The 140,639-nt window shown below is 52.0% G+C and overlaps 3 protein-coding genes and 2 non-coding genes across 11 annotated transcripts; 3 read left to right on the forward strand and 2 right to left on the reverse strand.

Annotated features, from left to right (window-relative positions):
- Positions 1 to 1,799: 1,799 nt before the first annotated feature.
- LRSAM1 (leucine rich repeat and sterile alpha motif containing 1) lies at positions 1,800 to 61,209 on the reverse strand. Of its 6 annotated transcripts, none has more exons than XM_077835599.1 (25): positions 60,947 to 61,209; positions 53,872 to 54,065; positions 51,150 to 51,206; positions 49,565 to 49,609; positions 45,531 to 45,608; positions 43,158 to 43,226; positions 28,627 to 28,711; positions 25,419 to 25,540; positions 24,917 to 25,007; positions 23,272 to 23,402; positions 20,949 to 20,978; positions 19,470 to 19,592; positions 18,818 to 18,957; positions 17,243 to 17,287; positions 14,558 to 14,628; positions 13,159 to 13,258; positions 12,078 to 12,165; positions 11,478 to 11,552; positions 9,674 to 9,754; positions 6,296 to 6,391; positions 5,506 to 5,604; positions 4,377 to 4,508; positions 3,771 to 3,852; positions 3,291 to 3,427; positions 1,800 to 2,399 (listed from the first exon to the last, which is right to left on the reverse strand). In XM_077835599.1, the coding sequence occupies exons 2-25, from the start codon at positions 53,941 to 53,943 to the stop codon at positions 2,274 to 2,276; spliced, it is 2,175 nt and encodes a 724-aa protein (XP_077691725.1). In that variant the 5' UTR covers positions 53,944 to 54,065; positions 60,947 to 61,209; the 3' UTR covers positions 1,800 to 2,273. The 6 variants fall into 6 exon arrangements, with proteins under 6 accessions (XP_077691725.1, XP_077691727.1, XP_077691728.1 ...); XM_077835601.1 differs by lacking the exon at positions 60,947 to 61,209 and adding an exon at positions 60,497 to 60,940; XM_077835602.1 differs by lacking the exon at positions 60,947 to 61,209 and having other exon boundaries at positions 45,531 to 45,610; positions 49,566 to 49,609; positions 53,872 to 54,061.
- Positions 61,210 to 61,424: 215 nt separating this feature from the next.
- On the forward strand, positions 61,425 to 66,393 carry RPL12 (ribosomal protein L12). 2 transcript variants are annotated; one of them, XM_077835929.1, is made up of 7 exons: positions 61,425 to 61,583; positions 61,849 to 61,922; positions 62,929 to 63,027; positions 63,990 to 64,071; positions 64,880 to 64,966; positions 66,094 to 66,206; positions 66,299 to 66,393. In XM_077835929.1, the coding sequence occupies exons 1-7, from the start codon at positions 61,547 to 61,549 to the stop codon at positions 66,302 to 66,304; spliced, it is 498 nt and encodes a 165-aa protein (XP_077692055.1). In that variant the 5' UTR covers positions 61,425 to 61,546; the 3' UTR covers positions 66,305 to 66,393. The 2 variants fall into 2 exon arrangements, with proteins under 2 accessions (XP_077692055.1, XP_077692056.1); XM_077835930.1 differs by lacking the exon at positions 66,094 to 66,206.
- Positions 63,625 to 63,754, forward strand: LOC144276309 (small nucleolar RNA SNORA65). Its single transcript, XR_013348215.1, has one exon. It is a non-coding gene; the product is annotated as a small nucleolar RNA SNORA65 (small nucleolar RNA).
- LOC144276308 (small nucleolar RNA SNORA65) lies at positions 64,624 to 64,751 on the forward strand. Its single transcript, XR_013348214.1, has one exon. It is a non-coding gene; the product is annotated as a small nucleolar RNA SNORA65 (small nucleolar RNA).
- Positions 66,394 to 67,444: 1,051 nt separating the features above from the next.
- On the reverse strand, positions 67,445 to 74,929 carry STPG3 (sperm-tail PG-rich repeat containing 3). Its single transcript, XM_077836221.1, has 6 exons — positions 74,814 to 74,929; positions 73,868 to 73,932; positions 71,875 to 72,018; positions 71,453 to 71,541; positions 70,587 to 70,704; positions 67,445 to 67,578 (listed from the first exon to the last, which is right to left on the reverse strand). The coding sequence occupies exons 1-6, from the start codon at positions 74,927 to 74,929 to the stop codon at positions 67,445 to 67,447; spliced, it is 666 nt and encodes a 221-aa protein (XP_077692347.1).
- Between the last annotated feature and the right edge of the window lie 65,710 nt (positions 74,930 to 140,639).

Consider the following 140,639-nt stretch of genomic DNA (forward strand, 5'->3'; position numbering starts at 1 on the left):
TTACCTGAGAAGTGGCTGAATGGTTTTTGCTGAAGCTTCCCAAAACCATTCAGCTTGAGGCAGACACTGGGCCTAGGAAATATTAGCCCAAATGCATAATGTTTGGCAAAGGTATAAGCACTGAAAACAGGGTCTTGTAAAGAGACGCGTCAGGCCACCTTAACGATAGGGGACACTGGCACCTTTGTACAGCATTGAAGGGAGGGGTCATGTGGAAGAGCATGGGTATTGACTGACTCCAGAGTAACTCTGCTTTGTTTGAAAGTAAAGAAGTCTCTTTGGTAGCCCCAGCCCCTAGGATCCACGTGACCACTGTGCACAGAGAGCACGTGGCTCCCCCAAGGCACGTCTTGCAGACTTAGGCCCATAAGCCTTCCCATTTTGCCATCACCAGTCATGGGGCTGGGGACAGAGAAGCAGCAAGTGGGTCCCACGTTCTGGAGCCTTCCTTCCAGAGCTCAGCCGCTGAGGAGATCAGGGAGGGAACTGTCTAGGGCTGCTCTGGAGAGCCAGGCCTGGCATCAGCAGGTCTAGCTCCACCTGCCCTGAGTCCTACAGCCTCCTATTCCAGTCCTACGCCGTGGCCTTCCCCCCCCCAAGCTCTGCCCACCACTGGTCTCTGGAGGGAGGTGAGCCAACACCACCGGCTCTGAGGAGCTGGGCCTCGCTGATGCAGACAGATGAGGATAGCCAGTGAGATCCCAGAAGTCCCATTGCCACTGGCGACCCAGGGCAGGCTTTGAACCTCGGCCCCTGGAGGTAAAAGGCCAGTGCACAACACTGAGTCACCCTTCAACTGCCCTCTCACTTCTCGAGAGAAACGTGAGTAAATAGCCACCAGCACAAACTAGCTGCACTCGGGGGACAAGACAGGCTGGTTAAGCTTGTAGGTCAAGGTCTAGAGAGTGGGGACTTACTGAAACAGTTACTTATTAATTAAAATGGAGAAGCAATTAACCAAATGCCCTGCGCCCAATGCAAAGCAGCCAACAGCTACATGAAGAACATCACTCTCCCCCCGCCCCCCCCGCATGGCTAGCTCCAGCCCGTAGCTTTGGCAAGAGTGCCTTGCTCTCCTGGGCCGCTGGCTTGGGGCAGCAGTAGTGCCCTGAGGAAATCAGAGCCTTAGCTCAAGAGACGCACAGCTATTGTCAGCCAAGACCCCGCAGGGCTGGACAAATGGCCCCAGCAGACCGCCTGTGAGCCCCATCCTGCAGGGTCAGCTGCGAGTTCTCCAGCCACATCACTGATGGATACCACTTGGTTTGTCCCTCCCCAAACCCAGTGACAGGAGTGGGCCTTCCCGGACCACACGTGACTTGCGCTATCAGCCTGCAGTCCAAGATGCCAAGACTGGAGCAGCCACTGACATCCAGAACCAGCCCCCTCTATGTCTAGCTAGCAGATCCAACCTGACAAAGAGCTCCTTGCCAGCAGACCCATGGGCCCTCCCCCTGCAATGGGAGCTGGGTTAAAGAGTGTGTGTGTGTGTCGGGGGGGAGTAATCATTGTTCTCCCAGCATGGTCAGCTGCTAAGGGTCAGATCTCTCTGGTGCATGGTGCAGGCCGGTAAGGGCTTGGAGCAGTCTGGGTGTGAGGGCCTGGCAGGGTTCCCAGAGAATCACACGCTTGCTGCCAAATGCTTGTCCTTTCCCAGCAACAGCACCCCATGGAGTAGCTCTGGTCTCCCAGGTGCCCAGGTCCATGCTGAAAGGGAGCTACTCAGAGCACAAAAGGAAGCTACTGACTGAGCCAGTCTCCTCTGGCTCAGAGGAAACAGTGTAGTGAGATCACGTTGATGAAGGCAAATAAATATATTAGACAGGCGGGGGATTGGGCCCCCCAGGCGACTTGGGAGCACACAGACAGAGAGGGCCATGCAAAGGCAAGGGAGGCAGAAATCCACCGACACTCAGGGGGACTTGAGACAACCCATGAGTCCCTCAGCAGAGTCTGCTTCCATCTGCATAGCACAGGGGGCGATTGCAGGGGTTACTGGGGGGGGAAGAGGGGTGTTGCTAGACATGCCTACAGGATCGTACGAGAACATTCAACCCCAGAGTTACCCCCCAGGACATGAGGGGACTGCACATTCCAGTCCCCCCCAAAGCAGCCTCCCAGGCTCTGAGCCAGTGCAAAGTGTACACATCACAGTGGGAGGGGCGGCTGATACACTGTGGCATGGGGATGAGCAGATTTGACACCGACCCAGACCTCTGAGGAGCCTTGGGCAGTGAGCCTGCAGCCCCAAGCGCTCAGCAGCTGCTCCCGGGCTAGCTGCTGCGGAAGATGCGGATGCGCTGCACGATGTCTGTGCGGCAGAGGGGGCAGGTGCGCAGGGCCTCGCAGCACGTCCGGCAGCAGCACACGTGGCCACAGTTCAGGAAGATCATCTGGGCCTGCAGGAAGGAGGCAGAGCAGAGATGGGGTTATACTGCTCCCGCCCAGTCCACCGCACAGCAGAAAGACTGGCACACACAGTCACCTGCTAGGCCTCGCAGCACCCTCCAGGTAGAAGAGCAGTATCATTCCCCTTTTACAGAGGGGAAACTGAGGCACAGAGCGGGGCTGTGAATTGCCCAAGCTCACCCATTGAGTCCGTGGCAGAGCTGGGACTAGAATCCAGGTGTCCTGATCTTTGGTCCCTTCCTCTAAGCACTGCACGTTCCTATTGAAGTAGATCCAGTGTCGGGCCCAGCTTTCACTCTCCTATGTTCCTGAATACACTGAGCAAAGCAGGGCTTCCAAAGCAGAGAGCTCAGGCATCGCCACTCTGGAGAGCTGGGGTTGGACAGAGCCAGTCTGCGGGGATCAGAGCTGTTGGCAACCCCTGCCTGACCCTGAATCTTGCTCTGCCCCATTTTCAGGGATAAACCCAGGTGAAAACTCAAATCTCTCCCCCACCCACCAGGCGACTGATCCTACTCCCCGTCTCCTGCTTGTGAGCACCGCTTGGATGGAAGCCAAGGCGAGCAGGGCCAGCATCTCCACTCACTGCTCTTCTCGGCCTTCTGCTTGGCAGCCCAGGGCTGTGCTCACAGACGTGATGAGGACACACTGGGCTCCTGGCAAGTGCCGAGGATCAGAAGTAGCTCCCTACAGCAGCCAGCTGTTGAGGCGGGAGGTGGGTGTCGTGTCAGACTCCATAAAGGGAGAGATGAGAGGGCCCTGCCCCGGGCTAGGAGGCTGATCCCAGCCAGTAGGTCAGTCTCTGGGAGCTCCCTGCTGTACACTGCTGCCCAGCTGTGGCATTCCAGTCAACAGTCCCTTCCCCAGCTCCAGGATCTCACCTCCTGCTCCATGCAGACCACGCACTCAGACTTCCTCTCGTCCAGCTCCAGCTGGGGCGCAGAAGGGAGGATTTCTTCAGGGGGGGTGCTCGGCTCTGGGGCTGCAGGGCCCTTGGTCTCAGTGCTCGTCAGCAGCTCTGCAGTCAGCAGGAGAAAGCATGAGTGTCAGCACTAGCCTCCTCTTAACACCAGCCCCCACGCCAAGCAGCACAGCACAGAGCCCTGCCATCTGACCGGTGGGAGGTTGCAGCACTCCCTTCTCTAAACAACCCGCTCTGCAGCTCCTCCCTGGCCTGCCTCTTCTCTGGCTCCCACTCAGCCCTGCACATCTCCCCCTCCCCTCTTGGGCTGTCCAGTGCCTGCACAGAGCTGCAGACCTTCAGCCCAGAGGGCTAGGAGGCTGCTCTGGGCTGAAGGGGACCAGGACTCTTATAGAACACCGACATCCAGCAATGAGGCAAAGGAATAAGTTGGTGGTACCTGGGATTGTTTTAGCCACAGCCAGGATCTCCTGGGCTCGCCTGAGGATCGCACGCTGCAGGCCAGTTTCTGTTATTCCAATCTGCAGCACAAGGAGAAGCCAGTTAGCTCTGAGAGGCCAGGGCTGAGAACAGGATACAAGGCCTGGGCAAAGCTCATTGGCTTCATGCCGCAATGTCTTGGGAAGCAGGTGATGCCATCCTGTGTCTCCACTAGGCCCTGGAGCCAGAACCAAAGCATTTCTTGGCATGGGACAGCAAAAGGCCTGGAGAGCACTCAGGAGAGGATGAAGGTACCAAGCCAGCTGTACAGATTCCTTCCCAGGAGACGTTGCAGGGAGTGGCTTCTGAGCAGCAGCAGCCATTTGGTAAGGCTCCCTGTGTCAGGGAACAGGCTCTTTAAAAGCACCCAACTGGATCTGGCTCATGGGGCTGCATGAGGCACTCCATCCAGTCCCCTGTCCCCACTCCCCCGCCCCCACAGCACTACACACAAAGCCCAACAGGGCTTCCCCAGGCTGCTCAGACCCAGGGCCATGGCAGGATCAGCTCCTGGAGTGCAGGGCAGAGGCAGGGAGTGGCATTGCAGGGGCATTTGCCATCGTACCTTTGCCAGGTCGCTGAGGGTCATGGTGCTGAGCATTTCCAGTGACAGCCGATGATGGGCAAAGATTGGTACGTACTGTTCAGCTGACAGCTCAATTAGCAGGTTTATCAGCTGCCTCTCCAAGCCCTCCTCCTGCAAAAGACAAGGCAAGTCCCAGCCATCCCCCAGCCAGGAAGTGTGCAGGGTTCAGCCCTGGGTCAGGATCAGACCCCGTTCCAAAGCCATGTCAGAGGAACAGGCACTGCTCCCAAACCGGCTCTCTAGGCTGAACCCCTGCTCTAGGCAGTAGCTGGTTAGAAGCCTTCCTCACAGGTATGGCTGCTTCCCAAGAGATGCTGCATCCCTGGAAGCACCCAATGCATCTGAGCAGCGTTTGCACCTTTCTAGTTTACCTGCCACAACCCAAATGTTCCATTTCTGGAAGAATAAAACCAAGGGTTTGACAGTTCCCATTCTGGCAGGTACCTGCCCTCCCAAAGTTCTTTACAAACACCAGCCGATATGCAAGCCAACAGGGATCATTCAGCTATTGCTGAAATCAGCCACCTCTGCACCACTCCAGCAGTTACGTAACAGTGCATGACACAGGGCAAAAGTTATGGGCAGGAAGTGAAAAGACTCCCGCATTCAACTGAAATTGCAGGGGGATTTGGGGAAGCTGAATGCAGCTGCCTGAGTTGGAGTTTGGCTAAGACCAAAAGTCCTATTCTTAAAATGGCTATCAGTGTAATCATCACCAGGAGCTAAAAATTCAGGGTGAGGCCCATACCTCTGGCAGCCCAGCACCCTCCAATGCCATGCTGAGCTACTGGCTCACTGCAGGCTCAAAGGGAAGAGCATCTCCTCCTGACAGCTGCACTGGGATTTCTGTGGAGATGCTGAGCAGCCATAACCCTGCGCAGGGCAGGGAGGTCTAGCAATGCACCGCACAAGGGGATCAGAGGGGAGCAGATCTGGCAGCGTTTCAGCCTCTGTGGTGACATTGCTAATGGAACTGCTCTCCAGCCCTAGCTCCAGCTGAGCACATGGGCAGGGCAATGGAAAGTGCTCGTTACCGGCTTAGATTTGGGGCAGCGCCTAGTACCATGGCCCCAGCACTACTGCAATCCCACCAATACCCCCCAGTGACCTGGAGTTTCAGTGAGAGAGGTTTCTGGTTCAGCAGGCGCTGATACTGGATCAGCCAGTAGTTCTCCTGCTTCGTTTCACTTTTTGCCTCCATCTCGAGCTGCAAGAAAAAGAAGGTGAATTAGAATTCGGGCTTTAGGGGAGTTTGAATTACAGACTCAAAGGGGAAGCCAACAGCACCGTCAGCATGGAGCAAGCTCAGATACACCGATGGTAGCTCACATTGCCATGGAGAGCCAGGGCTGGGCACACTCAGACCTTAACGGCCTCCTGGGGCTGACTCTGCTTTGATTCCCACATCCCTCCTCTTGCTCAGCCCCAGGATTCTCCATCTCCCTCTGTCCCCACCCTCCAGGCACCCTTGTCCCATGCGCTGGGACCAAACTGCTAAGGGGCTGCCAGTGGCTATGGCTCAAGAAGATGAAGCACATCGGCAGACCATGCATACTGCATAGGGTCTCTGCGTCTTGCTCCCCTCCTTCCCTACCTCTCCCCTTGAAACAACCATTGCAATGGTTGCCATTGCTCTGGCAAGGATGGAGGATGCATGCTGACCTCTGCCAAACAGTACCCACACTGGTCCAAGGACACTACGATCCTGATCCAAAGCCCTCCAAAGTCACTGGCAAGGCTCCCATTGACACTAACGGGCCCTACGAGCACAGAATATCACATCCCTCATCTCAGTCCCCTTTTCTCCCCATGGCCAAGAGCACCCATGGTCACCCCCCACATGGCACTGCCTGCTGCTCCTGATCTACGCAGAGTCATTAACAAGTCCCACCACATACCAGGATTTGTTGCAGTTCCTCTTCCCTTTGCTTCTTCTCCTTGAGCAGCTGTTGCAGCATGTAGCTCAGGGCTTGGCGTTGCTCTGTGATCATCTCCTGCAACAGAAGCAGAGGCAGCCCTGTCTCCAGACCACATGGAGGCTATGGCAGGGGTGCAGCTGCAGAGCGTTGTCCCTCAGTCACACCCTACAGCCTCCAGTGGGCAGAGCATTTATTTTGCTCAAATACTCAACCCAAGTTTTTGAGCCGTGTCCAACTGAACCTCAGCAAAGTTGAGCAGACGCCCAATCCTGCTCTCAGGGAGATTTCTGCTGGGGCCCAGGGGTCGCTGCCATGTGCATTAGACCCAGTAATGGCAGTTCCCCTGTTCTCAACGTAACGCCCTGAACTTGTCCATTACCCCAGTCCCGCCACACGCTGTGCAGAGTGACCAGACTCACTGAGGCAGCCCTCCGCCCATAACCCACCCGCACACTCTAGCTGGAGACTCTGCCTCGATCTATAGAATAGGAACATCCGTATTCCCCTTCCTTATCTGCAACAAGGCCACAGAGGCTGAGCTCTGCAAGCCTGCAGGTACCCAGGTGGGTGGGGATGGGCCTAGGCAACAGCATCTCCATGGCCTTGGAGATGGGTGGACTCCTTGAGATCTCATGAGTATCAGATAGAATCAGGCCCCATGGCAGGGTGCTTGTTTGGTTCGATGGAGCTGTATGTCGTGGGGCTTGGATTTGATCTTCATTCTGTTGTATGCTGCCCTGAGCTTGTGGCTGTGGGGAAGGGGAGGATGCTGTGGAGGTGCAGTCATCATTGTAAACCATTGTCATCAAGGACAGTGATGACAGCGGAACAGCTGGAATACCCCTTGGACATTCCAAATCACAGCGCCTCTCGCTGGCCACGAGAGGGATGCAGCTGCAGAGGTTTATCCCACATAGCTCTTTGTTAGTGTGGAGGAACGTAGAGTACGGTGAAACCAACAGAACACTGGAGCTGGACATTTTAGATGGCTGGGACCAAGGTGCCAGCAACGTTATTTGGAGTCAACCCCCCAAAAGAGGCCCGGGCAGCAGAGAGAAGCTCTTATCGAGCATAGCCTTGACAGGGCTCAGACACATTGCTGGCAGAAATTTCCTGTGACAGGAACAGTGGGTTCTGATCTCTGCTTTTGCGTAACTCTTGAGGGGGTTATGTCTCAGCAGAGGATTTAATGACAAGAGCCTCCTAACTTTGAGTGGTGCAGCAGGAGACTGTGAAATACCCGCTGACTTCCTCTCTGTCCCAAAGGGAGGTACTAGGCATGGGACACCAGCCACACAACCCCTCTGTCTTGTGCTGATCTCATTTGGAGAAGACATTTCCCTCAACACAGAACTGTTGTGTTCACGTTTGTTTGTAATTGTTGATTTCTTTCATTTCCACAGAGACACAGATCCAGGATTCTGTGAGCAAGAAAGGGCTGGTTTGGAGCACAGAACAGATCAGCTTCCCTGAAGGTCATAAGACAACTACCCTGGAGAAAGCCACCTGGAAAGCTCTGCTGGAAACATACCTCTGTGAGCAATCTGCTCCCATCCCCCCCAGGCTGTCCCACTCTAAGTGGCTTGACTCTCTCCCCATTTTCTCAGGACAGGGTAAGTAATATTTCTGGAGGCTTTAGCCATTGATGCACGGCTCAGAAGCAGCCGCTTAGTTCTCACATGGCGAATCCAGGCTGGTGCTCCTCTCCCCACATGGCCAGCTCTCCTTGGCCAGTTATTCAGGCCTTCCCTTAGGTTCCCCATAGCCCCTAGGTATGCCCAGTGCACCCACTTCACGGAGGCCCAAGTTCAAGCTGCTACCAGGGGAGAACATTCACACGCAGTACCGATTCAGGGGGTTTAGCCCCTTGGAGCACGTGTGGCTGGAGTGCAACCACAGAGCTCTCCAGTGTTTCTCTCCAACTACCCTGGCTGGTTGTGGCCTGCACAGGCTGTAGCTCGCAGCAGCTGGAAGGGTGCTCAGGCCAGTCACTGTATGATGGGACCTGGCATCTCTGCAGGCGGCACTTTGGTACTAAAGAAGGTGGCAGCTGCAGTCTGCTCCACTTGATGCACATCTAGTGCAACAGTTGGGCTTCAGGTGCGTTCCTGCTGCACCCCATTTTGGCCATTGATCCTGTATTAAGGGTTCAAGACAATGCATGAGACTACTGTGCTATGGGCTTGTTTATAACCATGCTGGCTAGTGGGTTACCGGGGGAATGCGGCTCAGTTCTAGTTTCTAAGCGGTCGGTGCTAAGAGTAGCTGACAGATTAGGGTCAAGACACAGTCTCTGACACTTTAACACCATCCCTGGTACTGCCATAGTTTGCCTACACTCCAGCCCCGTCTCATTCACTTGACCACAGGACTTCCCACTCTTTCCCCTTGTAGCCGCTGCTTTGCGACTTGCTGCGCCATGATCCTTGGGCTGTGTATCAGGGTGCACAGGGACATGCCCAGCTCTTAACAATCTACTCTGAGCTATTTGGCAGCCTTCCGGAAGAGAGGGAATTGCGACTGGCTTGCTTCCCCCAGGTATAATGAGCATGGAGGGTTCCCTGCCACCAGAGGTCAGTTACTGGAGTGTTTTATGACTAAAAGCATTTACAGTCACACTTGCTGACTAGGTGGCAATTGAATCTCATGCTTCAGGGTGTCAACTGATCAGTTCCGGGGTCAGGAAGGAACTCCCAACACCACCCCACCACTTACAGTATTACATGGCTGCTGAGTGTACTAAGCAAACTATATTCCTTTGACACATCAGCTACTGGCTACAGATACCAGACTTACTGGACCAGGGACCTGAACTGGCAAATCCTATGGGATAATTCACATAGGAAGACAATTCCTGCAAAGGCATATGAAAGAAAACTAAAGCTAAGCTGCTTTAACCCAACTTGAGCTCCCTCTACAGCTGGACGAAAACTCCCCTTGAGATAGAAGGCTGGCTGGGCAGAGGGGATGCTGTCATGGCCTTGGAGACATGGCTTAGAAAGGAGGACGAGGGAGGTGTGGGTCATTTTTGGCAGATACTTAAACAAATTAAAATTAAAACAAAACAATGCAAGAAAACATGAGATGCTTGGCAGATGTGTGCTAGGAGAAGCTCCTTCCCTGCCCAATGAGCCTGCTTGTGCCAAGTTTTCAAACTGAAAATTACTCAAGATCTTCAGGAGCAGCAGCAATGTTTGCAGAAAGCAGCAGGAGAGGGGGAATTTGGGGAACATCCCCTTCTGACTAAGCATGAAACTGCCTAGAAACTGCAAAGAGCACAGGAAGTGAGCAGAGCTTTTGAGACCCCCAGAGTGAAGGTAGAGGGTAGAAGAGGGGCAGCCCCAGAGCCCTACATACCTGCAGTGTCTCTGTGTCCAGTTCTTGCCTCTTTAACTCCAGCTGTGTCAGCTGCAATAACTCTGTTTCTATTAACTTAATCTAAACAGAAGATGAAACAGTTTTTTACTGACATTTGAAATGACTTTTATTTAGCTGCTTTAGCGCTGGCAAAACTGCACAGCTGCCCTCGGGGAGACAGGGGGCTGGGCTGTGGTTTGGAAAGCCTGTTGTCTCCCTTCATTCTGTCAATTCTCCAGGGCCAAGTAAACAACCCACAAGCTAACTTGCACTGCCTGCATGACTGCGCTGCCAGCTGCTCGTGCTTAGTCTCTTGCCTGATGCTAACTAGCTGTGTTCCGCCCCCCAACAGCAGAAGGCATTTTATGTGCCTGTCTCTAAGCACCTTCTAGCCTATGGCCTGGAAGTGCTTTGCAGTCAGTTGGTTCATTCAAGCCTCCCAGCCAGCCTGGAAAGTAAGGACACATTAACTCTGTGTTAATGCAGCTCCTTAGATTGTAAGCTCCGTAGGTGTTTGTACAGTGCACACAACACTTGGCTTCTAGGTGCTACTACAATACAAATAACAGATACTACTGATGGGGAAACTGAGGCACAGAAAGGCAAAGTGACTTGTCCACAATCCCACAACAAATAAGTAGCAAAGCCAAGAACAGATCCCAGATAGCCTGTAGCCCAGGCTTGTACTTGAACCATTATTTTATCTGCTGCTATACGTCCCATGACCATTCAGGAAGAACACCCTTGGCATGCAGCTGACTGCTCTGGAGGCATCCTAACACTCCATTAGGTGCACAGCATGCCAATGGAATGCAGGGGAAGTGGAGGCCCAGGAGCAAAGCGTTTAATAGAGAGGTGCCCAGCAGTGAGACCTGAAGGCCAGACATGTCCCCAAGACACCCTAGGACTGTAGACCAAAGATAAGCAAACTGACCATCCGCAAGGTTCTTGTTGCTGGTGAACTCCAGCAACGGAACCTTGCACGGAAGGTACAAGTTCAAGCAAAAAGCACATTTGTGTGATCTGATCACTGACAAGGTCCATATATATGTGCAAGCAGCCTGTGGGCTTCCCACAAGTTGCAAAGACTGGCCCTGTTTAGCTCATTATAACAAAGCAAAGCCATTCAACTTCTCCCCACCTCCTACACGAGCTCCTTTCCTAGGGTCAGATGGGGGAAAGCCTGGAGCACTCCGCTGAGAAACTGGCCAGGTCCTCTCTGTCATTTAACCTGAGGGGCATCCCGGTGCCGTGCTCCCCAGAACTGTCTCCACTACTCACCCCCAGTAACATGCTTCATCTTTAACAAAATGGAGATCAAACAGCAGGTTGGCAACAGAAACAAATAATAATGAGCTCATGCCGCAATGTACAAGTCTAATGGTCTGGATGGAGATGCAATGGATTCTTATGGAGACAGCAGCCCCGCTCACTATGCAGCCTGTCACATGGCAGAGGCCTGGCTCTCTCTGGCTCATCCCTAGAAGCCAGTGCAGGATTGCTCTCTATAACCCATTCTCACATGCTTTGGCCAGTCAAGTTTCAGATGACTCAAGTAATGGGGATTCCAGCATTTCCCTTGGATCTATTAGGCCTCACTGCCACTCCTCCATGATGGAGAGAAGTATTGTTAAATCAAATCTGACACTTTGTGTTACACAGCCCTACAGAAACAGAAGGGTGCCTGGTTTTCCTCAGACCCTGCGCTGCATACGCAGCACGACAACTTTCCTTGCAGTGGTCTCACCACTCAGATGAACAAGCTGAATCTTTTGTTGCTTGTGTTCTGCCAGCGCCAACTCACCTGGTTCCTGATCTGCCGGTGCAAGAGATCCTTCTTCACCTGAAGGGCTTCAAAGGCCGCTTTCTGCATTTCACTCTACGAAACATTACATTCTGCTTAGCCCAGGAACGATGCCCAATCATGGGGATGCAAACACACAGGCAACCCTCACTACGCTGAAATGATCTGATTTACAAACACTTCCCTGGTGCTCACCCTTGCAGAATCTGGGTGCCTTCTCACAATCCCAAGAAGTAAAACACAATTGCCCCATTTTACAGATGGTAAACTGAGGCACAAAGAAATTAAGGCCACACATTTTCCGATGAAGTGAGCTGTAGCTCACGAAAGCTTATGCTCAAATAAATTGGTTAGTCTCTAAGGTGCCACAAGTACTCCTTTTCTTTTTGCGAATACAGACTAACACGGCTGCTACTCTGAAACAAGTAATTACATAGCTTCCCTTTAGCCACTGCAGCCAATTATCCAGATCGCCAGAAATTTCTGCACCCAACTAACTAGTTTTAACAAGGCTTTAGAATAGCCAATGTGCTTGTCATGCCAGCTCTGTTCCCCACCCCCATTACAACATGCACTTAGCTTCCCTGATCACAAGCCTACCTCCCGCAGGATCTGACTAGTGGCCTTGCTCTGATCTAGCTGTTGCCAAGCCAGGATTTGTTGGAACTTCTGATCCATCTCTGCCAGGCTGCAAGAGATACATCACCAGGGGATTATTACAGGGTCTCAGACTGCAATGCAAATAAGAGGACAAGCTGGCCATGGAAATGAACCCAGAGAAATCCAGGAATGGGGACTTCCTAAAACATGAGAGTTTATTACTGAGCATGGACAGCCAGAGCTCTCACACTGTGACATTAACCTGCTCTTGGCAGGTGTGTAAACTCCTTCCCACCAACCAACCCTGGCCGATAAATGAAACAAAAACAGATGCACAACTTACTGGTGCACCTGCTGTGAGTGACTCAGTGTCCATGCCCGACAGCTCATAAAACATTACAGTGTGGGGATCATATTCCCTGGATGTAAAGCGTGGTCTCTGCTCCAAGAGAGGACTTTGTATAAATAGTCCTATGAAGTGCATTGCCTCAGCGATTGCAGAGGAAATGGTCTCAGATCTCAAGTACAAAGATGTCCCAGTGGGCCATTTGTACTGTCACTTTCAGAGCAAAACTGTGCTGTAAGTGTAATTGATTGAAGATCAATGAGAAAACTATTCTGGCTGCTTTCAAGGGACAAGAACCAACATTCTGATTCTTTTCCTCTCCCCAAAGCGCCCCATGGATTCCAGGTAGCGTGGAGGACCCCAAAGAGCAGTGTGCGACTGCATGGCAGTGAAAGTGACGACTCAAAAATGAAATGACTGGTTTCATTTCACCCTCCAAACCAAGTGAAATGTAAGAAATAAAATAAATCATGTTTACTCTGTTCTTTCAGTTCTTACTAATCCAGAGCATTCGTAACACTCGTATTACTTGTGTTTAAACATAAGAGCTCTATCTTGGTGGCCCTTTTGTTCTTCAATCTTTAGTGCTGTTTGCTGTTAAATAGCTGTCGTGCTCTACTCCAGAAATGGCTGCAGAGATCCCTATGTGTGTGATCAGAATTGTGCTGGGGCCCTTTGGTGTGAAAGGGGTTCTATAACAACATTGCTACCAGTCACACTGCTCTCTCAAGATACCTGGAGCAGGCCTGGTTGACAAGGTCTTGCCGGCGAGATTCAGAGGTCATGTGGATGAGCTTGTTCTTGTAGCTCTCAGCCAGCATTTGTTGCATGGCAGCTGGGAGACACAAAGAGGAGCCGTTAGTGCTAGAAGCAGGTTAACTCTGTGTCCAGCATCATTCCTGCTCCCCACTCAGCTACAAGAACTTGCTAATATTGGGGTCCCCCCACCAATTTTCATTCCATCCCTGTTTCCATGTAAAGCTGTTCAGACAGGAAAGCTAGCCAGCTGCACCCTCCCAATGGGCAACCACTAATCAGGGCTCGATGAGAGGCCTGCCAGGAGCGTGCCCTGCGGAGTCTGCTCTGCACAGACAACATGCTCTCAGCCTCTGCAGGGCACCACCCCAGTTTCAGCTCCCCAGCGGCTGCTTGCAGGATCAGAGTCACTAACTAGTGGTCTCACTGGGCTGCAGGTCTGATCTCCCCACTGCAGCCTGGGGCCTCCACGCAGCTGCTGAAGAGAAATAGAGAGATGGGTGAAAACTTTGCCATCCCACTAAGGCAGGTTTAAGTCACTGCTTCGAGGGTTGAAATATCCACAAATAGGGGCTGAAGCAGGAGACTGACTCTGAGAGAGCTTCGGCACAGATGTCTCTGTCACAGCAGTGCACGCGCTTGCTCCTGCATACGCACATTTTAATCCCAGCAGCAAATGCCAACAGCATACGTGAGACGTGTGTCTCTGTGTGACGAGCGCACACACTAGACTGCTTTCCACACCTCAAAGTCAGTTTCTTCCCCCCCCATACAGCAAAGGTGGCTCAGCGGGATCCAGCCAGCACCCCCATGTCCCGCTCCCACAGGGCACAGCATTTACCCGCGGCAGGCAGGCAGGTCTGAGTGCTGCCTCGTTCTCCCGGCTGGTTGCCAGTTATAGCTGGTTTGAAAGTACGAAGTGCTGTGTGTGTGCTGGGGATTGATCCCTTGCCAGATCTCTCACTGCTCTGGCTATGGCAGTGACCAGAGGGATGTGTCTCCCTTGGGATTAGTGGTGCAGTGCAGGAGGATAATGGATCAGCTGCCATCCAGGGACCCAGTGCTAGCTACACGCCTGCTCACACCACTGTTTCAGGCAAGCTATAGCAGTAAGAGTCATGTGTAGCCAGGAGGATATGGCCCTCCCTGCCTTCTCTCTCCCGATCCCGCAGAGAATACGGCCCTCACAGCCCTCCCCCCAATGATACAGCCCTCTCAGCCCCCTCCATCCCCCAGAGAATATGGCCCTCACAGCCCCAACCCGATTCCCCAGAGGATATGGCCCTCACAGCCCCCCTCCACTCCCCAGAGGATATGGACCTCTCAGCCCCCCTCCACTCCCCAGTGGACTACCACAGCCCCCTTCCCTTGGACTTACAGGCCACTTCCCTTCTGTGTAGCTGCTCCGTCTCCTCCTGCGTTATTGCCATCAGTTGGTCCATCCTTATTCTAGGAAAGAAGCAGAGCCACATTTCACCCTTGCCAGCCAGCCACGCCCTCTCCACCCTCCTCAAAGCTGCACCCTAGACTTGAATGGCAGAGTGATTCCATCTGGTCACTCATCCGTGTGAGCGAGAGATGCCAGGAGGAGGCCTGCAGAGGCTCAGGAATCTTCAGCCGCAGGCAGGACGCTGCCTGTCCATTGGGGAGGGTGCGTACGTTGCTCACAGCAGGGCCGAACCAGAGGGCATTGCCAGCGGGCTGTCTGCCCTCGGGAAAACCCAAGGGAGTAAGAAATAAGTGAAACAAAATACTTCTATGAAACCTCTATTCCTCTCCCTAAATCGTGAGCCCCTCCTTTTGCTTCCTGTTCTCTGGGGTCCCCCCATATACACACCCCCAGCCTCTAGATTGCCAAGGACTCTATATCTCTGCCTTGCTACGCACATCAATGGCACTGCATAAACAAGGATGGTGGTGATCGATGGCCCCAAAGTGCTCAACCCAACAGCGCGGCACCTTCCCGGAAACCCTCTGCCCTACAACAGCCAGCAGATGTACCTGGGTCATAGAATCATAGAATATCAGGGTTGGAAGGGACCTCAGGAGGTCATCTAGTCCAACCCCCTGCTCAAAAGCAGGACCCATCCCCAATTAAATCATCCCAGCCAGGGCTTTGTCAAGCCTGACCTTAAAAACTTCTAAGGAAGGAGATTCCACCACCTCCCTAGGCAATGCATTCCAGTGTTTCACCACCCTCCTAGTGAAAAAGTTTTTCTTAATACCCAACCTAAACCTCCCCCACTGCAACTTGAGATCATTACTCCTTGTCCTGTCCTCTTCCACCACTGAGAATAGTCTAGAACCATCCTCTCTGGAACTACCTCTCAGGTAGTTGAAAGCAGCTATCAAATCCCCCCCTCTTTCTTCTCTTCCGCAGACTAAACAATCCCAGTTCCCTCAGCCTCTCCTCAGAAGTCATGTGTTCCAGACCCCTAATCATTTTCGTTGCCTTCGCTGGACTCTCTCCAATTTAACCACATCCTTCTTGTAGTGTGGGGCCCAAAACTGGACACAGTACTCCAGATGAGGCCTCACCAATGTCGAATAGAGGGGGATGATCACGTCCCTCAATCTGCTCGCTATGCCCCTACTTATACATCCCAAAATGCCATTGGCCTTCTTGGCAACAAGGGCACACTGCTGACTCATATCCAGCTTCTCGTCCACTGTCACCCCTAGGTCCTTTTCCGCAGAACTGCTGCCTAGCCATTCGGTCCCTAGTCTGTAGCTGTGCATTGGGTTCTTCCGTCCTAAGTGCAGGACCCTGCACTTATCCTTATTGAACCTCATCAGATTTCTTTTGGCCCAATCCTCCAATTTGTCTAGGTCCCTCTGTATCCTATCCCTGCCCTCCAGCGTATCTACCACTCCTCCCAGTTTAGTATCATCCGCAAATTTGCTGTGAGTGCAATCTACACCATCCTCCAGATCATTTATGAAGATATTGAACAAAACCGGCCCCAGGACCGACCCCTGGGGCACTCCACTTGACACCGGCTGCCAACTAGACATGGAGCCATTGATCACTACCCGTTGAGCCTGACAATCTAGCCAACTTTCTACCCACCTTATAGTGCATTCATCCAGCCCATACTTCTTTAACTTGCTGACAAGAATACTGTGGGAGACCGTGTCAAAAGCTTTGCTAAAGTCAAGATACAATACATCCACTGCTTTCCCTTCATCCACAGAACCAGTAATCTCATCATAGAAGGCGATTAGATTAGTCAGGTATGACCTTCCCTTGGTGAATCCATGTTGACTGTTCCTGATCACTTTCCTCTCATGTAAGTGCTTCAGGATTGATTCTTTGAGGACCTGCTCCATTTTTCCGGGGACTGAAGTGAGGCTCACTGGCCTGTAGTTCCCAGGATCCTCCTCCTTCCCTTTTTTAAAGATGGGCACTACATTAGCCTTTTTCCAGTCATCCGGGACTTCCCCCGTTCGCCACGAGTCCTCTGAAGGGAGACGCCTCTGACACACATTTTAGGGCTTCAGGAGATTGCATGGACCTCCTCTTTGTGGAGGAGAGGAGAGGTCAATTTTCCCATTGGAATCAGACTGTATCAGACTGGGGCCATCTAGCTTGGTGTCAGGTCTCTGACAGCACCCAAAGCACATGCTTCAGAGGGAGATGTAAGGAATCTTGCAGCAGGCAGACAAGGGATAATCTGCCCTCACATTACGTCTCATCCTGATCCCAAAGAGTGAGACACTGTTTCCTCGCCCTTCCCATACTGTTAGCTGTAACAACCGTGGGTATTCTGGTTATCCTCAGCAACGTTCACAGCCTGGTTAGACCCTGAACTTTCTGCTGAGCCTGCCAATTATTGCCAACTGTGGATCTGGTTCTTGTGGTGTGGATTCCTGCTTCATCAGGAACCAGGCTGAGGCCCAGCAAACTCATTGTACACAGGCCACCTAATGGCTGCCAGATGCAAACAACTTTCCATCCCTGCTGACCTGAGCTGGATTCAGATGTGAATCTAGAGGTGAATGAGTCCATTCCTCCACCCCAGCCGCTCACCCTTGCCCAGAGGAGCCTAGGCAGGGCACTTACCTCTCGTTCTCCAGGGATTTCAAAAGTTCTGAACTTTGTTTCTGCCTAGAAAAATAAAGCAGAAGGTTTTTACTGCAGAGTAGGGCACCCTTCTCCCCAGGGAGTGGAGTCGTCTCTGAGCAAGCCACATGCCGCTACCACCAGCCCACTGGCTTGGCCACTGTCCCTGCCTCTGTGCTGGTGGAGCTGTCAGCTGCAGCCAGGGTGCAGTTCTGCTATGTGGGGGCAGGAGCTATGTGAGCTCCCCCACCACTCCTCAGGGCACAGGCATGGAAAAGGCAAGGGGTGGGGGACACTGCCTCTGGTAGATCTTCCCATCCTCGCCCCTCCAGGGGAGCCACTGGGAGGCTAATCCCATGACTGGGGGAGTGGGAGTGGAGCAGGATTCCTTCCTTGTACCTATTTCCCAGGGCTTGGGCTAGGCGCTAGCCAGAGGATTTACCCCTTGGAGCATGGAAGAGCTTGGCAGCCTTCCTTGCTGTTGGCAGCCTCATCATATAACTCCATACACCACACACACTAGCTGGCGTTCCCTTCTCCTGCAAAGCAAGAGGACACACAGTTCCTGGGGTACAGCGCCTCTGCGACATTTCCCTCCCCGCAGCGTCTGGGCTCAGCTCAGCACCAATCCATCTGCAGCACTGTGCCGAGCAGACTCAGGCCAGGCAGTGGGAGCTGGGACACCCAGAATGCAGCAGCTTCCACCGTGGCCCAAACTCTTCTGTTCACAGTTATCTGAACCAGGAATTCTGGGTTGAAAGTTTAGGTTTGTCCCCCATGGGCTAAACATATGTGATCATGCCGCCCTCCAGTGGCCAGCCCCAGTGATAACAGCGGCCTGTGGCTGATTCGCACCTAATGGATTTCACAGAGTTCAGACTTGGGCGACAGGACTATTGTAGTCATTCAGTCAGACCTCCAAAAACTTTGCTAAAGCCAGAGAAGAAGCAGAGACTAGCAGGGCTGTGAAATGAACCAAAGCTCAGGTCCCTGTCCGGTGTCTTAAGCCCAAGGCCAGCTCTCTGGGTACAAGGCCCAGAGACACTGTGTAACTGTTTCAGAGTAACAGCCGTGTTAGTCTATATTCGCAAAAAGAAAAGGAGTACTTGTGGCACCTTAGAGACTAACCAATTTATCTGAGCATAAGCTTACATGAGCTACAGCTCACTTCATCGGATGCATACTGTGGAAAGTGTAGAAGATCTTTCTCCACGCTAGGGGCTTATACCTGTACAAAGTAGGACATCTTGGATGTATGGACAAGGCCTTAGGCATGTTGACTAGTTTTACCCACAGTCTGTACCAGGAAGGCTGTGGGATAGAATGTGCCTGCAAACAAGGATTCGCAGCACGGAGGGTTTCCCTTGGGGTTGTTCTCCAGCCTCGTCCCTGCCCTGCCACAGGGATTCACCCTCACTGCTCAGTCATTTCTGCGCTGCTTGGGGAGTTTGACTATGGAAAAACCTCAGAGAAATGGACAGGTCACGAGCAGCAGGTCAGCACAAAATGGGACACAGAGAAATAAACGCGCAGAGGGGCAGAGCTGACTGTAAGGTGTCCAGGGAGGAGGCCAACCTCTGATTCTCCTTCAGCAGCTTCTGGATTCGGCTGGCAATGCCCTGCTCCATTTGCTTCAGCTGCTCCAGCAGCTTCAGGTGCTCTCCTTCCAGGTTGCGCTGATGCTTCGTCAGACCTTTCTCCAGCCTCACCTGCTCCTGTGGCAAGGGGAAAAGGGAAACTAGCAGAAGAGAGAAGTGACAACTCTGCTGGGCTGTGCCCACAGCCCATGAGAATTGCTGAGGATGGTGTTCTATTACAAGGAGCTGAAAGGTTCCAAGAGGGTGGATAGGGAGCCTATCCAGAGCTTACACCGACACTGACAGAACCACATGAAAGCCAGAGACATGCTAGGCCACCCCTAGGCCAGTGTGAGGGGTCAGTGCAGGACTGTCCCTGCAATCCCTGAAAGGCCCTCTGGAAAGTCAAAAGGAGAGGAGAAACTGGGAATAAAAATAACAGAGAGCTGAGAGAACCCTGTCAGTGCTACCTCTGGGGGGCCCCTCTGCATGGGTGGGGCCCACACATCGATACATGACATGCCTGTTCTGAAAGGGAGCAGGTGGGAAACGGTCAAGTCTGTCCAGAGCTGGACAGATGGACAGCCCTGATCAAATGCAAACTTCAGCCACAGGCTGGGTGCCAGAGCCTCAGTCCCCAGCTGATGTACCTTTTTCACAGTCTGCAGAATCTCCTCCTTCTGATTGCTGCTCTGCTGAAGAAGCTGAGCATGCTCCCTCTGCCCCATGTCCAGGCGACGCTCGAACTCCAGCTTCTCCAGCATCTTCTCTTCCTGGCAGAGGAGCGAGAAGCAGAGTGAGGTTTGGGATCGGCAGCCTGCAGGCTATTCCCCTGTTCAAACCAAGACCCAGGCTGATAAAAACAGTATCAGGGAAATGAGATCCCAGTTGTACGTCCTGGCTAAACCAGGCAGGGAGCTAGAGTGCTTAACTAGAAAAATCCGGTGATTCCTATACAGAAATCCAAACAGCATCAAGAGGAAACTGCTGTTCCAGCTACCATGCTACTAACATTTCAGCATGGTCAGAAAGTCAGTTCACACTCTGTGAGCTCACCCTCTCCCCCAGTCCCACAACACGCTGTAGGGAAGAGAGAGCTGCAGCAAGTACTGTTAGCCTGGCCAGTGAAATCCCTAGGAGCTCCAGAATGACAGCTGAGAAGGCCGTCAGCAATAGAGTCAGCCAGTCAGAAAGTCTGAGCTGAGGGAGAGGGAACTGGGTGACACACAGAGTGAGTGACTAACAGAGGTCGGCAGTGCTGATGCAGAACATTCATGGATTTGGCCTAACAGCGAGGACAGGCAGAGGTTAGAGAAAGGGGCAGGAAATAAAGTGAGATTTCAGAGGAAAAAATGCAGCCAGTCAACGCATCAGGGGAAAGAATCCCAGAGCCAGAGGCTCAATGAGAGGTGGAAGCCAGAGGCGCAGTAATGTCAGTCCTGGGGTGACAACTGACAGCAAATCAGCACTCTGGCTGCAGAAAAGATCACGGACATTTTAGCCGCATGTGCAAAGGAGTGGTGCAGCAACAAGGGCTCTCACTATGGATGCAGGTCTGGCTTGCAGGTGCATTGGTAGAGCTATGGGGTCAGGAACAGCAGCTGCTGTGGGGCAGTACTGAGGTACCTCAGCAGAATGGGGCCCAGGACTGCAGTAGCAGGGGGCTACAGGTCAGGACGCGGGTGCTCTGGCACAGCTGTGTGTGGATACGTTTACACACTGTGTCTGGATCTAGCTAGGCACTAAAACTCCTGAAGCTTAGAGAGTAGAAAAGAAGTGAAGAAAGTGTCTGGAGGGCTCCAGACAGCATAAGCACTAGAAGCAGCCCTGCTTCTTCCACATGGAGATGGACACAAGCTTAACCTGAACTGGGACTTCTCACGCAAAAATATGCCACGACTGCCAAAACAAACTGATTTGAAAGGAAAACAACTAATGCGTGTCAGGCAATTCCTGCCTTCAGAGCCAGATGTGGAGTGTGTGTTCAGATGCCTCTCTCACTCAGAGAGCGGGGGGTTGCAGAGCTCCAGGTTTCAAGGCATTCAGTGCTAGTTTGCTCAACTACACAGAAAGAAAAGCGAGCACACTCAGAACTCCCAGAAAAGGCCGCTGCAGGAACTCTTCCTTACCTTCCTCTTCTCATAATCCAAGAATTTGTTCTGAAAAGTAAATGAAATAGTTAGGAGAGAGGTATTTAATCAGGGGAACCACATTCTGTAGGTAATGTTAGACCACTCCATTCCCTCTTCCTCAACTGAGCTATGTCTACACTACCACTTACATCGGTATAACTTATGTCACTCAGGGATGTGAATACTCTCCACACGAGTGACATAAGTTACACCGACGTAAGCACCGGTATGGACAGCCCTATGTCGGCAGGAGAGTTTCTCCCACCAACACAGCTACCACCACTTGTTGGAGGTGGCTTAATTATAGAGCGGCTACCCTGGAGATTTTACAGCGGCGCCACTGTAAGCTCTCTACTGTCAACATGGCCTAAGGCCTGGTCTACACTTAAGTTAGGTTGACATAGCTACAGTGTTTCACACTTGTGAGCTCTGTAGCTACACCGACCTAACCCCTGGGGTAGATGCAGCTAGGTTGATGGCAGAATGCTTCTGTCCACCTAGCTACTGCCGCTCAGGGGTGTGGATTACCCACAGAGACAGAAAACCCTTCTGTCACTGTCGGAGGAAGCAGCATAGCTACGGCACCATAACTGTGCTGCTGTAGTGCAGACATAGCCTGACAATCTGTTAAAGGGACAGCAAGATTAAAGAGGAAGTGGTTCGACACACAGTTGCTGTTCTGAGAGCACGCTGCCCCTGCCCAGGCACACTTGGGAGAAGCACCTGTCCCAGCCAGGTGCCACTGAGATTCAGAACCTGGTGGAAAGGAGTATGCTCTGGGGCCACTGAAGATTCAGGGCCAAGTCTGTAGGAGGTGCCTCAGTTCCCCCCACCAGTCCCCGGGGCCAGATTCTCTTCTCACACTGGTGTAAATCAGGAGTAACTCCATGTCTGTGAAAGGAGCTACACTTCGTGCAAAGAAGGAAATTCAGACCCCGAGGCACAGAAGAGCCCAACTCCACAGAAGAGGTGGGCAAGGGCTGTGAACATGCAGAGCTCCTCATCTATAAACCAGGGATAACGAGGCTCACCCCCCTTTGTAAAGAGCCTGGCAACCTAAGAATGCAGATATACCATAGAGAAGCTTAGCATTATTGTTACCTTTGTACAACTTACAGCTTAGCAGCCAGCTTGTCACTTTCGGGTTCTCATGCCCTAGGACAAGGCTGCAATGTCGGGATTGTAGTGCCGTTGAAGGAAAACCAAACACACACAAATCTCTTCATTTATTATGAAAAAATAAATGAATACGAGGGTTTTACAGCTACCTACTTTCAAGCAGTAGATTTCCCAGCTAAGCTCCCAGAGGGAACCTGTAACTGAAAAGGTATCTAGCCCTACCCAAATAGCTAAAGCTGGTCCAATGAAAAAGCTCTTCTAAACACAGCCCTGTACAGGGCTGACCTTACATGCCCCATACTATATCTAGAAATATGGGTCCTCAGTTTACAGTACCATGGCCCATCTAAAGCCAATGCCAATTAGCTACCATGGAAGGGTTTGAAATGTGAGAGACAGAAGCTGATGGGCCAGGTTCTGCTCTCATGTAAATCTGTTGACCACAAGCAGTAATTCTGCATTTATGTGGTGGTAAACTGGGCCTAATTAGGCATGTTGCCCCCCAAATGAGAAGCAAGCAGTGGGGCATGCTGGTTTGCACACAATAACCCAAGTGAGGAAAGAGTTCAAATAAAACACAGTATGGCTTATGGGAGAAGGATTCTCAACAGATTCTCCCAGCACACTTGCCACATGGCATCAGTAGCTAAGCAGTATCAAACTGAGACCTACAAGGGCTGACTCCACACTTCCTGGGTGGAGCTGAAGGACTTCTCATTCTAAAGCCTGACCTTCGAACAGGAAAGTCGCCTATATGGCACCTTAATTGATGCCCCTTGGAGAAAACTCAGAATTCCCTAATATTGCAATGCCGGGCACACACCGCATTACACTCTGTGCGTCCCTCTAGCTATCCTGCCTCCTTGCTTTCAAGATGCTGACCTAAAATGAAATTAGTGCAGGAAAATACTAACATGAACATGTGCTTTTTGCAACTGGCTTCCAGGGCGCTTTGTACACCTTGAGCAGCAGGGCCATGGTAATTGAGCTGTGTGCCAGGGCATCAGGGCTCCGCCATCGACTCACTCCATGACCCGAGTGACTCTGTTTAGCCAATGGATGTAAGGATGATGCTTCCATATCTCCCGTGGTGAGAGATCCTGACGGTTAGTGAACTAAGGGCATGGAAATCTGCAGATGGAAGGTGTTGCAGAAGTGCAAAGTGCTGGTATTCCGCTCTGTATGTGGCTGAGATCCTCACCTGCCACTCGCTCTCTTCCTCCATGTATTTATGCACACGCCTGTTGACACCATCCACTGATGTTTCTCCTCCATCACTTTCCAGGACCGGAAGCAGATACTGGGAGGGAGGGCAGTATTTGATTCCAGACTCTAGGCAAAGCACACAGAGCCACCCAGTTACAACAACACATGGGTCAGGGCTGGCCTAGGGAGACTCTGCTTCCAACCACAGTCTCTCACTCCCCACCCTCTTAAAGTGCCTGAAGGAGCTCGTTGATCCCTGAAGCCAGCTAGGAGCTGGCAATGGCAGGCTCTGAAGGGAGTGATGTGACTTTGTTCTCACCTAGGAAGATGGTGGCTGTGATGAATGGTCTTAAACACTGGGATGGGAGGAGCATTATTGTCCCCTTCACCTTAGGGACAAACAAGGCTACTCTGCGTCACCAGACCCACTTTGACTGGACTGCATGGGGATCAGCCGAGGGGGAGATTGCCCCCAGTCAGAATTACAGTAACGTTACAGTTCTGACTCTCACCCTGATCGCTCTTATCGCGGGGAGTTCAGCTGAAAGTCTGACTGGGCACTTCCATCTGGCACCCCCCATATTGGCTATATAGCTTACACACACAAGCAGCGCTTCCGCCCTGGCCCTCTTCTCATTGAGCAGGCTTAAGGGTTTGTGTTTTAATACAGTCCCTTGTTCTTCTCTCAGGGCCTCCAAGCCCTTTGTGAAATAAGCCTGACATCCTCTCGTGGGGAAGAGAAGTCACATTGTCCCAATTTTATGGATGAGAAACAGAAGACGTAGAGACTGTGGCTTGTCCACAGTCACACAGAGTCAGTAATGCAGCCTAGAATAGCTCTCCAGACTCCCTGCACCTTGATTTCTCCTGGGCTCAGGATAGACCACTACAGAGTCCTCGGGCAGGTGTAAAAAAGCAAAAAGGTTTTATCGGGCTGTCGCCCCCTTCAGGCAAGGCAATACCTGCAGTCACCTGCTTCTGCAACTGCAGGTAAGTCATCAGTAGCAAATCAGAACAGTCCTGAATTGGGCGCACCTTCCCCCAGGAAGGCTCTGGCAGCCAGCTGTCTCTCAAGCCGTCTGCAGCCCCAGCCAGGCACCTCTCAGAATGAGAGCTGGAAGCCTGTTCTCCGTCCCAGTCATCCCCCACTGAGCTGTGCTGTTCCCCTGGTAACCTTCCCTCCAGGACTGATGCCTGTTGCAGGTGGAGTGGAGCAGGGCTGACTGAGCTCACAGCAGCTCATTAACCCTTTCCTGGTCAGTGTGGGGTCCACGTTCGCCATCACACTCCCACTCCTATGCTTTAACTACAAGACCAATCTTGCCCCTTTCAGAAATTGGTCAGCAATTTCAAGAAGCCAGTAAGAAGTCAATACCCATCCCGTAGCTCATACTCTGGATGTCTGCCAGCTACGGCTTACATGCTGTCTAACGTATCTGCCACATGAGCAAAATGCCAATCAAGAGCTCCCAGAGATACCAGGTACAGCCCATGAAGTACCAAACCCCTTTGGAACATCACACCTTCACAGACACATTCCTGGAACTCAGGGCAGGACCTGACTAGCATTTAGCCCCAGGTACGCTGTGCAGCAGACCCTTGACCTTTCACCCCATCCAGAGGCTGCTCCCCTTGCTTACCTTTGCACAGGAACTGCTGGATAGACTCTGTGCCAGCATTGCAAACATCATATGGCGGGTATGTCATGGACGAAGCATCCAGCGTCAGAGTCTCCAAAACAAAAAGCACACAGAGCTCCAGCTTTCATTCACAATCTAACAACCCAGACAGAGTCCCGCTGGCTCAAAGCCAGGGGGTCAAAGCAGCAGAAAAGGAGGGTTTCACCCTGGAGATTGAACTGCCGTACTTTCACTGCACCCCACTATAACTGAATGGCAGAATGTTTCTGCACTAGCAGGCATCACCCGCAGCCACCGTGATCTCACATTTCCTGCGCTTAGAGGATGCCATTCTGTTGAGAAAAATGGCATCATCCGCACAGGTAGGGAGTGTTCCAGCTCGGCTGCAACTGTGTTTGTCACCAGGGACAAGTAACAGAGTCACCTCACTGCCTCGGGGCCCCTTGCAGTTGCCTGGGTTGCGGGGGCCTAACACTGCCACATGTGCGCAGGGGCTGCGTACCTCCAGTGTGCGGATGTGAGCCAGCGCCTGGGGCAATTCCCGCAGCAGGTTCTCACTGACATCAAGGGTGCGCAAGCTGCACAGGTCACCCAGGGTAGCAGGCAGCTCCTTCAGCTTATTACCTAGGGAGAAAAGGTCCGCCCCCCATTACCTGGGGAGAAAAGGTCCACCCCCCAAATTAGTCCACCCCCCAAACTGATCCTTCAGAGAATTCACTCCTCTGAACTGCAAATCCCTCAGCTGCCAGCTAGCTTGGTATTTTCAGTACATTGACTTGAGATTACACTAGTCTGTGCATAAAAATCACTTTGTCCCTACATTATGTACCATACATGAGGGGATCTCAAAACTTGGTGCAGGCTCAGCACATTTTAACACAGAGGCCATTGTAGACTCCTCCCTCAGTCAAGATCGCTCGACAACTGTGCCACATAACATCCCTGGGGTCACTACAGCAGTTGCTTCCCTGGGAAGGTAACAGTGGGACACAGCCAGCTGGAAGCCAACACCATGTGACCAGCCAGCCCCTTACAAAAGATATTGGGAGGATGGTTAATGGCCTAAGAGGCTGACTAGTTAGCTACAACCCAGAACCCAAATGTACCAGGTTAAGGACTCAGTGGATTGAGTGCAAGGGGCTTCACAGAGGGGCAGGGCCTGACCCCTAAGCAGAGGGAAGGGACTTCAGGCTTAAGTGGCTGCATGGAAGGAACAAAAGTGAAAGTGGGAGTAAAACCCACAAAGAGAATTCAGAAGGCATGAGGGAAGAAGAGGGGAGCTGGAGGAAGGGGTGGAGCTGGTCAGGGCCTGGGAGGGGAGGAGGAGAACAGGGCACGGGAGGGAAGTGGAAGCCAATTGAGGAATTCCAAGAGTGGAAGTGCCCAGGGCTGAGCAGCTAGGAGAGAGGGATTTTGGCAGCAGTGTCCAGACTGGAGAGGAGCCAGATGGGATGAGGGGGTGGGGCAGTGAGAATGTCACCGCATGGGTAAGAGCAGGGGAGAGGCGGGGGCATAGAGACTGTGGACAGCCACAAATGACAAGACTTGCCAACAGCCACAATGGGGGCGAGGAGCCTAATGTGACAGCGAGGCCACATGGGGAACAGATGGGAAGGAAGCCAGGAACAGGCACAGATGCCCCCAAATAGCTGAACTGCTGTTCTTGGTCATTTGAGTGAAATCAGCCCTGCCAGCTACCTAGTTCATAGAGAGACCTAGTCTTTGGGCTTACGGGACCTCTTGGTTCCAGCCTGTTTATTAAACTGCACAAACTGTACACACACTCTGGTATGGCTAATGCTTTGTTATATGCCCTGAGCTGGCCACAGCTAGCTAGGTCATCAGGGCCTATCCTGACAGCCCCAGCCTGAGGCTTACCAGATCAGCTATTGCTAAGCATTACAACGTGCTGGGCAGTTCAGCAGGCACAGAACCTCCTTCCTCAGTCACACTTTCTGAGACATTGAGTCTGTGAGTACATCTCTGCAAAGGGGGAGGGTCTCAGAGTCCAGGCTCCAGCCCGAGCGGGAACATCTACACTGCTAGCTTTAGCCCTGCAGCATCAGCCTGAGTCAGTGGACCCAGGCACTGAGACTTGCTGCCGTGGGGTTTTTTGCAGTGTAGACATACCCTAAGAGGACTACACACAGTGCTGGAACATCTTAACTCTGCTGCAAAGACATGGGATGGGAGGGAAGGACACTGACTATTGGCCTGTGCATCTAAGGGGAAAGAGGACAGGGTTCCAGATGAACACAGCGATTACCTAAGCACCCACACTCTCCAGTCCCTTCCCTGCTTCACAATGCTCCCTTTAACAGAGTGTTCTCGTGGGTTCTCCTAAGCCTGTGCTGCTCTGTAGGGACGCTGGCCCACTGTGGCCAAGGCAGAGATACAGACCTGGCAAATCCAGGAGAATTATTTGGCTGCTGAGTTCTGGTGGGCCTACCTTAAAGTTTGGCTAGTGCAAGCTATTTCCAGGCAGCCACTTCTGCTTGTTACAATACCTGACTTACCCCTTTGCCGCTGCCCACCCCTCTCATTATCTTGATTCTATACATAGTGTCAGAGACAGGTTTCCTGAGAGCTTTCTATATTTATAGACCTTCATTTCTCTTGTTGCCAGGAACTAGGCTCACAGCACAGAGTCTAGCTCTTCCCACCCCCCACAACACCACACCAAAAACATTGTCACAACTAAACCAAAAAGGGGAGTATTTCAATAGCCTACAGCAGATCTGCCAATCCTACTGCTTCCTGGCCCTTTCTACCAGCCTAGCAGAAAACTGAACCGACCTAGCGCCTGGTTCGGGGCAGGGGGATTTCACAGGAGATCAAGAAGCAAGAGGTATGTCAACATGTTTGAGAAACAACCCCAGCACTCAAATATTTAAGAGTCATCTTCTGTTTGCGTGACTTCTCCTGTCATGTCAATCACCTGTATTCATGCGCTCCCAAAACATAGCACTTAGTAGAGAAGAGTTTTGTGTCTGAATTTACACAAAGGGAATTTCCACACAAAAACTTTGTTAACAAAGGGTTGAGTGTCAGTGGGCTTTGTACATAAGTAACAAGCACACAAAATCGAGGAAATGACCGGTTAAAGTGATAAATAGCACATGTGATCTACATCCCCCCCATCCCTGAGAGATCACTAGTACCCCACCCAGCGTACACAGCATTCCCACTCCCCTGCCCTCCAGTCCTCTTCCTCCGGTCTAGCACCGCTGGCATCTGCAGAGGTAAAGTCATCAGGCAGAAAGAGGTTACTTTCATTCTCTGACTGTATTTCCCTCCACAGATGCAGGATCCCTGCTCTCCTCCCCTCTATGTTTGGGAGATTCAAGGAATGTGTAATCTAAGCCAGGGTGCCCAAAGTGCAGCCAGAGGGTGAAACACAGACTGGGGAGCTCTAAAATGCTCTCGCCCTAGAACCGCTGGTCTGAGCAGGCACGGGGCCATTGCTTGTCACTGCTCTCACCCTAGAACTGCTGGTCTGCGCAGGCGCGGGGCCATTGTTTGTCATTGCCGGAGAGCTTGAACTAGCAACGGTTTCTGGTCATCTAACAAGGAAGATACAAGGGCAAGCAAGAGCCACAGGTGTGAGAGTTCAATATGGTTTTAAAATACGTAAATTACACGCAAATTAGGAGTTGGGAAATTGTTACTGCTGCTCTTCTGGTGGCCAGCCTTAGAAAAGTTTGCCATACCTTTCACATTGAGGGTCTGGAGCTGGGCGAGGTCCCCTATAGACCGTGGAAGAACTTTTAAGAGATTCCTTTCAAAGTTTAGGACCTAGGATGTTAAGAGAGAGAAGATATTCAGGCGATTCATTCCGTAAGCCTCGGAACCTCTGCTTGCTTATGTTGTGTCAGGGTGCCCATGAGCCCAATGGGTTTAGGAACTGCTGTTCGGGTAACAAAGCTCTTGGAAAGAGCCATTGGCCAGTCACTCAGGGAGACTTGGGATTCTGCAGCTGACCAGAAGACATGAGCACAGTTTTGGCCTAGCTGGGAAGAGCTGTTTTTGGAAGCTCCCACTGAGTCACTTTAAGAGGATTTGTCAATTTGCTGTCCCTAAGGCCATGTCTACACGGACAGCATTGCAGTGGCGCAGCTGTATCGATATAGCTGCACTGCTGCAGCGCATCTGGTGAAGACATTTTATGCCGATGGGAGAGATCTCTCCTGTTGGCATAATAAAACCACCCCGACGAGCATCATAAGCTATATTGGTGAGAGAAGCTCTCCCGCTGACATAGTGCTGTGCATACAAACGCTTATGTTGGTGTAACTTATGTTACTCGGAGATGTGTGGAATATTCACACTGCGGAGCAACATAAATTTTGCAGACACAGGCTGTAGTGTAGACATGGCCTAAGGGTCTCGCTTTGCTAGTATTCAGGTTTCAGAGTAACAGCTGTGTTAGTCTGTATTTGCAAAAAGAAAAGGAGTACTTGTGGCACCTTAGAGACTACCCAATTTATTTGAGCATGAGCTTTCGTGAGCTGTAGCTCACGAAAACTCACGCTCAAATAAACTGGTTAGTCTCTAAGGTGCCACAAGTACTCCTTTTCTCTTTGCTAGTAAGAGATCCTGCAGAGCTATCCTTTAGGAGCAAGACGCAGAGCATGTCCAGTTACTCAGAACAATGGTGATCCCCATTCATTGGTGAAAGCAGAACACAGAACTGAGTCCAGGTGCAGCAAGTGGAAAACAGGCTGACTTTCCGCCATATTTTCCCTTTATTTGCACAGAAAAATAAGACAGCTATGATCAGATGGGCACAATATACTGACACATAGGCTGAGGACCCAGTAACCTGTAACAGTCCATGGCTGTCCCAGACTCCTCAGAGTTACTCTTGAGGGACAGACCAGTCCTTTCTTACAGACAGCCCCCCAACCTGAAGCAAATACTCTCCAGCAACCACACATCGCACAACAAAAACACTAACCCAGGAACCTATCCTTGTAACGAAGCCTGATGCCAACTCTGTCCACATACTTATTCAAGTGACACCATCACAGGACCTAATCACATTAGCCACGACATCATGGGCTCGTTCACCTTCACTTCTACCAATGTGATATATACCATCATGTGCCAGCAATGCCCCTCTGCCATGTACATTGGTCAAACTCGACAGTCTCTACGCAAAACAATAAATGGACACAAATCTGACATCAGGAATCATAACATTCAAAAATCAGTAGGAGAACACTTCAACCTCTCTGGCCACTCAGTAAAAGACATAAGGGTGGCAATTCTGCAACAGAAAAGCTTCAAAAACAGACTCCAACGAGAAATTGCTGAGCTTGAATTAATATGCAAACTAGATACCATTAACTTGGGTTTGACTGGGAGTGGCTGGGTCATTACACATATTGAATCTATTCCCTTAAATTAAGTATCCTCACACCTTCTTGTCAACTGTCTAAATGGGCCATCTTGATCATCACTACAGAAGTTTTTTTTCTCCTGCTGATAACAGCTCATCTTAATTAATTAGCCTCTTGCAGTTTGTATGCCAAATTCCACCTTCTCTGTATATGTGTGTATATATTTTCTTACTATATGTTCCACTCAATGCATCTGATGAAGTGGGCTGTAGCCCACAAAAGCTTATGCTCTAATAAATTTGTGAGTCTCTAAGATGCCACAAGTCCTCCTGGTATGTTTTTTTGGGGGGGGAATTCTTTGCTAGCTGTTCTGGTGCCACAGCAGCTTCTGCTGGGCAAAGGTGGAACTGCAGCACTTCTGGGACAAATGTATTTTCTGCTGGAAAAAAAAGAATTCTGTGGAACACGACTTCTGCACATGCATAATAGAGCAGAATTCCCCCAGGAGTATCGGGGTCGAGGGCAGGGGTAGTCAATTTTTTTTTGTCAAGGTCCAAATTTCTTGGCCAGAGCATAGTCAAGGTCCAGACTCCAGAGAAACATTTTCATACCACAAGTGACCCTGTTCAACACATACAATGCTGTGTAATACACCCAGGGCCTATATTGTTAATGCACTGCATAACCTAAAAATAATCTCCAGGAAAGATGTAATAAATTAGATCTCAGACTTTGAGAAAGTACATAGATAAAATATCAGATGCAAATATTAGCATTAAAACATTTTCAGACAACGGTTTTAAATTTGAATTTGTTTTGAGTTTACAAGGAGTATTAACTTTGGTTTGTCAAATGAAATTATTGTAGGCATATTACCCCCCGCCCCTAGCTCCCTTCCCCATACCCCTGATTGACCACACCCAGCTTAGGGTTACCATATTTCAAGTTCCTAGGACATGGCCGGAAGGGGAGGGGGAGCTGGCAGTACAGCTGGGGGTGCTAGAGGGAATATTTGGGGAGATGAGGGAGAAGTGTGTGTACTGGGAAGGGGTAATTGGGGAGTGCTGGAGGGGTGTGTACTGAGAGGGGATATTTAGAGGTGCAGGAGGGGTGGGTGCACTGGGAGGGAGAATTTGGGCATGCTGGAGGAGTTACCTGGTGGATGCTGGAGGGTCTGTGTACTGGGAGAGGATTCGAGGGGTGGAGGGTGCAAGAAGGCTGTGTGTATTGGGAGGAGGTATTTGGGGTGTTGCAGGGATGTGTGTGTGTACTGGGATGTGGTATTTGGGGGGTACTGGAGGGAGTTCCTGAGGGGTCTGGAGGGTCTCTGTACTGGGAGGGGTATTTGGGGGAGTGCTGGAAGGGGCCCCTGGGGCCTCACTCTCAATGTGGGAGGCAGTGTTGCTCCATGTCATGGTGTCAGAGTGGCTGGTGCAGGCCTGGGACTCAGTGCCAGCCCATCAGTCAGTGTTTCGCTGCCTCGCCCCCTCTCCAGGGTGGGGAGCCGGGGCCTGGCTCTGAGGCCCTGTGGTAGGGCAGGTGACCTGGCTGAGAGATGTGTGGCAGCTCCGCTTACCTGGTGGGCTGGGTGACCCAGCTCTCCACAAGCCCCCAGATCGCCCACCAGCTCCCCGCCCAGAGGGGCTCCCGCTGCTCCACTCACTGAGCCCAGATGCCAGCGCCGGCTCATTCACCCATATGGCCCACTCGCTACATCCCTCTGCTGCTGCCAGCTGGTGGAGGATGGAGCTGGTGAGGCTTCAGCTGCACCAAGCAGCCGCCTGGAGACACACTGTGCCCCGCAGCCTGGCCCAGCCACCTGCCCCTGACGGTGAGGCCCCAGTAGCGTAGCCAGGCGGGAGCAGCTGCTCCCCCTCTGAGCATAAGTGGTGCCTTTTTAATTTATAGGGGCCTTTTTTAATTTTTACTCACCTGGTGGCGCTCCGGGTCTTTGGTGGCAGGGGCCTTCCTGCGCTCCGGCTCAGCAGGGGCCTTCACGTGCTCCGGCTCCTTGGTGGTACTTCGGCAGCACAGGCCTTCCTGCGCTCCGGCTCAGCAGGGGCCTTCACTCGCTCCAGGTATCGGTGGCGGGGGCCTTCGGTGCCGCCAAGGACCCGGAGCGCTGCCCAGTGAGTACAAGCGGGTGGCACCTTTTTTTTATGTTCGCTCCACCTAGCTATGCCACTGGGAGGCCCTGCTCCCTATGGATCCAGCCCTGCTTGGCTTCAGCCCATCTGACCTTTACAGTCCACTCAAAAGTGTCTGGATTTCAAACTTGGTCCACCTTTTGACTATCCCTGGTCTAGGGGCATGAAACCCAGCAGAACCCTCTACCAAAGCTGCTGTAATCAGAATTAATTTTGTTGGTTTATTCGTACAGTACTCCTCACTTAAAGTCATCCCGTTAATGTCGTTTTGTTAGTGTAACAAAAATGATTAGGGGTATGGAACGGCTTCCGTATGAGGAGAGATTAATAAGACTGGGACTTCTCAGCTTGGCAAAGAGACGGCTAAGGGGAGATATGATTGAGGTCTATAAAATCATGACTGGTGTAGAGAAAGTAGATAAAGAAGTGTTGTTTACTACTTCTCATAACACAAGACCTAGGGGTCACCAAATGAAATTAATGGGCAGCAGGTTTAAAACAAACAAAGGAAGTATTTCTTCACACGACACACAGTCAACCTGTAGAACTCCTTGCTAGAGGATGTTGTGAAGGCTAAGAGCATACCAAAGTTCAAAAAAGAACTAGATAAATTCATGGAGGATAGGTCCATCAATGGCTATTAGCCAGGATGGGCAGGAACGGTGTCCCTAGCCTCTGTTTGCCAGAAGCTGGGAGTGGATGACAGGAGATGGATCACTTGATGATTCCCTGTTCTGTTCATTCCCTCTGGGGCACTTGGCATTGGCCACTGTCGGAAGACAGGATACTGGGCTAGGTGGACCTTTGGTCTGACCCAGTAGGGCCATTCTTATGTTCTTACATTGCTGATCAACTAGAGAACATGCTTGTTTAAAGTTGCGCAATGCTCCCTGATAACATTGCTTGGCAGCTACCTGCTTTGTCCTCAGCTTGCAGAAAGAGCAGCTGGTTGGAGCGAGCTGGTGGGGGCTTGGAACCAGGGTGGACTGGCAGCCCCCCATTAGCTCCCCTAAGTTCCCTGTGCGGCAGCCACAGAGCAGGCTATCAATTGCTGGGCAGTTCAGGTGTCCCTCCCCCCACTGCCATGTGCTGCTCCTGCCCTCTGCCTTGGAGCTGCTCCCCGGAGCCTCCTGCTTGCTGTGCAAGGGTTGGGGGAAGATGGGTGCTAATGTCAGGGTGTCATCCTCCCCCCACTCCTGCCCCCCATCTCCACAGAGTGGGGGAGAAGGGGAACATGACAGGGCTCGGGATGGAGGGAGCCTACTGCCAGCAGCTGCTGTCTCAACTTGCTGATCTACTTAAAAGGGCAGTGTACTTAGAGTGGGCTGCGTACTTAAAAGGGCAATGCACATCTCTCTCTCTCTCACACATCTCTGTCTCTCTCTGCCATGCTGTTTTCCCTCCCTCCATTCGTGCTGCCTTGTAGAGTGTGAGGTTACATTAACAACGTGTTAACCCTTGAGGGCTCAACCAAGTGCTAGTTCATCATTTAGCAGTAACGCATTCCCTGGGAAACATCCCACTCTCTGAGTCCATCACCTCAACCAAGCTTCACAATCATTGCTGTGTACAGTGCTAAATTGTTTGTTTAAAACTTATACTGTGTGCGTGTCTATATATATATATATAGCGAGAGAGCGAGCGCGCGACAGGGTCAGGCCAGATGGCTACAGGAGAGTGATCCTACTGGGATCCGGGAAGGCTAAAGGATCCCCCCCAGCCTAAGAGGGGGATCCACAGGACCTGGACACCAAATAAATACAGGGGACAACTAATGAAATAACAGGGACAGGAGTGTGGTCAAAGGGTCAAACGAAGAGAACCGGACGGGGACACCGAGTAGAGAACCCCAGTCAGCGCCCACTGCTCCTCAAAGGCGTCAAGGGAGTCAGTAGACGCCGCCCAGAGGAACTCTGCCTGGATACGTGAACGGACGGAGGATTGGAAATAGGCCCCACGATCACAGGAGACTCCATCGGCCAACCTCCTCACTCTGGTTTTATATATGGCCATTTTAGCTAGGGCCAGGAGATCCTGTGACTTTGTGGGGCTGCGGATAGGGAGCGTATAAATAAGAAGGTGAGGGGGAAAGTGCAGCCAAAAGAATAATAAAACATTTGTGAGGAGCTGGAATAGGGGCTGCAGCCTGGCACACTCCAGATATGTGTGCCAGGGTTTCCCTCATGCCGCAAAAGGGGCAGGTGTCTGGGATAGGGGTGAACTGCGCCAAGTACATGCCCGTGCTCACGGCTCCGTGAAGGAGCCGCCAACTGATATCCCCAGCAGGCCTCGGGACCAAGGTGGAATATAGGCTGGCCCACCGGGGCTCCGCACCCTCCAAAGGTGGCAGGAGGTCCCGCCATTTTGTATCGGGGCGGGACACAAGGCTGAGGGCGTGAAGGGTATTGAGCACGAGCGTGTATAGATGTTTCCTTGGCGCGGTCTGGAAGCAGACTGGCTGCAGCTCGTGGAGCCGGCTCACGGTGAAGGGGTGGAGAGGTCGGTTGGGTCCATGGGGCAGGGGCCTGATGAGGGGTGGAGGGTGAGCAGGGCGCACCCTCATGCAGGACCTGGTCGAGGTAAACCCAAGCAGTGGGTGGCAAAGCAGCCCTCACCTCCTGAAGTATGTGCTGGGGAGTACGAGGTCTGGAGAGCCCCATGTGCTGAGCAAGCGTCAGGGGATCCAGCCAGTCTCCCCGGTCGTAGTCCAAGAGGTCTCCGACTCTTGTGACTTTTGCCAGGACCAACCTCTGGCGCACCGAGGGAGACTCCGCTACCTGCACGCGAAGCTGGGGGTTGTATAGCAGGGGCTCCGTGAGGAGATCTGCCCCCTCGGTGGCCTCCACGAACCTGGTCATTGAAAGCAGTTTCCAGGTCCGGAAGAGGTCCTGGTAGAAGACCGGCAGCCCGGAGAGGTCTCGCAGAAGACCTCTCGGATGGAGATAAAGGAGCTGTCGGTCGTTTCAGAGCCCTCGGAAGCGGCGCAGGAAGGCGTGCACCAGTACGCTCCACGCCGGACTACCTGCACCATAAAGGTGCCTCTACAGGGCCTGGAGGTGGAAGACATGGACCTGAGCGTGCAGACACTTCAGGCCCTGCCCTCCCTCTTCCAGGGGTAGATGGAGAGCCCCTGCAGCGACGCAGTGCAGTCCTGACCAAAAGAACTCCAGAATCGATGTCCGGAGGTTGGCCAGAAAACCTGGGGCCGGGACCAGAGCATGGACAGGACTAGTTGATTTAAGCACCAGCGCTCTCCCTCGAAGGGAGAGGCACCAGAATAGTCCCGTCCTTTTCCGGAGCCACTCTACCACCCCGCTCTCTAAATTGTACCAGTTTTCCGGCGGAGAGGGATGCGTAGCAGAAAGGTAAATGCCGAGATAGAGCAGCGGACCCGCGCTCCACCAGATGGCCTGAAGCGCGGGTGGGAGGGAGCTCGCCTGCCAGCCGTCCCTGACCACCAGGCCAGAGCTCTTGACCCAGCTGACCCGGGCGGAGGAGGTTGCCAAATAGATGGCCTGGCAGGCCTCTACCCGCACCAAGACGCCTGGGTCCTGGACCACGAGGAGCATGTCGGCAGCGTACGCTGACAGGACCAGCCGCAGCTCTGGCTCCCGCAGCACCAACCCTGTCAACCTCCTGCGGAGGAGACAGAGGAAGGGCTCAATCGCCAGAGCGTACAACTGGCCCAAGAGGGCGCACCCCTGCTGTACTCCTTGCCCGAAGCTGACCGGTGAGCCTGATTAGACACTCTGCGGAGGCATACAGCACCCAGAGAAAACCCCAAAACTGGGGTCTGAAGTGAAACGCTCACGCAGTGCTCAGGAGATACCCGTGATCCACCCTGTAGAACGTCTTCTCCCAATCCAAGGACAGGAGGGCGAATGACAGACCATCCCTACACCCGAGTTCCAAAAGGTCCCAGACCAGATATAGGTTGTCAAAGATGCTGCAGCCCGGGACAGTGTAGGTGTGGTCTGGGTGGACCACGTCCGCCAGCACGGACCCTAGCCACAGTGAGATGGCTTTTGCTATGACTTTGTAGTCTGTGCTGAGGAGTGAGACAGGACACCAATTTCGTAAATCGCGGAGGTCCCCCGTCTTTGGCAATAAAGTGAGCACGGCTCGCCTGCACGAAAGAGGGAGGACCCCGCTCTGCAAAGACTCAGCCCAGACGGTGACTAGGTCTGGGCCGAGAACATCCCAGAACACGCGGTAGAACTCCACAGTCAGCCTGTCCATGCCCGGAGATTTATTGGTGGGCATGCGGCGGAGGGCTTCCGTGAACTCGGCCAGAGTGAAAGGCAGCTCCAGCCGGTCTCAGTCGCCCGCACTGACCATAGGGAGCTCCTCCCAGAGCACTCTGCAAGCGTTAGGATCGGTCGGATCTGGGGAGAAAAGGCTTGCGTAGAAGGCTCTTGCCCTCCTGCACATCTCCACCGGATCCGTGACGGGGGTGCCATCTTCTACCAGAAGGCAGGTGATGCGCTTCTTGGCCCCCCTTTTTCTCCAGGGCGCAGAAGAAGTGGGAGCCGCGATCCATCTCCCAAAGGAGACGGATGCGGGATCAAACAAAGGCACCCCGGGACTGATGGTCCTTGAGGGCCCGGAGCTCCTCCCGCTTCTCCTGGCACGCTCCGCAGAGGGGCGGATCCTCAGGGCTGGCGGCCAGATGCCTCTCCAGCTCTAAGACCTCCCGACCCAACTGCTCTATCGCCACATCCCTCCATCGGCTGGCGCCCCGGGTGTAGTCACGGCAGAAGAGCTGGGCGTGCACCTTCCCCAGGTCCCACCACTGCCCTTGCCAGGCCAGCCAGAACTCCCAGAAAGATGTCATGAAGCCCACATCCTTCAACAAGCTGTTGTTGAAATGCCAATAGACCGGCCCCGGCCTCTCCGTGCAGAGGGAGGCTGTCACGGTGGCTAAATGATGGTCAGAAAATGGGGCCAGCCGGATGCTGGAGGAGCGGGCTCATGAAAGGTGGAAGCGTGATAAATAAATGCGGTCCAACCGGGAGTGGCACGACCGATGGGCCTCCACCTAGACAAAGGTGAACGTGGAAATGTCATCCGGGTGGTGGTTGCGCCAGACGTCCACCAGGGAGTGGTGTTCGACTATCTCCCGGAGGACGTCCGCGGCAGCCAGGCACTGCTCGGTCCGTGAGCGGTCCCACTCCTCGAGGCTGGTGTTAAAGTCCCCGCCCAGGACCAGGCATTCGTGAGGATCCACGGTGCCGAGGAAGGCCCACGCCTGCTGATAGAATCGTAGCCGCTCCGGGCCTGATGCTAGGGCATAGACATTAACGAGGTTGACCATGAGCCCCTCCATATGGACCCAGAGGTGCAGCAGGCAGCCCGGCACAGCCTTGGCGAGCCCCAGCACCTCGGGCTGTAGGTCGGGGGAGACCAGGGTCGCCACTCCAGCCGTACGAACTGTGAGATGGCTAAAGTAGATCCTGTCCCTCGAGTCCAGCTGCCAGCTGTCTTCGGTGGCCGGATCTGTATGGGTCTCCTGCAGGAAAACCACAGAGTACTCTCCCTCCCGAAGGAAGGAGAGCACCTGGGACCTGCGGAGATCCATCCTACAGCTCCGGGTGTTCAATGTTGCGATGGTGAACAGTGCCATGAGGAGGGCTGGGGGGGATCCTTGCTGGCAGGGACGCTCGCGGCCCCCATTTGACACGCAGCAAACTGTGACCTACTCCATAGGTGAGTAACGAGTCACGGAAGCCGCGGACTTGCTGGTAGGCTGCGGCAGCCTGCTTCCCGGTCCTTTTACCCTCCCCCATAAAGGCCCTTGCGGCCCGGAGGACCAGATGAAAGTCCCCCCATCGCTGGAGAGCGAGCTGTACCTTGTTGCGGGAGCCACGGATGTCTTCTAAAAACTCCCGCAGCTCCTCTCGCAGCACAAGGGGGGGTGGGATTACTGTCTCCTGGTCATCCCCTGACAGGGCCCCTGGCACAGCCCCGTGGCCCACCGAGATGGGCAGGCAGGGTGCAGACTCCCGATGGGGCGCCCGATGAGCTGGCGCCACGCAGCCCACCTCGAACCCTGGGGCAATAGGGGGAGGCGGAGGGAAGACAGCAGCCCCTAATGGATCGGGACAGGGAAACACAAAGGCCGCTCCCTGGGGGTCATTTACCGGAAATGGGAAGAAGACAGCCCCAGGGGCGGCAATAACATCGCAGGAAATGGAGGGGATTGAGACAGGGTCAGCATCGGGGCAGGGCCGGGGTCCGGGACAGGGGTAGGGGCAGAGGCGAGATTCTGAACTCCAGAAGCTAAGCAACTGGGCGGTGGCACTTCTCGGTCAGGCTCAAGGGTTGGGGGGGGTGGGGAGGGGCTCTCAGTGATGCCGGGTGCAGGCTCTATGGTGGGTTTGGCAGCCACGGCATCAGGAGGTGGACTGTGTTCTGTAAAGCCCCTGCCCAGGAAGGAAGTCGATTTTTCCACACCAACGAGGGGTGCCCCTGGTGACTCAGGTCCCGGTTGCCTGGCATTGGCCATCGGCTCAACAGGCTCGGCGGCTGTCAGCAGGGAGCCTTCTGCAGATGGAACAGTCCAGGGACTCCTCGGAGGTGGGAGCAGAAGCAACAGTCAGGGGGAGGGAGCATGGGGAAAGAGGGGCTGGAGTGAGGTCGCCCAGATCGAGGACCGCTGGCAAAGGGTCGTCCTCCCCCTGGGTGACCGGGGTCAGACCCAGGGCCTCGATCTCCTCATATATGGACAGGAGATTGCTTTCCACCACCCCAGGGTTCTCCGCGCTGGCACCCGAAGCGACGGTCGCCTCGGGGCTCACAGGGGCTTCAGATGGTACCAGGGCAGGAGGGGCTCCCTCGGGGGCCTCGGAGGGGAGGAACTCCCGTGGAGGGGAGATACTACCTTCCGGTGCTGCCACATCTTCCCCAGCCGGCACCGGTGGATGGATCACACCCGTGGGCAAAGTGGAAGGCTCGGCATCGGTGCCCCCCTTCCTGGTCTTCTAGGGGGCCTCTGCATCGGCTGGGAGGAGCGGAGTTCGAGCCTTCCGCTTGCCCTGCTTCCCCTGTACTAGGGCTCAGCCCTCCATGGTATCATCTGGGGGCTGGCTAGCAGGGGTCGTGTCAGGGGGCAGAGGCGATGGCTCAGGACTCGGGGAGGGGTAATGGTAGGGCAGCACGAGAAAGGGAGGATTCCCCCTGGGCCGGGCCCTCTCCCATGCCCAGTGGTGTCCCTGCCGCACCCTCCTCCGCAGGCCCCATCAGATTCTCCCAAGCGGAGCAGTGGTGGGCTGGGAAGGAGGAGGGGTGGCTTCAGGTGCCGGGCAGCCAGGGGCAGCGGCGATGACGGGGTCGGCGCCCTGCCGGGGATTGGGGGTCCCGGATGCCCCTCCTTGCAGAGCCAAGGGCAGTCCCTCTGGACGTGCCCCATCGCCCGGCAGAGGTAGCACCGGGCCTCTCCCGTGGAGTAGTGCACCCGGTAACAGGCCCCCTGACAGGGGACAAGGAATGACCCCTCGAGCACCTCTCCGTCACGCGCCGCCAGCGGAATGAGAGGACGTGACGGAGGGCAGGGTCTTTGCAGCCCAGTGGGAGAGGGCTGACAACGGAGATGGGTTTCCCCAGGGTGGAGAGGGCAGGTAACAGGGTGGCATTGGGAAGAAAGGGAGGGACGGAGGTCAGGACCAGACGGATGCCCAGGTCCTCTAGCAGCTCCAGGGGGATGAACACGCCCCCCACAGCCAGGCCCTTCTCCACCGCCTCCTGGGCGGTAGCCTCTGATGCTAAGAAGATGACGACCTTTCCGTACATTTTGGAGGCTGCCACAATGGCCGTGTGTCCCACCACCCTTGCCAATGCCCGCATGTACGTCTCCACATGGGGCGAGGCGGGCACGAGGAGGCAACGGACGCCATGCTTCCTGGTCAAGGTTGGGAAGGGGCCCTGGCCGCTATAGATGGTAGCGGAGGAGCTGGGCGGGAAAGAGGACGTAGCAGTAGGCCAGGGGGCTGCCGCCTCCTGGGCGTACGCCCTGGGGGCCGGGGGAGGGGCACCCGCAGAGCTGGTGGAGGGAACTGTGGGGAGGGGCGCCGCGGTCAGTGGCGGGGACACAGCAGTGTGGTCAGCCCCTGTCATGGAGGGCTTGGTCTTTTTTGCGGGGCCGTTGCCCTTCTTTTTACCCTGGCCCTTCCCACCGGCTGGGAGGGCTTCCCCAGGGTCGGAAGGGGCGAGGGACGTGGCAGCAGCGAAGGTCACCCCGGTGTCCACCTCTGCCGGTGCCCCAGCGGGGGCAGTAGCAGGTGGTTCGGCTGCGGCACTGGAGGTAGAGGCTCAGGGGGGCAACGGGGCAGCAGGTGGGGGAGGGGTGGTGGGGCCCCACCCGTCTCGTCCCCCGCCATCAAGAGCAGGGAGGGAAGGGGAGACACCAGAAGGAGGAGGGGAGAGGGGAAGCAGGTCGACCACTCGTCCCCGCTAGGCTGCAGGCAGGGGAGGAGGGCGCCAAAGGGGGTGGGCTGGACGGGGGGGCAATCAGGGGTTGGGGTCAATAACCAACACTGGGTGGGATTCTGGCTCCTCTAGCTGCACTAGGGGAGGGGGGGGAATACAACAGCATTGGGGGTGCAGTGAAGAGGGTTTAAACTAACATGGGGAGTGGCACAAGCGCATGGGAGGGGGCATGGACGCACAGAGCAAGGGGCTAGCTTCAGAGGCTGGGGCAGGGCAAACAAACAAGGGCTGCAGAGGGAAATGGGCGGGGCAGGCAAACAAACCGAACTAGTAAGGGGGGCTGGGGCAAAGGGGGGGCAAAGGACTGGAAGGGGAAAATGGGGCAGATAGCAAGGGGAAAAGCTGTGAGGTGGGCAGTCCAGGGGGGAGCACGAGCACCCACATGCACTTACACAAAGTCAGTTTGGGCTGGCTGCTGCTTCTGGCCCAAATGGTGCAATCAGGGCGTGGCAAGCCAAGCAAGCAGCTGAGTCCAGAGGCAGGAGCTGAGGCAGATGGTATACAGCCAGTGGGGTGGTGGAGAGGGCAGCGGTGGTGGTGGTAGTGGTGGGGGTTGGGGGGGAGACACAGATGGATCGGGGGGCAGCTCCACGCCACACCCCCGTGTCCCCACAAACACAGTGAAGACCCCCACCACAAGAGCACAGTTTGAAAGTTACTTAGTTCCAAAGGCCCCCTCCACGGAGGCCGGCAAAGTCTCAAGGTGCTCCCCCACTGGTAGATCGTCCTTTTCTTCTCCTCTTCGGGGCTTCAGCAGCTCCAGGAAGCAGACTCTGCAGCAGCAGCTCCAGGAACTCCAGGTGGTGGTCCAGGTAGGCAGAAAGGACCCCTCTCAGGTGATGATGGTGGTGGTGTCCACAACAGCAACAGCTGGGATCCCTCACTCCCCCATTCTGGGGAGCCCGCCAGCAGGCTCCCCCCCCGCAATGGGCTGCAGTTGGAGCAGTAGCAGTACCCGAGGGTGGGGGGTCCAGCAGCTGGCCAGCAACCAGGTAGCAGAGAAGGGGGATGGTGTCTGGCCCAGCCAGGGGAGCAGCTGGAGCAGCAGGGAGAGCCCAGGGCCTAACAGCAGCAGTATCAGCAGGAGCAGCAGCAGCCCTCTCCCTCCTTCTCTCTCCAGGCCAGAGGGCTACAGGAGAGTGATCCTTTTGGGATCTACACATTAGTTAGTCACTGCTTAGTCTATTTTTCATTAGACACTGCAACCATTATTCCTTGCCTGGGACTATTGTGGGATCTCAGTGTTTACTAGGGGAGGCTCTTATCTAGCCCCCCAGTCAAAGCATGGAGCAAAGTCTCATCCCCTCTCAGACTGGCAGATGCCAATTTATTTCTTCCCCATCTAGAACATATTTCCCAGCCTCCATTGCTAGAGCGCCACCTTCCCAACAGAAGGGCAGAGCATACAACCCAATCAGAGCATGCTTCTGGGATCTCAGTTAGTTTGTTCACATAATGGTCCAATCCTACCCTACCCACGGAGACCATCTCCCTCCTCCACAATGCACAGCTTCCCATGCTCTATAAAACAGGGCTCCCAAAGTCACTGCTGAGGGCAGGTCTCTAAAAAACAGGGCTCCCAAAGTCACTGCTGAGGGCAGGTCTCTAACAGGCTGCACAGGACATGTGCCCCCTCCATATTATGTACAAAACACACATACTTTAAGTCTTGTAATGCTCTTCCTCATTTCTCAGGAGACAAGATCCCTGTGCTCCAGTGGGTTCCCATCGTGGAATGTCCAGTAACTTCCTAGAGCAACAGGGAGTAATGAACTCCAATGCTCTCCATGGCAAGGGCGCATGGAGGGGAGGACTAATCTTCTTCCCCAGTGACGACAGGACGTCAGAGTTACAGTAGGCACACTGGGACTGTCGCTCCCGACACATTCATTTCAATAGGAGCTGCAGAACCTGAGTACTTCAGAAAGAAATTGGACTGGAAACTGCAGCCTCTCTATGCCTCCGGCACATGGTTGGTGACCTGCTGTGAGTGGTTTGCCAGCCGTTGCCCTATCCTGAAGGCCAGTTATAGCAGAATGGTGTAAACTGGCACCAAGGAATGCGACGTGCCTGCTATGCCCCAAACTGCCATTTTCAATGCGATTAACTTGGCTCTTAGGGAAAGTCAAGTGAGTGATAAGGATCCAGTGACTGACAACTGTCATTTAAAATACTAGTTAGCTATTTAATAGCAATACAAATCAACCACGCTGTCCTAGAGCAGAAACTTAAATCAGGCACCCAGGATACAACCCACAAACCCTTTACCTGGAGATATGTCAGCTGGCCAATATCATCAGGAAGTGATGTCAGCTGGTTGTCATGGAGATCTAAAACCTAGGACAGGAGGAGAAGATTCTGTCATCAATCAAGCTTGTGGTGAAGTAAGCACAGAGAGGAGTTACCCAGCAGTGAAAGTCAGTCTGCCAGGCTTCAACTTTCAAAGGGCCCTAAGAACATCAGGCATCCAATTCCTATGGACTTCTGGTAGGGGCTGGGCACCTAGCTCCTGTCAGTAATCCACTGTTCTCCACGTCCAGCAAAGGAAGGACAAGAAGTAATGGGCTCAGGTTGGACCTAGGGATACTTAAGTTAGATATTAGGAAAAGCTTTCTAACTCTACAGATAGTTCAGCACTGGAACAGGTCACCAAGGAAGCTTGTAGAGAATCCTTGTCACTGGAGGCTTTTAAGAACAGCTTGGACAAAAAGCTGTGAGGGATGGTCCTGCCTCAGTGCAGGGAGCTGGACTTGATGAACTCTCCTGATCCTGTCCAGCCCTGCATTTCTATGACTCTACACTATGAGTTTATGTCGGAGTCCACACAATGAAGCCATTTTTTCCGACAAAGGGCTCTTAAAAGCAATTTCTGTACTCCTCCCCAGTGAGGGGATTAGCGCTGAAATCGACATCGCCGTTTCGAATTAGGGTTAGTGTGGACACAATACAAAGGTATTGGCCTCCGGGAGCTATCCCACAGTGCACCATTGTGACTGCTCTGGACAGCACTCTAAACTCTGATGCACCGGCCAGGTGTACAGGAAAAGCCCCGGGAACTTTTGAATCTCATTTCCTGTTTGGCCAGGCGAGCTCATCAGCACAGGTGACCATGTAGTCCCAGAATCGAAAAAGAGCTCCAGCATGGACCAAACGGGAGGTACTGAATCTGATCACTGTATGGGGAGAGGAATCCGTGCTATCAGAACTACATTCCAAAAGACGAAATGCCAAAACATTTCAAAAAATCTCCCAGGCCATGAGGGACAGAGGCTACAACAGGGACGCAACACAGTGCCGTGTGAAAGTTAAGGAGCTCAGACAAGCGTACCAGAAAACCAAAGAATCAAACGGACGCTCCGGGACAGAGCCCCAGACATGCCGCTTCCACGCTGAGCTGCATGCAATTCTAGGGGAGGCTGCCACCGCTACCCCACCCCTGTCCGTGATGGGACACTCTCCGCCATGCCTGAGGATTTTGTGGATGAGGAAGATGAGGAGGAGGAGCTTGAGGAGAGCACACAGCACACTGTTCTCTCTAACAGCCAGGATCTTTTTATCACCCTGACTGAAATACCCTCCCAACCCAACCAAGCTGGAGAAGGGACCTCTGGTGAGTGTACCTTTTAAAATATAATACATGTTATAAAAGCAAGCATTTTTTAATGATTAAGTAGCCCTGAAGACTTGGGATGCATTCATGGCCAGTACAGCTACTGAAAAAGTCTGTTAACGTGTCGGGAGATGGAGCGGAAATCCTCCAGGGACATCTCCATGAAGCACTCCTGGAGGTACTCTAAAAACCTTTGCAGAAGGTTTCTGGGGAGAGCAGCCTTATTCCATCTTCCACGGTAGGACACTTTACCACGCCATGCTAGTAGCAAGTAATCTGGTATCATTGCATGACAAAGCTTGGCAATGTATGGTCCCATTGTTTGCTGGGTCCTCTGCCTGGTTATGGGTAAATGTCATCAGTCAACCCTCCTTCCCTCCATGAAAGCAACAGCAGACAATCATTTCATGCCCTTTTCCCTGGATTGCGTCTGCTCGGGCAATCCAGGGAAAAGGGTGCAAAACGATTGTCTGCTGTTGCTTTCATGGAGGGAAGGAGGGTTGACTGATAACGTTCACCCATAACCACATGCGACAAATTTTTGGCCCCATCAGGCATTGGGAGCTCAGTCCAGAATTCCTATGGGCAGCGGGGACTGCGGGAACTGTGGGTTAGCTACCCACAGTGCACCGCTCAGAATGTTGACGCTTGCCACGGTACCGTGGACGCACACCGCCGAATTAATGCGCTTAGGATGGACGCATGCACTCAATTTTATACAATCTGTTCCCAAAAATTGACTTCTGTAAAATCAGAGTACTTTCGTAGTGTAGACATGGCCAAGAAAATCCCAGCCTCTGCAAACAAATGGATTCACTGGAGTGCCAGTGACAGGAGCTCAACAGCCCCCAGATGGTAAAGACTTCCTGCCACTGCCTCCCGGGGATGAAACTGAAGGGGTGAGGTCAGTGAAGAAGACTTTACATCTTGCTGTCAGTCCCTAGAGGTGAGAATCAGTTTGATGGGTAGAGGGTTTATTTTTAACCCTGACTGAATGCGAACAGAGACATTGTTACAGGCTCACAGGTTACCTTCACAGTTATGAGATTCAGGAGACTGCAGGACTTTGGAACCAGAGATGTTAGATTATTTGTATGAACAATCAGCACCTGAAGAAAAAAATAATATTGGAATAACATCACAGGAGATATTACAGCCTGAACAACCACATCCCCGTGGATTTCATTCTGTATTCAATTGTTCTATTTCTGTAAGGGGTTCAGACCTGATTAGATTAAATATTAAATAAAATATGTATTTGCATGAGTGGAACTGGCTGCCATAGGAGGCCAGAGTCAGATATCACAGCTGAATTTAAAGAGGGGTCTGGATAATTTTCTGATCAATAATACTTGAGGTCATGCAGGCTAAGACAGCATGAGATTTGATTCTTTCTAAGTTAACTCCTGTAGAGGCTCAGCAAGAATTCCTACACATATTCTCCTGTGATAAAGAGGCTCATTGGTGGTTCACTACTCTCTGACAGCAACTCCTCTCAGGCTTGACAAACTCACTACACCTAACATATTGCTATCACAGTATTTGTCTGTAAAGAAGGTCTGTCATAAATATACAGCTAAGGGTAGCATAAAATCCCTCCTTTACCTGTAAAAGGTTAAGAAGCTCAGATAACCTGGTTGGCACCTGACCAAAAGGGCCAATAATGGGAGAAGATACTTTCAAATCTGTGGGGGAAGATTTTTGTTTTGGGTTTTGTGTGTTCTCTCCGGAGACAAAGAGAGAGACCAAGCAAGTAACCCAGCTCCTACTGAATGATATATTTAAACTTACAGAAATAGTAAATAAGAGCAAGGAGTATCTTTTATTTTAGCTGGTGAATTTTCCTCTATGCTAAGAGGAAGGTTTATTCCTGTTTTTTTTTGTAACTTTAAAGTTTTGCCTGGAGGAGAATCCTCTATGTTTTAAATCTTACCCTGTAAAATTATCTTCCATCCTGATTTTACAGAGGTGTTTCTTTTACGTTTTCTTCTTTTATTATAAAAGTTCTGTTTTTAAGAATCTGATTGGGGTTTTTAGTGTCCTAAAAACCCGAGGGTCTGGTCTGTGCTCACCTTGTTTACTCTCAAGCCTCCCCAGGAAAGGGGGTGAAGGGCTTTGGGGGATATTTTGGGGAAACAGGAACTCCAAGTGGTCCTTTTCCTAAATCTTTGTCTAACTCACTTGGTGGTGGCAGTGGAAGGATTTGTGCCTTGGGGAAGTTTTTAACCTAAGCTGGTAGAAATAAGCTTAGGGGGTCTTTCATGAGGGTCCCCACATCTATACCCTAGAGTTCAGAGTGGGGAGGGAACCCTGACAAGATCATTGCCTTCTATGATGAGATAACTGGCTTTGTGATAAGGGGAAAGCAGTGGTTGTGTTATTTCTTGACTTTAGCAAAGCTTTTGATACGGTCTCCCACAGTATTCTTGCCAGCAAGTTAAAGAAGTATGGACTGGATGAATGGACTATAAGGTGGATAGAAAGTTGGCTAGATCGTCAGGCTCAATGGGTAGTGATCAATGGCTCCATGTCTAGTTGGCAGCCGTTATCAAGCAGAATGCCCCAAAGGTCGGTCCTGGGGCTGGTTTTGTTCAATATCTTCATAAATGATCTGGAGAATGGCGTGGATTGCACTCTCAGCAAGTTTGCAGATGACACTAAACTGGGAGGAATGGCAGATACGCTGGAGGGTAGGGATAGGATACAGAAGAACCTAGACAAATTGGAGGATTGGGCCAAAAGAAGTATGATGAGGTTCAACAAGGACAAGCGCAGAGTCCTGCACTTAGGACAGAATATTCCCATGCACTGCTACAGACTAGGGACTGAATGGCTAGGCAGGAGTTCTGCAGAAAAGGACCTAGGGGTTACAGTGGACGAGAAGCTGGATATGAGTCAGCAGTGTGCCCTTGTTGCCAAGAAGGCTAACAGTATTTTGGGCTGTATAAGTAGGGGCATTGCCAGCAGATGGAGGGACGTGATCATTCCCCTCTATTCGACATTGGTGAGGCCTCATCTGGAGTACTGTGTCCAGTTTTGGGCCCCACACTGCAAGAAGGATGTGGAAAAATTGGAGAGAGTCCAACGGAGGGCAACAAAAACGATTAGGGGGCTGGAGCACATGATTTATGAGGCGAGGCTGAGGAAACTGGGATTATTTAGTCTGCAGAAGAGAAGAATGAGGGGGGATTTGATAGCTGCTTTCAACTACCTGAAAGGGGATTCCAAAGAGGATGGATCTAGACTGTTCTCTGTGGTAGCAGATGACAGAACAAGGAGTAATGGTCTCAAGTTGCAGGGGGGATGTTTAGGTTGGATGTTAGGAAAAACTTGTTCATTAGGAGGGTGGTGAAGCACTTGGAATGCGTTACCTAGGGAGGTGGTGGAATCTCCTTCCGTAGAGGCTTTCAAGGTCAGGCTTGACAAAGCCCTGGCTGGGATGATTTAGTTGGGGATTGGTCCTGCTTTGAGCAGGCGGTTGGACTAGATGACCTCCTGAGGTCCCTTCCAACCCTGATATTCTATGTGAGGTATTAAATGAAAGCTGAAAGCAGCAGTCCCCAAACGAGAGACCGCAAAGTGGTCCCCAAAGTGGTCAGGAATGGGGACACAGCTCAGGGAGGAGGAATGTGGACAGGGGTAAGGGTGCCAAGGCTGGGGCTGCAGCCAGGGGCGAGTCTGGGGCTGGGAGCAGGGCCACAGCCCAGCTGCGGTGGGGGTGCCAGGGCTGGGGACTGGTGCAGGGCCGTGAGTTGAGCCACGCCAAGGCTGAGGCCAGGGCCAGGCGTGGGGCCGGGAGCCGGGGATTCCTGGGGGCGGGACCAGAGCAGAGCTGGGGGTGGAAAGGGGCTGGGTGGCATTCCCTCCCTGCCCCCATGGCAGCTGGCCCAGGCCCCACTCCATGCCCCCATAAGGGGGTGCGCCCCACACTTTGGGGACCTCTGGCTTATGGTATACTGGTCATCATAAGCGTTGCGAGATGTATATATGGGTGATAACTACGAAGCTGTATGTATGTGTTAAAAATGTGTTCACCACGTGACCCAGCAGGGGTGATGAACAAGTCTGTCCCAGAAACAGGAATGTTGGTTTACATCAGAGACCTTGGCAGGCAGGTAAATCAAGCAATTCAAAAGCCAATATGATGGGAGCTGCATTTGCATGTAAGACAACAGGAAAAGCCAGGCTGACCGGGGAAGCAGGGAGTGTGAAATCAGCCTGGGAAAGCACCAAAAACTAAAACCACTGGGGGGTTGTCTTGTTTCTGGGGTCAAAACAATAAGTTTTGAGGAAATATAAGGAGAAGCTAAAAGACATTTTGTTATCCATGTCTCTGGCAGAGGGGAGTGATTCGTGACCATTGTGGATGCTGGTTTTGACTGAAAACCAGCAAGCTCTGCAGACAGACTTTGAGGGTGAGAAAACTGCTTTAGCCAAAGGACGGTAGCCTGCTAAAGTTTAGTCTTTTAGAAGTGTGTTATAGTTTTGTTTTTAACCAATTCTGTTTTCATTACCTTTACGCAGTACCACTTAAATCTCTATCTTTGTTAATACACTTCTCTTTATTTTATCATAAGTACCTCTCAGTGCTGTAATATTAAGCAGATGGTGAATCCTTCATTGAATCAAACAGGCTGGTGTGTGCAGTGTCCCTTTGGAGATAGCAAACTTGGTAATTTCTGTGAGTGTCCAGTGACGGGCTGGATACTGTGGGGAATGCTTTCAAGGGTGATTGGAGTGCACCTAAAGTTAACCGGCAAGGCAAAGCAAGGCAGAGCTTCTGAGGAGATTGTTTGAGTGGCTACCAGACTAGAGTGACAGGAAGCTGACACCATGTTTAGCACCAGCAAGTCTCTCTCTCACTGAGGCAGGCGAGTAACAAGATAACAGAATCCTGGGTGCCTCAAGAAAACATCAGAACACCCTCTATGTATAGCATTGCATAACTGGTCAAGTGCATTAAGGACAGAGATTTCACCTTCCTCTGAAGCATCACGTAAGCCCATATACGTTACATAGGCACTTCACATACTGTAATAATGCTTAGTATTTAGACTTCTCTTACCTTTTTTTGCAAAACTTTACATGTTGCAAAAGCGCCATAAGGAATCTGAAATCAAGCACAAAAATAGCCCAATAGATCACAACAATACATTGCAACGTGCCATTAATTTTCTAAGCACTTCTAAAGTATCCATCCACAGGACTCAACAATCCGCTTTCATTAAAAACCAAACTGATACTAAGATTACTGTCTCTGTCATTAGTCAATAGCTGGTCCCAGGACCCAGCACTTCACTGCACTGCTGTGAACATCAACTAGTGGCTCTGGGCAGCACGACAGGGACTTCAGGCTAACAGAGAATGTGCTGCTAGGTCTGGACAGCTGTCCAGGACTTGGGTGGCTTAACAGGCAGCGCACAGATCCCTCAGAAGGCCAGGCACATTCTCAGTGAGTCTCTATTCAAATGGGGAATCCCAGCATGTCTTTGTAACTCCCAGCACACAACTTGGCCAAATGGGAAAGGGGAGAGGACAGATGCCTTTACGTATGTTGGCGTTCCTAGTATGGAAAAGGTGCAGAACTACTGTCTTAGGCCACAGAGAAGACTTCCCAAAAAAGGGGCAGAAGCCCCACACTTCAAGAGATGAACTAGACTGAACAAAGAGGCAACAATTCTGCACAGATAAAGCCATGACAGATAAATTAAGCAGTTCATCTCTGTCTCCAGACCAGCAAGATCACCCAAGATCACTTTTTGAATTTAAAGACAACCCAGGATCTACCCCGCCCCTTCCCTGAGGCCCCTCCCGTTCCCCAAAGCCCAACTCCGCTCACTTCTTCCCCCCCCCCCATCACTCACTCTCCCCCACACTCACTACCACTTTCACTGGGCTGGGGTAGGGGGTTGGGATTCTGGCTCTGGGCTGGGGCCGAGGGGTTTGCAGCGTGGGAGGGGGCTCTGGGCTGAGCCTGGGGCAGGAGGTTGGGGTGCAGGAGGGGGTGAGGGGTGCAAGCTCTGGGAGGGAGTTTGGATGCAGGAGGGGGCTCCGGGCTGGGGCAGAGTGTTGGGATGCAGGAGGGGGTGCAGGTGCTGGCTCTGGGAGGGGGGGTCAGGGCTGGGGCTTGGGGTGCGGCCTCCTTCCAGGCAGCACTTACCTCCAGCAGCTCATGCTCAGCGGTGCAGCGTGGCTTCCACTAAGGCAATCTCCCTGCCTACCTCAGCCCCATGCCACTCCTAGAAAGCGCCAAGACACCCCTGCCGCCCCGCGGGGGGGCGGCAGCATGTGGCTCTGTGCATTGCCCCTCTCTGCAAGCATGGCCCCTACAGCTCCCATTGGGCACAGCTCCCCATTCCTGGCCAATGGGAGCTGTGGGGGTGGTACTTACAGGCAGGAGCAGTGTGTGGAGGGAGACCCCTGGGGCCGTGGTAGCTGCTTCTGGGAGCAGCCTGGAGCTGGGGCAGGCAGGGAACCTGTCTTAGCAGCAGCCCCGTTGCACAGCCAGAGATCGCAATCGACTGAGAGATCCTCCGGGATCAACTGGTTGGGGACCACTGCTCTAGTCTCAGAGTTATAACAACTGGCGTTCTATACTGGGAAGGAAATGAGAGAGCTGGACAGGTCCCCTCACTCTGCAAATCACATACCTCAGAGAGTTCACATTTAGATATATCAAGAATGTCATCAGCACCAGCTTCTTTTGCCTAGAGAGAGAGAGAGAGAGAGAGAGAGAGAAATATGTGCTGCACGTTTAGAATGCTAAGAGAGAAAAGTGGCCTCTTACTGCATGTTGGCTAAACTACCCTGCTGACCTCTCTTTAGAAATTTAATCACAGCTCTTTGCTATCGCCACCCCAATCAAAGGCCAGTATTAGATGCAAAGTATATTCCATAGCTATACTTGAAGCCCTGTTCATGCAACCAAGAAACTAAATTCTACAATACAAACATTGTTTGTGCAGAAAAGTGAATTTCTGCATCAAGAGCAGAGATGTCACTTACTTGTGCGAGAAGATTTTAACAGAGAGCATATGAAAGTGTTTTAGTGACATAATTCCCGGTTCTCTAGGCCTGGAGATAAATAGATCATGCCATGAATGAGAGGGAGGCTCTACTACATAAAGGGACTACTGTAAAAATGGTACCTCTTACTCCCTTTGTGCATTCAGAATCAGATCTGCTATCTAGGGGAACAAAAGTAATTACTGCTGCTTTCTATTCCTGCTACAGGGCTAACTCAGCTGCAGAAAGGGGAGCTGGGGTTCATTCCTTCTTGTGTAAAGCAGTTGTTATGTTCCAGCTTGTAGCACCTGTGTAACCTGTTGCTACCACTAAAGGCGATAATGAGGTTGCACCAGGGAGCGTAACTTGGCCTCCCGAACTTGTTATTATTAGTGATGCTCATAAGATGAAAAGAGTCCAGCTTGACTTGGAGCCCAGACTGAGTCTGCAGGGCTGGCAGTTAGAAAAAAATCCTTTCACTTGGAGACTAAGCACAGCCCCTATGGCAATAATCCTGGGACAGCAAACACCGGACCCCACAGTGCTAGTTTTACAGACACTCTTCCAGAGCAGAGACACACTTTGGGACTGACCCTGCTCCAGTGCAAGCAATGGGAGTTTCACCACTCACTTTGAGGGGGGCTGGATCAGGGTCTTCAAGTGCATAAGCACCGAGGCCCTGATCCAGAAGGATATTTAAGTACATGTGTAATTTTGAGCTTGTGAATAGTCCAACTGACTCAAAAGCGCTATCGTGCTTACGCACCTTGCTGAATTGGGGCCCTCAGACAAGTTTCAAGGAGCAAAAAGTCAATTTTAAACACCACCTAAGCTTTATCCGTGAAGGTGGAAGTTTGAGTGAATTCTAGGATTGGTGGATTGACAGACTGATAGCCCTGGAGACCAAAGTTCCCATTTATTTCCAGAACAGGTATAGCCCCAGCAAGGAAGGGAAAACGGCCCCTTTACTGCCCAAACCAATGTGCCAATCGTGACATGGTGCAACCATATCTGGGGCAAGAGGGTAAGTTCACTGTCCTTAGCCTCTCTGCTGAGATTGTCAACAAGGGGGCCAATAAGTGACCATTTTTGTGTATTTTGTGACATGTATACCTGTCCCACCAGGAACTAGCCAGAGACGCCCTCCCCGCAAATTCATTTCACACAGTCTACTGAAATGAAGGCAGCTTACATGAACTTAAAAGTGAAAGGGAGTTATGATGGGGAACCCGACAGAGGCTAACAACAACTGCCAAGCCAGTCCATTTAGTTGATTGGACTCTGAACACATAAATCACTGTAACGTTCAGACTCAAAGAAAACCATCACTTTCACTGGTCAGGCCGCTGGGGTTACTAGGAAGAATTAGAAGCAGCTGCAAGTCACAAGGGCAATTCTTCATAACACCCAGCATCCTCATCTCTGAGCTATTAAAAGATACAATGACCAGTTGGAAGAAGAGTTCTTCTAGTCCTCCGCAGCTTCTAAGGTAAATTATGTTTTGGGGGTCTAATCATTTCCACAGTAACGACTTCAGGGAGTAGCATCATTAATACATATTTATTCATTCCTGTTTTCACCAGACAATTAGATGTAACTACTATTATTAACCCAGGTAGTGAAACTGATGTCATGCAAATACATGTCAGAAAATACAGGGGCCAAATTCAGCTTTAAATGAAGTTTTAGTGCAGAGCAAGATGTCAGAAAGAGCTTAGAGAAGTGGAGCTTATGCATCATACTAGTTTAAAATACACACACTGGATGCAGGCATCCAAAGCAACATTTGATCCTTTGGCTAGATAGTGTCTCTAAACTATTAAAATTATGAATAGGGAAAAAAGTCTAAAACCACTTATCTCTTCTCAGTTACACCAGCTACTTACATATATTCATACAGTGCATAAGGCCTTTCATCCTGAAGCACTTTGCTGTCTGCTTAAATAGGAATCAATCTCCCACTAGCGAAATGTGGCTGCCTCTGGGGTAGAACATGGCAGCCTATGCCATGCACCACTCCACAACAACTTTTAGAAGTGGTGAAAAAAACTACCTGGGGATGGTTTTAAGGAGGCAGACTATAAACCAGGGGACAGACCCTCAGGTGGTATAAAGCAATGTAATTTCATTCACTTCAATGTAGCTATGACAATTTGTACCACTTGAGCATCTACCCCAGCTGTCCTAGCCAAATCACAGCGCAGGTAAACACCTGAACTTTTATTCATTATTATTATTTGCACTGCAGTAGCACCTAGTAATGAAAGTGCCATAGGATCTGTAGTTACCAGTGGTTGGGAGTTCAGCTTAGCATCCTTATCCAAAACAGGGATACAGAAAAAGGAAAAGCATCATCCCAAAGCTTACCAGGCACATTTGGTATTCAAGGCGCTTCCGGGCCGCATCGCTGGGTTTCCTTTTACGGAAGAACAGCAGCATCTTTCACTTTTCACTCCAGATCTGTCTCAGTGGCAGAAAGCGACCAGTGCAAACAAAGGCAGAAGAGGCAGGGAGTGTACGTAACAGGTGTTGACAGGGAGCCTGGGTTAAGGAATTGCACTCTAAGTAAAAAGAAGAGAAAATCACCATCCCTGAGTTTGTCCTGGTTTAGGCTCTGATTCTGCCAGATAATCCCCAGAAGTCATTGGGGCTCCATGTTGGCACACGGATTAGAGTGCCCAATTGGGTGCTAATGTTGCATCCAGGTAGTACCTGCCATTACAGTAGATTGTTTTATGCTTTTAAACCCCACCTTTGCCTTGTGCTAATGTAATACTTTTCAAGCACTTGTTTTTTAGACAGAAATACAGAATACTTCTCCAATTTTACTCACCTAGTACTTTTGCTTAAAACATCTAGCAGTTTAAAGCCCATTTTCAGTTGGCAGACTTTTCAAGATACAATCATTTGTATTCGGACCTATGTTAACACAAATGCACCTAAACTTTGCCCATAAAATAAGAGTTGATTGCCACTGCATTAGTCATATGCGGTGGCATGGGCTGCAGAGACAATAAATTCCAAACTGCAGTGCCTGAAGCACAAGCCTCTCAGCTTAAGCTGGAGCATTGATGCTGCGACCTGTAGTTTTTGCAGCACAAACACTTGCCATATTAAACACTAGGGTGGCCTTGTTACACCGAATTATGGACTCTGTGGGACACATTTGGCCAATCCTGAATTAACCAGCAACTATGCAAACAATATTGCAGTCATGTAGTGTCAATAGCAATAAGAGGAGAGTGCTGTTAGCACACCAAGACCATTCCTATCTTCAGAAATGAGGCCTGCATGAACTAACCTGCACTATGGGTTACTACTGTTTGGAGATAATGTACCCAAAAACCTCAAAGAGCTTTGGGATAGAGGGTTGCAAAGTGTAACTGAATGGTTCTTTCTCAGACGAGCTGTGACTAAGACTATGTATTACTGAGGTATTACTATCTGCTATACTGACAGGTTTCAGAGTAGCAGCCGTGTTAGTCTGTATCCGCAAAAAGGAGGACTTGTGGCACCTTAGAGACTAACAAATTTATTTGAGCATAAGCTTTCATGAGCTACAGCTCACTTCATCGGATGCATTCAGTGGAAAATACAGTGGGGAGATTTATATACACAGAGAACCCCACTGTATTTTCCACTGAATGCATTGGATGAAGTGAGCTGTAGCTCACGAAACCTTATGTTCAAATAAATTTGTTAGTCTCTAAAGTACCACAAGTCCTCCTTTTCTATCTGCTGTACACGACCATGGCAGATACAGTCCCATCAGAGGGAGCATCATAGCAGCAGACATTATTAAGATTTATAATATGAAAAACAAAATAATGACATTAAGTTCATGAAAAATATGGCAGCTTTCATTCCCTCAGAATAACATTAAAATGGAAAAGTCCAGCAGCCAAAACGAAACTAAGAGCAGCTTGCACTAGCTGCAGAATGAGAGAATTAGGAATATTCAGCCAATATAGATCTGGCTGTTTGAATGGCCCCTAGTGCTTTATAACATGATATTCTACGTAGAAATTTACACACACACAATACACAACTGTACAGGTCCATTACAAAGGTTTTATTGGCTGATGTTGGGGTAGCTACATAACTCACAAGAAGTGAAGGCATAAGTGAGTCAGGGAAGGCACGGTTTCTTTATGCCTACAATATCTCCACATATATTTTGTATATGTCAAACACTGTAAAAGTGTTTGCAAGATTTTAGGTTTCTAAACTGATACAATTTTCAAGGCCTTTCACCTACAAAGGTAGGCTGCTGTAGATTATATGCGCCCAAACACGCAGAGCTCCAGTGGGTGAGGACAGTTGTAAATAATACATTGTAAAGACCTCTAAACATTAAAATAGTTTTCTGATATAACAATGAGGGAAGTGGAAGGTCTGATATCTCAGGTCCTTCCAGGGCTAGAACTGGGTGCTGGGCATCCCAGTGGAAAGTAAAGACCTGGTTCTATCCCCAATCATTTCTGAGACATGGGCCCTTAACTATGCCACTGCTCCAAGACTGAAGATTGCTATGAAGGGCAGGATGAGCAGTTTAGAAGGAGAAATTTCAACTGGTTGTCTGGCAAATTGGGTCCTTTAAATGGCAGCTGCTTGGAAACCGCTCAGAAATTCAGGAAGTCATCCAGCAGATGTGGGTTAGCTGGCACACAGCACATGACCTGGGTGCATGATAAAAGGAGCGTATTACATGGCTATCATTTTTCAGGTGCTGTATACATGAAAGCTATCTCATCACTATACTATAGGTGGGGCTGGTAGTACTGCCTATTCATGTCGCCTGACACATCCCATTATAACACTCTATTTTCAATTGCTTATAACTTTGACAGATTTCAACCATTTAAGTAAAGTTCTCCATGCCAGGTGTCTGTCTCAGACTGAATTATTTTGGAAAATTTCAGCCAAAATGGTTCAGCCATTTCCGAGAACAACACTAGGGAAAAATGAGTCCTTTTGCAATGTTTAAAAAAAAATATTTGGTGATCTTTTGATATGCTCTAGTGCTTTGGAGCTGGTGACATTCAGCAGGGAGATGGCACTTTGCTGAAACAAAGGTATTTTGTCTTCCATATGAAAACCCACCCAAACATGGCTGAGTTATACGCCTTTGGAAAAAAATCAACAGTTCACACAGGCTGAGCATGCTCCATCCTCTCACAACTTCTACCTGTGACCAGATTGCGCTTGTGCCATCCCCACCAAGTGACTGCGCATGCGTCAATCCAGGGCTACAGGGGAAAAGCTGGACTTCACCTGTAATTACTGCTCCAGACTGGGGCGGAACAGGTCACTGGAACTGAGAGCAGGGAGCCTGTCTCTCCTGTGTTCTCAGAGACACCACCACCACCCCCTCTCGCTGGCACCCAGGCCGTGTGGAGGAGGAAGCTGCCTGATCCAGATACAGAAGGGACAAAAGCTGGACCCTGGGGGTGGGAAAGGAGTTGACTGGGGCAAGGAGCCTGGTGAGACTGGGAGGGGAACAGATTGTGACAGGAAGTTAGGGAGAGACTAGAACTGTCTGGGCAAGAAGCTAGACTGAGAGGAAGGAAGGGGAGGCTAGGACTGGTTGCACAGGGAGGCTGGTTGGGCAAGAAGGCGTGGAGCTGGGGTGGGGAGGATAGGCTGGAACAGCATGGGGAGGAGGTGACTAGCCCTCTGTGGAGAAAGAAGTGGTTCGGGACTATTTAGAAACACTGGACGAGCACAAGTCCATGGGGCCGGATGCGCTGCATCCGAGAGTGCTAAAGGAGTTGGCGGATGTGATTGCAGAGCCATTGGCCATTATCTTTGAAAACTCATGGCGATTGGGTGAGGTCCCGGATGACTGGAAAAAGACTAATGTAGTGCCCATCTTTAAAAAAGGGAAGGAGGAGGATCCTGGGAACTACAGGCCAGTGAGCCTCACCTCAGTCCCTGGAAAAATCATGGAGCAGGTCCTCAAGGAATCAATTCTGAAGCACTTAGAGGAGAGGAAAGTGATCAGGAACAGTCAGCATGGATTCACCAAGGGCAAGTCATGCCTGACTAATCTAATTGCCTTCTATGACGAGATAACTGGCTCTGTGGATGAGGGGAAAGCAGTGGATGTGTTGTTCCCTGACTTTAGAAAAGCTTTTGACATGGTCTCCCACAGTATTCTTGCCAGTAAGTTAAAGAAGTATGGGCTGGATGAACGGACTATAAGGTGGACAGAAAGCTGGCTAGATTGTCAGGCTCAACGGGCAGCGATCAATGGCTCCATGTCTAGTTAGCAGCTGGTATCAAGTGGAGTGCCCCAAGGGTCGGTCTGGGGCTGGTTTTGTTCAATATCTTCATTAACGATCTGGAGGATCGTGTGGATTGCACCTTCAGCAAGTTTTCAGATGACACTAAACTGGGAGTAGAGGGAGATACGCTGGAGGGTAGGGATAGAATACAGAGGGACCTAGACAAATTAGAGGACTGGGCCAAAAGAAATCTGATGAGGTTCAACAAGGACAAGTGCAGAGTCCTGCACTCAGGACGGAAGAATCCCATGCACCGCTACAGACTAGGGACTGAATGGCTTGGCAGCAGTTCTGCAGAAAAAGACCTAAGGGTTACAGTGGACGAGAAGCTGGATATGAGTCAACAGTGTGCCCTTGTTGCCAAGAAGGCTAACAGTATTTTGGGCTGTATAAGTAGGGGCATTGCCAGCAGATGGAGGGACATGATCATTCCCCTCTATTCGACATTGGTGCGGCCTCATCTGGAGTACTGTGTCCAGTTTTGGGCCCCACACTACAAGAAGGATGTGGAAAAACTGGAAAGAGTCCAGCGGAGGGCAACAAAAATGATTAGGGGACTGGAACACATGACTTATGAGGAGAGACTGAGGGAACCGGGATTGTTTAGTCTGCGGAAGAGAAGAATGAGGAGGGATTTGATGGCTGCTTTCAACTACCTGAAAGAGGGTTCCAAAGAGGATGCTCTAGACTGTTCTCAGTGGTAGCAGATGACAGAACAAGGAGTAATGCTCTCAAGTTGCAGTGGGGGAGGTTTAGGTTGGATATTAGGAAAAACTTTTTCACTAGGAGGGTGGTGAAACACTGGAATGCATTACCTAGGGAGGTGGTAGAATCTCCTTCCTTAGAAGTTTTTAAGGTCAGGCTTGACAAAGCCCTGGCTTGGATGATTTAGTTGGGGATTGGTCCTGCTTTGAGCAGGGGATTGGACTAGATGACCTCCTGAGGTCCCTTCCAACCCTGATATTCTATGATTCTATGAACTGGATGCACAAGGAGACTGTAACTGTCCCTCACCCTTACACAAAGTAAGCAGTCATGGGATAAGAGGAAAGGTCATCTCATGCATCAGTAACTGGTTAAAACATAGGAAACAATGGGTAGGAATAAACGGTCAGTTTTCACAATAGAGAGAGGTAAATAGCGGGGTTCCTCAGGAGTCTGTACTGGGACCAGTGCTGTTCAACATATTCAGAAATTATCTGGGAAAAGGGGTAAACAGTGGTGTGGCAAAATTTGCAGACGATATAAAATTACTCAGGATACTTAAGTCCAAAGCAGACTATGAAGTTACAAAGGGATCTCACAAAACTGGATGACTGGGCAACAAATGGCAGATTAAATTCAATGTTGATAAAAGCAAAGTAATGCACATTAGAAAATATAATCCCAATTACACATACAAAATAAAGGGGTCTAAATTAGCTGTTACCACTCAAGAAAGAGATCTTGGAGTCGCTGAGGACAGTTCTCTGAAAACATCTGCTCAATGTGTAGCAGCAGTCAAAAAAGCAAACAGAATATTAGGAATCATTAGGAAAGGGATAGATAATAAGGCAGAAACTATCATAATGCCTCTACACAAATCCATGGTACACTTACATTTTGAATAGTGTGCAGCTCTGGTTGCCCCATCTCAAAAAAGATATATTAGAATTGGAAAAGGCACAGAGGAGGGCAACAAAAATGATTAGGGGTATGGAACAGCTTCCATATGAGGAGCGATTAAAAAGAGTGGGACTTTTCAGCTTGGAAAAAAGACTAGGAGGGGATATGATAGAGGTCTATAAAATCATGACTGAATAAGGAAGTGTTATTTACTCCTTCACATAACATAAGAACCAGGAATCATCCAATGAAATTAATTGGCAGCAGGTTTAAAACAAACAAAAGGAAGTACTTCTTCACACAACATACAGTCAACCTGTGGAATTTGTTGCCAGAGGATGTTGTGAAGGCCAAAACAACAACAGGATTCAAAAAGAACTAGATAAGTTCATGAAGGATACGTCCATCAATGGCTATTACCCAGGATGGTCAGAGATGCAACCCCATGCTCTGAGTGTTCCTACCCTCTGCCAGAAGTTGGGAGTGGATGACAGGGGATGGATCACTCGATTGCCCAATCTGTTCATGCCTTCTGAAGCACCTGGCACTGGCTACTGCTGGAAGACAGGATACTGGGCTGGATGGACCATTGGTCTGACCCAGTATGGCCATTCTCATGTTCTTATTCCCCTCCAGTGCACAACCTGCTACCAGTTACTCCATTAGCTCAAGTGGCAGAGGTCTGTGTGGTGGATCTAAAGGTTCCAACCACACTGATGACACATATGGGTGTCAATATGTCTTATACCATATGACCATGTAATTACAAAACTGTATCATGCATACAAGCAAGGACGCTGATTTAAGGCTGCACAAGCACTCTTTCATACAGTCCAAGGCCAGAAGGGACCATTGTGATTACCTAGTCTGACTTTCCGTACAACACAGAGCAGATACCTCCCTCAAAATAATTCCTATAGCGATCTTTCAGAAAAATAGCCAATCTTGATTTTAAAATGGTCAGCGATGGAGAATCCACCACAATCCTTGATAAATTGTTCCAGTGGTTAATTACCGTCCCACACTGTTAAACATTTACGCCTTATTTCCAGTTTGAATACTGGCATTGCCTAACTTTGAGTCATGCCTGAACTTCCAACCTTAATAATGTTCTTGTCACAGGTTTCTGGGTGTACGTGCACGCCACGCCGCTGACCAGGCGAAGCTGCACCTGCGATGTGCAAGCGGCGACCGCGCCAGCCGGGATCTGAAGGCGCTGACGAGTCCCGAGCCGGCCGTCAACCCCTCGGAGGCAGGACGGGGCCTCTCGCCAGGGCCGGGGGCTGGCGGGCAGTTGGCCGGAGGGGAACGCCAGGCCCAGCCGCTCCGCTCCCAGCTCAGGCCGCGCGGCGGGCCGGGGGGAAGGCGGCCGCCGCAGCCCAGCGCGGAAACCCCGGGGGCAGGGGAAGCCCCACAGGACCGGCCACCTCGCAGCGGGGCAGCCGGCCCGGCCGCCGGGACCCCGGGCAGCTACAGCCAGGGCCGGCGGGGAGCTCCGCCGACAGCCCCCGGCGGGCTCCCCTCACGCCCGACCTCGCCCCCCGACTCACCGCGCTCCGCTGTCACCGCAGGGACTTCCGGGCTCCCCGCCCCGCGGCTGCGGGGTCACATGACCTGACCGCGCCGCCCCGGAGGCGAGGCCAGAGCGCCCCACTCTCCAGGCGTGGCAGCGGTGGGGGCGGAGCAGGCGGCGCGCGCACAGCGAGCCGCCTCGCGATCCGGAGTCCCAGGGACCTGCAGCTAGACTGGGCTTCGTTACCGTGCGAGCTAGGCTGGGGGCTTTGCCCACCCCAACATGGCGGCTAGCTCGCCTCTGGGGGCCTTGCCCACACACAACATGGCGGCCGGATCCCCCGCCCTCCTGGGGGCTCTTGCCCACGCCTAACATGGCGGCTAGCTCGCCTCTGGGGGCCTTGCCCACACACAACATGGCGGCCGGATCCCCCGCCCTCCTGGGGGCTCTTGCCCACGCCTAACATGGCGGCCGGGTGTGGCTTGCATGGGTCTCGCGAGATCTCCGCTAGTATATGTTGCGCGGCCGACGGCATCTTCGGTCTCTCGTGCGCGCTGCCCTAGGCTGGGAGGTGGCGGGAGCTGCCTGAGTCTCGCGTCTCGGATCCGGCTCCATCCGCCTCGGGCCCGCCGCCGCCATGCCGCCCAAGTTCGACCCCAACGAGATCAAAGTCGGTACGTTGGTGCGGGGCGGCCCGTGAGGTGCCGGGCCTGTGCCCGGGCGGGGAGCGTCCCCCTGCGCGGGGCGGCCTGGCGCGCTCTGCCTGCGGGTGCCCGGCCTGGGCGCCGAGAGCCCCCGGCCAGCCGCTCTGCTCCCGCGCGGGGAGACGCGGCCGCCGGGGTCCCCTGCGCGGCTCAGGCCGCTCCCGCCGGGCCCAGGGGCCTGGCAAGGCCCGCGGGCTGCGTGAGCGCCCTGACGCCTCTCTCGCTTTCTCCGCAGTGTTCCTGAGGTGCACCGGCGGGGAGGTCGGCGCCACTTCCGCTCTGGCGCCTAAAATCGGCCCGTTGGGTTTGGTGAGTGGCGCTGGGAGGGGGTTGCTCTGTGTCGCTCGCGGTATTACCAGGTGCTTGGCAGATGCTGCTGAAACTGTCTGTAACTGATGCCTGGATGGCTACGCTACTAAAGGGGTATGATTAGGGTGAAGTTACTTTAGTCTAATCGAGAGATTCTTGTCCTAACGTGAACCTCTAAAACCCCCCTACAGGATAGCCATGAGCTGAAATCTAACCGTGTATCCTGAGCTCCAAATGTGTGAGTCCTGAGCTAGACTGAGTCAATTGCCTCTTTAAGTACAGGAATCCAGTGTACCCGCTTCCCGTTTAGATAGGAGCCCTCTTTACAGAGACTGCTAAGGCTGTAAACTGGTCAGTTGCTCAACATAAAAGGAGTTAGCTCTTCTAAAATGCTGTAGGTTTTGCCATGGATGTGAGTTGCTCCTTGTGACTGGGCAGAGAGCAAACTTGCAAGAAATTGAACTTAGCCTTGTTTTTGTATAACTAGGCTATTGTATCTCTTTGGGTGTAGTGTGTGAACATGTTAGTGCACCTCCCTGGGTGTGAGGGGGGCCCTGGTTTTGAGATGGGCTTTTTTGAAAAGGGGGGGGGGATTTAGCAAAATAGAAGGGCCACTGAAGGGAGTGAAAAGTGATTGGGCATGGGAAATGACTGAGGGTGGGAGTGGACTGGCGCAAATAGCCAGTTAAGGCAGAGGAAAAACTGCAGAAAGCTGTTTAATGTGTGTCTAGCAGTCCTCGCTGCCACTTACTCTGGGTTTGTGGCTTGCTCTGCTGAGGCATTGCTCTCTCCATGAGATTTCAGAGATACACAGAAGGGTTTGTATTTGCTCACATCAGTGAATTTAACTGTTTGGGAAGAGGGGAATCTTTCAAATACAGCAATAAAAATAACTGCCGGTACAGGGCATGAAGTGTACAGCATAATACGGGAGTTCAAACGAATGAGTGTTGGAAAATCTCTCTGAAGAGAAAATAATCAATTAAATGCTTGTTCTTGCCTTCAGTCTCCCAAAAAGGTTGGTGATGACATCGCCAAGGCAACAGGTGACTGGAAGGGGCTGAGGATCACCGTGAAACTCACTATCCAGAACAGGCAAGCTCAGGTACTAAATGCCAGAAGGGATGGCTTGGTGGGAGAAGCACCAGGTTTGAAACACCTGCGTTTGCTTGAACCACAAGTGTCAATCCCGGCAGGGTTGACTCAGCCCTTCATCCTTCCGAGGTAGATAAAATGAGTTCCATGCAGTTTACTGTGTGGGGGTCTCCTGGACGAGACCTTAAAAACAAAGTCCTTCCTAATCTCTGTAGGCTCTGAAGAGCTGGGGTGTATCCAATGCGAGAACTGTCTCTGGTCCACCATCCAGAGGCAGCTGCAATTCAGTGTATAATTCAGGGCTGTCCAGGCTAAAGATGCTGTGTGTGCCACTGTGCTCAGAAATAGTGGAGTGTGTCTGAATCAAGAGCAGGCATCAAACTGACTGTCAGAGTTAATGACAATAGAATGGAGAGGAACAAATGAGTTCATCAGTCTGCCAGGGTTGGTATTGTATTGGTCTTGGAACCATGACAACACTCTGAGAGACTACTATGGGGGAACCGTTGGCTGATACTGGAGATGGGGTGGAGAGCAAGTTTTTAGACCAGGAAAACACTGTGCCAAACTGGAATATTCCAACTACTCTTCAGTATACTTGTAGCCACCCGCCACCATACCTGTCTTGTACTTAAGTGACTGGTGTACTCCAGTGGTGTGCTGAGAGGAATCCCCAGCTTAGGAAGCAGGGCTATTCTATGTGTGGAGAGCTCTGTGCCGAAAGGCTGGGAACATTGAATCACACGTCTTCCCATAGAGAAGAATAGTAACAAGCATGTCGAGTACACACAGGTGGGAGGGTGATCCCAATTATTTTCTAGTAAATACAATGCATTTAGGTTTATTACAGTTCTGTGTGCACGTGAGTTGGAGGCTGTTAGCTCTTTCAAGACTGATTTTTGTCAAGCATTCTGGATTTTCTTTCTGACCTCAGTATCTCCTAAAGAAAACATGTTCCCCTCCCCCAATCAGATCGAGGTTGTCCCTTCTGCCTCTGCCCTGATCATCAAAGCCCTCAAGGAGCCTCCTCGTGACAGGAAGAAGCAGAAGAACAGTAAGCTTTCTTTTTTGCTAACTTCCATTGGTCACTGGTGCTAAGTGGTACAGCCAGCGAGCCCAGATCTAGCTGGTTGTCACTTAACTTGCTTGCCTCCAGTTTACTCTTCTGCAAAATGGGAATATTTGCCAACCTTGTAGGGGATTGTGGGGCTTCGTTAATGTTGTGAAGCACTTCACGATTTCAACCTGCAAGGCACAGAAGTACAATCCAAGATCTATCTGAAGGGGAAATTACTCCCTAGGATGCAGGGTATTGAAATGATTTGCCTGTGGATCATTGTACTTTTATGACCAGCTCCATGGTTCTCAAACTTTTGTATTGGTGACTGCTTTCACACAGCAAGCCTCTTGAGTGCGAACCCCCTTTACAAATTAAAAACACATTTTTTATATTTAATGCTATCATAAATGCTGGAGGCAAAGTGGGGTTTGGAGCTGACAGCTTGTGACCTCCACATAATAACCTCATGACCCCATGAGGTGTCAGGACACCCAGTTTGAGAACCCCTGGAGTTTGTCTGGTCTAAAAACTTCAGTAAAACAGCCACCTGCCACTGTACCTGTCTAGTATGAAGTGCCTGGTACAATCCAGTGGTGAGCTGATAGAAAACACCAGCTTAGGAAACAGAGTTATTCTCTTTGTGGGTAACTCTGTGCCAAAGTCTGGGAACACCAGATGATATGTGGGAATGAGTGTGCTGCTATACTGTCCCCCTACCCTCTTCACTCCCAGGGTTGAAATGTTGAACTGATTTGTTTGTTGCTCTTCAGAGGACTCACTGGTGTTTTGATTTTGTTCACAGTTAAACACAGTGGCAGTGTCAGCTTTGATGAGATAGTAAACATTGCACGCCAGATGAGGCACAGGTCCTTGGCCCGGGAGCTCTCTGGTAAGAGCAGTATGCTGCTAGGGGGTTACTAATGCGGTGGCTGCCATAGGCTGGTCCTGAGTGCCTGAACCAGCTCTGCCTTCTGAACTCAGATGGACTGCAGAGCCCCTCATCCTGCTTGTCTACCCACTAGCTGGCCTACTCTGCAGCTCTGGGCTCCATGCCAGCAACCTCAGCCTCTGCTGTAGGTTTTCACTTATATTTCCTGGTGTGAATGGGTAGATCCATGAGCATGGACAGTCAAGCTGGCAGAGGCAGAACATGGCAGGACTTTTTTTTTTCCCCCCATACTCCTGACCCTGTCACAGTGCAGCCTGTTTCCAAAGGGGACTAGCCAGTCCCCTACTGACAATACCTGGGCATTAGCTAGCTTCCTAAACTACAATATAAGTAGCTTCCATATCTGATTCAGTTTATCAAGATACTTTAGTCTTAGAAATAGGTCAGACCTGCTTAGTAACAGGCCTGTCTTACTGAGATACATTCAGCCAAGTCAGCTCTGAAAGGGGATACGAAGGGAACTTATGAATGTCCTTCTGGAAGGTCCCATGTACCTTCCTGTCTGTCCTGAAACATCAGTGGCCTTTCTAGATTGACATACCCAGGAGACAGTGTGCTGCACTGATGCAGGAGACCCAGGTTCCAGGATATGCTCATTATGCCCTCAGCAGTGAATCCTGCTAATGTACCTTGCAGACCTCTGGGGATGGAGGTTATGGCTTGTATAGATAGAAAAATGGCATAGGGCAGTGATTTTCAACCTATGATCCATGGATCCCTGGGGGTCCCCAGACTATGCCTAAGATTTCCAAAGGGGTCTGCACCTCCATTAGAAATTTTTTTAGGGGTCACTGGACCCCAGGAGAGGAGCCTCCCATATAACACATGCCAAGCCTCCTTGCACCCATTCATCAAACAGTTCAGTATTTAACAGACTTCCACCAGGAGGGAGACATGCACAGGAATTAACATGCTGTTGTACGTCACTGACCTGCTGCTACCAGCGTACCTAGCAGGGACACTTTTTTCCCCCAATGGAAAAATCTGAACTCTGAAAGCAAGTCAGGCTTGGTCTGTGTCACACCACTGTGTTGGAGGTGGTCTAAGATGCAGTCTCTCTGTTACAGGAACTATTAAGGAGATTCTAGGAACTGCTCAGTCTGTTGGCTGCAATATTGATGGCAGGCATCCTCATGATGTCATTGATGACATCAACAGTGGCACAATAGAATGCCCAGCTGTAAGTCTCAAACTTCAGTTGAAATTGACTAGCATTGTCTAAGAACAAAATATCTCTTCACTAATGGGAGGCTTGTTTTGTTTTTTCAACAGAGCTAAGACAGAAACCAAGAACTCTCAACATGAAAGCTGATTAAGATTTTTTTGTGACAATTAGGAAACCTCAATAAAACCTGCATTGAGTGAGAGTGGTCTGGTAATTTAAATACAGGATCCAGGTTGTCATCTGAAAGTGCAAAATGCTGGAATCTAAACACATGGTTGATTCCAGACAATCTGTATTCTGCCACATCAAGATTACAGGATTTTTTTCTGGTCACACACTGAACTAATATCTAGTACCTACGCTAACAGGTTGTCCTTGAGACAACCCCTGCATTTTGGAATGGAGAAGACATGCCACAGAAATTTACAAAGGTTAAAAGTGGAGATTGCCTCTCAACTCCTATCCCTCTTAAAACTTGCCATCATAAATAGATGTATTCCTTGTGAGCAGGTGGTTTATTCAGAATAGTAAATCTGTGCAAATCTTAATTTATGCTAGTGCTATGTGTACCTAACAGCTAGAAGGGCATAAATAACTGATACCTTTGCATGTGTAGGCTATGGAGAACTGCAGTCATGTCATAAAATGTAATACAGCCTGCAGGCAGATTGTTCAGGTGGCTAGCGTAAGCTAATGCATTTAAATTATGAAGCTTTCACCTGTGGTAGTGATGAAACAGGATACAGCATGATCTTGACATTACGCGACTTCCATCTCAAATGGAAATTTACTCCTGAACACCCCACTGTGTTAAATATACTTAGACAAATCTGTTTTAATAGGTAAAAAGTGAGTGCTCCCAAAGTCCTCTGCTTGAGCGTCTGTGAAGGCAGGCAACCTGGTTCTTAGTGTGTAATAGGTACCTAGTCCAATTCAAAACTTCAATTTTCAAGGGTTTATTACTTGTAAATGTGTGTCTGGTCAACATTAGCATCCTCAATTTCTAACAGCAAAAGCTACCCATTATTATAGTACGGCTCCAAGCTTCATAGGTGTACTGGGCTTGTACTTCTCTCTGAATAAACAGGTTGTTTCAGATCAGAATCCATGTAGGGAGGTGACTTAGTAATAGAGTACACTGCATAATGAATCTTAGTCTGTTAACTTTGTGAGCCTCTTTAGATGAACACTACATGGGCTGCTGTTAAGCAGATGGAAAATGAGCAAAGTTATTTGGTCTTTGCAGCTCCTGTTCAGAGAGTTGTGAAGGGCCCGGTTTCATGTCTCTTAGGTCTCCTGATGCCCTGGATGATGACACTTGGGCAGCTGGGCAAACGAGCTATGTGCCCCTTCTCAACATCATATGATCCTGGTCCTGGTGTATTTCCTGAAACGAAGAGAACCCAGCAGCTGGTACATCTTAAATTTGTGGATGATCTGCCCTTCTCTTGGTACTAAAAGGCTTCCTCTAAGAGTCTCTGCTCAGCATTTCATGTGCAGATAGACATTAGGACCCCACCACCCGTGGCTTTCCTAACTACATGTAAACAGGATCTTAGTGCTGTCCATGAATTAATTACTAGCATGTGAAATGCATCATGTGAGCTTTAAGATTTCACCTACTGCTGTAAAAACCAACTCCATAGTTGCTTCTGCTCCCCTTGATGTGTCTGGCAGGGTGGTTTAGGTGTATACAGACCTAATGAAATTCAGATGCTGTAGCCTGCACGTTTTGATTTAAATGTTCCAGCTACGAAGATCTGGTGCAGAAGCCGAAGTGCTAGAATATGCGAACTACCACTTCAGTGGAAAAGTACTAACTCAAACTGAATGTCTGAAGGGCTAGATTTCCAGCGTGTTTAAAATTGCCATTCTACACTTAGGCTGGCTATCTGCAAATGACAATAGCCCTGTACATGCATGGTAGGAACAGCAGTGGTTGTAAAACTTCTGAAGCTGAGCATGCTCCCAGTGAGTTTTGCCCTTTACACCAGTAACTTTACAAAGGGCCATTTTCACTTACACTGGACAATGGCAGTTTTACCAGCATAGGATTTATTCCTTAAAATATTTAGACCATCTGTAAGAACCACATTCTGCACATGATCTTTGTCCTGGCTTCTTCTTCTCAGTGTAACATCCACTCCTATCAGGGCTATTATACAGTCTAACTTTCTGAACCAGGCTACAACTTGTAACTGAAAACCCAATGCAGCCTTTGCTGGGTAACTTCTGAGCTAGAACAGCCTCTTCTCGCTGTAGTATGAAAGTAAGGGATGTGCCCGTGGAAGGATTTACAATAGTGTGTGTGCAGTGCTATCATGATCTCTTAAATATGAACACTAGTCAACTGCAGCTCAAAATGCTTTGCAGCTGTAACCTAGCACACGTGCTGCCTCCCACCCTGGCTCACCTCTTCAGTTTACAAGGGGAAACTGAGTCAGACAGCTCAAGTGACTTATCCAAGCTGGCTGCTGAGGTCGCGTCAGCTGGGATTAGGACAGAGCAGTCCCTATTTCTATCTTTCTATCTCAGTTCCCCTTTTCAGGAGAGAAATTCCTGTGTTCGGTCAGATTTTCAAGGGGATGCTGAGCAATCCTAAAAACCTGACTACTTCTTGAGGTACCTAAAGGGGAGCTAAACTCTTTTGAAAACCTTGTAAATCTGAAAATTCTCTGGTCCTAATACCAACTAAGGTCAGGTCTACACTTCACTTTAGATACTATAGTAATGGGGGGAGGGGTGATTTTGTTTTTAAACCAGCACAGAACTAGCCCTAGTGCAGAAAAATTGGTCGTGACCCATAGTGAGAACCACTGGACTATGCCAAAGCTGCTTGTTTTGCTGTGGGTCCTTTCCCACATTGAATGGAACAATGTTTCCCAATTCATACTGAGCTTTGACAAAATATGTGGCCCCCAAATTGGCTGCTGCTACCTGTTTTATCCTCAAAACAGAACTTCTGCTTAATCAGTTTTTTCTGTCAGTGGTGTTTCACTATCACCCATGAGTGAAATTATCAGTGTCCAGCTTGACACAACCTACTCCCATGTTTTCAAGAATGGCATCTGTATGCTCCATCCCTTCCCCTGAAAAATCTCAGAGGGGAAGAGAAATGGGAATATGGTAAGAAGAATAGGGGAGACAAATGCAATAACGCAGGGAGTATGCAGGAAGTTAGTTGCTCTGTAGCAAACTGCTGCTTAGCTTGCACGGTGAAGTGTGTATACAGCCAGAGAGTAATAGATTTAATTGCACAGGGCTTTGATGTTTTTTTTACCTGAAGTGCCCCATTGATGAGTCCCCTGTGGCCGGTTTCTTATAGAGTAAGAAGGTGAGGTCTGCAACACCTGGAAATATGCTGGTGTTGTGTCATATTTATTTGGTGCTGGATCAATTTGAGCATCTGGAAAAAGAAATGGGAAAGTATGATACCAAACTCAGGACTAAAACAAAACCTGGAGACTCTTTGAAGAGACAGTGGTGTTGGGGTCTGCCCTATCATCTTGCTAACAGCATAGAATCAGGAGCTAGGACTGTAGCTCCCATAATATACAGGTGTGACTTTTCAACAACCAACTACACTGTGCAACCCTGTGTTCACATGTGGCTCTACAGCAACAAAGTGCTGTGTTTGAGCAAACAGATTTTTGGTTCGATGTGTATTTTACCTGCCTTGTCAAGTCACACCCCTAGCTGAGTGGGTGAAATTTTACAAGGCTGAGCAATGGTGAAGGAAAAAATAAAAAAAATACTTTGATCATGTCCTTTTAAGAGATAAAATGCTAGCTCTTCTCTGTGTACATGGGGGACAGCTAGAGAGTTACAGAAGGATATAAACTATTAGAGAACAGTGCTGGGGAAGCAGGCTTCATAGAATATCAGGGTTGGAAGGGACCTCAGCGGGTCATCTAGTCCAACCCCCTGCTGAAAGCAGGACCAATCCCCAACTAAATCATCCCAGCCAGGGCTTTGTCAAGCCTGACCTAAACCTCAAAGGTAGGAGATTCCACCTTAAATGAGGCCTTGAACAACAGGGTACTGCTAATGCTGAGAGCTGCACTGAGATCAGCTAGACAGAAGAGAGGGACCCACCCATAGCAATAAAGTGTAGGCCCTTAGCTGCCCCAAGAAGGGCACATGCAGGTCTGACAGCAGCCCAGAGAGCTGTGCTGGGGAAGATGGTCAGAGAGCTAAGAGGAGACTACCTTACTGGGCACAGGAACTTGGGAGGAGTCAGTGTTAATAGCAGAGCCATAACTGGGCATTTTAGCATCCAGGGTGAGAGCATATTTACACCCCATACTGCTTTTTTGTTATTTTTCTGCCCCCATGGCTTTGTGGGCGGCTGCTCTGCTCACCCCACCTTGTTATGGCCCTGATCAGAACACTCACCTTTGCTGACAAGGCTGAATTTCCCCTTTCTCCCAATGCTGTAGCTCGGGTACCCTGGTCTGCTGGCCTGCCGGGGGCCCAGGGTCGAGGCCTGCGTGTAGTGGAATGGAGATGGCCACTACCAGAACAGAGTTAGTCTTATCAAAGCACAGTGCTAAGTAAAGCAACAGACATTACTGTGAAGGGCAGATCCCACTGCAGGAGCATCAGGGAGACTCGTGCACTGTGGGTCTACGGGGAAAGAGGGTCTGGAACACTCAGGGACCCCTCAGTTACCGGAAAGGCTGAGGTCATGGGTGGCTAAAGTGATGGCCAGCGTGATCGTTAGTGAAGAGGAGCAGTCTGGCTCCAGGCTGCTCCAGTTCTGCTAGGTCATCTAGAGCTCTTTAAATGCTATGCCTACACTGTCTCTCTTTGCCATCTGCTCCCCCTACTGCCTGAAGTGTCCTCCTCATGTGACTGTGCCATCCTGCTGGCCACATGCTCAACTCAAGTCTGAGCCTTGTCCATCCCAGCCCTGTGCCTTGGGCAGTCATTTACACAAGTGTAAAACGCATGCAGAGTGGATGTAAAATGCTACCAGCTCCCAAGGGCAAGCATTTTGCATTGGCTCTGCACTGCTGTGAATGGCTGCACAAGGTCCAGGGCCATGCAATAATCTTTTTCCTCCACAATGGAGGCTCTTTGCAGACAGGGGTGAGAAACACAGTCTATGCCATGGCGGCTCATTCGGTCTCAGATGTGTGGGCTGGTAGAGGACAGAGCTGGGAGAATACCACCTCCTGTTTTTTTCCAGTCTGAGCTCTGGGAGGGGGAGAGGAATTTGTAAAGTTTCAACCAAAGAGAAATAAACAAGCATCACCTACATTGCTCTCTGTGTTAAAATCCGCCTTCCTGGTAAAGGGGCTTTTGCTCTGGAACCAGGACTTCTGCCAGGATCTGCGGCCTCCCCCCTCTGGAGAAAACAAACAGCAAAGGGTAAGTCTGGGGAGCTGCTCCTTTCACCCAGGAGCCCTTTGCTCCGCCTATACAAGCACTTGGTAGGACGTAGGGAGAGCGGACTGAAATAACACTTCCACCAGACAGACAGACACCTGAAGAGCCACAGCTGTGCAATTCACTACTCCCCATCCCAGGGCAAAAAGTTAAGCATACCAGTATTGTTTGGGTTGGGGTAGGACGTAGCAGGCCCAGTCCTGGACCATGACACCATGGTGCTAGGTGCTGTTCAGACACACACTGGGAAACATCTGGTCAGTGACTGAAAGCAGGTCATCCCACTGAATACCTCTAGGGGGCGTCTTCCTCCCAAAGGTATAGGCTGGAGCACTGGTCTCCCTGCAGCTCCTGTTGGGTGGCGAGTAGGCAGCTGGCCCAGGGCTATCTACATTGATGACCAGAGGCGGGCGGCTATCCATTGCCTCTCTATATCCTAGGAAAACAGCACAACATGGTGAAGGAGCCAAGCTCATTGGGGTAAAGGGCTGGCTGCATGGTCCATGCCCCATCTGTACGTTACACGCTCCAGGGCTGCTCTGGAGCTGGCTGGGCTTTCAGGGGAAGCGCAGCTGCCAGCAGCCATCGTTTGTTCAGCACTGCCCCAGGTTCTCGCAATCGCCCCTGGGGTAGTTCAGCCCAAGCCAGTGCCCTGGCACGTGGGAGGTGGTTCTCGCACAGCGATGCTATGCCCTTCTAAGCACTATAGACCCACTCACGGCTACAGGAGCCCCAAGCCCCTCTGCCAGCTGCCCTCAGCTGGACTCGGCAGCAGCACAAGGTGCTGGAGCTCAGTGCTAGCAAGAGCCTGGTGCTCCTGTGGGTGGAGGAAGAAGAGGCCAGCCCTGGCACTGGCTGGGAGAAGTCTGACCCAACGGTTGGTAAATACCCAGAACTAGAGCCCATCCCACTGGGGTGGAGAGGAGAGTGGGAGTAGATAACGTGGGGGGAGGGAGTGGAAGAGTGGGAGAAGAGGAGAGGCCTGTGGGGAAAGTGGGGGTATGGTTCGGTGAGGAGAGGGGTCCCCTGTGAGGAGAGGTGGGTGAAGATGGAGCTTGGCAGATCCTGGAGGAAGCAGGACCTGGGCCAGGAAGGCAAAGGCTGGAATAGCCAGGCCTTTGGGTGTTTGCTGGGACATCCCCGCACTGAGCAGCTGCTCCAGGAGATGTGCAGTAGGTGACCGGCGTAGGTTGGCCTTGCCTGATAGACCTTGTGCTCTGGACACCCCCTGCTCTGGCACAGTGGGGTGGGCTCCTGGCACGGCTGTCTGCTGCCGGGTGCAGACACCTCCCTTGTGACCTCAGTGTGTGTTTGGGCTGCTGGATCCTAGACCCAAACCACTGGGGCCTTCCCCACCCTGACGTCCTTCCTCTCCGGGACTTGGGCTCTGTGCTCAAACATAAGGGACTCTTCTGTGGCGGAGGCCATGGGCCACCATGACAGAGCCAGCTTCAGAGTGTTTTAGTGTGTGACTGTGGTTGCACTGGAATGCTGGGAGACGTTTCCTCCCCACACATGGGCTGGCTAATCCTGGACTTTAGGAATCTAGCAATGCTTCCTCCTGGGCCTTGGCCTTGAAAAGATGGGCATGCAAATGGGGAGCCTGGCTGTTTGTGCTGCTGCCAACCTTCCTCCCTCCCCTGCAACTGGGTGCTGCCAAGTGCTGCTACCCAGACCCTAGTGAAAGCCCCCTTGGTGCACCTGCTCCTGGAGACCAGTAGGAACCGGAGATGAGCTTGGGGTGCTCAGATCCTGCATTTTGCCCTGTAGCCATATCGAGTAGGGACCAAAATCTCAGCAGGGAAGGAGCCAGTCTCCACTGTCTCTTGCGGCCTGACTAATGCAGCCACTGACAGACCATGGCCACCCAGCACAGTGTACTCCTGCCTCCTTGGTATCCCAACAGGAGTAGGGCAGGGGATACATGGTTGGCAGCAGGGGAGAGACGGGTGACGGAAGGACGGGGGCTTTTGCCAGCCTGGCTGAAGGAAAAGAGGGCCCCTCTTCCCTGCAGCAGCCATTTATTAATAAATAAAAAGGATCAGTTGCTGGCCACAGTGTAAAGCATTTCACTGGGAAAACTCCAGGGAAAGCTTGTGCTGAAGAGAGTCTTGACATCCCTGCTGAGATTCTCGTCCCTACTAAATATGGCTACGGGGAAAAAATGCCGGATCTGAGCACCCCAAGCTCAGCTGAGCTAAGCAGTTTGAGCTCATCTCTGGTCCGCAGCCCCGTCCAAGGCTGGATTCCCCCTAGCCTAGGCCATCTGAGGCACTTGTACTTACTGCTGCCCTTCAGCACACTGATCTGCGGTAACAGAAGCGTGCTGGGTTCACTATTCAGGCGACCCCTGCAAACAAGACACATATTGAGCGTCAGTCCCTCCCCACAGCCTTGGGCAGTGCTGAGCCCTCTCTGGGAGGAGCTGCCCCCATGACACACAGAAGTGGCAAGGTGGGTATTAAGGTACGGAGCTGACGCCAGCTTCAAATACAGATAACATAGAATCGTACCAGCTGTGTTCAAAGAGTGCACCTTTGAGCATGTGGGGAGCAGCACAAACAGATTATAACAGGAATCAACAGGGACAGCACAAAAAACAGTAAAGAACTGGATCTGTGCCCAGGCCCTGTGCACAGGGCCTGGCCTGGGAATTCGAGCTGGGGAGTGACAGAGCATGCAGTGCTGGTTTCAGGCAGTGGTAATCTTCCCCGCACCAGCCCTGAGATGAATCATGGAGCTCAGTCACCCGGGGATGCTGCTGGGATTGCAGACAAGGGTGCCCATTGGGGTGGAAATAGCAGATTGAAGCTATGACTGGAGGCCACCAACCTCGCTGCTGCCCAGCCACTGAACAGCTGCCAGGTCGTGATGATGTTTGGTCGCTATCAGTCTGGACTTACTAAACTGTGACCTGACTGTGGATGGCACAATGTCCCAGTGACATTCCCCTGAGCTCCTGGTGAACCAAAGGGAAGGGGGCTCTAACACTGCCATGGAGTTGTCCTGTTAGCGAATAGCTCAAACCCGACACCTGTGTTAACTCTTCAAACCTGAGCTCAGCATCAGAATCTCATGATTCTGGGGGCAGAATGAAAACCCGCAGATGAGGACCTCCAGAGCGTGTGACCAACCCTAAGGGCAGAACCCCTGGGCGCACAGGAGCTGCCCCAGCAGATGGGAGGGCACTGAGAAAATCCCCCTTCTTTAAACATGCTTGTCCAGTGTTACCAGTGGTACTGTGTGTGCTGCTTGTTGAGCAATGGTTTCCCATGTGGTTTCCAGTGCTGGTTGCCGTTCATGTAGTATTGGGCCAAAAACTTGGTGAGTTTTTGCTGATATTCCATTTCTGCGATGGAGAAATGTGTCTTGCCCTTCTGTGTTGGCAGGGGGGGGGGGGGGCGGCGCGGCTGTCCTCCAGCCATTGGATGGAATAATAGCTCCCCTCTGTGTGACATCAGCAAGTCCCTGTATTCTGAAGATTTGTAGTTCCATTCTCCCTTGTTGCAGCAGCCCTGGGGAGCTGGAACCACTCTGCTAGCCTTTCTGTGTGACCTTGTGGAAGGCACTTCCCCGCTCTGCTTTAGAGCCTGGCTAGACGAGGGGACTCTGCCCCAGCAGTTACATCAGTTCAAACCTCTAGTGTAGAGACACGGCACTAGTGCGAAGCAGGGCTCCCGCCAGAGAGACTTAGGGTATATACACTTTGCGATGTAAGCCCTGGCTCAGACCCAGAGGCAAACCCAAACCCCTGTTAGTCTATACACAAATCTGTCTGACTTGGGACCGGGCCCAGAACTCCACAGGGGTGGAAGGGTCAAGTCTGGTTCCCCAGGGGGCTCGGGCCCAAATACCATAGTTTTGCAGCGTGGACAGAGCTTGGGCCCGGGGCAAGGCCCCCAGACTCAGTCCCTGAGAGCGAGCTGACGCTGTTGTATTGTTTAGCCTCTCTAGCCCAAAAGCGGTAAATGGCTCCCAAGAAACGGAAGTGGCCCCTCTTGTTCTAGTACAGCAGCTCGGTGTTTGACCCTTTCATTTTATTCTGACTGATGAGCTGCAAACGCACGGAACCTTCTCCTGTATTCGCAATGGCCACCACCAGAAAAAGTCCTTTGCCAAGCACATTGCTTCCAGCTCATGGGCGCACAGCCAGATTTTGGTGACTCTCTGGTGTGAGATGAGCAAAAAGCATGATTTTAACAAGGAATGACCATGTGTACCAAGAAATAGAGAAGAAGCTGGCAGCATTAGGAATCAGGAGTTTGGAGGCAGGCAGGGACAGACTCTAGAAGAGCAGAGAAGGATGGGAGCAAGGGCTGGACAGGAAGCGGGTCTGGTGCAGCTGTGGGGGTGGAATGCATTGAATATCCATCAGGGTGTTGTTATTACCAGGCTTAAATAATGATCTGTTGGCCCTCCTATCCAATCAGGGAGCACAGTCACTGAGGCCATGTTTACCCTACAAACTCACGTTGACGCAAGTTATGTTGGCATAAAGCCACCACAGTTATTATGCGTGCATACTTGGCTCCTTGTGTCGCTGGTGTGTGTGCGTTTGTGTGTACTCACCAGGGATCTCTGTATCAATGCAGAGTGTGGTGAACCATGAGGAGGTCTCCCACTGTGCAACCTACCACCATCCAGTGCACTGCCTTTTGGGAAGTTTTGGCAATGCATGGTGGCAATGAAATGAGACACATGAGTGACTGGAAGCATGGGCATCAACTTCCCAGTTTTCAACGGTTGCCATCCCATAATGTCATCTGTATCCCACGATTTTTGCATCTTTTTAAAAAATCCCACAAACCTGTGCGGCCCTCCTTGCTGTCTGCCAGCTCTAACAAAAGCATGGAGCCTGTACAGCTCTGCAATATCGTCCTAAGCATTGCAAGCACTGGGTGCAGGATCCTAGAGTATTTGCAGAGCTGCAAGAAGAACCAAATCAGTGGAGGACATGACAATTCCTTGCAGGACAGATTGCTGTGGGACAGCAAAAACCAATTCATGGTTGTTTGTGGCATTCATGGAGCAGCTGCAGATGGTGGAGCGCCACTTCTAAACCTGAGAAAAGAGCACTGACTGGTGGGATTGCATGGTAATGCAGACTTGGGATGACAAGCAGTGGCTGCAGAACTTTTGTATGTGCAAGGCAACATTGCTGGATCTGTGCACTGAGCTGGCTGCAACCCTCCAGCACAGGGATACCAAAAGGAGAGCTGTACTGACAGTGGAGAAGTAAGTTGCCACCATGCATATCCCTATTTGGCACCAGTCCACCTTGCTGCAGAGTACATCAACAGAAAAGGCTACATTTCTATGGTTATGCAAGCATTGGTAGATCACCAGCTCAGCAGGTGTAGAATGACAGTCAAATGTGCTTTTGGTCATCTGAAGGGTCACTGGCGTTGTTTACTCATGGGATTGGACCTCAGTGGGAAAAATATCCCCATGGTTATAGCTGCCTGCTGTGCCCTGCATAATATCTGTGAAGCAAAGGGGGAAAACTTTCTGTTGGGGGGTGGAGGTGGCGCAGCTGTATGCTGAGTTTGAACAGCCAGACACAAGGGCAATTAGAAGAGCTCAATGCGGAGCTGTATGGCTCAGGGAGGCTTTGAAAGACCATTTTAACAGTGAGCCATAGTAATGCATTTTGTTATACTGTGCTCTACCTGGTCCTGCTCTTTTGTGGCCTCTTAGGAATTGGGTGGTGATTGCTGTACAGGTAGGAGTATAAGATTGTCAATACATCTGTTACTTTTGTTTATGAATGATCCTATGAATTGTGTTACACTGTGCAGCAACAAGCAATTGGTTGCTTTCAGACCTGTTAAGCAATTGATAGCAGGTGCTGCAAACTAAAAGATGAGTTACGTTTTAAATAGACCATTTGTAACAGAATTCAGTGCAAAAAAGAAACCATGACTTTATATTTTAAAACAAATATATTTTAAACTTACTAACATTTAATAAATAAAAAGAAGAGAACCTATGAAGGGGAAAGAACATTCCAGTCCATTTTAGCTACGCCTACACCATCCATGGCTTTCACAGGTCAGTGTACGTGAAGCTGTGATAGTCTTTAATGTCCCCCAGGATGGAGTTGAAGGGATAGTGCAGCGGCCCCTGATGCCATGTGGAATGCTGGAGGGGATAGAGGGATGTCCTGATATTGAGCTCTCAATGGGCTGCAGAGGGAGGCAAGCCTGCATCAAGCACAGTCTACAGCAGAGGTCAGCAACCTATGGCACGCTTGCTAAAGGTGGCATGCCAGCTGATTTTCAGTGGCATTCTGTTGCCGGCTTGGGGTCCCAGCTGCCGGCCCCGCTCAGCCCGCTGCTGATCTGGGGTCCCGGCCACCGGCCCTGCTCAGCCCGCTGCCGGCATGAGGTACCAGTAGGGTGACCAGATGTCCTGATAAAATCAGGACTGTCCCGATTTTTAGGTCTTTGTCCCGCGTCCCAACTGATGCACGGTCAGGACGCCATTTGTCCCGATATTGAGGCTTTGGCCACTCCAGCCGCTTTTTTTTTTTTTGCTTTCCCCATGTGTCCCGATATTTTCTCCATTTCATCTGGTCACCCTAGGTACCAGCTGTCAGCCCCCTACCAGCCAGGGTTCCCGCTCAGCCCACTGCTGGTCCCGGCCACCGGTCCGAGGGTCTCCGCTGTTGGCTCTGCTCCTGGCCTCGGCCTGGTGGTCTGCAGCCATCCCCAGCTAAGGCCCACTGGCCCCAGCCTGGGGCAGTGAGGGGTGCAGACAGGGGCAAGAAGGGGCACGGCTCAGCACCCCCACCTTAAAAATTGTTCCAGTGCCACTGGGATATTTTTAAGCCCTGATTTGCTGCTTATATCAGGCCACACGGAACAGCGCACTGCGTTTGATGTTGCGTGCCCCCGCTGTCACCATTTTTTCCCCCACTGTGAGTTGGGGGGTACATTTGACAAAATGTCAGGTCCTAAAAAAGCAAAGTTAGATGTCTGTTCATTTCAGCCTTCTTGGACAGACAATTGGATTTATTCAAAAGAAGGTCCGTGCTGTTTGTACTTTCTGTTGTGAAAGTGTTGTTTGTCATACATCAGGTGTTCGACGACATTTTGAAACGAAGCACGAAAAAAACCTTTCTTGACGAAGCAGACAATACTGAATTGATCAAAAAGGCAGTAGCAGGATATGAGAAGCAAAGCAGTGTTTAAATGCTTAAATGTAAGTAAAAATCAAGCTACAGAAGGAAGTTACAAGATTGCACAGTGCATTGCAAAAAACGGAAAGCCAGATGGGGAACATATAAAAAGATTTTCTCAGCAGTTCGGAGGTTTTGTTCAATGATTTGCCAAATAAAAATATGATCATATCTAGAATAAAAGAACTTCCTGTCTCTGCCAGAACAGTTGAGAGACGCATAAGGGAAACGGCAGAAAACATTAACGAAATGCAGACGACTGCATTAAAAGACACAGCAGTGTTTAGCGTTGCAGCTGTTGAGAGCGTGGATATAAACGACGTTCCACATTTGGCAGTTGTTGCAAGATATTGTGCTTCCAATGAAATCCAAGAGGAACTTTGTTGTCTAAAACCCCTGCACAGCACAACAAAGGGGAAAGATATAGTGGAAAGTTTTGTAAACCATTTTGAAGAACAAGGAGTTGACATCAGAAAAATATCTTGTGTGACAATGGATGGTGCTCCTGCCATGGTCAGAAAACAGAAGGGATTTGTAAAGTTACTTGAAGATCAAATTGATCACCTGACAGTCAAATTTCACTGTATCATCCATTAAGAAAACCTGTGTGCTAAAATTTCTAATTCAGAGCTTAATAATGTGATGAATACTGTGGCGTGAATTGTGAATTTCCTTGTTGCTCGATCTGCTTTGACTGACAGACAATTTCAAGCACTGCTAGAAGAGATGGACAGTGCGTATAACGACATTTCACTTCACAGCAACATTCGGTGGCTGAGTTGTGGCAAGATTTTGGTGCACTTTGTAAAGAAAAAGGACAAAACTACCTGAAGTGGATGATGACAAAAGGCTGTGTAAGTTCATGTTTCTAACTGACATCACCGCTCACGCAAATGAACTCAACCTCTGTCTCCAGGGTGCAGGGCAAATGGTTCTGGATCTTTATGAAGCCTGGAAGGCATTTGTTGTAAAACTAGCAGTTTTTTCTCGGGATATTTGAACTTCGACTTTCTGCTACTTCCAACACATAAAAGAGCTATCCACACATTGCACTGTCAGTGTTGATGAGATTGGAATGCACATGCAAGAACTGGAATCAGAATTTTCTGACAGATTTCAAGATTTCCAGGGATTTGGCCCAAAGCTTTCTTTTCTAATTAAACCTGAAAAGTTCAGTGAAAGTGACTTGGATTTGTCTGTATTTCAGTGGATGGGTGTTGAAGATTTTGAAATGCAGCTCATTCAGTTAAAAAGCTCAGAATTGTGGGCACCAAAGTTTGGAGATCTGCGGAGTGCACTTGAAGCTACCGAGAAAGATCATGGAGCCTCTATTCTGACCTGCTGGACATCCCTGCCAGTGAAATTTACCTGTTTGAAGAAAATTGCATTTGCAATGCTTTCAGCATTTGGATCCACATACCTGTGTGAACAGATATTTTCCACACATGAAATCTGTCCTCTGTCCCTCTTGGAGCCAGTTAACAACTGATCACTCAGAAGCCTATGTGCAGCTTAAAATATCCAAATATGTGCCAGACATTGGAAAACTCAGCAAGGGGAAAGGATCACACTAAACTGATAAGATCTGCATTTAAAATTTAATTTTAAATGAAGCTTCTTAAACATTTTAAAGACCTTATTTACTTTCTATATTATATAACTAAACTATTGTTATATGTACTTATAGAGAGAGACCTTCACAGAGACTTGGTGGGATAACTCACATGACTGGAGTACTGTCATGGATGGTTATAAACTGTTCAGGAAGGACAGGCAGGGCAGAAAAGGTGGGGGAGTAGCACTGTATGTAAGGGAGCAGTATGACTGCTCAGAGCTCCGGTACGAAACTGTAGAAAAACCTGAGTGTCTCTGGATTAAGTTTAGAAGTGTGTGCAACAAGAGTGATGTAGTGGTGGGAGTCTGCTATAGACCACCGGACCAGGGGGTTGAGGTAGATGAGGCTTTCTTCCGGCAGCTCACGGAAGCTACTAGATTGCATGCCCTGGTTCTCATGGGTGACTTTAATTTTCCTGATATCTGCTGGGAGAGCAATACTGCGGTGCATAGACAATCCAGGAAGTTTTTGGAAAGCGTAGGGGACAATTTCCTGGCGCAAGTGCTAGAGGAGCCAACTAGGGGGGGCGCTTTTCTTGACCTGCTGCTCACAAACCAGGTAGAATTAGTGGGGGAAGCAAAAGTGGATGGGAATCTGGGAGGCAGTGACCATGAGTTGGTTGAGTTCAGGATCCTGACGCAGGGAAGAAAGGTAAACAGCAGGATACGGACCCTGGACTTCAGGAAAGCAGACTTCGACTCCCTCAGGGAACGGATGGCCAGGATCCCCTGGGGGACTAACTTGAAGGGGAAAGGAGTCCAGGAGAGCTGGCTGTATTTCAAGGAATCCCTGTTGAGGTTACAGGGACAAACCATCCCAATGAGTCGAAAGAATAGTAAATATGGCAGGCGACCAGCTTGGCTTAACGGTGAAATCCTAGCGGATCTTAAACATAAAAAAGAAGCTTACAAGAAGTGGAAGGTTGGACATATGACCAGGGAAGAGTATAAAAATATTGCTCGGGCATGTAGGAATGAAATCAGGAGGGCCAAATCGCACCTGGAGCTGCAGCTAGCGAGAGATGTCAAGAGTAACAAGAAGGGTTTCTTCAGGTATGTTGGCAACAAGAAGAAAGCCAAGGAAAGTGTGGGCCCCTTACTGAATGAGGGAGGCAACCTAGTGACAGAGGATGTGGAAAAAGCTAATGTACTCAATGCTTTTTTTGCCTCTGTTTTCACTGACAAGGTCAGCTCCCAGACTGCTGCGCTGGGCATCACAAAATGGGGAAGTGATGGCCAGCCCTCTGTGGAGATAGAGGTGGTTAGGGACTATTTAGAAAAGCTGGACGTGCACAAGTCCATGGGGCCGGACGAGTTGCATCCGAGAGTGCTGAAGGAATTGGCGGCTGTGATTGCAGAGTCATTGGCCATTATCTTTGAAAACTCGTGGCGAACCGGGGAAGTCCCAGATGACTGGAAAAAGGCTAATGTAGTGCCAATCTTTAAAAAAGGGAAGAAGGAGGATCCTGGGAACTACAGGCCAGTCAGCCTCACCTCAGTCCCTGGAAAAATCATGGAGCAGGTCCTCAAAGAATCAATCTTGAAGTACTTGCATGAGAGGAAAGTGATCAGGAACAGCCAGCATGGATTCACCAAGGGAAGGTCATGCCTGACTAATCTAATCGCCTTTTATCATGAGATTACTGGTTCTGTGGATGAAGGGAAAGCAGTGGATGTATTGTTTCTTGACTTTAGCAAAGGTTTTGACACGGTCTCCCACAGTATTCTTGTCAGCAAGTTAAGGAAGTATGGGCTGGATGAATGCACTATAGGGTGGGTAGAAAGCTGGCTAGATTGTCGGGCTCAATGGGTAGTGATCAATGGCTCCATGTCTAGTTGGCAGCCGGTGTCAAGTGGAGTGCCCCAGGGGTTGGTCCTGGGGCCGGTTTTGTTCAATATCTTCATAAATGATCTGGAGGATGGTGTGGATTGCACTCTCAGCAAATTTGCGGACGATACTAAACTGGGAGGAGTAGTAGATACGCTGGAGGGGAGGGATAGGATACAGAAGGACCTAGACAAATTGGAGGATTGGGCCAAAAGAAATCTGATGAGGTTCAATAAGGATAAGTGCAGGGTCCTGCACTTAGGATGGAAGAATCCAATGCACCGCTACAGACTAGGGACCGAATGGCTAGGCAGCAGTTCTGCGGAAAAGGACCTGGGGTGACAGTGGACGAGAAGCTGGATATGAGTCAGCAGTGTGCCCTTGTTGCCAAGAAGGCCAATGGCATTTTGGGATGTATAAGTAGGGGCATAGCGAGCAGATCGAGGGACGTGATCGTCCCCCTCTATTCGACATTGGTGAGGCCTCATCTGGAGTACTGTGTCCAGTTTTGGGCCCCACACTACAAGAAGGATGTGGATAAATTGGAGAGAGTCCAGCGAAGGGCAACAAAAATGATTAGGGGTCTAGAACACATGACTTATGAGGAGAGGCTGAGGGAGCTGGGATTGTTTAGCCTGCAGAAAAGAAGAATGAGGGGGGATTTGATAGCTGCTTTCAACTACCTGAAAGGGGGTTCCAAAGAGGATGGCTCTAGACTGTTCTCAATGGTAGCAGATGACAGAACAAGGAGTAATGGTCTCAAATTGCAGTGGGGGAGGTTTAGATTGGATATGAGGAAAAACTTTTTCACTAAGAGGGTGGTGAAACACTGGAATGCGTTGCCTAGGGAGGTGGTGGAATCTCCTTCCTTGGAAGTTTTTAAGGTCAGGCTTGACAAAGCCCTGGCTGGGATGATTTAACTGGGAATTGGTCCTGCTTCGAGCAGGGGGTTGGACTAGATGACCTTCAGGGGTCCCTTCCAACCCTGATATTCTATGATTCTATGATTCTAAAAATGTTTAAATGTATTACTGGCATGCGAAACCTTAAATTACAGTGAATAAATGAAGACTTGGCGGCACACCACTTCTGAAAGGTTGCCTACAGTCTGGTCTACAGTCTCCATGTCTGCTGCTTGAGAAGTACCGTTATGTCATGTTGCATCTTCCTCTCCTTTTCCAGCTGGGCATCCTGGGCCTCTCTCCTGTCTGCCCTTCTCCATGCTGTCCACTCTCCAGGCCCTGTGCTCACTGTCCAGACTTGCAATATCTCATTGAACATGTCAACCCAAGTCCTCCTCTTTCTCCGCCTTATCTGGTTTAGGCATTCCACAGGTGTGGAGGGGGAGACCCTGAGGGCCGTAATGGCAGAAGTTGCAGATAAAACACACAGAGGTATCATTGTCAGCATATTCACTATGACAAGCAAAACTTGAGTATGGCCCGCCAGTGGATGGGGAAATGAGAAGGGAATTGCTCTGGTGCATGAACACTAGTAGCACAGGGCATCGGCACTGAAGATTGGTGCCGTTTTCCACAGGTGATTCTGATTTCAGCTGAGATCTCACTCTTGAGAGCTACACAGACAGAGGGAGCACTGCTGCTGGCATTCCGAAGCCATCCTGGCCGGTATGCTGCTGTCCTGGTTATTGCAATGGTGCCCGCCAAAGTTATCGCTGACTGACATGGGAAAGTGTCCTACCATGGAGAAAGAAATAAGGCAGCCCTCCCTAGAATTCTTTGGCAAAGGCAGGTACCTCCATGAAAGTTTCATTGAAATCTCTCAGGAGGATTCAAGGGACATCCCTGTGTACATAAATAAAGTGCTCCACATGGCCCCCACCTCCTGCCTCACTCTGGTGGGGGGGGCGGGAAATGAAAAGCATAGCACTCTCCCTCTTCTAGCACAAGTAAATTGATGAAAAGTCAAAAGCTGTGTCCTGCTATTCTGGGGGGGGGCACCCCTGTAATGGAAAATTTATGTACACCCTTACCAGAGGTTATTTCCTCTCCACTGGGCTCACCTGTGCTTGAGTGGCTAGACTGTGGTGGAGTCAAAAACAGGTCCTGGCTCCCTGCACAGCTGGATCCCCCAGCAGTGGTGGATTAATGATTTTTCTGCCCCTAGGCCCTGAAATAATTGCCACCCCCATACGAACTTGTTTTTAGTTTTTTTACAAATTCACGCCATCATTCGTGGTTTCAGTATGTGCCCCGCCCCGCTCACCTCTGCTCCGCCTCCTCCCCTGAGCGCGCTGCCGGGTCCTGCTTCTCCCCACTCCCTCCCAGCGCTTGTGCGTGAAACACTTTGCATGGTTTGGGGAGAGCGGGGGGATGCTGCGTGCTCAGGGGAGGGGGCGGGGCCGGGGCAGGGATTTGGGGAAGGGGACCAATAGGGGCAGGGAGGGGGTGGAGTTGGGGCAGGGACTTTGGCGGAAGGGGTTGGAATGGGGCAGGGAAGGGGTGGAGTTGGGGCACCGCCAGGGGGCGCAAGCACCCACCGGTGCCAGGGGAAGTTGGCACCTCTGGCTGCTGTTATAAATTTGTCAGCCTCGGCGATAATACACCGCTGCCCCCGGTTGCCTTCCTCTATGCCCCTCCTCCCCATCTGCCTCCAACTCCTCCTTGCTGTACATGGCAAAGGCCTGTAACTTGGGCTTCTCAGAAGTATTGATAACGTTGTGTGCGCGCAAAGTATGACACGCAACTCACTGTAAGAGCAGCAGGTCCCCCGCTCGCCCCCAGATCAATTGCTGGCCTTCTGGCATGCAGCTCCTTGGCTCTCATGTGGCTCTGCTGCTGGCCCCTGATGTGCCCCTTTTCCTGCATCCCCCAAACCAGCTGCTCATAGATATCGTCGGTTCTACAGCTGGCAGGATCTTTTCCCCACAGGCCCAGGAGATCCAATACCTCTTGTCTACCCCAGGCAGGAGCACGTCTGGAACACGTAGCTGGGCAATGGAGAGCTGCTGAGTGCACTCACCAAGCCAGGCAATCAGGAACAGGAATTTCAAAAATTCACAGGGCTTTAAAAGGGGGCGGGACAAGTGTGGTGGGGAGCGTCCAGTCTCTGTGACCCCTGGGCAGTGGAGTTCATAATGGTCACCCTGGAGAACTCAGTGTGGGGCATTGTGGGACAGCTGCTGGAGGACTGTTACAGTTGGGGATTGGTCCTGCTTTGAGCAGGGGGTGGGACTAGATGACCTCCTGAGGTCCCTTCCAACCCTGATATTCTATGATTCTATGAGTTGACATAAGTACTGTGTCAATCTCCACCCATCAACCTCGGCTCAAGGTAGTGGTGTTATTATGTAAGTGGCCTGTTACACTAGCATATGTGGGAGACAAATTTACATGTAGACACATGCACAACTAGGTCAACCCAAGTTGGTGATGTAACTTTGTAGTGAGGACCAGGCCTTCGTGAGGGTTTATTGGGCCCAGTTAAGCACTTTGGGTTCCTGGGCAGCCATGCCCAGAGTTACCTGAGTTCCTGACAGTATCCCCCTTGAGGGCTCCTCCTGCTGCCCTTGGCTCTGGCTTGTCAGGGTACATTTGGTGAAATTCACTCAGGAGATCAGGAACGTGAACATTTTCTTCTGGTTCCCAGGATCGCTCCTCTGGCTTGCACCCCTTAGGGTTGCCAACTCTCCCGGTTTCACCAGGAGTCTTCTGGACTCAGGCTCTATCTCCCAGAGGCTACTGAAGCCAAACTGGGAGATTTTAGGTGCTAAAAGTCTGGCGGTGCAACAGGATTACTTACCTGCCCTGGCCCTGCGCCACTCTCAGAAGCGGCCAGCACATCTCTGCGGCGCCTGGGAGGGGCAGGGGGTCTCCGCATGCTGCCGCCACCATCCCCAACGCCAACTCCCCTGCTTCCATTGGCCTGGAACTTATGGGGCCAGGAGCTAACTCTGAGCATGCCAGAGGGGCAGGGATGGGGCGCTCTGGCTCCCTCGGCCTCTGTCCCCAGAAGCTGAGCCTGGGTGGGGGGCAGCACAGCCAGGTGCTCTCCTAGCCAGCCGCTGCACTGCACCGGGCAATATCCCAGTGTGGCTGGAAAAGGTTCTGGCTCTGGCTCTGCCTGGGCCAGCTGCTCAGGGAGCACTTGACCCTTCCCCTGCCCCCACTCCCCCAATGAGTTGCCTCTGCAAGTATAGTATAGTCAGCTTGTCAGTCAATACTATAGTGTATAGTATAGTGTGTGTGTGTGTGTGTATTAATAAAGATGTATGTACGTATGTGTTGATAGTGAAAGAAATGTATAAGATTCAAAGCATTTAGCAATTACTGTCAGCAGCCTGTGACAGACTGTCCATCTGTGACAAGGTACAACCACTTAGAATCATTTCAACTGTCTGGAATATGCTTTAACTTGTTGTCATAAATATAAAGGGAAGAGTAACCACCTTTCTGTATACAGAACTATAAAATCCCTCCTGGCCAGAGGCAAAACCCTTTCAACTGTAAAGGATTAAGAAGCTAAGATAACCTCGCTGGCACCTGACCAAAATGACCAATGAGGAGACAAGATACTTTCAAAACTGGAGGGGGGGGAACGGGACGGGGACAAAGGGTCTGTCTGTCTTTGGGATGCTTTTGCCGGGAACAGATCAGGAATGCTCTTCATAACTCCTTAAGTTAATAAGTAATCTAGCTAGAAATGCATTAGATTTCCTTTTGTTTAATGACTGGTAAAATAGCTGTGCTGAATGGAATGTATATTCCTGTTTTTGTGTCTTTTTGTAACTTAAGGTTTTGCCTAGAGGGATTCTCTATGTTTTGAATCTGATTACCCTGTAAGGTATTTACCATCCTGATTTTGCAGAGGTGATTTTTTAACTTTTTCTTCAATTAAAATTCTTCTTTTAAGAACCTGATTGCTTTTTCATTGTTCTTAAGATCCAAGGGTTTGAGTCTGTGTTCACCTATGCAAACTGGTGAGGATTTTTATCAAGCCTTCCCCAGGAAAGGGGGTGTAGGGTTTGGGAGGATTTTGTGGCGGAAAGACGTTTCCAAGCGGGCTCTTTCCGTGTTATATATTAGTTAGATGCTTGGTGGTGGCAGCAATAAAGTCCAAGGGCAAAAGGTAAAATAATTTGTACCTTGGGGAAGTTTTAATCTAAGCTGGTAAAAATAAGCTTAGGAGGTTTTAATGCAGGTCCCCACATCTGTACCCTAGAGATCAGAGTGGGGAAGGAACCTTGACATAGTGGCAGAGGGGTAGGATTAACTTGAAATCATTTTGAGATCAATTTGAGATTTTTTAAACCAGAAGCCCAGAGTTTAAAAGGAAATATTTTTTTTCCTTTGGGCTGCTGGAAAGCAGGTTTTAAGTTGAAAGCAGTTAGAGTTTTCTTTGTCTCTGCTTGGGGGCCAGAGCAGAGACAAAAGGGAATTGTCTTTTGTGAGCTGGAGTTTTCTCTACCTAAAGGCAGGGTAGTTAACCTCCTGCAGGGAAATTCACAAGTCTTCACAGACCTGAAGTTGTTTTTTACCTAAGAGCAACTAGAGGGATTTTCTGTCTATTTGCCTGGAGACAAAGGTGTTAGTTTTTTTTAAAGGATTGTTCTGTAGGCTGACAGTCACGATCCGAGAACATAGGTATCTGGTTACAGCACAACCTATTTTTGTTTTGACAAGCCAAGTTTTTTGTTTGTTTGTTTTAGTTCTAACTCTCGGGTGTAAAGTTAGTTAAAAACAGAGAGGCAAACATGACAGAAATCAAGGAAACAGCCCAAGAGGCTGCCCATAGGAGAGCTATGCAGGCAAAGGAAAAAGAAATGGAGGAAAAGGAAAAAGCCCAAGAGGCTGCCCACGGGAGAGCTATGGAGACAAAAGGAAAAAGAAATGGAGGAAAAGGAAAAAGAACAGAAGCATGCTGAGGAGGAAAGGGAGGCTGCCCACAGGAGAGCTATGGAGGCAAGGGAAAAAGAAATGGAGGAAAAGAAAAAGAGAGGAAGCATGCTGAGGAGGAGAAGGAAAAAGAGAGGAAGCATGCACTGGAGATGGAGAAGGCAAAGGCTGAGCGGAATCTACTGGATAACCGTAACCATCCTTCCCCAACAATCCACAAATGGGAGCGACTACGTCCACAGTATGATGAATCCAGTGATATTGCTGAATATTTTCTCACCTTTGAGAGACTGTGCACTCTCCATAAAATTCCTGAAGCTCATGAGATGACCACATTGGTTGCAAAATTAACTGGAAGAGCTCTGGACATATTCAATAAGATGCCTATTGATGAGGCTTCTGACTATAAATTCAAGGATTTGGTTTTAAAGCAATTTCAAATTACATCTGAAACATACAGAGTAAAATTTCAAACCCTTAAGAGTGGGTCTGGACTAAGTAATGTGGCTTATCTAAACCAGATGAAGGTCTGTTAGATAAATGGGTCCAAGGAAGGGGTGTCACTAGCTTTGATGGAATGTGTGATTTGATCACTCAGGAGCAATTCCTGAATATGTCCAAGGAGGAAATAAAACAGTGTTTATGGGATAAGGAAATGGACTCAGCAGAAAGTCTTGCTTCTTATGCTGATCGATACGAGCAGTCCCAGACCACCAGAGAGGGGGGGCAAGCCAGAACAAAATGGGTGGAGAGAGGAACAACCCTGGTCTCAGTTGGAGCGGATACCAGAAGGGACAACCTCAGACCACACCTACTACCAGGGGCAGCCCAAGGCCCCAACTACACACCAAGGAATACTCCAGACACCTTGTCGTTCTGCCACACCGTTCTCCAGCAACCCACCTCGCCCCAGTGACCTGTCAGCTGGATGATGTTTTAAATGTAACGAGCCGGGGCATGTAAAAGCCAACTGCCCCAAGAACCCCATCCGATTACAGTTCATTGCACCAGAATCACATCAGAGGTCCTCAGGCCCAGATACCTCCCAGATACCCTTGGAGCGGAGGGAAACTGTGAGTGTGGGCGGGAAGAAGGTCACCGTGTGGAGGGAAACCGGAGCATAAGTGTCGGCTATCCATGCTTCCTTAGTGGTCCCCAATTTAATTGACCCAGAGATCCAAGTGACAATTCAACCCTTCAAGTCCAACTCTTTCAATTTGCCTACAGCTAAGTTGCCTGTCCAGTACCAGGGCTGGTCAGGAACGTGGACTTTTGCAGTCTATGATGATTATCCCATCCCCATGCTGTTGGGGGAAGACTTGGCCAATCACGTGAAGCTAGCCAAGAGGGTGGGAATGGTCACCCGCAGCCAGACTAAGCAAGATGTCCCGCCTAGCTCTGTTCCAGAAACTTCTACCAGGACCCGGTCAGAGGTGATGAACCCGGACCCCATGCCAACATCTGCAACAGCAGTAGTGGATCCAGTCCCAGAGACCCATACAGAGCCAGTCCCAGAACCGGAACCAGCAGCAGCCCATAACGCTACACAAGAGGCTCAGCCGGAGCCTGAACCCCAACATAGTGCACCAGCGGAGAGCGGTTCACAGTCAACGGAAACAGCCCCATCCCCTACATCGCTTCCAGAGGGACCAAGTATAGGTCCACAATCCAATGAGGAACTGATGTCTCCAGCATCAAGGGAACAGTTCCAGACCAAACAGGAAGCAGATGAAAGCCTCCAGAGAGCTTGGACGGCAGCACGGAGCAACCCACCGCCTCTCAGCTCTTCTAATTGATCCAGGTTTGTTGTAGAAAGAGGACTTTTATACAAGGAAACTCTTTCTGGTGGACACCAGGAAGACTGGCATCCTCAGAGACAGTTGGTAGTTCCAACTAAGTACTGGGTAAAGCTCTTGAGCTTGGCCCACGATCATCCTAGTGGCTATGCTGGGGTGAACAGGACCAAAGACCATTTGGGGAGGTCATTCCACTCGGAGGGAATGGGCAAGGATGTTTCTACCTATGTCCAGTCTTGTGAGGTATGCCAAAGAGTGGGAAAACCCCAAGACCAGGTCAAAGCCCCTGTCCAGCCACTCCCCATCATTGACGTTCCATTTCAACAAGTAGCTGTGGATAATCTGGGTCCTTTTCTGAAAAAGACACCCAGAGGAAAGCAGTACATACTGACTTTCATGGATTTTGCTACCCGATGGCTGGAAGCAGTAGCTCTAAGAAACACCAGGGCTAAAAGTGTGTGCCAGGCACTAACAGACATTTTTGCCAGGGTAGGTTGGCCCTCCCACATCCTCACAGATGCAGGAACTAATTTCCTGGCAGGAACTATGGAAAGCCTTTGGGAAGCTCATGGGGTGAATCACTTGGTTGCCACCCCTTACCACCGTCAAACAAATGGCCTGGGGGAGAAATTTAATGGGACTTTGGGGGCCATGATACATAAATTCATAAATGAGCACTCCAATGTTTGGGACCTAGTGTTGCAGCAGTTGCTCTTTGCCCACAGAGCTGTACCACATCCCAGTTTAGGGTTTTCACCATTTGGACTTGTATATGGCCGCAAGGTTAAGGGGCCATTACAGTTGATGAAGCAGCAATGGGAGGAGTTTACACCTTCTCCAGGAACTAACATTCTGGACTTTAGAGTAACAGCCGTGTTAGTCTGTATTCGCAAAAAGAAAAGGAGTACTTGTGGCACCTTAGAGACTAACCAATTTATTTTAGCTTGAGCTTTCGTGAGCTACAGCTCACTTCATCAGATACATACCGGTATGTATCTGATGAAGTGAGCTGTAGCTCACGAAAGCTCATGCTAAAATAAATTGGTTAGTCTCTAAGGTGCCACAAGTACTCCTTTTCATTCTGGACTTTGTAACCAACCTACAAAACACCCTCCGAACCTCTTTAGCCCTTGCTAAAGAAAACCTAAAGGATGCTCAAAAAGAGCAAAAAGCCTGGTATGATAAACATGCCAGAGAGCGTTCCTTCAAAGTAGGGGACGAGGTCATGGTCTTAAAGGTGCTCCAGGCCCATAAAATGGAAGCATCGTGGGAAGGGCCATTCACGGTCCAGGAGCACCTGGGAGCTGTTAATTATCTCATAGCATTCCCCACCTCCAACCAAAAGCCTAAGGTGTACCATATTAATACTCTAAAGCCCTTTTATTCCACAGAATTAAAGGTTTGTCAGTTTACAGCCCAGGGAGGAGATGACGCTGAGTGTCCTGAAGGTGTCTACTGCGAAGGGAAAAGTGCTGGTGGTGTGGAAGAGGTGAACCTCTTCATGACCGTTGGCGTATGCAGTGACAGCAGATCAAGGAGCTGTGCACTAGCTACACACCGACATTCTCAGCCACCCCAGGACTGACTGAATGGGCATACCACTCCATTGACACAGGTAATGCTCACCCAATTAAAGTCCAACCTTACTGGGTGTCTCCTCAAGCTAAAACTGCTATAGAACAGGAGATCCAGGATATGTTACAGATGGGTGTAATCTGCCCCTCTGGCAGTGCATGGGCATCTCCAGTGGTTCTAGTTCCCAAACCAGATGGGGAGATACAGCATTTAGCTTACGGTAGTCCATGCAAAAACGTAACTCGCCCAGACAACTATCCAATGCCACGCACAGATGAACTATTAGAGAAACTGGGATGGGCCCAGTTCATCTCTACCTTGGACTTAACCAAGGGGTACTGGCAGGTACCGCTAGATGAATCCGCCAAGGAAAAGTCAGCCTTCACCACACATGTTGGGCTGTATGAATTTAATGTACTCCCTTTCGGGCTGCAGAATGCACCCACCACCTTCCAAAGACTTGTAGATGGTCTCCTAGAGGGAGAGGAGAATATGCAGTTACCTACCTTAACGACGTGGCCATATTTTTGGATTCCTGGGCAGAACACCTGGAACATCTACAAAAAGTCTTTGAGAACATAAGGGAGGCAGGACTAACGGTTAAGGCTAAGAAGTGTCAAATAGGCCTAAACAGAGTGAGTTACCTTGGACACCAGGTGGGTCAAGGAACTATCAACCCCCTACAGGCCAAAGTGGATGCTATCCAAAGGTGGCCTGTCCCAAAGTCAAAGAAACAGGTCCAATCCTTCTTAGGCTTGGCCGGATATTATAGGTGATTTGTACCGCAATACAGCCAAATCGCCACCCCACTGACAGGCCTAACCAAAAAGAAACAGCCAAATGCCGTTCAGTGGACCGAAGAGTTTCAGAAGGCCTTTAACCAGCTTAAAGCGACACTCATGTCTGACCCTGTGCTAAGGGCCCCAGACTTTGACAAATCATTCCTAGTTACCACAGATGCGTCCGAGCGTGGTGTGGGAGCAGTTTTAATGCAGGAAGGACCGGATCAAGAATTCCACCCTGTAGTTTTTCTCAGCAAGAAGCTGTCTGAGAGGGAAAGCAACTGGTCAGTCAGTGAAAAAGAATGTTACGCCATTGTCTACGCCCTGGAAAAGCTACGCCCATGTGTTTGGTGATGGCGTTTCCACCTGCAAACCAACCATGCTGCGCTACAGTGGCTTCATACCACCATGGGAAATAACAAAAAACTTATTTGGTGGAGTTTAGCTCCCCAAGATTTTGATTTCGACATCCAACACATCTCAGGAGCTTCTAACAAAGTGGCTGATGCACTCTCCCGTGAAAGTTTCCCAGAATCTACTGGTTAAAATCGTCCTTGAGATGTGGAAAATATTGTTAGTCTTTATATACTTGGTAGTATATTTAGAGGTGCATGTGTCTTATTCACTCTGTTTTCTCCTAGAGCTCCAGGAAGAAATCCCAGCCAGTGTTTCACCCTATCTGTGATTTGGGGGGCGTGTCATAAATATAAAGGTAAGGGTAAATACCTTTAAATCCCTCCAGGCCAGAGGAAAAACCCTTTCACCTGTAAAGGGTTAAGAAGCTAAGATAACCTCTCTGGCACCTGACCAAAATGACCAATGAGGAGACAAGATACTTTCAAAGCTGGAGGTGGGGAGAAACAAAGGGTTCTCTCTGTCTGTGTGTTGCTTTTGCTGGGACCAGAGCAGCAATGCAGGTCAGAACTCCTGTAAAGGGCTAATAAGCAGTCTAGTTAGATATGCGTTAGATTCTGTTTTGTTTAAATGGCTGATAAAATAAGTTGTGCTGAATGGAATGTGTATTCCTGTTTTTGTGTCTTTTTGTAACTTAAGGTTTTGCCTAGAGGGATTCTCTGTGTTTCGAATCTGATTACCCTGTAAGGTATTTACCATCCTGATTTTACAGAGGTGATTCTTTTACTTTTTCTTCAATTAAAATTCTTCTTTTAAGAACCTGATTGCTTTTTCATTGTTCTTAAGATCCAAGGGTTTGAGTCTGTGTTCACCTATGCAAATTGGTGAGGATTTTTATCAAGCCTTCCCCAGGAAAGGGGGTGTAGGGTTTGGGAGGATTTTGTGGGGGAAAGACATTTCCAAGCGGGCTCTTTCCCTGTTATATATTAGTTAGATTCTTGGTGGTGGCAGCAATAAAGTCCAGGGGCAAAAGGTAAAATAGTTTGTATCTTGGGGAAATTTTAACCTAAGCTGGTAAAAATAAACTTAGGGGGTTTTTCACGCAGGTCCCCACATCTGTACCCTAGAGTTCTGAGAGGGGAAGGAACCTTGACAAGGGCTATTGGATGCATAATGAGGCCTGAAGAGAGAAGTGACCCATTGATAGCCCCAACAATCTCAGGGAAGTCTTTGCAAAGGATAGGAATTTTATGCCCCTTAAACTCCTGGTTGATGAAATTGCCAGAGGTGCCCAAGTTGACCAATGCTTCTAAGTGGACATTGGGCATGGCAGAATTCTGGAGTTGAAAGGGAGACAGAGCGGGGTAATGTGCTGGTAAGGGGTGGCCAAGATTCCTGCAGAGAGGCAGTTTGCAGTTTGCTTTGGCAAGGAGTGGAGTGCTGACCCAACCCTAGTACCTGTAGGGGGGCTGGTGTTTCCTGACCCAGAAGTGAGCTGTTCTTTGGCCAGGCACCCTGCTACAATGTGCCTAGGCATCCCACAATACAGTTTCATTGTCTGGAGAGGCGGGGCTGAGGCTGAGCATTTTGCATCACTTTGGGGTCTGATAGGACAACTGGCCCCCAGGAGCTGGAAGAATTTTGGCTGGTTGGGGCCAGGTAGTATGGCATTTTTCTTGGGCCTGCTCTATTAGCTAATCACCAATCCTAATGCAAAGATCAATCAAGGCTCCCAGGCTAGGTGGAGGTTCCACCTGTGCTATTTTATCTTTGATAGGGTTATTAAAGTGGTGTCACTGCATAGCCTCATTCCAGTGGGCGTCTGCAGTCAGACTTAGAAGTTCTGCTGCACATTTGGCAACAGAGCCAGGACCCTGATAGAGGGCATGGAGAACAGCTTCTGGAATAGGATCTTGATTAGCGTTGTCAAAGATGCCAACCATTGCCTGTACAAAGTTCTTGAAGTGTGCAAGGAGAGGTCTGGAGTCCTCCAGGAGTGGGGAGGCCCACTTCAGGACCTCTCTGCTGAGCAGACTAAGTACTAATCCCACTTGGGACCAATCCAAAAGGTATGACTGTGGTTGGTTAAGGAACCAATAAAACTTGGGATGATCCCTGTTGAACTCACCAGGTAGAGGCATCCTGGGCTTGCATAAAGTGGATGTGAGTGTTGGGGGGACAGAAGATGCTGCCAGGGGCTGGAGCATTGGATTTGGGTTGCATAGTGGGGTGACCTGAGCCTGTAGGACCCAATAATGTCTGAGAATATGGGTTGGGCTCCTGCTGGGGCTCTTCCAGAGGGGAGCCCCATGCGATAGTTTGAGCAGCGCACTAGAAGATGGGGGGGGTGGGGGGGGACAACTTCACCCAGTCACACACTGACATGTAAGCAGTGCAACCTAGTGGTCAGAGCAAAACCAGAGGGCAGCACTGGAGGCATGGTCAGGAGGCAAAACAGGGGTCAGAGCCAGGGGTTAGGAGCCAGAACAGAACCAACAAGCAGATCTAGAGCTGTGGCCAGGAGACAAGCCAATGGTTAGAGCCGAGGGTTAGGCATCAGGGGTTTGGAGGTAGCAGGGGCCAGAGCTGGAGCCATAGGTGCTGACTTTTAGTTTTCCCCAGGGGTGCTCAACCCCTGCTCTGCCCCAAGGCATCCCACCTCTTCTCTCCCCCAAGGACTTGCCCTCACTCTGCCTCTTCCTGCCCCTGCTCTAACCCCTTCCACGAGGCTCCTGCCCACCCACTGCTTGCTGCTTTCTGCCCTCCCAAAAGCACCTCCCCCAGCTGCTGAACTGCTGATCAGCATCCCCACTGAACAGCTGATCAGCGGCGCTACCAAACAGCTCATCAGGAGTGTGGCACTGCACCCCATATTCACCATGGTGTTATAACTGTGATATGTTTTGTACGAAGTATGCCTTGTGGAGTATCATTTTAAAAGTCTTAAATCTGTTGAACATTAATATCCTGTTAAGCTGTAGGTGCTCTCATGGCATGTGAAGTTTTGCTGTGTATGTGCAACTGAAACATGTTGTGCGGTTAGGAACACCCACAAGCAGCCTTTCAGGTATAACAATAAACAGGCCAGACAACGTTGATGGCCTGTAACAGGGTCACACTCACCTTTCGTGAGCGTCCCCTGGCGGGTGCGTGTGCCTACACTCTCTCTCTCTGTTTGTGGTGGGTCTTTGGTGACTCAGCCCTCCGGTCAAATCATACGCAGTCTGAGAGATAAAGAACTTGTAGCCCAAAAGGGGTCTGCATTTCAACAGGGGCCTCTCTTGGTGCCCCCTGTGATGTCTCTCTCAGTTTGTCCCTGCTCCAAACTGGAGCAGTTCCCCAAGCTCCTTCCCTGGAGACAGTGTCTTTGCCCTCTCAGGGCCTTTCTAGCCTCAGCTCTTCAGCTGGGCCACTACAGTTCAGTTCCCCTTCTGGGGTGCCCAGTGGCTGGTTGGGGGAGACCCTCTTCTCCAGGTCCCAGCCCAGGGACCCTATAGATAGCAGCCATTTGCAATGTCCCTTTAAATAAACGGCATTGCTGCTATAATTCCCTAGGCCACTTCCCCACGGCTCCCACACATTCTTCACCCTTAGCTCAGAGCTCTGTCCTTGTGGAGTCCCAGCAGCCAGCCTGGAGGACGATCCGTGCATCCGGCCCCATGGACTTGTGCTCATCCAACTTTTCTAAATAGTCCTGAACCACTTCTTTCTCCACAGAGGACTGGTCACCTTCTCCCCATGCTATGCTGCCCAGGGCAGTAGTCTGGGAGCTGACCTTGTTCATGAAGACAGAGGCAAAAAAAGCATTGAGTACATTAGCTTTTTTCACATCCTGTCACTAGGTTGCCTCCCTCATTCAGTAAGGGGCCCACTCTTTCCTTGACTTTCTTCTTGTTGCTAACATACCTGAAGAAACCCTTCTTGTTACTCTTAAAGTCTCTTGCTAGCTGCAACTCCAGGTGTTATTTGGCCTTCCTGATTTCACTCCTGCATGCCTGAGCAATATTTTTATACTCTTCTCTGGTCATTTGTCCAATCTTCCTCTTCTTGTAAGCTTCTTTTGGGTGTTTAAGATCAGCAAGGATTTCACTGTTAAGCCAAGCTGGTCGCCTGCCATATTTACTATTCTTTCTACACATTGGGAGGGTTTGTCCCTTTAACCTCAATAAGGATTCTTTAAAATACAGCCAGCTCTCCTGGACTCCTTTCCCCCTCATGTTGTTCTCCCAGGGGATCCTGCCCATCAGTTCCCTGAGGGAGTCCAAGTCTGCTTTTCTGAAGTCCAGGGTCCGTATTCTGCTGCTCTCCTTTCTTCCCTGTGTCAGGATCCTGAACTTGACCATCTCATGGTCACTGCCTCCCAGGTTCCCATCCACTTTTGCTTCCCCTACCAATTCTTCCCCGTTTGTGACCAGCAGGTCAAGGAGAGCTCTGCCCCTAGTTGGTTCCTCCAGCACTGGCACCAGGAAATTGTCCCCTACACTTTCCAAAAACTTCCTGGATTGTCTGTGCACCGCTGTATTGCTCTCCCAGCAGATATCAGGGTCATTGAAGTCTCCCATGAGAACCAGGGCCTGCGATCTAGTAACTTCCGTGAGTTGCCGGAAGAAAGCCTCGTCCACCTCATCCCCCTGGTCCGGTGGTCTATAGCAGACTCCCTCCACGACATCACCCTTGTTGCTCACACTTCTAAACTTAATCCAGAGACACTCAGGTTTTTCTGCAGTTTCATACCAGAGTTCTGAGCAGTCATACTGCTCCCTTACATACAGTGCAACTCCCCCACTTTTTCTGCCCTGCCTGTCCTTCCTGAACAGTTTATATCTATCCATGACAGTACTCCAGTCATGTGAATTATCCCACCAAGTTTCTGTTATTCCAATCACATCATAATTCCTTGACTGTGCCAGGACTTCCAGTTCTCCCTGCTTGTTTCCCAGGCTTCTTGCATTTGTGTATAGGCATTTGAGATAACTTGCTGATCGCCCCTCTTTCTCAGTATGAGGCAGGAGCCCTCCCCTCTCGCGCACTCCTGCTCGTGCTTCCTCCCGGTATCCCACTTACCTCAGGGGTTTGGTCTCCTTCCCCCAGTGAACCTAGTTTAAATCCCTCCTTAGATACCAGCTGTCCGCAATGTCCTTTTAAATAAACGGCATTGCTGCTATAATTCCCTGGGCCACTTCCCCATGGCTCTCATGCATTCTTCACCCTTACCTCAGGGCGTTGTCCTTGTGCAGTCCCAGCAGCCAGCCTGGAGCACGAGCCACTCTTCTCCAGGCCTAGCAAGGAACTGAACTTGCTCTGCCCCTGCAGCTCTTCTTACACTGACCTGCTGGGCCCTGATTGGCTGCTTCCCAGGCAGCCACTCTAGGCAGCTTGGAGGATCTCTCTACTGCCCTTTTCTGGTGCAGGGTGTAGGAGGGCACAAGGCCTCCAGCAGGGGGCCTCAGGGCTAGTCCACCCCATCACAGGGCCTATGGAGGAGAATACAAACACTCACAAGGATTACCCCAGGAACTGTGGACAATGGAAACCTCTCAGAGATAGCACTACCCAGTGGAGATGGTTTGACCCATGTCACAGTCAAAGATCATTCCAACAAGCTGGAAGAAGATATAAAAGTGGGAAGTGGCATCATCACTTGGCCTCACTCCCCCTACAAAACAACACCTGGAAACACCTTAGAAACAAAGACTGAACGGGGGAAGGAGATCCCATGCAGGAAAAAAGAAAGCCTGCTTCTGTACTGAAGCTTGGTGGACTGTTTTTACTATCTAAAAAGGTGAGACACTGCTTGATTCAAGTCCTGTCTAGTTTATAAAGTTTAGATTGCATTTTTGCTTATTTAGGTAATCTGTACTCTCACTATTTATACTCACTTAAAATCTATCTTTCTGTAGTTAATAAATTTGTTTTACATTTTTTTTTATCTAAAACAGGGTGTTTTGCTAGAAGAGCTTGGGAAATCTACTTAGGAACAAAAACTGGTGCATTGTTCTCCCCACTTTGAGAGAGAGTTGGACTGAGTAATAAACTCAGACTTTTGACTGGGGCAAAAGTGTTGTAGCAACCAGGCAAGGTACTAACAAACTTTAACAGGACTTTAAAAATAAAGTGGAAACCTCTTTGCCAAGCTGCTGCTGCACCCTCGGTAGCTCTCACTCAGTCAGCTCAACTTCCCCCCCCACACCCTTCCTGTTTCCTGTCCTTTTGGATTTGCAACAGCCTGGGGTCCCATTTCTAATAATTACAAGCAGCATCTAAAAACCACAAAAAGGGTACAGGTCTGGGATCCTTGGCTGTGGAGCCGGGGAGAAGACGACTTCATGTAAGTGCAGCTGGGTTTGTCCTTGCCTGCGTCAAGGTTTGTGTGAGTGGTCTGCAGCTTGTCACAGCAGCACAGTGTGAGATGCAGCCCAGGCTGGTGAGATAGAAGGCTCAGTGGTGCCCCAGTTCCAGGTTGCACCCCAGGGAAAAACCCATCACAGGCGGGCGCTGCCGAACAGCTGTGACTGGTGGGTGCTGAGCACTCACTATGTTTTTTCTGAGTCCCAGAGTTGGTGCCTATGGCTGGAGCAGAGCAGGCAAGGGCCGGACATCTTGACTTTAGTAAGGCTTTTGATACTGTCTCACATGACCTTCCTGTAAACAAACTAGGGAAATGCAACCTAGATGGAGCTACTATAATGTGGGTACATAACTGATTGGACAACCATTCCCAGAGAGTAGTTATAAGTGGTTCATAGTCAAGCTGGAAGGGCATAATGAGTGGGATCCCGCAGGGATCAGTTCTGGGTCTGGTTCTGTTCAATATCTTCATCAATGATTTGGATAATGGCATAGAGAGTACACTTCTAAAGTTCGCAGACGATACCAAGCTGGGAGGGGTTGCAAGTCCTTTGGAGGATAGGATTATAATTCAAAATGATCTGGACAAACTGGAGAAATGGTCTGAAGTAAATAGGATGAAATTCAATAAGGACAAATGCAAAGTACTTCACTTAGGAACAGTCAGTTTCACACTTACAAACTGGGAAATGAATGCCTAGGAAGGAGTACTGCGGAAAGAGATATGTGAGTCATAGTGGATCACAAGCTAAATATGAGTGAACAGTGTAACATTCTTGGGGGGGGGAAGCAAACATCATTCTGGGTTGTATTAGTGGGAGTGACACAAGAAGTAATTTTCCACTCTGTGCTGATTAAGCCTCAACTAGAGTATAGTGTCAAGTTCTGGGTGCCACATTTCAGGAAAGATATGGACAAATTGGAGAAAATCCAGAGGAGAGCAGCACAAATGATTAAAAGTCCAGAAAACATGACCTATGAGGGAAGATTGAAAAAATTGGGTTTGTTCAGTCTGGAGAAGAGACGACAGAGAGGAGACATGATGATAGCTTTCACTAGGAGAGTGGTGAAGCACTGGAATGGGTTACCTAGGGAGGTGGTGGAATCTCCATCCTTAGAAGTTTTTAAAGCCTGCCTGGGATGATTTAGTTGACTGGCTGGGATGATTTAGGTGGTGTTGGTCTGTCTTTGAGCAGCGGGTTGGACTAAATGACCTCCTGAGGTCTCTTCCAACCGTAATGTTCTATGATTCTAAATGCGTAAAAGGTTGTTACAAAGAGGATGGAGAAAAGTTGTTCTCCTTAATCTTTGAGGATAGGACAAGAAGCAATGTGCTAAAATTTCAGGAAGTGTGGTTTAGGTTGGACATTAGGAAAAGCTTCCTGACTGTCAGGGTGGTTGAGCACTGGAATAAATTGCCCAGGGAGGTTGTGGAGTCTTCGTCATTGGAGATTTTTAAGAGCAGCACCTGTCAGGGATGGTCTAGATCAGCAGTGCAAGTAAAACCCATGTCTTACTGGTAGGTGGTGGGGCCCACCAGGTAAGGGAGACATGTGACCTCCCCATGTGAGCCTCTGTGTGACTCCTCACCACCTTACCCCCATCCCGGGCCCCCACATTCTTCCCATCCCCTCCCCACATCCATCCCATGTTACTGGGATGGGGGAGGGGGGTGGAGGTTCTGTCCTCCTCCTGCTGCGCTGGAGACAGGGCTGGCGGGGCGGGGGGGCAAGACTAGGGGGAGTGTGCAGCTGCCAGAGGAGCTGCTGGTGTTCTGCTCCTTTCCCTGCTGCTGCCCCTGCCAGTGGGGAAAGGCGCAGAATTCCCAGCCCTCTCCTCCGGCTGGGCTGCTGCTGTATCTTTCCGGTACACCATACCGGCTAAAAGTAGCTTGCTGGTATGTCATACCAACCTACTTGCACTGCTGAGCTGGATAATACTTAGTCCTGCCATGGGTGCAGGGGACTGGACTAGATGACCTCTCAAGGTTCCCTCCAGTTCTACGATTGTATGATTCTCTGCAGCAGGAAGCTGGTGCGATGCAGCTTCAGATGTGGAATAAATTGAGCAGCCTCTGTGCTGTTGTTGGTACCAGGCTTAAATAGGGATCTGTTGGCCCTTCTGTCCAATCAGAGAACACGGTCACTTAGTGAGGTCACTGAGTGGCCCAGCCAAGCTCATTGGGTTGCTAGGCAACCACACCAGGAGCCAGCTGAGTTCCTGCCACCACCTGTGCCTCCTGCCAGCCTGCTCCGCTGGGACGGCAATCTTCTTACCCCGAACCCTGTACCGGCCCGGAGCAGAGCCGACAGGCGCTGGAGGGGGCTCCTGAGGCGACTCTGCTACTGCCACTGGTCCCCAGAGAGACTTTGCCCCCTGAGCAGCTACAGCACATCCTGGGTCCCTACTCAGAGGAGCTTTTTGATTCCCCACAGAAGAGCGGCATGCTGCAGAACCAGCAGCAGAAATGAAAGAGGCAGAGGTCACCCCAGAGTCCGATAAGTTTCTAGCTCCATGTTTGTATTAAAGTAGGAATCAGAGGGATTTCCAATTTATGAACCAGTTCAAATGTTATTACCAGCTGCAGGTAGCAGCATGCGTCTGCTAATGGCAGATTGCACGCCCTTGGCTTAGCATCCCCCTGCTCCCACCCTCCCCACACCAGCATGTGGAATTCAAAATTGGCTGGGAAATGCAAACCATGAAACAAGCATTTAACAATGAAAGTTTTAATAGAAACTTGAACGTTCTTGCTACGACGTGCTGGCAACTCTATATTGCCCTCCCTGTCACTATGCCTCTCCATACCAGCCCAACAATTTCCTGAGCCACCCGTGAACAGGAGGTATGTGTGATATGTAGTCCATTTACAAAGGTAGTGCATTTAGTCCATGTAGCCCCATGAGTGACAAAATCATTCATCCAAATTCTAGTGGAGGAGGGGAGCAACTGTGGAGTCTTGGCAAGTCCATATTAGCTTGTGTGTTTGCATGCAGTCACAACAGGCTGTATCAGAAGCTATGTTGCACTCCATATTCTTTATGGAAATATGAATATGACATAACTGGAATACGCTTTACACGAAATACCCCTTATATGGTGTAATTAGAAAGCTTGTAATCTACTAAGTGTGTTAATCCTATTTGCTTGCATGTATTATTTCTGGAGTTAGGAGAAGAAGATATAAATTTGTATCACTGATGTAAACATTAAGTGGAGGCCATTAAGGGTGCTCCAGAAACAATCGGTTTTAAATAGCCTTAGTTACTTGAAAGCCTCCCTGTGTACGTGTGGGCCAGCCCATGGGGATTGGACACTATGGGTCTTACAGTGCTGTGACCATGTCTCCTGATATGGAAATCCATCTCAAATCTGGTACTTTTCCACTTAGAAGGTGGGGAGGGGCGGGGTGTGACCCAGAGAGACAAAAGATTCCCGCCTTGTGCCAAAGCTATAAAAGGGGGTGGAGCAGGACAAAAGGGGTGGCTAGTCATGAGAAAACCCCTGCTTACCACCTGAGATGTCTGCTGGAAGTAACAAGGACTGTAACAGGGGAAAGGATTGGACGTAGACTAGGAAGGAATCTAGTCTGTGAAAGAAGCTTATTGGAACATCTGAGGGTGAGATATCACCTGTTATCAGTTTCTTAATGTATTAGGCTTAGACTTGCTTGTTTTTGCTTTATTTTGCTTAGTGACTTACTTTGTTCTGTCTATTATTACTTAAATCCTACATTTTATACTTAATAAAATCACTTTTGTTTATTAGTAAACCCAGAGTAAGTGATTAATACCTGGGGGAGCAAACAGGTGTGTATATCTCTCTATCAGTGATATAGAGGGCAGACAGTTTATGAATTTACCCTGTATAAGCTTTATACATGCAACCCTTCTGCCAGGCCGAGTTGATAGCAGCTAGGGCCGGGTTCAGTACATAGGGGTTCCCTCTCAACAACGCAAGGCAAAACTGGCTCAAGCCCCCACCCAGTGACCTGGGAAAATCTTACACACATCCCTGGGCACCTCAAAAAGGCAATACTTCCCCTCTCACAAGCACAGAGTCTCAGTGGAGCAGACAATCTTTAATAACATGAGGTAAATGACATCAGCATTAAATTGGGAAGCCACCACAACTAGGGCTCATAAACCAAACCATGAGCAAAGAACCACCCCAGCAAATTGGGCGGTGTCTTTTCCCTTTGGTTCTTGAGTCCAGCAACCCAAAAATCATCCAAAGTCCCAAAAGTCCAATGACCCCAAAGTCTCCATCCCTGGTCAGGGCAGCCCCAGAGTTCAAAAGTTTATTTGCAGAGTTTTACCTCCCAGCCTGGGTGGAAATGGCGGGGGGGGGGTGTTAAGAGGCACCTTACATAGTCTGAGGCCGACTGCCCTACCTCTCCATAGCTGCTCCGCCAGCTGCTCCACTCCACCAGCCATCCCACGAGCCACTCCAGCTATCCCACAAACTGCTCTGCTCCGCCAGCCGCTCCGCAATATATCTTCAGGCCCCCCCACTACTAATCACATCACTCAGTGGTTTCTGCTCTTAGTAATTTTAGCTCTTTAGTGATTTCAGCTGTAGTAGGGGAGCCTCAGTGCTGGTGCACCATTAGCCCAAAGTGAATTCAGCTCAGCAGCCTGTAACTAGATTCCTACTGGAATCAACATTAGCTCTGATATTCCACAGTGGAGAGAGGAGGCACTGCAATTGGTGTTTTGGGCCCTCAAAACAGGCCCACACCCCATGGTACAAATGCCTGTCCCCAGCCTCTCTCAATTCACTGGGTTTTGGAACCCATGTCCCTTGTCTAGCAAGTGCTACTTAGTTGATGGCGTGTCCCTCCATCATAAAACAGTTCCACCGTCCTCGATTCACACAATCAGGGTAACAACACTTTATTCTTCCTGCCCCAATAATAGAGAAACTGGGGATCCCACAGCAGCCAAAGTGACCACTTGGGCTGCTGTGGGCTCATGCTCAGCGGGGTGGGTGTACCTCTGCAAACAAGATCAGCCCCTCAAGTTCTTTTCCATAACTTGCCACAATTCACCACCAGATGTCAGGGTAGAGCTCATCCTCACTCTGCTTACATCCTCCCCCAAGCCGAGAATTTGTCATCGCGACAAATCACACTCCCTATTATACCAACTCACTGGTTCCCTCCAAAGGGCCTCAGGGAGCCCACTTTAGCTTCCACAAGGCTGTGTGTTAAATGTATTGGCTCCTCACTAGTCACCCCAGGTGTATCATAAGTTAGCCGCTTTACTGGTCTTATTACCCTGTCCCATTTATTGAGAATCTCTGTTGCCATGGGAGGGGGACATCCGCTTGAGCAACGGATGGAGAGGTTTCCTTTGAGGGTCCCTTGGCTACTGGCATAGGCCCCTGCATTTCTAGTTCTAACAGTGGAGGGTCCGAGGTGCCCAGGACATCCTGTATGTCTCCACTGTCCAATAACCTGTGTGTGTCATCACACAGGGGTCCCATCAGCACCACAGGGGTGTCAGAAATGGGCCTAAATAATTCCACCATGGGGTTTAGGGTGGAAGAGGGGGTGCTCTCTTTTGGTCCAGCTGATCGAGACTGAAATCTTGTCTCCATTCTAGGATACACCATGGTTGTGTCTTCCTCCTCAGACTCACTCTCAGATGTGCTGAATAGGGGTAGGTTAGCTGCAAGGGATTGGCTGTCCATGTTGGATGGTGGCTTTGGTCTAGCACCTTTGTTCTGCCCGGTTGCCCTGTTGTGGCCCATCTCATAAGGGGTGCCTACCAATTCCCCTACAGGCAGCAAAAGGTTTCTATGCACTGTCTTTATTTGCCCTGGACCCTCTTCAGGTTTGATCTTGTAGACCAGCAGGTCTCCCAGCTTTTCCATCACCATAACACAACCCATGAGCAAAAATCCACCCCAAGCAAATTGGGGCGTGTCCTTTCCCTTGGGTTCTTGAGTCCAGCAAACTGAAATCACCAAAAGTCCAATGACCCAAAAGTCTCTGTCCCTGGTCAGGGCAGCCCCAGAGTTCGAAAGTTTATCTGCAGAGTTTTACCTCCTAACCTGGGTGGAAATGGGGGTGGGGAAGAAGTAAGGGGCACCTTACATGATCTGAAGCTGACTGCCCCACAGCTCCATAGGGCTCCGCTCCACCAGCCAGTCCACAAACTACTCTGTGTCCCACAAGCAGCTCCCACCGTCCCATGAACTGCTCCACCAGCCAGTCCACAAGCTGCTCCAGCTGTCCCACAAACTGCTCCACAATATATCTTCAGGCTCCCCCACTACTTAACACAACACTCAGTGATTTCAGCCCTTAGTCAGTTTTTAACTCTTTTGTGATTTCAGCTTGTAGTAGGGGAGCCTCAGTGCTGGTGCACCATTAGCCCAAAGTGAATTCAGCTCAGCAGCCTGTAACTAGATTCCTAATGGAATCAACATTAGCTCTGATATTCCACAGTGGAGAGAGGAAGAAGTGCAATTAGCATGCAAGGCCCTCACCAAGGAGCCCATGCCACCAAGTATAAATACCTATCCCCAGCCTCTCTCAATTCACAGAGTTTTGGAACCCATGACCCTTACCTAGCGAGTGCTACTTAGTTGATGGTGAGTCCCTCCATCATAACAAAAGGCCAAGTACAGTTCCAAGCACAGTTCCCATAATCAGGGTAACAATTTATTCTTCCTGCCCCAATAACAGAGACACTGGGGATCCCACAGCAGCCAAAGTGACCATTTGGGCAGCTATGGCCTCATTCTAGGTGAGGTGGGTGTGCCTATGCAAATAAGATCAGCCCCTGAAGTTCTTTTCCACAACTTGCCACACCTCACCACCAGATGTCAGCGTGGAGCTCATCCTGACTCTGCTTACATCAGGTATTGCCTTCCATCGGTCAGCTATCTTGTGTTTGCCAGCAATACCCAAATTTCACAGCAGGACTCTGTCCCCTGGCTGGAGCTCCTGGAAACGTACCCTAGCATCCTCTCGACGTTTGTTGCGGTCTGCATTCTTCTGAGCCGCAGATGTAGCTACGTGATAAGAATCCCACAGCTGTTCTTAGTCGGGATACGTATTGTTGATGAGTTTCATAGCTATCTCCATCCTCTGATACACCAAAGCACAAGTCTATAAGTAATCTTAGTTCTCGCCAAAACATCAAGAGATATGGGGTGACTCCCATAGCATCGTTCTTTGTGGTGTTGTAGGCATGCACCAGAAATGCGACATGCTGGCTCCAGGTTGCCTTCTGCTCTAGTCACAAAGTCCCCAACATATCTAACAGGGTTCCATTGAACCTCTCTGGTTGAGGGTCACCTTGCGGGTGATAAGGCGTTGTCCTAGACTTTTTTATTCCTGCTATCCTCAGCACCTCCTTCAGAAGGTGACTCTCAAAGTCCCGCCTCTGATCCGAGTGTATCTGGGCTGGGAATCCATAAACTGAGAAATATTTTTCCTACGGTACTCGAGCGACAGTGGTGGCCCTCTGATCGCGTGTGGGATATTCCTGTGCATACCGTGTAAAATGGTCAGTCACTACTAGAATGTTCAACATTCTTCGTCTACTTCTAAAGACAAGAAATCAATGCATACCAGTTTCAAAGGTTTATTGCTGGTGATGTTCTTCAGATATGCAGCCCTCGTGGGCAGAGTTTTCCTTTGAACACATCAAGCGCAAGTCTCACATTTCCTGTGACCATCTTCAGCCATCCGGGGCCAATAGAACCTACTACGAATGAGTTTCAGGGTCCTCTCCACCTCCAAAGTCATCATGCAGGGCCCTCATGGCCAGGGCTCTGTACCCTTTTGGCAGCACTAGTTGTGCTTGTTGCTTTTGTAAAGGGTCCGTGGTAATTCGGTGTAGCACTCCCTGAATCAGTTTTAGTTTGGTCCATTCTCTCAATGGCAGTTTACCCTCTGGGTTAGGTGGGACAACCGCAGCTGGGCTTCACCCCTCCCTTTTGGCAAGTAGTGTATCACTAATGTCAATATCTTACAGCTGGGCTTCTTGCCAGTCAGCCGCATTGAGCATGGGCAAGGGAGATTGGTCCAATGCAATATAGTTCACTGAAGCAGAAGGCACGCATTCAGGGGGCAGGCCCAAACCTTCTGCAACACATCCATGAAGGCTCTCATGGGCCTCTGGCTCTTGGCGACTCACAGTGCAAAGAGCTCTCTCTCCATCCATGGGTATCACAGCAACTTCTGGACAATGCATCTGCATCTACATTGCTTCTCCCTGATTGGTATTGAATGCTGAACTCATAGCTAGCCAAGGCGGCCACCCATCTCTGCCCTGTAGCATCCAGCTTAGCACTTGTTAACACATAAGTCAGTGGGTTGTTGTCTGTCCACACCTGGAACTGAGCACCATACCAGTAGTCTCGAAATTTCTCAGTGATGGTGTGATGTTATTGACTTGAACTGGGACCATATAGAACATGGTTGCAACCAAGGTCCTGTAGTGGCATCAAATCTTGTATAAAGGGGGTCAAATAAGGGTCTAAGATAAGGTTATGGTTTGCTGGTTATGATTATGCAATCAGTATGCATGTATCATTTTTGTATTTAAAGTATTGTCTATAATGTCTATTTCAAACTTGTGCTATGCTTCTGAGTGACATCCCAGACAAGTTGGTGTCAGCTCGGCTTAGCCTGCTTGATGGCCCATTAAGGACCATCCTCGATACAATTGACCCATTGAGAGGAGGCAGACATGCCTTGGGACTCAGCAAGGCATGCAGGTACCTGCCTATGGACAGAACTCTGAGGTTTTTCCAGGCCATGTGATGGACAGCTTGTCTTTGGGACAAAGAAAAAGAGACCACATGGCAAGAGACTATAAAAAGCTGCGGCAGCTCCTCCATCTTGTCTTCAATCCTGCTTCTTACCTCTGGAGGGACTTTGCTGCACTGAAGCTTTGAATGAAGGACTGAATGACCCATCCCAGCTGGGGATGTTCTCCAGAGTCTTGATTTGAACCTGTCGTTTATTCTATCACTGCTGCAAGCCTGAACCATGAACTTTGCCATTACTGTATGTCATTGATTCCATTTAACCAATTCTAGCTCTCAGCTATATCTTTTTCCTTTATGAATAAACCTTTAGATTTTAGATTCTAAAGGATTAGTAACAGCGTGATTTGTGGGTAAGATCTGATTTGTATAGTGACCTGAGTCTGGGGCTTGGTCCTTTGGGATTGAGAGAACCTTTTTTCTTTTATTGGGGTATTGGTTTTCATAACCATTCATCCCCATAATGAGTGGCACTGGTGGTGATACTGGGAAACTGGAGTGTCTAAGGGAATTGCTTGTGTGACTTGTCGTTAGCCAGTGGGGTAAAACCAAAGTCTTCTCTGTCTGGCTGGTTTGGTTTGCCTTGGTGTGCATAGAAACCCCAGCCTTGGGTTGTAACTGCCCTGCTTTAAGCAATTTGTCCTGAATTGGCACTCTCAGTTGGGTCCTGACAGAACCAGCATTGTTACAGATGGTCCATTTCAAGGCCAAGCTTGTGGATGGGATAGTGAGTTTCACTGTCAGACAGTCCTCGGCTGGCAAAGGCTATAGGTTTACGTTTGCCTTCCACTTCCTGGTATAGTACTGCTCCCAGACCCTCCAAACTGGCATCAGTATGTAGGATAAACGGTTTGCTTGTATCAGTGAAGACTAGGATTGGAGCATGAGTTAGGCGAGTAATGATTTCCTGAAAAGCCCTTTCACATCTCTCATCCCATTGTGGCCCAAACAGTTCGAAGGGGCCATAGTGTCTCTGCACAGGAGGCTTTGAGGGCCTCCTCTTATTCTTGGTGTCAGATTTGTTCTTGTTGGACTGGTATCCCCTGGTAAGATCATTCGTAGCATAGTTCTTCACAAATCTGCGGTAGTAGCCACTAAATCCAAGAAAGGTCTTGAGTTCTCTGTAGTAACTTGGACGTGGCCAGGTAGCGAATGCTTCTATTTTACTGGGACACGATGTGACCCACATACTTCACTGAGGTTCGGCAGAACTGGCATTTGTCAATTGAAAGCTTCAAACCGGATGCCTCCAACCTATCAAGCACTTTAAGAAGTCTTTCTTCATGCTCCAAGGTTCTTCCAAACACAATCAGATCATCCAAATAAACTAACACTTGCAGTAAATTCATGTCTCCCATGACTTTCTCCATAAGACGTCGAAATGTGGCAGGTGCTCCAGAAATCCCTTGGGGCATGCGTTCAAACTGGTAGAACCTAATAGGCCGATGAAGGCTGTCTTCTCCTTATTTTCTTCTCCCAAAGGGATCTGGTAGTATCCACTCCGAAGATCCAACACAGAGAACCACTGGCTACCCAGCAAAGGCTTTGAGCCAGAAGGTCCAGTAGAGACTCTCTCTAGCTTGGAGAAAGAGGGACCTGGCTGCAAGGGCTGAGAAAGTACTTAGATTGGGAGCAGGGCTGGGGAAGGCCAAGGGAGCCGGGGAGCTTGGGCCTAGGAAAGCCCCAGGCTGCTGGCTTGGGAAGGCGTATTAGGTATGGGGGTTGCAGGGGCAAACCCCCTTGCCTGTGATGAGTGGCTCATACTGCAGTCTGTCCCAGGGCATGGGGGCTAGCTGGTGACTGGCAGGAGCCTACAACTGAGGCAAGGTAGGGATAGTGGGTGGGGGGTTCCCCTGGAAGGGGGAGACCCAGAACTGTGGGGGTACTGCCAGGGGGCAGCACCCAAGACAAGGGCACTGGGGTCCGGGAGGAACATGGGGGCCAGGGGCGGCAAGGCACTGGCCTGAAGGATGCGCTCTGGAGGCTAGACGCTAATTCCCCGAGACGACCAGCAGGAGGTGCTGCTGGGAGAGTCTGTGCCCCATGACAACCACCCATTAATCAACTGTGTGACTGAACTATGTGAGAACCACATAATGGGACTTGGGGGCTGCTTGCTCACAGTGACTCAGCAAAGCTCACCAGGACATGCCTGGGCTAGTGTCTGCCAGGCACATGGGCCAATGGTATAAAATAAGGAACAGTTGCAGCATGAAGGGAACTTTCTTCTCCCCCCACCTACACTGGAAACAACCGGGACGCCTAGAAGATGAAGATCATCAGAGGCGTCTGGTCCAGGCTTCAGGGGGAAGTGCGTGCATTAAGGACTGTAACATCCAGTGGGGTGAGAACACTGCTTGATCTAAATACAGTCTAGTTTGATAAGGTTTAAAATTTAGATTGTGCGCTTATTTTTATTTTCTTTGGTAATCATCTGTCCTTTTATGCCTCCCACTTATAATCACTTAAAATCTCTCTTTCTGTAGGTAATAACCTGTTTTATATTTTACCTAGAACAGTGTATTTTGCTTGAAGTGCTTAGGAAACCTCTGTTCAGTGTACAAAAGCTGGTGCATGTCCTCTCCACATCACGGGAGGGGCAGACTGGGTAATAAACTGACACTGGTCAGGCTTTTGACCAGGGCAGGACAGTACAGCTCTGAGGTCCTAGGCTGGGGAGGTGGGGGGAACTAGCTGGTGCCTTTCTCCATGTGATTCATGAGAGGCTTTGGGTGCCTTCATGCAATCTGGCTAGGTGTGGGACTCCACCTGATGTTGTGCTGAGTGATAATAGCGCTCAGAGGGATTTGCTGCTTGTCACTAGCAAAGCATTGTGAGAGACAGCCCAGGGGCTGGAGAGTTAAGGGGGAACAGTGGTACCCCAGTTCCAAGTTGCACCCCAGGGATCCTGTTACAGCATTATGATGGGATCGGGACTCACCACTGCTGGCGCCTCCCGCTAGTGCTCTGGGAATTAGCACCTGTCAGCTGCAGAGCACCCTCGGCACATGGTGTCTCACCCGTTGTCTGCTTTGTTGCCTTGAGATCCGCGTTGCTCCCTGCTCGGCAGCATCCTCTTCAGGACACTGTCCTCTGGCAGTGCCCACTACTCCAGTCTCACCCCCTTCCGTGGGGGGGCGGGGGGGCATGTTAACAGCAGTCTTTCAGCTTGCACCTGCCTCAGTGGCCAACCACAACCCCAAAGTCTAGCCCCTCAGCTCAGGGGCAAGTTGCAGTCTGTCTTGCCACACTCCTCTGTGGCCAGGTGCAATACGAGGAGGGAAGTGGGGAACGAGGCACACCCGCTACACTGGGTCCTAACCCAGGGACCCTCTAGCAGCAGCCTCTCTCTGCCCTTCTTCTCTCTCCTCTTATCCGCCTATCTTCCCTGGGCCACTTCCCCTTTGGCCCTGTGCACCTTCTCAACCCTTCTTAGCAGGGCTGCAGTCTGGCAGGTAACTGGGCCGGAGCTCTCCTCTGCTCCCCGGAGCCTGCCTAGCACTGCTCTGTCCAAGGTGCTAGCTCCTTCCCTCAGGAGCCAGTCCTTCTCACTTGCCAGCCAGGGAGAGACCACCCTGTCCTCTGCTAAGCAGCCTTTATATAGGATCCAGCCCAGCCCTGATTGGCTGCCTCTTCCTTGGCCCTGATTGGCTCTCTACAGACTTTTGTCGATTGGCTGCTGGCCTTTTTCTCATGGGGTGGGGCAGCTGCCACATCACAATCATATAGGGGAAATGACACACAGCTGAGTAGTTGCTAATCTCTGCACCCTACAGCACACTTACAAAGATATATTGCAGCCTCTCTATACTACAAGGGTAGATGCATTCCAGTGTCTGAAGGACTATGTAACAGCAGGAGACAGAACAAGAAACAATGAAAGACTAGCTACAAGGCTGTATTTGAGGCATTCAGTAACTACACTATATCCACACACTTCCACTGTGTGCTCAGCACAAAAAATCCCATTTACTTTGATTCACACATTCAGACAAGAATGCATAAAAAAACGTAGGTGTGATCACAAAGGTGGATTGACCTATGGAATGGGTTAAGTCTATGATAATTGTTGAAAAACTGAACAGTAGGATTGCCAACTTTCTAGCCGCACAAAACCGAACACCATGGCCTGGCTCCTGCCCTGAGGCCTCGCCCCTGCCCTGCCACTTCCCTGAGGCCCTGTCCCCCACCCACTACATTCCCCCCTCACTTGGTGGTTCACTCTCCCCCACCCTCACTCACTTTCACTGTGCTGGGGCAGGGGGTTGGGGTGCGGGAGGGGGTGCAGGCTCTAACTGGGGGTGCAGGCTTGGGGGTGGGTCCATAAATGAGGGCTCCAGCTGGGGATGCTGGTTCTGGGGTGGCGCCAGGGATGGGGGTTTGGGATGCAGGAGAGGGCTCCAGGCTGGGGCTGGAGAGGATGCGCAGTGCGCAGGAGAGGGCTGTGGGTTGAGGCAGGGGGTTGGGGTATGGGAAGGGATGCGGTTTCTGGGCTGGGGCCAGGGATGAGGGAGGCTTTGAAAGAGCACTTTAACAGTGAGCCAAAATAACACATTTTTTGTACTGCTCTATCTGTCCCTGTGATTGCTGTACAAGTAGGAATATAACATTATCAATGCACCTATTAATTTTGATTGTGAATAGTCCTATGAGTTGTGTGACACTTAAGGTGACCAGATAGCCAGTGTAAAAAATTGGGATGGGGGTGGAGGGTAATAGGTGCCTATATAAGACAAAGTCCTATATATTGGGCCTGCCCCTATAAAATCAGGACACCTGGTCACCCTAGTGACACTGTGCAGTAATAAGTAATTGGTTGCTTTTGGACCTACTAAACATTTGATAGCAGACATTGCAAATGAATGGAGAGGAGTTCAGTTTTAAATAGAAAAGGAGGACTTGTGGCACCTTAGAGACTAACCAATTTATTTGAGCATAAGCATCCGATGAAGTGAGCTGTAGCTCACGAAAGCTTATGCTCAAATAAATTAGTTAGTCTCTAAGGTGCCACAAGTCCTCCTTTTCTTTTTGCGAATACAGACTAACACGGCTGCTACTCTGAAACCAGTTTTAAATAGACATTTATTTTGAAACAGGATTCAGTGCAAAAAAAAATTGTGAAATGAAAATATATATATATTTAAAACTTATTACAATTTAATAAATTAAGGGAACAGACCTTATGAAGCAGAAGGAACATTCATCTCCATTTCAGGTACACCTACACCATCTGTTGCTTTCACAGGTCAATGTATGTGAAGCTGTGATAGGCTTTAATGTCCCTGGGGTGGAGTGCAACATGATGCCATGTGGAATCTTGGGAAGGGATAGAGGGATGCCCCAATATTGTGCTCTCCATGGGCTGCAGAGGGAGGTGAGCTTGGGAGTGTTGAACCTGCAGGTCAAGCAGAGTTTGTAGTATCTGTGTTTGTTGCCTGAGGCCTGGTCTACACTATGAGTTTAGGTCGAATTTAGCAGCGTTATCTTGATTTAACTCTGCACCCGTCCACATGAGGAAGCCCTTTTTTTCGACTTAAAGGGCTCTTAAAATCGATTTCTTTACTCAACCCCCCAGGGGATTAGTGCTGAAATCAGCCTTCCTGGGTCGAATTTGGAGTAAGTGGAAGCAATTCGACGGTATTGGCCTCCGGGAGCCATCCCAGAGTGCTCAGTTGTGACCGCTCTGGACAGTGCTCTCAACTCAGATGCACTGGCCAGGTATAGAGGAAAAGGCCCGTGAACTTTTGAATCTCATTTCCTGTTTGGCCAGCATGGTGAGCTCACCTGCACAGGTCACCATGCAGAGCTTATCATCACAGGAGACCATGCAGTCCTAGAATCGCCGAAGAGCTCCAGCATGGACCGAAAGGGAGGTACGGGATCTGATCACTGTATGGGGAGACGAATCCGTGCTGGCAGAACTCCGTTCAAAAAGACGAAATGCTAAAACGTTTGAAAAAATCTCCAATGGCATGAAGGACAGAGGCTATAATAGGGACCCGCAGCAGTGTTGCATGAAAATTAAGGAGCTCAGGTAAGCCTACCGAAAAAACAGAGGCAAACGGCCGCTCTGGTTCAGAGCCCCAGACATGCCACTTCTATGATGAGCTGCATGCCATTCTAGGGGGTGCAGCCACCACTAACCCACCCTGTGCTTTGACTCCGTCAAAGAAGTCGGAGGCAACACGGAAGCGGGTTTTGGGGGTGAGGAAGATGACGATGAGGTGGAGGTTGTAGATAGCTCACAGCAAGGAAGTGGAGAAACCGGTTTCCCCAACAGTCAGGATCTGTTTATCACCCTGGACCTGGACGCAGTACCTCCGAACCCACCCAAGGTGGGCTCCTGGACCCTGAAGGCGGAGAAGGGACTCTGGTGAGTGTACCTTTGTAAATATTATACATGGTTTAAAAGCAAGCGTGTTTAATGATTAATTTGCCTCTCAAGTAGTAGAGGTCTGTGACATGGCTCTGAAAGTCCCAGGGTCAAACCTGCTTTTTCGCCCCTATATCCCCCACCACGGGCGCCCTCCTCCCCTGCCTGCAGCCAAGCAGGGAAGAGTGGTTGCTTCTTCCCTTTCCCCCGGTCCCCCCTATAGTCCCCAGCCCACTGGTATCTCCTTCCCTGACCGCAGCCTAGCAGGGAGGAGTGGTTAGTCTGGTTCGTTCTCCCCCACTGCCCTGCTCCTCCTGCTGGACCCTCCTCCCCTGCGCATCATCTAGCGGGGAGGAGTGGTGGTTTTCCCTCCTTTCCCTGCCCCCACCGCCCTAGGGGCACCCTCCCTCCCTGAACGCAACCTAGCAAGGAGAAGTGGTTAGTCCTGTTCCTTCTCCCCCCAACCCTGCCCCTCCTGATGGACCCTCCTCCCCTGCATGTTGTTTAGCGGGGAGGAGTGGCTGCCCATTGCCCCAGCCCCATATTAGGGCCTCCTCCTGCTTTTTGCCACAATGGAGGAGGACCCTGCTTCTGCCCCTACTCCTACCCCTGCCCCTGTTGACCCCGTGGTTCCCCCTTTGCCACCACCCCTGCCTGCCCCTGTGGCTTCCCTCTTGGCCACTACTGGTCCAGACTCCACCGCTGCCATGGCCCCCCCTTCCACAAGCAAGAAGGGCCAGGAGAACAAGAAGGGCAAAGGCCCCACCCGGAAAGCAAAACCTCCTGCAGGCAGGGCTGCTCTCCCTGCCATGGGCAGGGCTGCCCTCCCCGCTGTGGCCCCGACACCTGCCACAACCCCTCCTTCCCCTGCCATTCCTTCCACCAGCTCTGGGGGCACTCCATCTCAGGCCCCCAGAACGTACGCCCAGGTGCCCGCTGCCTCTCCACGTGCCACCGTGCCGTCCACGACAACTGCCACCTCCGGTACCATCCCTGGCGGCCGAGGTCCCTTCCCCTCGCTTACCAGGAAGCACGGCGTCCGCTGCCTCCTGGTGCCAGCCTCGCCCCACGTTGAAACATACGTGCGGGCATTGGCACGGGTGGTGGCGCCCACGGCCTTCGTGGCGGCCTCCAAAATGTATGGGAAGGTCGTCTTCTTCCTGGCGTTGGAGGCTGCTGCGCAGGAGGGGGTGGAGAAGGGCCTGGCGGTGTTTGTCACCCTAAAACACCTGGAGGACCTGGGCGTATGGGTGGTGTTGACCTCCTTCCCACCCTTCCTTCCCAATGCTTCCCTGTTACCTGCCCTCTCCGCCCTGGGGAAGCCCATTTCCATCATCAGCCCTCTCCTGCTGGGCTGTAAAGGACCCCGCCCTCCATCACATCCTGTCCTTCTGCTGGCAGGTCCAACTCCAACTGCCACCGGCGGTGCGTGACGGAGAGGCACTCGAGGGGTCCTTCCTGATGCCTTACCAGGGGGCCCACTACCGGGTCCATTACATGATGGGGGAGGCCCAATGCTTCCTCTGCCGGGCGACGGGGCATGTTTGGAGGACTGCCCCATGGCCTGGCACAGAGGGGCATCCGGGACCCCCGAGACCCGGGAGGGCACTGGCCCTGTCGTCGCTGATGGCCCTGTCATCACTGGTGAACCTGGTGGCTTGGCTACCACTGCCTCCGCCCCTCCTCCTCCTGCCATAGCCCCCGCTCGGGCTGTGGGGGCAGCCCCCCGTTGCATCCAGAGGAGCGGGCGGGCCTCACGTCCATCAGCTGCAGTTTGGTGGGGCCTGTAGAGGAGAGGGTGGCGAGACCTTTGCTGGCCAAGGGAGAGGGCCCGCCCCAGTGGGAGGTTTCCCTTCCCCCTGCTGTCCTGCCCTTGCTGCCCTGAGCCCCGGAACCATTGCCTTTGCCCCCTGGCCCTACCCCTGCTGACCGGCCCTCCACCTCGGAGGGCTGGGTGCTCGTCCGGGGGAAGCACAGCACCCGCAAATCACAGGCTCAATCCCTCCCCTCTGACGAGGAGGGAGAAGAGGCCCCCCAAAATATGCTGTGGGGGGCTGATGCTGTTATATCTTCTGTCGTGCCCCTGGATGGGGCCCAGCAGGAGGCGCTGGCCTTGGAAGCCGTGGCAGTGAACAGAGGCGATCCCGCCCGCCTTGTCGAGTCCCCCCTGCAGAGGCCTCTGCAGGAGCTCCCCCGGCCCCTTTGCCACCTGTGCACCCCACTGCCACTGATGCCAGGGCGATCACTGCCCCGGTTACTGGCGGGGAGGACTCTGGAGCTGCGGGGACTAATTTTACACCCATCTTTGAGGAGATCGAGGCCCTGGGTCTGACCTCAGTCACCCAGGGGGAGGACGACCCCCCACCAGCGGGCCTTGATCTGGGCAGTGGCTCAGCCTGCTGCCCCCTCCTCCTGCCTGTCCCTCACCCCCAGTTGTCGCCCCCACTCTAGTCCTGGGGGCGCCCCTGGCCCTCCCTATTTGCCTGGCCACGGATAGCACTCCATCTGAGGCCGCCGAGCCCCACTGGGCGACAGCTGATGCTGAGTGGCCGGGCCCCGAGCATGTGGGCGCAGCCTCCACCACCCGGACAGAGCAGCTAGCTGCTGACCCTGCTGCTGACCCCACCATGCCTAACGTCATGGCCGCGGGTGACACATTTATGGCAACTCCCGTGCCCAGCATCGGCAAAAGCCCCCCCCCTGCCCCTGCCCCCTTGGCCCTGAGCCCTGGCTGAGAGGAGCCACACGCCGGCAGCTCAGCTGCTGGGGACCATGAACCCACCTCTGTCCCCGCTCATGCTCCTATCCCTGCCCCTAATCCTGCTCCTGGCCCCTCTTCTGCCCCAGCCCCAGCCTCAGTCCCCGCCCCGGCTTTAATCCCTGCCCCTGGTCCCGGTCCCGTCTTTGCTCCTGCCCCTGATCCGGATCCCACTCCTGGCCCTGCTCCTGCCCCCAAAGCACCGCCTGCACCTCTCCCCTCTACCTCCCATGCTTTTGCCACCCCCGAGGTTGTCTCAATTCCACGACCCACTGACAGCCATCAGGGGGCAGTTTTCGTCTCTCCTTTTCCGACACCATGGGGGCTGCAGTATTCCCTCCGCCGACCCCTCCCTTGCCGGGGATGGGGATGGGCTGCCCGGTGCAGTCGCGCCGGGGCTCAGCTCTCTGTTTGCCTGTCTCTGCAGGCTGTGAGGATCTCTCAGGGGCCCCACCGGAGGACGGCAGCGGGTTGGCTGCCGCATCCCCCTCTGTGCTGAGGGAAGAGCTGCGCCGTTTCCTAACTGAAACCCGTGGCTCGAAGGGCAGGTGCAGCTCGCCCTCCAGCGCTGGGGGGACTTCCATTGTGTCCTCCGGGCCATGAAGACCCTTCTGGGGGAAGGGAGAGTGACTGGGAGGCAGGGCATTGCGGCCTACCAGCAGGCCCGCAGGTTTCTGTGACTCCCTATCGACTTTTGGGTTGTTGGGGCCCGCTGGAGGCTGTCGATCACCCTGCCCGTGAGGATCCACCCCAGCCCTCACTATGACAGTCACCATCTTTGCTACATTAAACACCCAGGGATATGGGGTGAGTCTCCACAGGAGCCAGGTGCTCTCTTTCCTTCGGGAGGGGAGGTAGTCTGTGATCTTCCTGCAGGAGACCCATACGGCTCCAGCTGTCGAGGCTAGCTGGCGGCTAGAGTGGGGGGACAGGGTTTATTTTAGCCACCTCAGCACTCATACAGCTGGGGTGGCCACCCTGTTTTCTCCTGAGCTATGGCCCGAGGTGCTGGGGGTCACCGAGGTCTTGCTGAGCTCCCTGCTGCATGTCCAGGCCTGTGTGGAGGGGCTGATCTTAAACGTAGTCAACGTTTACGCCCCAAACACGGGCCCGGCACAGGGTGTGCTTTTACCGGCAGGCGTTGACCTTCCTTGGCACCCTGGATCCTTACAAGTGCCTGGTCCTGGGTGGGGACTTCAACACTACCCTCCAGGACCGGGACTGCTCAGGACTCGAGAGTTCCCCGGCCATGGCGGGCGTCCTCAGGGAGATCGTGGACCATCACTCCCTGGTGGACGTCTGGTGCGACCACTACTCAGATGACGATACCGCCTTCACCTATGTCCGGGTGGAGGACAATTGGTCGCGTCATTCCCGGTTGGACCAAATTTATTTCTCATGTTTATGGGCCCACGCCTCCGGCATCCGGCCAGCCCCGTTCACGGATTACCACTTTGTGATTCTGACGGCCTCTCTCAGTTCAGAGAGACTGGGGCTAGTCTACTGACATTTCAATAACAGCTTGCTGGAGGATATGGGTTCCGTGGCATCCTTTCTGGAGTTCTGGCTGGCTTAGTGGGGGCAGCGACGCGCCTTTCCCTTGGCACGGCGGTGGTGGGATGTGGGGAAGGTCTGCGCTTGGCTCTTCTGTCGAGACTACACCCGGGGCGACAGCCAGCGGAGGGATGTGGTGAGAGGGCAGTTGGAGCGGGAAGTCTTAGAGCTAGAGAGGTGTCTGGCCTCCGGCCCCGAGGATCCACCCCTTCTGCGCAGCATACTGGGAGAAGCAGGAGGAGCTCTGGGTCCTGGAGGACCATCGGGCCCGGGGTGGCTTCGTTCGGTCCCGCATCCGTCTCTTTCGGGAGATGGATCGTGGCTCCCACTTCTTCTATGCCCTGGAGAAAAAGAGGGGGGCCAAAAAGCATGTCACCTGCCTTCTGGCCAAGGACAGCACCCCCCCTTACGGATCCACAGGAGATGTGTGGAAGGGCCAGGGCCTTCTATGCAGGCCTTTTCTCCCCGGATCCAACTGACACTGAAATCTGTAGGATGCTCTGGACTGAAATCCCGACGGTCAGTGTGGGTGACCGAGACCGACTGGAGCTGCCTCTCTCTCTCTGGCTGAGTTCTCAGAAGCCCTCCATCGCTTCCACCAACAAGTCTCCGGGCATGGACGGGCTGACCGTGGAGCTCTACCGTGTGTTCTGGGACGTCCTTGGCCCAGACCTCGTCACCATCTGGGCTGAGTCCTTGGAAAGTGGTGTCCTCCCTCTCTCGTGCAGGCAAGCCGTGCTCGCCTTATTGCTGAAGAAGGGGGACCTCCACGACTTACTGAACTGGTGTCCCATCTTGCTCCTTAGCACGGACTACAAGGTCATAGTGAAGGCCATCTCGCTGCAGCTGGGTTCCGTGCTGGTGGACATGGTTCACCCAGACCAGACCTACACCGTCCCGGGCCGCACCATCTTTGATAACTTATACTTCATCCGGGAACTCTTGGAGCTGGGGTGTAGGGATGGTCTGTCATTTGCCCTCCTGTCCCTGGACCAGGAGAAGGCGTTCGACAGGGTGGACCACGAGTATCTCCTGGGCACCCTGCGGGCGTTCGGCTTCGGGCCCCAGTTCATGGGCTTTCTCCAGGTGCTGTACACTGAGGTGGAGTGTCTGGTCAGGCTCAACTGGACCCTGACCAAGCCGGTCAGCTTCAGGTGGGGAGTACGGCAGGGGTGCCCCCTCTCGGGCCAGCTGTATTCTCTGGCGATCAAGCCCTTCCTCTGTCTCCTCTGCCGGAGATTGATGGGTTGGTGCTTCAGGAGCCAGAGCTGCGGCTGGTCCTGTCGGCGTACGCCAACGACGTGCTCCTCGTGGTCCAGGAACTGGGCAACCTGGTGCGGGTGGAGGCTTGCCAGGCTGTCTAATCGGCAGCCTCCTCCACCCGGGTCAACTGGGTCAAGAGCTCTGGCCTGGTGGTCGGGGACGGGTGGCAGGTGAGCTCCCTCCCACCCGCTCTTCAAGCCATCCAGTGGAGCATGGGTCCGCTGCTCTATCTCGGTGTTTACCTTTCCGACATGCAGCCTTCTCCTCTGGAGAACTGGCAGGGTTTGGAGGCCAGGGTGGGTGAGCAGCTGCGGAGGTGGACAGGACTGCTCCAGTGTCTCTCCCTGCGAGGGAGGGTGCTGGTGCTGAATCAGCTAGTCCTGTCCATGGTCTGGCACCGGCTCAACACCCTGAGCCCGACCCCTGGCCAGGCTCCAGAGGACAGCCCTGGAGTTTTTCTGGCCAGGACTGCACTGGGTCTCTGCAGGGGTTCTGAGTCCTCCCCTGGAGGAGGGAGGACAGGGCCTGGTCTGCCTTCGTAGTCAGGTCCATGTCTTCTGCCTCCAGGCCCTTCAGAGACTCCTTTATGGTGCAGGTAGTCTGGTGTGGAGCATGCTGGCGCATGCCTTCCTCTGCCACCTCTGAGGGCTCTGATGTGACTGGCAGCTCTTTTTCCTTCACCTGAGGGGTCTTCTGCAAGATCTCTCCCAAGCTGCCGGCCCTCTACCAGGACCTCCTCCAGACCTGGAAGCTCTTTTCGGCAACCAGGTCCATTGTGGCCACCGAGGGGGTGGACCTCCTGGCGGAGCCTCTACTACACAACCCCGATCTATGTGTGCAGGTGACGGAGCCTCCCTCAATGTGCCGGAGGTTGGTCCTGGCAGAAATCACCAGGGTCAGAGACCTCCTGGACTATATATGGTGGCTCCCCGTGCGCTCGGTCAACGCATGGGGCTCTCCACCCTTCCGATCCCCCTGTGTGTACTCCAGGAGGTGGGCGCTGCCTTGTCGCCCATTTCTCTTGTCTTCCTACGGCGGGCCCTGCGAGAGGGCACTCCCCGCCCACCCCTCTTCCCGGGCCCTCCGGACCTTTTTATTGGGCCCCTGTTCTGCGAGTCCCCCGCAGCTTCCCTGCTCCCATACTCCGAGCCGGATGTGCACCTTGCAGCCAGTTTGCTTCTGAACCATGCCCAGGGACCAACTGTACATGCTCGTGCTCCACACGTTGCATTTCCTCACCCTATCATCCCACCCCAACACTGAGTGGTGGGACTACTTACCACCTGTGGAGGGTGAGGAGCCCCGCTCAGCCAGCCTCTGTTACATCTTGGTCCCATGGCCCGCCGGGGACATTGGTTGGTGGCTCCTTCATGGAGCCGGAGCATGGGCATGTATCTGGCGCAGTTCACCCCAAACTCGAGGCCTGCCCCTTCTGCAGCATGAGGGAGAACCTGGCACATGCTTACCTTGAATGCGCCAGGTTGCAGCCTCTATTCTGGCTCCTTCAGAACCTCTTGTTGAGGTTCTGGCTTCACTTTTCCCCGCACCTGTTCATTTTTGCACACTCTATCTGAGGCCCCACAAAGTCGCAAGACCTCCTCGTCAACCTCCTCCTGGCTGTAGCTAAAGTCGCCATCTATAACACCAGGAGGAAGATGCTGGATGAGGGGGTGCTCTGCGACTGTGGAGCCTATTTCCGTTCCTCCCTCGTCTCATGCATCTGGGCAGAGTTCCACTGGGCAGCGTCCGCTGGCTCCCTAGACACCTTCGAGGAGCAGTAGGCGCTGTCTGGGGTCCTCTGCTCGGTGTACCCATCCAGTATCCTTGTTTTGAACCTGTGACCATCACTCCGATCCCTGTTTTTCATTACTTGTCCCCAGTATTCATTTGGTTCCTGGGTCCAGTGGTTGTGCCTGCTAGGCTGGGGGAGGGGCCTTTAGAAGTGGGCAGGCTTGCACCCCCCCACCTCCCGGGTTTTCCAATAAATCCAGCTGCTAGGCCCTGGGCTCTCACTGCTGCTGCTCCTGCTCCAGCTCCAGCTCCTCCCCTGGCTGGGCCAGACACGACCCCTCTTCTCTGCTCCTGGCTGCTGGACCACCCCTCCGGTTGTTGTTGCTCCTGCTTCAGCCCCTTGGAGGGGGGGCTGCTGGCCCCCTCCCCAGAGGAGGGGAGTGAGGGACCCCAGCCCCAGCAGTTGCTGCTGCTGCTACTGCTGCTGTGGACACCACCACCACCTGTGAGGGGTCCTTCCTGCCTGGCCACCAGGCTGCCTGCTAGAGCTGCTGTTGCTCCCTGGGAGCTGCTGGAGCCTCCGGGAGGAGGAAGAAGAGGATTGTTTGCTGCTGGGGGAGCGCGCAGAGACTCTGCAGACCACTGTGGAGGGGGCCTTCAAGGACTGAGTAACTTTCGAACTGTGCTCTTGTGGTGGGGGTCTTGACTGTGTTTGTGGGGACACGGGGGGGATGGAGCTGCCCCCTGGTCTATCTGTGTCCTCCCCTACCCCCACCATCACCATCGCTGCCCCCTCCACCACCCCCACTGGCTGCATACCATCTGCCTCAGCTCCTGCCTCTGGACTCAGCTGCTTGCTTGGCTTCCCACACCTGTTTCCATCATTTGGGCCAGAAGCAGCAGCCAGCAAAAACTGATTTTTTTTGCAAGCGCACGTGGGCGCACATGCCCCCCTCCACCCCTGCAGCAGTCTCCCCCTCTCCCCTTGTGGCCCTTTGCTTCCACCCACTTTTGGCCCAGCCCCTCAGCAGCTTTAGTTTGTTTGCCTGCCCCACCCCTTTCCCTCTGCAGTTTTGTTTGTTTATTTGCCCCACGCCAGCCTCTAAAAGCTAGCCGCTTGGTTTTCTTGTCTTCCCTCCAGCCTGGTTGTCCCCTGCCCCCCACCGCGATTCCTCTGCCCTGACTAGCCCTTTGCTCTGTGTGCCCATGCCCCCTCCCATGTGCTTGTGCCCTTCCCCTGTTTCAGTTTGAACCCTTGTCTCACTGCACCCCCCCAATGCTATTATAACCCCCCCTCCTCTAGTGCAGCTAGAGGAGCCGGAATCCCATCCTGTGTCGGTGACTGAACCCCCACCAAGTCCTTGATCACCCCACCTCCAGCCCCCCCTTCTGGCGCCCTCCTCCCCTGCCTGCAGCCTAGCGGGGAGGAGTGGTCGACCTGCTTCCCCTTTCCCTACTCCCCCTTCGGAGTTTCTCCTCCATCCCTGCTCACTATGGCGGGGCACAAGGAGGGTGGGAACTTCTGGGCAGTCCCTGCTGTCCCTCCTCCATCTGCCCCCCTGCCATCCCCTGTGGCTCCCACCTCAACTGTTGATGCCAAGCCACCTTCTACCGCCCCCGGGGCACCGGCAGCAGCGAAAAATGGGGTGAACTCCATTGCTTCCGCGTCCCTTGCCCCCTCTGATTGTGAGGGAGCCCAGCCAGCCGGCGAGAAGGGCCAGGGCAGGAAGAAGGGTAAGGGCCCTGCCAAAAAGTCTAGGCCCTCCATGGCAGGGACTGCCCCCTCTACCATGGCCCCGCCACTGGCCGCGGCATCCCTCCCTGTTGCTCCCTCCACCAGCTCTGCAGATGCCCATATCCTGGCCCCCAGGGCGTACATCAAGGTGATGGTGGCTCCCCAGCCTGCCACTCCATCATCTCTCCCGGCCATCGCCTCCGCTACCATCTATAGTGGCCGGGGCCTCTTCCCCACCTTGACCAGGAAGCACGGCGTCCGTTGCCTCCAGGTGCCCGCTTCCCCCCACATGGAGACCTACGTGCGGGTGTTGGCGAGGGTGGTGGGGCCCACGGCCATCGTTGCGGCCTCCAAAATGTATGGGAAGGTTGTCTTCTTCCTGGCATCAGAGGCCACGGCCCAGGAGGCGGTGGAGAAGGGCCTGGCGGTGGGGGGCGTGTTCGTCCCCCTGGAGCCAATGGAGGACCTGGGTGTCTGGCTGGTCCTGACTTCCGTCCCTCCCTTCCTTCCCAACGCCGCCCTGTTACCTTGCCTCTCTACTCTGTGGAAACCGCTGTCAGTTGTCGGCCCTCTCTCCCTGGGCTGCAAAGACCCCGCCCTCCGTCACGTCCTCTCGTTCCGCCGGCAGGTGCAGCTTCAACTGCCGCCCGCGGCGCGGGATGGAGAGGCGCTCGAGGGGTCCTTCCTGGTCCCCTACCAGGGGGCCCATTACCGGGTGCACTGCTCCACGGGGGAGGCCCGGTGCTACCCCTGCCGGGTGATGGGGCACGTCCGGAGGGACTGCCCCTTGGCCCAGCACAGAGGAGCGTCCGGGACCCCCGAGCCCCACCAAAGCACTGGCCCCATCATCGCCTGCGCCCCCAGCTGCCTGGAGCCACCCCTGCTCCTTCCCAGTCCACCACTGCTCCCGCTCGGGCCCAAGGGGCAGCTCCCCCAGTACGCCCAGACGAGCGGGAGAGCCCTGCCCCCACTGCTTGCAATCTGGCGGGGTCTGTGGAGGAGGGTGCGGCAGGGACACCACCGGGCATGGGAGAGGGCCTGCCCCGGGGGAATCCTCCTTCCCTCGTGCCACCGCACCACTGCCTCCCCGAGTTCCCGTGCCATCACCCTTGCCCCTGACCCGACCCCTTCTGGCCAGCCCACAGATGATGCCATGGAGGGCTGGGTCCAAGTACAGGGGAAGTGGGACAAGTGGAAGGCTTGAGCTCTGCTCTTTCCATCTGATGCGGAGGCCCCCCTAAAAGACCAGGAAGGGGGCCACCAACATCGAGCCTTCTGCCTTGCTGCTGGGTGCATCCCATCTGCTAGTGCCGGCTGGGGATGGCATGGCAGCAATGGAAGGTAGCACTGCCCCTCCTCCTGAGTCCCTCCCTCGGGGAACCCCTCCTTCCCCCTTGCCACCTGAACTCCCTGCATGCTCCAAGGCGAGCATTGCTTTGGGCACCAGCGAGGAGGTCCCTGGGGTGGTGGGTGGTGATTTCCCCTCCATCTTCGCGGAGATCGAGGCCCTAGGTCTGAGCCCAGTCACTCAGGGGGAGGACGACCTTCTGCCAGCGAGCCTCAATCTGGGTGACCTCATCCCGGCCCCCCTCTCCCCATGCTCAATTCCCCTAACCGCTGCTTCTGCTCCCGCCTCCGAGGAACCCTGGACTCTTCCACCACCCCTGCCGCAGATGGCCCCCAGATAACAGCCGCCGAGCCTATTGAGGCGACAGCCAGTGCCACGCGGCCGGGACCTGAGTCACCAGGGGCTTCGCTCATTGATGCGGGGCAGCCGACCTCCTTCCTGGGTGGGGGCCCCACTGCTGCTTCTCCACCTATCGATGCCGTGGCCACAACAGCTGCCTTGGAGCGCGAGCCCGGTATTGTTGAGGGCCCCCTTCCCACCCCACAGACCCCTGAGCCCGGCTGAGAGGTGCTGCCCCCCCAGTGGCTCAGCTGCTGGGGCCCACGATCCCACTTCCGCCCCTCTCCCCAACCCTGCTCCTGACCTCTGCCCTGCCCCTGGTGCTGACCCCGGCCCCCTCCCCTCCATCTCCCATGCTGCTACTGCTGCCCTTGGAGCCATCTCCTTCCCCTTCCTGGAAGATGACCCCAGGGAGTGGCCTTCGTGTTCCCCTGTCCCGACCCCTGGGGGCTGCTATTTTCCCTCCCCCGCCCCCTACTGAGCCAGGGTCTGAGGCGGGCTGCGTGCCACTGGCACATCGGGCACCAGGCCGGGGGTCTCAGCAGGCCACGGGGCTTTGACAGGGGCCCTACTAGAGGACGGCAGGGGCCTGTAACCCCGCCCCCCGATAGACTGTGAGAGGAGCTGGGTGAGTTTCTCCAGGATGCCCGTTTGTCCCGGAACAAGGTGCAACTCACTCTCCAGCTCTGGGAGCACTTTTATCAAACCCTACGGGCCATAAGGGCCATTCTGGGGGAGGGTAAAGGGACCGGGAGGCAGGCCACTTCGGCCTACCAGCAGGCCCATGGCTTCCATGACTCTTTGCTCACCTACAGTGTAGGTCACGGTTTGCTGTGCAGCCCAAAGGGGGCCATGAGTGTCCCTGCCTGCGAGGATCCCCCCCAGCCTTCCCCATGGCACCCATCATCTTCGCAACATTAAACACCCGGGGCTGTAGGATGGGTCTCCTCAGGTGCCAGGTGCTCTCCTTCCTTTTGCGGGGGGAGGGGTAATGTGTGGTTTTCCTGTCTGAGACCCATACAGATCCAGCCTCTGAAGCAAGTTGGCAGCTGGAGTGGGGGGACAGGATCTATTTTAGCCACCTCACAGTTTGTACGGCTGGAGTGGCTACCCTCTTCTCCCCGACCTATGGCCTGAGGTCATGGGGGTCGCCAAGACTGTGCTGGGCCGCCTGCTGCCCCTCTGGGTCCACATGGAGGGGCCAATGGTCAACCTCATCAACGTTTATGCCCTGACATTGGGCCCGGAGTGACTGCGCTTTTATCAGCAGGCATCCAGCTTCCTCGGCTCTTTGGATCCTCACGAATGCCTGTTCCTGGGCAGGGACTTTAACACCATCCTTGAGGAGTGGGACCACTCGGGGACCAAGCAGTGCCCAGCTGCTGTGGACGTCCTCCGGGAGATAGTCGACCTTCACTCCCTGGTGGACGTCTGACGCAACCACCACCCGGACGACGTCTCAATGTTCACCTTTGTCCAGGTGGAGGCCCATCGGTCATGCCAATCCCAGTTGGACCTCATTTACTTCTCATGCTGTCACCTTTCACGAGCCCACTGCTCCAGCATCCAGCCAGCCCCGTTCTCGGATCACCACCTAGTGACTGTGATGGCCTCTCTGTGTAGAGAGGCCAAGGCCGGCCTACTGGCACTTTAATAACAGTGTGTTGGAGGATGTGGGCTTTGTGGCATCATTCCGGGAGTTCTGGCTGGCCTGGCGAGGGCAGCAGAATGCCTTTCCCTCGGCGCGGAGATGGTGGGACGTGAGGAAGGTGTGCGCCCGGCTCTTCTGCCGCGACTACACCCGGGGCACCAGCCGACGGAGGGATGCGACAATAGAGCAGTTGGAACGGGAGGTCTTAGAGCTGGAGAGGCGTCTGGCTGCGAGCCCTGAGGATCCATCCCTTTGCGGAGCATGCCGGGAGAAGCAGGAGGAGCTCCAGACCCTTGAGGACCATTGGGCCCGGGGTGACTTTGTTCAATCCTGCATCTGTCTCCTTTGGGAGATGGATCGTGGCTCCTGCTTCTTCTATGCCCTGGAGAAAAGGAGGTGATCCAAGAAACACGTCACCTGCTTCCTGGCAGAAGGCCAGGGCTTCCTACACAGGCCTTTTCTCCCCAGATCCGACCGATCCTGATGCTTGCAGAGTGCTCTGGGACAGACTCCCGACGGTCACCACAGGCAACTGGGACCGGCTGGAGCTGCCTCTCACTCTGGCCAAGCTCTCGGAAGCTGTCAAGGTTCCTTCTCCACTCTGAACTCTAGGGTACAGATGTGGGGACCTGCATGAAAGACCCCCTAAGCTTATTTCTACCAGCTTAGGTTAAAACTTCCCCAAGCCTCAAAGTCTTTGCCCTTGGATTAGGTAAAACGCTGCCACCACCAAGCGTTTTAGACAAAGAACAGGGAAAGGACCACTTGGAGTTCCTATTTCCCCAAAATATCCCCCCAAGCCCTTACACCCCCTTTCCTGGGGAGGCTTGAGAATAAACAAGATGAGCACAAACCCCTTGGATTATTAAGACCCAAAAAACCCAATCAGATTCTTAAAAATCAGAACTTTATTAGAAGAACAAAAAAAGATAAGAGAACAGCTCTATAAGATCAGAATGGAAGATAATCTTACAGGCAGTCAGATTCAAAACATAGAGAATCCCTCTAGGCAAAACCTTAAGTTACAAAAAGACACAAAACCAGGAATACACATTTCCTCCAGCACAGCGAATTTACAAGCCAGAAAACAAAGAAAACCTAACCCTTTTTCTAGCTAGATTACTTACTAACTTTACAGGAGTTGGAAGGCTTGCATCCTTGATCTGTTCTTGGCAAAGGTATCACACAGACAGACAAAAACCTTCCCCTCCCCCAGACTTGAAAGTATCTTGTCCCCTCATTGGTCATAGAATCATAGAATCATAGAATATCAGGGTTGGAAGGGACCTCAGGAGGTCATCTAGTCCAACCCCCTGCTCAAAGCAGGACCGATCCCCGACTAAATCATCCCAGCCAGGGCTTTGTCAAGCCTGACCTTAAAAACTTCTAGGGAAGGAGATTCCACCACCTCCCTAGGTAACGCATTCCAGTGTTTCACCACCCTCCTAGTGAAAAAGTTTTTCCTAATATCCAACCTAAATCTCCCCCACTGCAACTTGAGACCATTACTCCTTGTTCTGTCATTTTGGGTCAGGTGCCAGTGGGGTTACCTTAGCTTCTGGCCAGGAGGGATTTTATAGCACTGTATACAGAAAGGTGGTTACCCTTCCCTTTATATTTATGACAGAAGCCCTCTGCTGCATGCCCACCAATAAATCCCCAGGCATGGACAGGCTGACCGTGGAGTTCTATTGTGTGTTCTGGGTCGTCCTCAGCCTGGACCTTCTCACTGTCTGGGCCAAGTCCTTGGAGAGCGGGGTCCTCCCCCTGTTGTGCAGGCAAGCTGTCCTCGCCTTGCTCCCAAAGAAGGGGGACCCCCGCGACCTTCGGAATTGGCATCCTGTCTCGCTCCTCAGCACAGACTACAAAGTTGTAGTGAAGGCCATCTCACTGCAGCTGGGGTCCATGCTGGCAGACGTGGTCCACCCAGACCAGACCTACACCGTCCCGGGCTGTACCATCTTTGATAATCTGTATTTGGTCCAGGATCTCTTGGCGCTCAGGTGTAGGGATGGTCTGTCATTCGCCCTCCTGTCCCTGGATCAGAGAGAAGGCGTTTGACAGGGTGGACCATGGGTATCTCCTGGGCACTCTGCGAGCATTCGGCTTTGGACCCCAGTTTGTGGGTTTTCTCCAGGTGCTGTACGCCTCCATGGAGTGTCTGGTCAGGCTCAACTGGACCCTGACCGAGCCAGTCAGCTTCGGGCTGGGAGTACGGCAGGGGTGCCCCCTCTCTGGCCAGCTGTATGCTCTGGTGATTGAGCCGTTCCTCTGTCTCCTCCACCGGAGGCTGACATGGTTGGTGCTGCGGGAGCCAAAGCTGCAGCTGGTCCTGTCAGCATACACCGACGACATGCTCCTCGTGGTCCTGGACCCGGGCAACTTGGTGCGGGTGGAGGCTTGCCAGGCCGTCTGCTTGGCGGCCCTCTCTGCCCGGGTCAACTGGGTCAAGAGCTCTGGCCTGGTGGTAGGGGACGGGTGGCAGGTGAGCTCTCTCCCACCCCACTTCAGGCCATCCGGTGGAGGGAGGATCCACTGCTCTGTCTTGACATTTACCTTTCTGCCACGCATCCATCTCCGCTGGAGAACTGGCACGGTTTAGGGGGCAGGGTGATAGAGCGGCACGGATATGGGCTGGACTACTCTGGTGCCTCTCCCTCTGAGGGAGGGCACTGGTGCTCAATCAGCTAGTCCTGTCCATGCTCTGGCACCAGCTCAACACCCTGGTCCCGGCCCCGGATTTCCTGGCCAACCTCTGGACGTTGGTTCTGGAGTTCTTCTGGCCAGGACTGCACTGGGTCTCTGCAGGGGTCCTCCACTTGCCTCTGGATAAGGGAGGACAGGGCCTGAAGTACCTGCGCACTCAGGTCCACATCTTCCATCTCCAGGCTCCTTTATGGTGCAGGTAGTCCAGCGTGGAGCGTACTGGCGCACGCCTTCTTGCGCCGTTTCCGAGGGCTCCGATATGACCGGCAGCTCCTTTATCTCCATCCGAGAGGTCTTCCACGAGACCTCTCTGGGCTGCCAGTCTTCTACCAGGACCTCGTCCAGACCTGGAAACTAGTTTGGGCCACCAGGTCTGTGGCGGCCTCAGTGGGGGCAGATCTCCTCGTGCAGCCCCTGCTACACAACCCCCAGCTTCGTGTTCAGGTGGTGGAGTCCCCCTCAGTGCGCCAGAGGTTGGTCCTGGCAGAAGTCACCACAGTCAGAGACCTCCTGGACTACAACCGGGGAGACTGGCTGGATCCTCTGATGCTCGTTCGGCGCATGAGGCTCTCCAGGCCTTGAACTCCCCAGCACGTACTTCAGGAAGTGAGGGCTGCTTTACTGCCCACTGCTTGGGTCTTCCTTGACTGGGTCCTGTGGGACGGCATGCCCCGCCCACCCTCCACCCCAGACCCACCAGACCTTTTCATCGGGCCCCTGCCCCATGGACCTGCCAGGCCATCCCATCCCTTTACCGCGAGCCGGCTGTACGATTTGCAGCCAGTTTGGTTCTGGACCGCACCAAGAAAACATCTGTACATGCTCGTGCTCCACACTCTTCACGTCCTCACCCTCATATACTGCCCTGACATGAAGTGGCAGGACCTCTTGCCACCTCTGGAGGGTGAGGAGCCCCAGTGGGCCAGCCTATATTCCACCCTGGTCCTGAGGCCCACCAGGGATGTCAGCTGGTGGATCCTTCACAGAGCCGTGAGCACGGGCGTGTACTTGGCACAGTTCACTCCCCTCCCAGACACCTGCCCCTTCTGCGGCATGAGGGAGTCCCTGCCGCACGTGTACCTGGAGTGCGCCAGGTTGGAGCCCCTATTCCGGCTCCTCTTGGATATACTATTATGTTTTTGGTTGCACTTTTCCCCTCACCTGTTCATCTATGCACTCCCCATCCATGGCCCCACAAAGTTGCGAGAACTCCTTGTCAACCTCCTCCTAGCCCTGGCCAAAAAGGCCATCTACAAAACCAGGGATAGAAGGCCGGCCAATGGGGTTTCCTGTGACTGTAGGGCCTATTTCTGCTCCTCAGTCCATTCACGCATCCAGGCAGAGTTCCTCTGGGCAGTGTCCGCTGGCTCCCTTGACACCTTCAAGGAGGAGTGGGCGCTGTCCGGGGTTCTCGGCTTGGTGTTCCCATCAGGTTCCCTTCATTTAGCCCTTTCAGGGTTCCTTCCCCACTCTGAACTCTGGGGTACAGATGTGGGGACCCTCATGAAAGAACCCCTAAGCTTACTCTTACCAGCTTAGGTTAAAACTTTCCCAAGGTACAGATTCCCTTCTTGCCTTGGGATCACTGCCATCACCAAGTGATTTAACAAACAATCAGGGAAGGGACCACTTGGAGTCCAATTCCCCCAAAATATTCCTCCAAGCCTACAACCCCTTTCCTGGGGAAGGCTTGAGCATATATCCTCACCAATTGGTTACAAAAGGACTACAGACCCAAACCCCTGGGTCTTAGAACAAGGGAAAAATCAGTCAGGTTCTTAAAAAGAAGGATTTTATTTAAAGAGAAAAAGATAAAAGAATCACCTCTGTAAACTTAGGCTGGTAGTTAATCTTACAGAGTAGCAGAAAATTCAAAGAGCACAGAGCAACCCTCTCTAGCCTTAGTTTCAAAGTTACAACAAAACAGGGATAAACCTCCTTCTAGCAAAGGGAAAATGCACAAGTTGAGAAAGCAAAGATAAACTAATACACCTTGTCTGGCTGTTACTTACAAGTCTGAAATTTGAGAGACTTGTTTAGAAAGATTTGGAGAACATGGATTGATGTCCGCTCCCTCTTAGTCCCAAGAGTGAACAGCCACAGAAACAAAGAACCCAAAACAAAACCTCTCCCACCCCACCATATTTGAAAGTATCTTTTGTCCCCATTGGTTCCTTTGGTTAGGTGCCAACCAGGTTGCTTGAGCTTCTTAACCCCTTACAGGTAAGGAGGAATTTAGGCTACCTCTATGGTTATGACATGTCCCCCAGATCACAGATGGTGTCAGACAGCCTGTACCACATTGGCTCTGATTTCTTCTCCTGGAGCTCTAGGAGAAAACAGAGTTAATAAGACACATGCACCTCTAGAGATACTACTGATTATATAAAAACTAACAATATGTTCCACATTTCAAGAACAATTTCAACCAGTTGATTCTGGGAAACTTTCATTGGAGAGTGCATCAGCCACTTTGTTAGAAGCTCCTGAAATGTGTTGTATTTCAAAATCAAAATTTTGGAGAGCTAAACTCCACCGAAGAAGTTTTTTGTTATTGTCCTTGATGGTATGAAGTCACTTCAGCGCAGCATGGTCTGTTTGCAGGTGGAAACGCCGTCCCCAGACATATGGGCGTAGCTTTTTCAGAGTGTACTGTGACAGGGTTGGGCCAGATGGCTATAGGAGAGTAATTTTTTTTTTTTAAGTGAAGGCATATGGCCAGGTTTATTGTCAATGAGGCACGGTCCTAGTATTCTGCAGACTCTACAGGACCACTAACACATGTATGCCTGTTACAAAGGACCAGATCGGTGAATGGCAGGACTTTCCGTTCCCCACAAGGCCAGACAAAGACATTCCCTTTGAGATTTGTCTTTATACCCCAGTACAAACAAGTTACGTGCTACCCCTCTGATACAGTTAGGTGCCACACTCTGGTGTGAGTTACTGCCCCCTCTGACGTAGCTAACCACAACCCATTACCTTGTACCTGTTGGTTTGATTAAAACATCTCTATCCATCATGCTGTCACCCTGATCTTATTTTTAAAATGGGTCAGCATGTTCCTGTTATCTTTTGGGGAAAGTGTAGTGTGACAGGTTGGGCCAGATGGCTATAGGAGAGTAATTTTTTTTTTTTTAAACAGAAAAGAATTTTATTTCCATAACACTTACAAAGAGTCACCAAAAAGGAAAAAACAAAACTATGCAACAAAACAAAAGCAAACGCAAGGTATAACATAGCAGGAGGGAGAAGTGTTCAGGCTAGCCTGGGCCCAGAGCGGGAGGGCTTCCTCGACACTCGTGGTCTTCCACCCCCTCGAGTTACCTAGTGCCACACCCAGTGTCACCGATTATTCCTCTCCTGAGAGTTCCCAACAAGATGGGCACGGCTGCGGGGTGGGCAGTTCGGGGGTGGGGTGTACACCCACGTGTGATAGGACCCCTCCTAGGTGATGGTGATGATGGTATCCAAAGTGGCAATGACTGGGGCTTGGGGTCTCTCGTTCTTCCCCTCAATCAAAGGGTCAGACGGAGGGAACCGGACGGGGTCACCGAGCAGAGAACCTCGGACAGCGCCCACTGCTCCTCGAAGGCGTCAAGGGACTCGGTGGACGCCGCCCAGAGGAACTTTGCCCGGATATGTGAATGTACTGAGGATCAGAAAACAGCCCTACAGTCGCAGGACGCTTCATTAGCCAACCTCCCCTCTCTGGTTTTATAAATGGCTGTTTTAGCTAGGGCTAGGAGGAGGTTAACCAGGAGATCTCGCGATTTTGTGGGGCCATGGATGGGGAGTGTGTAGATAAAAAGGTGAGGGGAAAAGTGGAGCCAAAAGCGTAATAAAATATTCGTGAGGAGCCAGAAAAGGAGCTGCAGCCTGGCACACTCTAAATATACGTGCGCCAGGGTTTCCCTCACGTTGCAAAAAGGGCAAGTATCTGGGATGGGGGTGAACCGCGTCAAAAACACGCCCATGCTCACAGCTCCATGAAGGAGCCGCCAGCTGATGTCCCCGACGGACCTCAGGACCAAGGTGGAATACAGGCTGGCCCACCGAGGTTGCTCACCCTCCAAAGGCGGCAGGAGGTCCCGCCTCTTTGCATCAGGGCAGGACACCAGGGTGTGGGCGTGAAGGGTGTGAAGCGTGAGTGTGTATAGATGTTTCCGTGGCACGGTTTGGAAGCTGACCAGCTGCAGTTCATGCAGCCGGCTCGCAGTGAAAGGGTGAGGGGTTTGTTGGGATCTACGGGGTAGGGGCCCAATTGAAGGGTCCGGCGGGCCTGGGGTAGAGGATGGGCGGGGTGCGCCCTCGCGCAGGGCTCGGCTGAGATAAGCCCGAGCAGCGGGCATCAAGGCGGCCTTCACCTCCTGAAGTACGCGCCGGGGGTTACGAGGTCTGGAGAGCCCCATGCGCCGAGCAAGCGTCAGGGGATCCAGCCAGTCTCCCCGGTCATAGTCCAGGAGGTCTCTGACTCTCGTGACTTCCGCCAGGACCAAGCTCTGGTTCACCGAGCGGGACTCCGCCACCTGCATACGGAGCTGGGGGTTGTGTAGCAGGGGCTCCGCGAGGAGATCTGCTCCCATGGTGGCAACTGCGGACCTGGTCGTTGAAAACAATTTCCAGGTCCGGAGGAGGTCCTGGTAGAAGACCGGCAGCCCGGAGAGGCCTCGCAGAAAACCTCTCGGACAGAGATAAAAGAGCTGCCAGTCGTATCAGAGCCCTTGGAAGCGGCGCAGGAAGGCGTGCGTCAATGTACTCCACGTCGAACTACCTGCACTATAAAGGAGCCTCTGCAGGGCCTGGAGGCGGAAGACATGGACCTGGGTGTGCAGACACTTCAGGCCCTGCCCTCCTTCCTTCAGGGGCACATGAAGAACCCCAACAGGGGCCCAGTGCATTCCTGACCAAAAGAACTCTAGAATCGATGTCAGGAGGTTGGTCAGGAAATCCGGGGCGGGGACCAGGGTGTTGAGCTGGTACCAGAGCATGGACAGGACTAGTTGGTTAAGCACCAGCGCTCTCCCTCAGAGGGAGAGACATCAGAATAGTCTCGTCCATTTCCGGAGCCGCTCTATCACCCCTCCTTCTAAATTTTGCCAGTTCTCCGGTGGAGAAGGATGCGTGGCAGAAAGATAAACACCTAGGTAAGAGCAGCGGGCCCACGCTACACCGGATGGTCTGAAGCGCGGGTGGGAGGGAGCTCACCTGCCGCCAGTCCCCTACCGCCAAGCCAGAGCTCTTGACCCAGTTGACTCGGGCGGAGGAGGCTGCCGAATAGATGGCCTGGCAAGCCTCCACCTGCGCCAAGTCGCCCGGGTCCTGGACCACGAGGAGCACGTCATCGGCGTACGCCGAAAAGACCAGCCGCAGCTCTGGCTCCTGCAGCACCAACCCCATCAACCTCCTGCGGAGGAGACAGAGGAAGGGCTCGATCACTAGAGCGTACAGCTGGCCTGAGAGGGAGCACCCCTCCTGTACTCCTCGCCCAAAGCTGACCGGTTCAGTCAGGGTCCAGTTGAGCCTAACCAGACACTCCGCAGAAGCATACACCACCTGGAGAAAACTCACAAACTGAGGTCCGAAACCAAATGCCTGCAGAGTGCCCAGGAGGTACCCATGGTCCACTCTATCGAACGCCTTCTTTTGATCAAGACAGGAGGGCGAATGACTGACCGTCTCTATGCCTGAGTTCCAAAAGGTCTCGGACTAGAAATAGGTTGTCAAAAATGCTGCGGCCCGGGACAGTGTAGGTCTGGTCTGGGTGGATCACGTCCGCCATCACGGACCCTAGCTGCAGTGAGATTGCTTTCGCTACGATTTTGTAGTCCGTGCTAAGGAGCGAGACGGGGCGCTAATTTCATAAATCACGGAGGTCCCCGTTCTTCGGCAACAAGGCGAGCACCGCTCGCCTGCACGAAAGAGGGAGGACCCCGCCCTGCAAGGACTCGGCCCAGACAGTGGCTAGCTCTGGGCCAAGGATGTCCCAGAACGCGCGGTAGAAGTCTACAGTCAGCCCGTCCATGCCTGGAGATTTATTGGTGGGCATGCGAAGGAGGGCTTCTGAGAACTCGTCCAGGGTGAGAGGCAGCTCTAGTCGGTCTCGGTCGCCCACGCTGACCATGGGGAGTTCCTCCCAGAGCACCCTGCAAGCGCCAGGATCGGTTGGATCCGGGGAGAAAAGGCTTCTGCAGAAGTCACGGGCCCTCCCACACATCTCCACCGGATCTGTGAGGGCGGTGCCATCTTCTGCTAGAAGGCAGGTGACGTGTTTCTTGGCTCCCCTCGTTTTCTCCAGGGCATAGAAGAAACGGGAGCCACGATCCACTTCCCGAAGGAGGCGGATGCAGGATTGAACAAAGGCACCTTGGGCATGATGGTCCTTGAGGGCCCGAAGCTCCTCCCGCTTCTCCCGGCACTCTCCTCAGAGGAACGGGTCCTCGGGGCTGGCGGTCAGATGCCTCTCCATCTCTAAGACCTCCCTTTCCAACTGCTCTATCGCCGCATTTCTCTGTCGGCTGGTGCCCCGGGTGTAGTCACGGCAGAAGAGCTTGGCGCGCACCTTCCCTAGATCCCACCATCGCCGCGCCGAGGGAAAGGCACGCCGCTGCTCTCGCCAGGCCAGCCAGAACTCCCGGAAGGACGTCATGAAGCCCTTATCCTCCAATAGGCTGTTGTTAAAATGCCAATAGGCCAGCTCCAGCCTCTCTGCACGGAGGGAGGCTGTTATGGTAGCTAGATGATGGTCGGAAATTGGGGCCGACCGAATGTTGGAGGATTGGGCTCATGAAAGATGGAAACGGGATAAATAAATACGGTCCAACCGAGAGTGGTGTGACCGATGGGCCTCCACCCGGACAAAGGTAAACGTGGAAGTGTCATCTGGGTGGTGGTCACGCCAGACGTCTACTAGGGAGTGATGTTCGACTATTTCTCGGAGAATGTTCGCGGCGGCCGGGCTCAGCTCAGCACCTGAGCGGTCCTGTTCCTCGAGGGTGGTGTTAAAGTCCCCTCCCAGGACTAAGCACTCGTGAGAATCTAGGGTGCTGAGGAAGTCGGACACCCGCTGATAGAATTGCGGCCGCTTCGTGCTCGTTGTTGGGGCATAGATGTTAATGAGGTTGATCACGAGCCCCTCCATACGGACCCAGAGATGCAGCAGGTGGCCCGACATGGCCCCAGTGATGCCTAGCACCTTGGGCTGTAGGTCGGGGGAGAACAGTGTCACCACTCCAGCCTGTCGAACCGTGAAATGGCTAAAGTAGACCCCGTCTCCCCACTCCAGCCGCCAGCTGTCCTTGGCGGTCGGATCCGTATGGGTCTCCTGCAGGAAAACCACAGAGTACCCCCCCCCCGAAGGAAAGAGAGCACCTGGGACCTGCGGAGAGCCATCCTACAGCCCCTAGTGTTCAACGTGGCGATAATGAGAGGCATCATGCGGAGGGCTGGGGGGGTGGGGGTTCCTTGTTGGCGGGGGTGTTCGCGACCCCCAGCGGGTCATGCAACAATCCGTGACCCGTCCTGTAAGTGAGTAATTTATCACAGAAGCTGCGGACTCGCCTGTAGGCTGCGGCACTGTGCCTTCCTGTCCCTCTACCCTCTCTTATGAGGACCCTTGTCCTCATAAGTCCCCCCATAGCTGAAGAGCTAGCTGTACCCTGTTGCGGGAGCCACGGATGTCTTCTAAAAACTCCCGCAATGTTTTTCGCAGCTCATGGGGGGGTGGGGTTGTGATTTCTCAGTTATTCCCTGGTGGGGCTCTTGGGGCAGCCTCGTGGTCTGCTGAGGTGGGCAGGCAGGGTGCAGACCACCGACGGGGCATCTGACAGGCTAAAGTTATTAGGTCCGTCTCAAACCTTGGGGTAGAAGGGGATGGCGGAGGGAAAATTGCAGCTCCTAATGGGTCACGGCAGGAAAATGCAAAGGCTGCTCCTTGGGGGGAATCCGCAAAAAACAGGAAAGAAATAACCCCAGGGTCGGCAATAGCATTGCAGGAGGAGATGGATTGGGCAGGGACAGGGATGAGGGCGGGGGCAGAGGCGAGGCTCTGGGCTTCGGGAGGCAAGCAGCTAAGAGGTGGCGCCTCCCAAACAGATTGGAGGGTTAAGGGGGTGGGGAGGGGGCTCCCACTGATGCTAGGCGCAGGACATGCCCCGCTGATCGGCAGAGGTAGCACCGGGCCTCTCCCATGGAGTAAAAGACCCGATAGTGGGCTCCCTGGTAGGGGACTAGGAAGGACCCCTCGAGCACCTCTCCGTCACTTGCCGGCGGCGGCGGTAGAAACTGCACTTGCCGGCGGAACGAGAGGACGTGATGGAGGGTGGGGTCCTTGCAGCCCAACGGGAGAGGGCTGATGACAGAAACGGGTTTCCCCAGGGTGGAGAGAGCGGGTAACAGGGCGGCATTGGGTAGAAAAGGAGGGACAGAGGTCAGGACTAGGCGGACGCCCAGGTTCTCTAGTGACTCCAGGGGGACAAACACCCCCCCTCACCGCCAGGCCCTTCTCCACCGCCTCCTGGGTGGCAGCCTCCGGTGCTAAGAAAAAGATGACCTTCCCGTACATTTTGGAGGCCGCCACAATAGCCGTGGGTCCTACCACCCTCGCCAACGCCTGCACGTATGTCTCCACGTGGGGCGAGGTGGGCACTAGGAGGCAACGGACGCCGTGCTTCCTGGTCATGGTGGGAAAGGGACCCCGGCCACTATTGATGGTAGCGGAGGTGGTGGGTGGGCGAGATGACGAGGCGGCCGGCGTGCGGGGGGCCACCACCGCCCGGGCATACGTCTTGGGGGCCGGGGGAGGGACGCTTGCAGACCTGGTGGAGGGAACAGCGGGGAGGGATGCCATGGTCGATGACGAGTCCACAGCGGTGGGGACAGCCCCTGACATAGAGGGCCTGGTGATTGTGGCGGGGACCTTTCCCTTCTTCACACCCTGGCCTTTCTGGCTAACCGGGGGGGCTCTCCTAGAATCTGGGGGGGCGGTGGGCATAGCAGCGGCAGTAGTCGCCCCAGTGCCTCCTGCTGCTGATGCCCCAGCGGGGGCGGTGGCAGGTGTTTTGGCAGCAGTGGTGGGGGGGAGGCTTGGGGGTTCGGCAGGGGGTAGGTGGAGGAGGGGCAACTGAGGTTGTTAGAGGGGCCTCACCCCTCTCAGTTCCCGCCATCGTGAGCAGGGAGAGACGGGGAGACACCAGAAGGAGGAGGGGGGAGGGGGAAGCAGATTAACCACTTTTCCTGCTGGGCTGCAGGCAGGGGGAGGGGGGCTAAATGGGTCGGACTGGACAGGGGGAGGAAACAGGAGTTGGGGTCAGGTAGTAGGGGCAAACTGTGGGGTGGGCAGTCCGGTGGGGCGGGGGGGGGCGGAACGTGGACCCACGTGCATTTGTCCAAGGAGTCTCGTTTGGTCGGCTGTTGTGTCTGGTCCGGACGGCGGAATTCAGAGCAAGCAGCTGAATCCAGAGGCAGATGGCAAGTTGCCAGCAGGGACGGACGGCGGGGGGGCCGTGATGGTTGCAGTAGTGTTGGGGGGGCGGCACCAATGGATCGGGGGGCAGCTCCGTGCCACACCCCCTGTGCCCCTACAAACGCAGTTAAGACACAGTCAAACTCCCCCCACAAGAGAGTACAGTTCAAAAGTTACTCAGTCTTACGGCCCCCTCCACGATGATTTGTAGCTTCCCTGGGCGATTCCTCTGTTGGCTTTCTTCTCTCCCGGGCTTTGTGGAGCATTCCAAAAATGCCAAGCAGATAAGAAGAAAAAAATAACTTGTCGGTTAATTACGGGTCCACAAACAAGCAGCAAAACGGTTGGGTCTGGGGGCGTCCACTCCCCTCCTCCGGGTAGCGGGTCGGCAGTCCTCCCCCCCGCCGGGGGTTTCAGCTGGAACAGTAGCAGCGTCTGAGGGCAGGCGTGGGGGGGCTGGCAGGAAGCTGGCAGCTGACCAGCACTCAAACGGCAGCAGAAAAACAGCAAAAAAAAACAAAACGAAGAAAAAGCGTCTGGTCCGGTCGGAGTGCGGGGGAACTAAAGTGGGGGCAAAAAGTAAGAAAAGCCCAGGCTAGGGGGCTTTAGGAGAGAATAGAAGCAGATAGAGTAGCAGCAAGCGAAGGAGGTCTCTTTTCCCTGGGTAAGGGAGCAGGGAAGGTTTTTTTTTTTTTTTTTTGAGACAGAAAAGAAGTTTATTGGTAACACTTACAAAATTACCAAAGGAAACAAAACAACTATGCAACAAAACAACGCAAACAGAAGGTATAACACATCAGCTTTCAGGAGGGAGAAGTGTTCAGGCTAGCCTGGGCCCAGAGCGGGGGGGCTTCCTCGACACTCGTGGTCTTCCACCCTCCTGAGTTACCTGGTGGCTTAGAGCGGGGGGGCTTCCTCGACACTCGTGGTCTTCCACCCCCTCGAGTTACCCAGTGCCGCGCCCAGTGTCATCGATCCTCCCTCTCCTGAGAGTGCCCGGCAAGATGGGCATGGCTGCGGGGTGGGCGGTTTAGGGGTGGGGGGGGTAGACACCCATGTATTATAGGACCCCTCCTAGATGACAGGAATGATGGTATCCACAGCGGCAACGGCTGGGGCTGGCGTCTCTCGCTCTTCCCCTCAATCAAAGGGTCAGACGGAGGGAACCGGACAGGGTCACCGAGCAGAGAACCCCGGACAGCGCCCACCGCTCCTCGAAAGCGTCAAGGGAGTTGGTGGACGCCGCCCAGAGGAACTCTGCCCGGATAAGTGAGTGTACTGAGGATCGGAAAAAGGCCTTACAATCGCAGGATGTTTCATGGGCCAACCTCCTCTCTCTGGTTTTATAAATGGCTGTTTTAGCCAAGGCTAGGAGGAGGTTGACCAGGGGATCCCGTGACTTTGTGGGGCCACGGATGGGAAGTGTATAGATAAAAAGGTGAGGGGAAAAATGAAGCCAGAAGTGCAATAAAATATTTGTGAGGAGCCGGAAAAGGGGCTGCAGCCTGGCACACTCTAAATATATGTGTGCCAGGGTTTCTCTCACATTACAAAAAGGGCAAGTATCCGGGATAGGGGTAAACCGTGTCAGAAACACGCCCGTGCTCACAACTCTGTGAAGGAGCCGCCAACTGATGTCCCCGACGGGCCTCGGGACCAAGGTGGAATACAGGCTGGCCCACCGAGGTTGCTCACCCTCCAAAGGTGGCAGGAGGTCCCGCCACTTTGTATCGGGGTGGGACACCAGGGTGTGGGTGTGAAGGGTGTGAAGCGTGAGTGTGTATGAATATTTCCGTGGTGCAATTTGAATACTGACCGGCTGCAGTTCATGCAACCGGCTCGCAGTGAAAGGGTGAGGGGTTTGTTGGGATCTACGGGGTAGGGGCCCAATGAAAAGGTCCGGCGGGCCTGGGGTAGAGGATGGGCGGGGTGCGCCCTCGCGCAAGGCTCGGTTGACATAAGCCCGAGCAGCGGGGGTCAAGGCGGCCTTCACCTCCTGAAGTACGCGCCGGGGGGT

The sequence above is a fragment of the Eretmochelys imbricata genome, chromosome 16, assembly GCF_965152235.1.
Source record: "Eretmochelys imbricata isolate rEreImb1 chromosome 16, rEreImb1.hap1, whole genome shotgun sequence".
Taxonomy (NCBI): domain Eukaryota; kingdom Metazoa; phylum Chordata; order Testudines; family Cheloniidae; genus Eretmochelys; species Eretmochelys imbricata.

What these genes read in the sequence shown, in the direction of transcription:
- LRSAM1 (XM_077835599.1), bottom strand. Translation starts at nt 53,943, where the DNA reads ATGCTGCTGTTCTTCCGTAAAAGGAAACCCAGCGATGCGGCCCGGAAG. An exon ending in CTAAATGTGAACTCTCTGAG is followed by an intron (nt 49,610 to 51,149) that starts GTATGTGATTTG and finishes GCTTGATTTCAG; the next exon opens with ATTCCTTATGGCGCTTTTGC. An exon ending in ACCGGCAGATCAGGAACCAG is followed by an intron (nt 9,755 to 11,477) that starts GTGAGTTGGCGC and finishes TCTTCTGTTTAG; the next exon opens with ATTAAGTTAATAGAAACAGA.
- RPL12 (XM_077835929.1), top strand. Translation starts at nt 61,547, where the DNA reads ATGCCGCCCAAGTTCGACCCCAACGAGATCAAAGTCG. An exon ending in AAATCGGCCCGTTGGGTTTG is followed by an intron (nt 61,923 to 62,928) that starts GTGAGTGGCGCT and finishes TCTTGCCTTCAG; the next exon opens with TCTCCCAAAAAGGTTGGTGA. An exon ending in CTTGGCCCGGGAGCTCTCTG is followed by an intron (nt 64,967 to 66,093) that starts GTAAGAGCAGTA and finishes TCTCTGTTACAG; the next exon opens with GAACTATTAAGGAGATTCTA.
- STPG3 (XM_077836221.1), bottom strand. Translation starts at nt 74,929, where the DNA reads ATGGAATATCAGCAAAAACTCACCAAGTTTTTGGCCCAATACTACATG. An exon ending in CAGCACACACAGTACCACTG is followed by an intron (nt 73,933 to 74,813) that starts GTAACACTGGAC and finishes TCTTGTTTGCAG; the next exon opens with GGGTCGCCTGAATAGTGAAC. An exon ending in ATTTTAACACAGAGAGCAAT is followed by an intron (nt 70,705 to 71,452) that starts GTAGGTGATGCT and finishes CTGTTCTGGTAG; the next exon opens with TGGCCATCTCCATTCCACTA.